Below are 144,179 nucleotides of genomic sequence, written 5' to 3' on the forward strand. Positions count from 1 at the left end.
TACAATTGTACACCCAAAGAAAGCTAGGGTGAGTGGCTTTCACTAATATCTAGAAGTTATTATATTGCAGGCTGTGGTCTAGCAAGGACCCTTGATTGTATCCGTTAGAAAAACCTTTTGATTAAAAGGTAAGAACCATATCAGGTGTCTTGCTGGGTTGCGTAAAAAAATGTTTTTTGTTCTTAGTTCTCCGTCTTTAGAATGTTTAGAACCAAGAAGCTTGTGATGGTGATAGCAAAAGTGGATGGTCATCCGGACAACAGAGTAAGGGCTTACATGCTAGAGACAGGTCGAAGACGATTCTTTAGCCCTCGTCATTGAGTGATGAAATCCTTTATGGCGGGGGGTTGCCTGTAAAGGATGGGCATCCGCCCAATCTGGGATTTTGTTGTATGAGAGGTCCATGATGGGCCATTTGTGCCCATAGCCCTTTGGTAGGTCAAAGGAGAACTCTTCCCCTAGCCGTAGATAACGCTAATGGGTCTGCGCTTATGCACAGAGCCCGATCCAATAACGCTTCGTGCATGATATCAGAGCTTGTATTCATGAGGCTTTAGAGCATGGTGCAAGACTTCTCCCTTGAATAACCGTCTCTTGCACATGGCATAAGGTAAACAAGTGAGGTTCACCTTATGAATGTTTGTGCATGAAGTTCCGAAGTTTGAGTCCCTCTTATACTTGCCTACTGATTTTCTTTCTTTCATTCTGTGTCTATCTTGAGTGGTGTCCATCTTGAAATGAGTGCCTAGGGTGTATTTATAGGCATGTGGGGAAATTTTTCAGCACTTGGAAGCGTGAGACTCTGTGCTTGCCTTGACAATTTTTCAGCACTTGGAAGCGCGAGACTCTGTGCTTGCGTAGCGTCTATTTGCTTGCCTTAACAATTTTGTGATGTAGAGGTAAATACCAAAATTCATTTGTCAACACCGCTACCTAGCTACTCTCACATCTACACCTACCACTTGCTCTATTGCGCCCCATGGCGGACTCTGATTGGTCAAAAGGTGCAAGTGAATTTTGAATTTCTGCTAGGAATTAGTAATCATTTTTTTGCCATTTTTTACTGTTCGAATGGTCGTAGAGAAGCCTTAGGTCAAATTGGACTGCGTCGTGGGATTGTTTAGTGAATTTTTTAGGGTGAACATGCACCTAATCATGTTTTCTAAGAGTTAAAATTGTTTGGTGACATCATATGGTAATTTAGGAGATTTAGATTCCTTGCCATTGGATAATTGCCACATGGAGCTATCTTAACATTCATATAAAGTAATTAAAAGGTTCTTGTGCTCATACAAGTGGGAGGACTCTCAAAAGAAAGTTTTGTAAGCTATGTTTTCGAGCAATACAAAGCTTCCTCCTTTAAGCCTCTTGTTAGCATACCGAGTGTTTCAATGACTCATCGATAAAGGGCTTGTGAGTCGTGTGCTACACAGTTTACGGTTAGGGAAGCACATAGATTGTGACAATGTGTTCTGTTAATGCAGTTATGAACAGGTTCATGATCGCATCTCCTCAGCTCCTGATCATGGTGATCCTTCCACTCCCATTTTCTATGTTGATGTTGAGTAACATAATACAACAACATGAAAATAAAGTTGATTAGTCCACTCCAGATAAAGACCTCTCATTTATTGATGAAAATATCAAATTATGTTAGAAAGGGGGGGCATCCAACCTTATCCCTTAGGCAAATTACCAAAAGATTAAAAAGAAAATCAATGTAAAAATAAAAACATTTTCTCAGAATCAAGGATAGCATAACCCAAAAATTGAGTTGGACCTAGAATCACATCCCCAGTTTACAATCAGATCGGTAACCATATTTTCCTCCCGATACATATGCTGAATCTTTGTTACAATCATTCCCTATTGATCTTCATAGCTTCTGCCACCAGTGACGGGGCTTTGACAGAGAATCTCTTCTTATTCATCATCTAAACCAGAATTCTGGATTCCCTTTCAATGACAGTGGGCTATTTTGATACTTAATTTCCACCAATCAATCAGTATGACTTCACGATTTGATAATGATTCTCAAAATGTAGAAATGAAGGTTGCCTTAGAAACCAATTCAACTCTTCTTTCTTAAAAAAATAAAAAATAATAACTAATCCAGCATGTCAGCTTGATGAGAAGAAGTGGTTGTAACAAGTGGGTCTCTTTTGCTGGAGAGGAGACCCTGAAGATGCAATGCCATCCTAAATTATCTGTCCTTTCAATTCTTAAAAACCCGCCTCACATCATTTCACATTCCATACTTCAATTGCTTCAAATGGCTACTTAGACAATTCTTTTGCCTCTCATAATTCTCCTTATATACAGTAGAGATGCTCCGTATAGAGCATAAAGAGCTTACCAACATGATCTTTGTTTGAGTACTCCATGTGCACTCACTCCAGCAACAATCTTGGATGGATTTTGCTCTCACACATGGCTTTAAACAAGATCAAACATCAATAATTGGAATGGTATAGTTTCTTCAAGATGAATCAATTCAATGCACCATAATGCATAGACCTCCATGCCCTAGCCATATAATACAAAGCAAACAACCAATTCTAAGAGAAACTAGCATGAACAACTTACTATTACCAAATAGAAACTAGGCGCGGAGAAATTATCAGTAAAGAGGAACTAACATGAAAACTTACCATTCGTGAAGATAAATCAGCATGAAGAAAATATTAGTGAAGAGAAACTAGCGTGCAACCACGATTTCTTTACTGAAATGGAGATACATGGGCAATAGCAACAGGAACCATTTGGATACCAGGTAACTCTAGTGCCTCTAAATTGAATTATGAGGAACTCTCAAATTCTGTATTTTGCTAGGTCTGCAAAGAGTAACTGGGTTTCTTCGGCAATTCGTTTTAATCATAAAATAATGTAGCTCCAATTTATTTCCACTATAGTCGAAAATTCGACTCAACGTTCAGCCTTGCAGTACCACAAGTTCTGCCTGTAGGTGATCAGTTCTTGCCTTAAATCCATATAGTTCGAAGAATCCATGTTCAACACCCCATACCATCTTCTTGTGATGACAATGAGCGGAGCCACTCGCATGTGGTGTAAGCAAATGAGGTCAAATAAGCAGGTCAAGTACTGGCAAGAGCAGCCTGCGACCCTATGGCTCAGCGGTAGACTCACAAGAGTTTCAACATGAGGTCATGGGTTCGAGCACCCATTGTGGTGTGAGTGCACTGGCGTGTGTGGGGTGTGAGTGTGTGCAAAATAAAAAGTACTGGCAACAGCACTATGAACTGAACTGATGTCAGGTATTTAAACGCAACCGACACACCCAAAATATGGTCAAGGTATGACCATTGCACCACAATCCAGCAGGAGTATAAATGAGAATAAGAAAGTCAAAAGTTCTCCTTCGAGGTAAAATAGGCATAAGCTTACGCCAATAAGAAGCACACAAGTCAAAAACATTAATGTCCATAACACGAGTCAAAGCAAGTGATGGAGAAAGGAAACAAAAAGAAGAGAAAAACTAATTGCTCCGTTCTCCATGTTGCACAGCAACAAAAACTAAACAAAAAAAGACCAATCCTAGCTCAAAGGGATTGCATAGGATGACTAAGCATGGTACTGCTTGGTCAGGGTTGTAGGTATGGCAGTGATAAGATGCAAGCTCCCAAAGAGATCCCATCCATGTCACATCCCATACTGTTTAGGTTCCTTGTCTTGAGACCTTGCAAAACATGTCTTTGATGCTCAGTGAAGCAGTTTCAGTTTTCATCCTTCTTGGCTGTCTTCGAGTGCTTAACACGTTCTTTTCCTTTTGATTTTTCATCTAAGAATGAGGAACTGAATGTCAAACAAGAAACGGCAAAAGCTAGAAACAAGACTAATATGACCAGTTGAATGCTGTCATTGTTCAGAGTATCTCCGATATTATCGAAATCACCCTGATATTACCTGTATCTCCAGCTCGGCAATACCAATGACACTGGTAGTGATACTGATAACATTAGTAGTATCAGAAATTCTAGGTGTCGGCAATGTATCATTAAGTATCACCAATGAATCGATATCACTAATGTATCACTAATATTTTTTACTGTGTAAATTCCAGATGTCACTTCTATCCCCAATGTATTGATATCGCCAATGTATCGTCAATATTTTTGACTTTGTAAATTTCAAGTATCGGTGATATTTCAATAATATTGTCAATGTATCGATATCACCAAAATTTTGTTCATAAAAACAAAATTCCATTTCAATTTTTTTTATGGGCACATGGTTGTATGCAATGTTCAAATTGTCAACGATAATATTGTGATATTATTGTTATTGCAAAATGGGCAATATTGAGACCACAGTCTTTCATTTCATTTCCAGTTGTCAACAATTTCTCAGCAAAAGATCATGTTGTCGGTATTCTAAAATATCGATGAATGTTTGGATGGAAGGTTGGATGGTTGGACGGATAGATGTGATTGATTGGATGGCTGGATTGATTTCTTACGACAAATGCTTTTAGGTTCCCACTAAATAGAAACTTATTATGTATGCATTCTTTTTGGCAATTTTTTAAATTCCTAAATATGCAAATACGTGTACTTAAGCATCTCTTGAAGTTTCACTGAAAAATTTCACTGTTTTCCCCATGTTTACCCAATGTTTCCCTGCATTTCCGGTTATTGGCGATATTGATATTATTTCCATATTCCTGCCCAGCGAAACTTGTAGCGATACTAATACTTTGAACACTAAATGTTGTATGAGCAACATATGCAAGTGACGAGTTTTCATTTAGATACCTGTAGGGAATGTGTAGGCTCCATCGTATTTTGTAGGCTAATGGGAATATCGCTAGAGGTTGTTTTTCTAGCTACCTTCTGTATATCCAACCTGCAAATTAATGGCAACTAAGAGACTAGAAAACATTTGAAAACATGAATTTGAAGATAATGATTAAGCGTGAACCCATTTCAGAATTCATGAATAAATAAAATCATTTCAAGTTACTCTATTGCAACACTAATAACTTGAGATCTCACCTTAGATGATTGCATAAAAGATGAAACCAAGGATCATCCTTTAAATACTCTCCCAATAGTGCGACTGCGTCAATTACTGTTGCAACAGCATATTACACAATTTTGGAATTGCTGACACCAAAAAGTACAAAGAAAAGCTAAATAATAAAGTGGTAAAGCAAATAGATAGTAAACATGAGGAAAGGCATCTCATTTTTAGTGAGAAATGATTGTAATTTTCTTTTCTTTTCCAGTCATTTACAGACGATTATCTTTGAGAATAATTATCACCCTCCGGCCTCATAAGAAAAGATGATAAAACCATCAACCTACAACTCTAAAATCAACTATCTACAAAGGAAAGTATGCCCCTATAAATGCAAAGAAAAAAAGGAAAAAAATGAGCAAGTTCCACAATTTCTTATATCGAAAGGGGAGACTTTACACTAGGCAAACACGTCCATATTTGGAATCCTGCATCCTGCACCTACTTCGGCAACTACAGAGGAATTAAAGCTAGACCACGACACCTGAGTGAAAGAAGACTCATCTGAGCTGTGACTTTCAGCATGTGCATTGCTTCATCTGTTCTGTTGTTCTCGCACAAATTGGAGCTAATTAAATTGGCCAAACAGTTTGAAAAAATAAAATAAAATGACAACTACATTAGTTATGAGTCCTAGGCCAATTTGGAGGTGTGTCACTATGTTGCTAGGGATCAAGGAATCCTAGGGGGCGTCTAAGACATTTGTAACTGAATGAAATCAGAAGCAGATACAGTAAGAGCTGAAAAGTGCTAGTAGCAAATTTCAACCAAAGAATTTTCTAGATGTCAATATTGATGAGGATACCCGGGCCACTTTAGGATTAGAAATGTTGTTGGGTTCTAGGACAAAGAAACATGGTAACTCTCAAGAAAACATTAAATGATTGTATAACTTTGCAAGCATGGTGGCAAAATCATAAATGGCAACGGACAAGTTCAACATATTCAGGATTGCCAGAGGAAGAACTACAGTAAACTGTGAGGGGGAAATTGTATGATTCCAAAAATGAAAAAGATATGGGACAAGTTCTCTTGAGGTTGAACGATCATCATAGTTAAATTGAAAAGGAAAAGTTTGAAAATGAAAATTAGGTTCATTAAGCTATGCCAGTGACCATAAGAAGTGTGCATCCACTTCACAGAAAAAGTCAAAATGGTCCTAAAAGTGCAGTCATATTAAGCAAACATACCCTTTCTCACCCCACTTGAGAGCAAGTTTGGACAACTCGAAACTGTGATTCGTGTTCCCTGTGCTGAGACTACCCAACTAGTTCCAAATCAAGGCTGATATATAAGCACAGGGCTGTCTATATTAGATATTACTGATCAAATGGTTCACGCATACGCATGCACACACACACAAAATAATATGCATGCATGTATATTACACCCACAATAAGTATGTATACCAAGGTATTCAAAATTGGTTACGTAACGGTAACGGTCATAACCGTTATGCGTTACGGGGTCGAAACGGCCATTACCAAAAAAACGGCCCCGTAATGGTCCAGTAACAGTTTTTTCCAAAAAAATAAAAAAGGGCCATAACGGCCATTACGACCCGTATGATAACAGTAACAGTGGTGGCCGTTACAGCCACCGTTACCGTTTTGGAACACCTTGATGTATACACACACATGCACACAACATGTATGTATGTATACACATGCATAATAAGTAGGTAAAGACACATGCACGCATGCACACAACATGTATGTATGTATGTATACACATGCATAATAAGTAGGTAAAGACACATGCACACATGGACTCATACACGCGCGCACACACGTGCACGCATACGTATGTATGTACGCATGCATGCGATCACATGTGTACATACATACATATGGGAAATGGTTCAATGCAAATGTTTTCACCATAATTATGGTCAAAATGTTTTCTGGGCCCACCATGATTTGTGTATGACATCCACTCTGACCATCAATGGCGTCAGGCCTCCTTTTTCCATGGGCCCAAAAATCAGCCCGATCAAAATTTCAAGTGGGCCACGACATGGGGAACAGTTGAGAGGGGACACTCATCCTTGATGTGGATCAAGTCCCACTGTGTTGTGTAATGATTCATAGATGTGTGCATTAAATTGGTGGTTTTGAGCTTTGATTTATTTATTTTTGGTATTTTTTGGCATTTTTCGGGCTATTATGATGAATCAATGTGTTACGTATCTGTTACGATATGACTATCAAGGTTGATATGTATAGGAAACAGCCATGATTGTTACACGATACGAAGGCGAAACGGGACAGTTGGCTTGTTGGGACTGTATCGGCTGTTACGGTGGCCATAAAGGCTGTTACAAGGCATAACAACCGTTACCCCCGTAACGGCCCCGTAATGGTTGAAAAACAACCACTTTTTTTTAAAAAAAATAAAATAAAAATAAAAATAAAAATAAAAAAATCAATTTCACTTCATTTTTTCACGTTTCTCATTTCAAAAACTTTCTTAGGTCATTTTACAACAGATTTTGACCACTCTTACTACAATTTTTAAAATTAAAACCGTATATTGAAGCGATTTGAGCAAATAGAAGCTCCAAGGGCCGTTTTTTCAAAAGATTGAAAAAGTAGTATTTATGCCTTTTTTTATATATATAATTTGGAGTTCTAATGCTTGATTGTGATGTGTAAACATTAGATACATATAATCATGTTCACAAATTCACTAGATAGCCCAATACAACACTCTCACCAAAGAGTGAACCGTTAACACTACCACAAACATGTTCAAAATAAAAATAAAAATTACCACATTTGGAATATTTACATTATTATGGATTTTCTAAATATTTTTTCAGAAATTTTCAGGCAAAAGAAAATTTTCAACCGTTACGGGGTCGCAATGGTCATTACGCCCCCGTATTAGCCGTTACAGCCGATACCCATATCGGTAATGGTGGTGATCGTTATGGCCACCGTTACCGATACAGAATACCTTGGGATGAATAGTAACCTTAGGAATATACATTGGTGGGATCAATTGCACGGATTGCATAGATTTCAGGCTGTTTATGGCCATTTAAGTGGTTCTCAAAAGGGTCCTTAGTCCTTACTCTTGCTCCGGTGGTAGACTCCTAGGAGTTTCAACACCTGGTTGAGGGTTCGAGTACCCATAGGTGGTGAAATCCCACCATGGCATGAGTGTGTGGTGGTGGTGTGTGTGTGTGTGTAATAATAATAATAATAATAATAATAAGTGGTTCTCAAAATAGGCTGACACTGGTCATCTGAATATTTTTTTCCTCAAATTTCTCGAGTGAAATAGTGTTTAATTATTAGGGATATGCATTAGTGGGATGAGTCCCATTGATTGCATTAATTTTGGGCCATTCTCGGGCCATTTAAGTGTACCCAAATTGGGCCAACACTTATTCATCCGATTTATTTTTTATTATTTATTTTTTTTTTTTTTTGCTTTATTTACTCATTTATTTTGAAAGGTAAGCAAGCTTTATTACCAACCAAGAGGGCCAAAGCCCAAATACAATCACCAAAGAATGGCCAAGCGGTGAAGCAAAGACACAAATACAAAGATGCCACATCCCGACAAAAGCAAGAGAAAGGAAAATTCTGAAAAGTAATAGAAGAAAACCTGCACTGACCAAGAAACAAGTTGATGTTGCAGATTATGAGGGCCGAAATAAATATAAAAAAATGCAATAGACAATTGTTGAGCAGATGGCGCTCTACACTTGCGGTTCATAAAATCAGTAGATAGGTTGAGGCAACATCCTTACCAAAAGAGCGGATGCCATCATAAACATGTTCAAAACTAGAAAAGAATGCATATTTGGATTTCTCTAAATTTATGGGATTCTCCCCATATTTTTTGGGTAAAAAAAATAATAATAATAAATAAATAACATTACGGTCGTAACCGTAATGGTGGGGACTATTATGCCTACCATTATCGTTACGAAATACCTTAGTCCATGATGCTCCCCAATGCTTGTGTGATGTGCATGGAAGATGCAAAGATGATTAATCACCTCTTCATTCATTGTGATTTGCTTGCAAGGTGTTGGTCACTTTCCTTGGCCTCCTCAACATTGCTTAGATGATGTTAGAGTCTATAGAAAGCCTCCTTTTGGCTTGGTACATCAGATGAGTCGAGAAGGAAGGAAAGGCGGTTTGGTAGTCAGTCCTAATAGTTGTGCATTGGGCTTTTGGAGGAAAGGAACAACCATTGTTTCCAAAATAGGTGTGGCTAGGTGGAAGAGGTTATTAGGAGGGTCAAGATAGATGTGGTGGCTTGGACGCTTAGCTTAAAAGTCATGAATGATTATAATCTTCTTTCTTCAATTTGGTTGTATTCTTCCCACCTAGTTTTTGCTTTAGGGGGCTCTTTTAATAAATTGATGTTACCTTACAAAAATAAAAATAAAAATCACAAAAATTGATTATAATCCATTCTTTATCGTGATTTTTCCACTCAAACTTTGATTTCTCTCCAAACAACTTAAAATAAGTCTAAATCCTACCACAAAAGGATTCCACAAAGAAAATTGGTAGAAAATGGAGTTTTGATGGGCTTTTTATCATATTTTTTTTCAGTTTCTTGGAAAAAGGGTGCACTACCTCAATATCATCAATATGTAACACATCTATTAAGGATGTTGGAGAACATTTAGGAGTTAGAATCAAGAGACAATTCTAGGAGGATATGGATGGACTAATGCAAGATAGTCCGAACAAAGAAAGGATATCGATAGAATGTCATGTGAAAAAAAAAAAAAAAAACAAGAAGAAGAAGAGAGGATATGAGGAGGTACATGGAGTAAATGGATTTGGGAGAAGAAATGAGATGGGGAAAGCTATCCTTGATTTCACTATGGCATACAATCTACCTCTAGCAAACACATACTTTAAAACAAGAGGTTAACATTATTAACTTTTAAAAGTGGATCACATACAAGCCAAATATATTTCTTCCTACTTAGGAAGACAAAAAGATCAATATTAAGGGTTGCAAGGTTATACCAGGAGAGTTTGACTGCACAACATAAGTTACTGGTTGCGGATGTTTACATTAAGATAATGAAATTAATAGGCGTCCAAAAACTAGGTGGATGAATATAAAAGGGGTATTCATAAATAAATTGATCGTGGAAGGAAAGTGAAATGTTGAAGAAGTAAATGTCATGCGGAATGAGATGGCTGAGTGATGCAGGACAATTAACCACTTGCTTTAAAAGCTCGAACTGTTAGAGTATGGCGAATTAATCCCTTTATCTCATAGCCCAGGCCCCACATCGCATGGGTTAGGACCTCAGCCGAACCCCCTTCGTGGGCCCCAAATCACATGGGCCACCCACCCCGAGTGTGTCCCCGCATCCCACGGGCTACCCCACTCGAGCCTGGTGTGAAATGCGCATTAATCACCCCCGATGAGAAGTCTCGAACACGAGACCTCCTCCGTGGGCCGCACCCACCCCGAGTGTGCCCCTGCATCTCACAAGCGACCCCACTCAAGCCCGGTGTGAAAATGCCCCTGCATTAATCACCCCCAGTGAGGAGTCTCGAACACGAGACCTCCTGCTCTGATACCAATTTGATGCAGGACAATTAACCACTTGCTCTAAAAGCTGGAACTGTTAGAGTATGGCGAATTAATCCCTTTATCTCATAGCCCAGGCCCCACATCGCATGGGTTAGGACCTCAGCCGAACCCCCTTCGTGGGCCCCAAATCACATGGGCCACCCACCCCGAGTGTGTCCCCTTATCCCACAGGCTACCCCACTCGAGCCTGGTGTGAAATGCGCATTAATCACCCCCGATGAGAAGTCTCGAACACGAGACCTCCTCCGTGGGTCACACCCACCCCGAGTGTGCCCCTGCATCTCACAAGCGACCCCACTCAAGCCCGGTGTGAAAATGCCCCTGCATTACTGAGTGCAATAGGAAAGTGGCAAAAGATGCTTTAGGAATATAGAGGGAAAAGCCAATCACATAAGAAAACTTAGAGGTAGGTTAACGATGTACAAAAAGCCAATAATGAGAAAGATTAATGTTTTAAAGTCTGGTAAGGGACTAGAAGCAATGAAAATCTTGAATAATACAAAAATGGCAAAAGAGAAATGGTAAAACGATTTCGGAGTTTATGGGAGATACTAGGTTACTTTAATTGACAAAGTTGTTCACAAGATTATAAGATCGAAGAAGATGCCAAATGAATGGAGGAAAATTACCGTGGTACCTACTTATGATAATAAATGAGACATACAACACTGCATTAATTATTGTGGATTAAACTTATGAGCTATACTATAAAACTTTAGGCGAGATATATTGAGGAAAAACTAAGGCATGATACGAATGTATCAGAAAATTAGCTTGGTTTCATACTTGAGAGATCTACTAAAGCTATTTTCCTACTCAGACAATTGATGGAGAAATATAGGAAGAGGAGGAAGTATCTCCACCTGGTCTTTATTGACTTGGAGAAAGCATATGATAGTCCCTAGAGAGTTAATCTGGTGGGTGTTGGGAAAGAAAGGAGTTTCAAGAGGATATATTGATATAATTAAGGATATATAAAGGGGAGTGGTAACAAATGTGAGGACCACTAGTGACGAGACAAGTGAGTTCCTAGTTACTGTAGGCTTGCACCAAGGGTCGGCACGAAACTTGTACCTTTTCGCATCGGTTATCGATGAGTTAATGAGGCATTCGCAAGAAGAGAACTCATGTGTATGTTGTTTGTAGATGACATAGTTTTGATTAACAAGGCGAGGAAGGGTTTAAACACAAAACTAGATTTATGGGGAGTTTCTTTAGAATCTAAAGGATTTACAATTAGTCATACTAAAATAGAGTATATGGAGTGCAATTTTAGTAACAATGAGAGTAGGAATGAGGAATTAATTTATTCATTAACTAAGAAATTTTCCAAAATAACCACTTTCGATATCTTAAGTTGATAATTCTTAAGTAGAGTGTAAGACCCGTAACCTCGTGAGACCTTCCGTATGCTTCTACTTCGGCACTGACATGTTCCTAGCGGACCAGATCGACGAGTTTTGATCGCGACCCTATTTTTTGTACCGCAACACTCCGAGACTTGTACCCTGGCAACCTTGTGGGCGCTACGATTCCAATACCATGAGACATGCCCCATTGCGACCCCTATATATTAGAAGTTGCAGTTTTAACATAATCTTAGGTGGACCACGCAATGCACGTGGTCCCCACTTGCACAAATCTCAAATTAGTCCAATCTATCAATCAACCCATCAATCACTCATATCTCTCTCTCCTCATTAGTCAAATAAGCTTATGCCTCCCATCACTCACCCATACCCTTGCCCATGCTAAGCCACCCCCCTCTTTTTTCCCTCTCCACATTTTACCCCTCTTTTCATAATTCCCTCTATACCCAAAAAGTTCTACCACAAAAGCTCCCAAACCCCTTTCATATCTCCAAATTTTCCTAGCAAATGAGAGTGAGAAGAAAAGAGAAAAAATAGATTAGAGAGAGAGAGAGAGAGAGAAAGAAGAGATTAGAGAGTGAAAATATTAGAGAAAATTAGAGAGAGATTAGAGAGAGGAGAGAGTGCTTGAGAGAAAGAAGTGTTTTAAGAGAGGGATTAAGTGAGATTAGAGCTTAAAGGAAGGTTAGAGGAGTTTAGCGGAGGAGCTTCACCATCTGAGCCGTCCGATCGACAATCCAGCCCAATCCAACCCATCATTGTGAGTGTAGGGGGGGGGGGGTGCAAACTCTCCCTTTTTCCTTTCTTTCATTTGCATGGGCCCACAAGGGGTGAGACCCACCTTGTTTATGTGCTAGATGTGTATGGAAGGCCTCATGTGACAGGAGCCCATCCAATGGCCCGATCTCCCCCGTTCCTTCTTCCCTTCTCTTCTTTATTTAATGAATGTGGACCATTGTGGGGCCCGCTATGATATTTATTTGCCATTCAACATGTTGATTAGATCACTTAGATCTGGATGAAGAAAGTGCAAAGATCATCTTGATCCAAAGCTCTCCAGGCCCACCATATGATGGCCAAATAGATGGGTGGAGTGGATTGTCTATACGTGGGCCCACTTGTAAAAACACACAAAAAAAAAAAAAACACGGAGAAAGAAGGCTTGCTGGAGAGCAGCAGATACAACGCCCGCACGTTGTCCAACACTAGAAAGGGGAAAGCCACTTTTGGGCGTCACAGAGGTGCCCCACTCGTGGGCCCCACTATAGGGTATATGTTTTATCCACAACGTCCATCCGTTATGACCGATCATTTTAGGGCTAGGGTCCAAATCTGAGCCAGATCCAGATCTCGGGTGGGCCACACCATAGAAAACAATGGTGACAGTGGCACCCATTGTTGAGACTTTCTAAGGCCACAGTGATGTTTGTGGGAAGTGGAACCTGCCCAAGTCAGGGCTTCTTGGGTCCAAGGCAAGCTGGCCGACAAGGTGGATGGAGTAGATCACCCCAGTATGGGCCCCATTCAAAAAAAATAAAAATAAAAAACTAAAAAACTAAAAAAAAACTAAAAAAAAAAAACAAAACAAAACAAAACAAAAAACAAAAACAAAAAAAAAAAAACAAAAACAAAAACAAAAAACAAAACAAAGCAAAAAGGGAAGAAAAAGAAACAAAAAAGGGTTTATGTGCTGGTCATTACTGCCCAGCAACGCGAGTGGTGGGAGCCCCACTTGGGCATGAACTAGGGTCCCACTCATGGGACCCACCATGATGTTTGTGTAGAATCCACACCGTCCATCTTTTTTTCCAGATCATTTGACCCATATCCAGATCCCAAGTAGGCCACGCCAAAGTAAACAGTGGGGATAGTGATGCCCACCATTGCAAGGTATCCCATATCGGTATCTGTTGATGTAACGGTGCCCTCCGAAACCGATACGGATACGGGGGTGTAACGGCGATACGGGGGCATAACGGCCCGTAACGGCGCAAATTTTTTTTCCAAAAAAATATGAAAAAATTTGGATTAAATCCGGAATATTCTAAGCATTCCAAATATGCATTCATTTATAAATTGGAACATGTTTATGGTGGTGTAACGGTCCACTCTTTGGTGAGAAGTTGTATCGGACTGTCTGATGAATTTATGAACCAGATAACCTAAATTTGACTACAAAATTCATATATCTAATTTTCTAACTATCTACTATCAATGATAGATATATTAGAATGAATGTAATATGAAAGTATCTTACATTTAGGTGTTTGCAATTATTTTTGAGGGCCAAAATTCATGCGTAAATAGAAAAAAAATATTAAAAAATATATATAAAATGGCACCCCAAATATGTAAAATGCACATTAACATGTTCTACTATGATTAACACATCATATGGCATCATTAAAACAGCAAAAGAATCATTAAAAAATGTTTTTTCAAATTTTCAAAAAAAGGGCCGAAATAAATGCGTAAATAGAAAAAAATATATAAAATATATAAAATGGCAACCCAAATATGTAAAATGCACATTAACATGTTCTAATATGATTAACACATCATATGGCATCATTAAAACAACAAAAGAATCATTAAAAAATGATTTTTCGAATTTTCAAAGTAAGGGCCGAAATAAATGCGTAAATAGAAAAAAATATAAAAATATATATAAATGGCACCCCAAATTTGTAAAATGCACATTGACATGTTCTACTATGATTAACACATCATATGGCATAATTAAAACAACAAAAGAATCATTAAAAAATGATTTTTCGAATTTTCAAAAAATTGGCTAAAATAAATGCGTAAATATAAAAAAATATAAAATGGCACCCCAAATCTGTAAAATGCACATTAACATGTTCCACTATGATTAACACATCAAATGGCATGATTAAAACAGAAAAACAATCATTAAAAATTGATTTTTCGAATTTTAAAAAAAGGGGCCAAAATTCATGCGTAAATAGAAAAAATATAAAAAAATTATTTAATGGCACCCCAAATCTGTAAAATGCACATTAACATGTTCTATTATGATTAACACATCATATGGCATAATTAAAACAGCAAAACATATTAAAAAAGTATAAATACCTATTTTTGACGAATTTCTGAAAAATGGCCCACTGAGCTTTGATTCAAGAAAATCCGTAATATAATGTGTTTTTATCTCAAATACCTAGCCAAGGTTGGTCGAAATTAGTAGTAGAAGGAGTGAGAAACAGTTTGAAAGCAAGAAGTTTCAAAAAAATAGCAAAAACAGAGCTTAAAATAAAAAAATAAAAAAAATTACCGTTATTCGGTCGATACGGGCCCGTAACGGCCGTTATGCCCTGTAACGGGCCCGTATCCGCCGATACGGGTACAAAATCGGGTAACGGCCGATACGACCCCGAAACGCATAACGGTTCCCACCGTTACCGTTACGTATCGGCCGCTAAGGCGGATACGTAACCGTTTTGGCACACCATGCACCATTGAAACTTTCTTGTGGCCCACCATGATGTTTATTTATCATCCAACCATGTTCCTAAGGTCATGTGACTTAGAGGCAAGGGAAAAACACAAACATCACTATGACCCAAAGCTTTTGTGTACCCCACCATTGTTAGAGACAGTGGGAACGACCTACTGTTAAAACCTCCCTAGAACCTGCCACTATGTCCGTGCCAAATCCACTTAGTCCATCCATTTTTTTTTCCAGCCCTTTCGGGTGGACCCACTTTGGCATGTCCCATGGGTCCATCACCGTCCATCTATTTTCCTAGCCCATACAAAATGTGACAGATCCAAATCTTAGTTGGACCACACCGTCGGAAACAACGTGATTGAATGTCCACCATTGAAACCTCTGATGGGTTCATCGTGAGTTTATTTGCCATCTTACCTGCTGATCAAGTCATGCAGTCCCAGATGAAGGCAAAATCACAAATATCGTCTTGGTCCAAGTAGTGGAACCCACTTTAAACAATGGTGAATGAGTACTATCACCATGGAAACCCCTATGAGGATCAACAGTGATGCATCTTTCTTACATCCATGTAGTGCATCTGTTTTCCATCCCAATTTGGGAGTGGGCCTACCATACCGTGGGGCCCATGTGAGGCATGTGAAATCCACACCATCCATTCATTCCTCCCAGCCCATTCCAACGAGTAGATCCAAAGCTCATCTAGGATCGCATCGCAGCTAACAGTCTGATTCAATGTCTACCATGGAAATCTTCCTTAGGTCCACTAACTGTTAGGTCATGTTGGCCAACATGCGGGGCCCGCAATGGACCCTTCCATGGTGTATACATTTTATCTAGGTCGTCGGTCCATGGCCCACTGTGATGTGAGGTGCCCACCTTGTGTGTGTTCCATCCGCACTGGCTAGGGAGCCAAACCCGATGGATACTATCCAACAGGTGGAGCACCCTGCTAGCCAGTGGGCATGTTCCGCTGTGACGACCCACCTTGCTGATGTGTTGTATATCTTGGCCGTATTGTCAACCTATGTAAGAGCTTGAGCCTGATAATGGGCAGATTTATGTCCCAAATGGACCACCCTTCATGGGTCGATGGAGTTGATGATGCCCGCCATTAACCTTTTTAAGGGCCTACCACGATGACACCATAGGCCCTACCTTAGTGCGTGTATGGCGTTCACACCATGGGGTCATCTTGTTATACGAGTTGTACGTGGACCATGGGTCCAACCTTATTGTATGTATGGTATTGGCACCGTAGGCCCATTTTTTTGTATGGGATATGTCGTGTCATCCCACCTTGGGACCCATCCTTATTTTGGGTCCTACACATTGCTTATGATTTGGCCCATGTAGACCCATTATTGTAGATGATGGGCTACTCTCTTAGGCCTTTTTTGGGGATAGTTGTAAGGCTCGCTTTGATGTCCGTTCTAGGCCTACCATGATCATTCGTGGATCCTACAATTTGTCGCCTCGTTTGGATGACAATAGTTGTGTATTTTGGCTGCTTATGTGCGGGCCTGTGGGCTTATTGAGTGGGCCCATTAACTTGAAAGCCCACTCAGGTGTAGCTCTCTGGGGCCCGTTAAACTTGGTTTCGCAGTAGGTTCCACCTATTGTGATTGATGCATTTTCCTTATCATGTGGTGCGATGTGTTACATTTGTGTTGGTACGACACTTCTTTGATTATTTATGTAGCATTACATTAGTGATTGACACAAAGTTTACGCTTATATTTGCTATAGCACTTTCTTTACATTGATGTGATGCTTTCTTTATATTGAGGATGCACTTTTTCCATGATAAATGTAGTATTTATCTTACTCTTGATTTAGCATTGCTCTTATGTTTGATATAGTACTTCTCTTATTCTTGATGCGGTATTACGTCATCATATATCATCTGCATCATGTTTGCGTGACTTGGATGATGACTAATTCGTGATTTTTGGCTTGCCTATGCGTGGCAAGGCCACATTGACGACCTTACAATGTGGGGCATTTTCAAGGGACCCATATGAGATAGGGGCCACCCTGCATGTATGGATTGCATGGCATTGTTACATGACTCGGATGACGGACTCATGCATTCACACATTGCATGATGCATTTGCATCCACACCCTAGCGACATTAGGGTTGTGGCCACCATAGGATAATCGTGGTTGGTAGCCTAAGTATGGACATTGGAAATTTGGTTACATCTACTAGGCATGTAGGACGTCCCTGGGTGAAAGTCCCCAAACCCTGTGGGCTAACAGGATACTTCAACGTCGAGACCAAGTGGATAACATATGCGCCCGAGTGCCAAATACCAGTAGGCAGCGTCTCCCACTGTGCTGGGGTCAATTGGAAGGGAGTGTGACCTTATCCGCCCGAGTGAAGAGGGCTATAAGCTAGGTTGAGTCTGACTAGCTCATGAAATGGGTCCCCTATCAACGAGCCGGGTGGGGGATTAGCATACCACTGACAAGGCGGATAGTGAGGTCTCTTCCACTCGCTGGGTCATACGCACGAGACGCACGATTGGGCAGCAGGCCAGTGTTAGAGTGTACCAGACCCTGATGATTCCAGATGGAAACCGTACTGACATGTGGATTAGACATCAGGATTGGCATGTTGCATTGCATCCTTAGCATATGATATTTGGCTTTATAGGCCTCTGCATCGCATAGCCTAGGTATGATTGATAGTATTTATAGACTCGCCAGTCTGTCCCTCCATTATTATGCTTGTTTTGATATTCCTATGCTTGGTACATGCATTGCGCACACTTGCACGCACTCTTTAAGCTTCGTACTAAGCTTACGCACGTTGTTTACGTACAGGTTATGCTAGGCCACAACAACATTGAGGCAGGAGCATGTGCCTGATCTTTTGGACTTTTGTTATATTATGTATTTCCCTTTAAGCACTGTACTCGAATTGATATTATAGTCGAAATGTGATAATGTCTTTAGTTTTGGTACACTTGTGGTTATGCTCCTTTACAAAAAAAAGAAAAATCCCTTGAAAATCCTCCTTGTGGAATCCCGAGATCGGAACCTGGTATATGCGAGCTGGGAGCCGAGAATGGGGTACTACGGAGGTTGTCACCATCGAATTCGGAGCTCGGGAATTCTGTAAGCCCGTTCACCGAGTTTAGGGCGTGAAATAGAGAAATTGAGAAGGATGTTTCCCAAAGAATTCATGCAGAGATTGAAGAAATGAAGATGTCTCTGGAGTTCTATCATCTATGTGACTGTTGTGTACCACTCAAACTTAAAGGGAAATTTTATAGGATAGCAATAATATCAGCCATGCTTCATGAGATACAATGACAAGAGGATGTTGAGATGGATGAGTGGCAAGACAAGGATGGATAGTACTAGATATGAGTGTATCCAAGGGAAGAGTAGCACCAATAGGTAATAAGATTGGGGAAAGTAGACTTAGATGGTTCGGTATGTGCAACGGAGACCAAGAACCACTTCAGTTAGCAATGAATTGGTACAACTTAACGGTTCTAAAAGAGCAAGGGAAGACCCAAAAGAATGTGGATGGAGGTTGCAAGAAAAGACTCGATGACCTATGGTCTAACTAAAGGCATGGCCCTTGATGGACTAGAATGGCGAAAAGGATTCATGTAGCATACTCCAATTAGTTGGGATAAGGGCTTAGATGTTGATGATGATGGTCGTGACATATAGGGTCATGATCTAGTGCAAATCTTTTCACCATAATTGAAAGTTGTGTGGGCCCCACCGCGATGTGTTGATGGCATCCACTCTGAGCATGCACTACCATGTTTGGCCATGGCCCAAAAATCATGCCAATCCATGACTCAAGTGGGGCCACCCGAGTATGAACAGTTGGGAGAATGTTTGCACTTGGTCATTTATTTGCCATACATACATAAATACATACATATATACAAATATGTACACATGGTGTCCCAAATTAGTTACGTATCGGCCGTAACAACCGATAAGTAACGGTAACAGTCATGACTGTTATGTGATTTGGGGTTGAATAGATGAGGTCCGAAAAAAGAAGCATAACAACCATTACATGGGCCATAACGGCCGATACCACATAACGTTCCACCTCCCAAAAAAAACTTCTATCTACTAGTTAAATATGAAATTTTAAGAGAATTGAATAATTCTATTAAACATAACTTTAAAATCCCCAAGAAGCTCCAATATCTTTTAATCAAACAGATAGAACTAAATAAGGGTGTGTATTGCCAAGCATAAGAATATACTTTAACAATTGTTGGCATCATGTAATAGATACATTAAGGAAGGTGCAAGTTTTGTTATTTTTGTGGAGTGGGCGTTATTTTCGCAAGAGTATGCTTACGGAAGGGTTAAATGTTTTCTCCTACCAAAGTCTCATCTCATACTATAGTAACAGACAAAAGTGCACTAAGTGTAATTATTACCGGGAGCAAATGTCACCAAAATATGTTTTTTTTTTTTTTGTTTTCTGATTGGCAACAGACCCATCCTAAACTTTCTAAAGATTCCTTGCAATTGCCTATAAGAAAGTAAGAAAGGGTCTCAGAAACAGCAGTTAACGCCTTATCCCATACCAACCTTGCACCCTATCAGAAGTTGGTCATAACCTGCTTAATTCTTTCCCAAATGCCATATTATTGAGTATATCAGAAACGCATCTCAAAAGGTTATAAAATGGAATTGCATCTTTTTTACATTTCTTTGGCACAGCAAAAAATGAGTCAGAATCCCTAGAGACAAGAAATAGGTGAACCACCCTGTAACCGATCCAGTTTTGAGTTTTTTTCTTGGAGTAATTATTTTGCATGTTAAAATGTCAGTTTTTTTTGTCCCAAATCTACTATGTTCGCTATAAGATCTAGTTTTGGTTTTTACTCATTATCACTGAGAATATTGAGCAAAGCTAAATAAACAAATCAGGAACAACAAACAATCTTGTATAGATGTATCTTTTGAAAAGAATATCTAATACTATAAAATAATCTATGCAATTTGATACACACTTCGTGTCAGTGAAAGCAATAGCAGGTGACTTAAAAATAGATTAAAAGATTTCATCTTCTCTGAACAATAAGTATCTCACCAAACCCATACCTGTATCCATTTTGTCCCGATTAGCATAATTTTTGTCAAGTGTTTCTAGTGTCTGCTTTAAGTGGTCTACCTGCCACAAGAAAGTCGGAGGACATAAGAAACAACCTATGACCTTCCCCCTGTGATCAAGAATTAAAGACTCAAGAAAGAAAGATGATCCAATGTGAAATTTTCATATGTTATCTTTGTTCGAAATTTTGTAAGCATGGATTTAAAAATGGTTTCCGACTGCATCTTGTCTGGGAACCAAAATCAGTACAACTCACTTCTACTCATTCTTTTCAGTCGATTTTGGTCCATATCAATCTGGTGACTTGTTATGTTACAGACTGAAACCGATACGACTCGGACAATAATGTGTTGTATCAAAGGATATTTAAAACCACTTTTCTATGTGTGGCACAAGTAGGTCACCTTATCAACAAAGACCATTGGATAGATGAGATCCACCATAGATTGCACGAGACACAAAATAACTGTGTTTGGATAATAACAGCCATACCATTAACGGGTGCAAAATGAATGAAAGGAGTAATAACGGTCTCGTCATCCACTGGGAAGGCCCAATTTGGATTTGCTCTAATCATCTAGTCATGGGGATATTGGAGCCATGTGCAACAAAAAATGGAATCATCCTATCCAATGGTCAACCATGATCAAAACATGAGCTTTGAAAATAAGTTTGCAACATAAGTATCACACCATGCTTTTATATCATCATAATTGTCATCTTGGCCTTCTCCTGGCAATTTGAGGTTGACTTTGAAATGGTAGATTGGCAAAAGTTATACAATCCGCCAGCAGACATCAACCTTCCAATTTTAACAAAGCTATGGGACTGGCCACAGTAGAGCTCACAATGACAACACCCGCATGCCAGCAATCCCACCCAATACAAATCCCCAAGCTCAATTAGTACAAGCAAACATGTGGCATGTGTAAGTAATTGTAGACACACGTGTGCACAAACACACGAGGCGAAGACCATGAAAGGCTCACCTTATGGCACAATAAAGCTAAAACCTTCTTGTCATCAAGTCTATAAAACTTCAAAGATCCCACTTCTGTGAACAATATATCATCCAGACACTAAAATTAGCCTTTGAATGAATGTAGCAAACAAAATTTTGTTCTCTTCCAATGCATTTAGTTTTCTAAAGAACAGTTATAGGAGTAAGAAAGGTTGCGTGCAAACTATTATGCAATACCATATGAGAATTTATAATTTAAAAATAAAATAAAACAAAATAAAAATGTTAGTAATCAATTAATTAAGATTAATTGGTTCTTCCTTGTTGTGAAAGAATGTCTAGTCTATAAAGCATCAGAACTATATAAAGTAGAGAATATTAGGCAGGACATAAATATTTTGGGTCTGTTTCGGGTTGCTGAAATAAGTGTTTTTGAGCAATTATAATTCTCAAAAACAGTTATTTTTGCACTAAATACATTTGGTCAGGGGCTGTATTAATTGCTTACTAAAAAGCAATTCAGAAGAAGAACACTTTTTCACTAAATGGGGAGAGAGACATTTCCAAGAGGCGTTTAGCATGTCTGATTGGGATAAGATAAAGCTTCACCGACTCTTGGAAGCAAAGAGAAAAGAAGCAACAAACAGAAAAACATGATATGAAGGACAAAGATACTTGTATGAATCAAAATTAGAAAAAAGGCAGTCAAATGGCTTTCTTGGATGTCCGGCTGACAAAGTTCCAGCCTGACTCTCTAGTATGGCGCGTTTGGCAACAATTTCTACAATAGAGCTTGTCTTCGTCATTGTAGAGTTGTGTAAAAGTGAAAGGAAGAAGAGATGTGACAAGGCGAATGGAGAGCTAGAAAACTAGGATTGTACATCCCTATTCTCTCCCTTTTTATATTAAGTAAAAATAAAAAATTAAAAAATAAATAAAAAAGAAGAAGCAAAAAATGACTGAAAAAACAAAATCCTCTCTTACTTAAAATATAACGTGCGCATATTAAATGCACCTTAAAAAAACGTGCACCTAATAAACTAAATAAAGGTACACATGGGCAAAACTAAAGACTAGGTGGGCTGTACAACCATACGACCTCTTATTACAATCAATCAGGTGGGTTGTACAATCATTCAGCCTACATCCACAGTCATTAACACTCCCCATCAAGCTGGAGCATAGATGTCGTTGATGCCTAGCTTGGAATAAATACGTGGGAACTTATTGCAGCCAAGAGCTTTCTATGGTGGCATATCAACAAGTTGATCCTGAGACCAAATATACAACATAGAAACTTCACCACTAGCAATCTTTCATGAAATGATAATCGACTTCAATATGCTTGGTCCTCTCATGATAAACTATGATTGGTCCTCTTATGATAAACAACATTATTTACAATATAAGAGGCAGCAGTTATTGCGAAATAACTACATTGTTAGGTTCATTGCAAAACTCATTTCCTACAATAGTTTCTTAATCCAAACAAGCTCATAAGTGGTATGGGCCATTACCCTATATTTTGCTTCAGTGCTTGATTGGGTTACAAATTGCTGCAATAAAAATTGCTGCATTTTCCTGCTCCTTTTTGAGTTATGAAAACCTAATCAGGTGTGAAGCCTTCCCTTCTTCGAAGGGCTAACTACCGTGGTGTGAAGCCACATCTATCCCGATTCGCCCCCACCTTCTTCCATCCATATTTCTCCCCTCCTACAAGCATTCCATCTGTAAATCAATCAATAGTTGCAGCCGTTTTTCTCTATACAGCAGAGTTCCAAAATCTGGCCCTGCAGGAGGGCTAAAACTTCGGCGGAGCACCACGCACAAACCATGCATCAGCTCGAGCTAAGATTTGTGAGTTTTGGAGTCCATCCCTGGCCGACCAGGGCCAAGGTGGCTTTTTTTTGAATAGTCTGCCCCACACACGTGCGGCCGTGATCACAAGCACGTGCGTCTGGGCCATTGTTGTTGTCTGCGTGCGAGAACTGTCTTCCGGTTCAGGTTTTCTTCTTATTTTACCCTCTCATACTAGTTTTTCATAAACCCTAACCCTAGATTACATTATCCTTAATTTATTTGTCCTTTTTTTTTTTACCCTAGGGTTCCTTGTTGAAATTAGTAAATCCCTTGGCTTAGGGACTAATTACTATGCATGTGTGGCTGATTTCTATTTCCCTTTGAGCATCATTTGGTCCATAATTTTTATTGATTCAACCCTAACATGTGTAGGCCTGGACCCGTGCAGATTCCCCTTGAATGTTTGAGCTTTTCGTATGGGTTGTGGAATTATTATGTGATTGTTCTGAATTAGTATGATCTAAGCCTGAAATCTTGCATATCATATTTAAATTTCATGTCCTACATCAAATTCGGTATCAGAGCTTAGGGTTCCTATAGGGGAATACATTACATGTTTAGGGTTAGTTTGTTTGAGTCCATCATGCACCCAGTTCATCATATATAGCTATTTAGAAACCCGTAGTTCCTGATATTTCTGATTAACAGGAAGTTAGCAATTCATTGTTGTAACTTTCTGTTATTCCCTTATTTCAACAGCTACATTGCTGGATTTTGGTAGGCATTGCATAGTTTCCCTTATATAGAGTCTCATAAGGTCATTTAGTTCTTTTTAAATGGATATAGTCACAGTAAAAGGTCTTTAGGTTGAGTTAACAAGTGTATGCCCACACGTACGGGTCATGGTTTTGGCTTACACCCTACACTAAACATGGAGCAACTGCTAGAGTCATTAAACAAACTGTCCCAACAGATTGAGTCTTTGGTTAAGCGCTGGGAGCAACATATAGACCAACGTTTTGATCAATTTGATGTGCGCATTACCCAACTAAAGGCCTCCGACGAGACAAACCCCATCATTGGGGTGGATGTCCAATCTCAGGCAGGTGGCCAGGAGGATAGACTAATGAATGGAGTTGGCCAAGTAATCAGTTATGGGCGTGCACCCGTGCACCCACCCCATGAGGGACATCAAGACCACTATTTTGAGGGGTTCAACATGTGCAACCTTGTGGCAGGAGACATTGCACCAGAGGCTAGTGTAGAGTTACCCACTTAGATCATTCCGGTAGTAGATGAGTTTCATAACGTCTGTCCTGACGATTTACCAGATCAGTCTCCCCCTAGGAGAGATATAGAGTACACCAGAACATGGGACACCGTAATACCTACAGCCGAGTTTGCGTTTAATAGTTCTGTCGATAGGTCCACAGGTCTCAATCCTTATAAAGTCGTTACTGGTTATAAAACTGAGAAACCTATTAATTTTGTCCCTATGTCACTGTCCCATAGGCCGTCAGAGCCTGCAGAGTCTTTCGTGCATCACATTCATTCATGGCATCAAGAAATCAAGCAGAAGATCACTACTAGTAATGAACATTACAAGTTTTCTGCAGACCAGCATAAATGTTTCAAGGAATTCAATATAAGGGACTCTGTGATGGTCCGCATCAGGCCCGAGCTTTATCCTCCGGGGGCCGTTCGTAAGTTACATGCGCGTAGCGCTGGACCCTTCAAAATTATAAAACGAAACGGTCTCAATGCGTATGTGGCAAATCTTCCACCCTCCACGGGAATTAGTTCCACATTCAATGTGGAGGATCTAGAGTTACATTTCAAGGGGTCATTGATGCATTGTCCAGTCTTTCGCCTAACCATCCTGATTCCTCAAACCTTTCTCTTGATACATGGCCCCCTCCCGACCCATCTTCCCAACCTCTACCTCCCATACTTACCCTTCCCGACCCATTTTCCTAGCCTTTACGTCCTATACCTACCCGTCCCGGCCCATTTTCCCAGCCTCTACCTCCCATACCTACTCTTCCCGACCTTTCTTCCCAGCCTCTACCTCTCATACCTAGCCTTCACACACCCAGGGAGGAAATAGAAGATATCCTGGACCATTAGATAGTTTCAATGTCGGACGGCGAGTTTCAGAAGTACCTGGTTAAATGGAAGTCACGCCCAGCTTCAGACAGTACGTGGCTCACTAAGGAGGAGCTTTAGAGACTTGATCCTGACATCTTGGAGCGGTTTAGGAGTTTTATTTCACCAGTGGCGAAATCTTCGCAGCCGGGGAGAATTGATGGGGACATCACGCGCACGCACGCCGCCCCCTACGCATGTGCGGAAGGAGAGGGAGGCCCCAACGTCGATCTGGCTCGATGACGACGTCTAGGGAGGGCCTCCTACTTAGAAGACGGAGTTTTGGTTCATTAGAGTGGGCCCGATAATCACGTAAAGCCCATCATGGGATCTCATGATCAGGGCCACTAGTCGGATTAAGTTCATACTTTAGGTTTTGCTTATTTATATTATTTAAAACATTATGAACGCTTTAGATTTCTTTGTTTGGTTTTTATTTTTGTTTACTTCATCGCCAAGTAATAGGTTGCGCACATGACGCGAGTTTTGGGGTATAGGGTTTTCCTATAAATAGGCACCCCTTGTAGGGTTTTTTTTATCCAATGAAGATCAATAAAAATTGTTGCGTTTTCCTGTTCCTTTCCGAGTTATGATAACCTAATTGGGTGCGAAGCCCTCCCTTCTTCGAAGGGCCAACTACCGTGGTGCAAAGCCACATCTATCCCGATTCGCCCCCACCTTCTTCCATCCATATTTCTCCTCCTACAAGCATTCCATCTGCAAATCCATCAATAGTTGCAGTCGTTTTTCTCTATACAGCAAATTTCCAAAATCTGGCCTTACAAGAGGGCTGAAACTTCGACAGAGCACTATGCACAAACCGTGCATTGGATCGAGTTGAGATTTGGGGGTTTTGGAGTAAGGCCAAGGTGGCCTTTTTCTAAATAATGGGCCCCACACACGTGCAGCCGTGATCACACGCACGTGCGTCTGGGCCATTGTTGATGTCCGCGCGCAGGAACTGTCTTCCGGTTCAGGTTTTCTTCTTATTTTACCCTCTCATACCAGTTTTTCATAAACCCTAACCCTAGATTGCATTATCCTTAATTTATTTGTCCTTTTTTTTTACCCTATGATTCCTTAAGTTGAAATTAGTGAATCCCTTGGATTAAGGACTGATTATTATGCATGTGTGGCTAATTTCTATTTCCCTTTGAGTATCGTTTGGTCCATAATTTTTATTGATTCAGCCCTAACATGTGTAGGCCTGGACCTGTGCAGATTCCCCTTTACTTAAATGTTTGAGCTTTTTGTGTGGGATGTGGAATTATTATGTGATTGTTCTAAATTAGTATGATCTAAGCCTAAAATCTTGCATATCATATTTAAAGTTCATGTCCTGCATCGGAAAAGTTGAAGAATGTGCAATCACAAAAGACAAAGCATTGGCAGATTTTATCTATGGCCATGGAATGGTTTAAAATGTGATACATATGTTTGCATTTGGTAAGGAGCTAATTTGCCTTTTCAGTAAACAAATATGTACTTGTTTCGTACTAACTATTTCACCCAAAAAAATGCTAGTAAAAATTATGTTTGCATCACAACAATGGGCTCACCTACCACTACCTTTTTAAAAAATGTTAAAATTCATAATAGTTTTTTGGTAGTCAATCATGGATGCATGAAAGGTAGAATTACCACTTGTGAATGTTCTCACTAAGTTATTTATACAATCCCCGTAATGGGGTATACTTATGAGGTGATGGATTGGGCGATAGAAGTAACCACTAAAACTTTTGCAATTGTGAAGAATTGAAATGAGCCAATTTGGGAAGTCATCAATGATAGCAGGAAAGAAATTTTGGAAAATATATACACGATAGTGATTTTAGGACCCATAGTTCTTTGCGCGACAAATTAGCTGAAGCACTTTTGAGCAAGTATGAAATTCAGAACGACTTTTATATATTACGTAATTTCTTTTCATACCAAGTAATTATGTATTTTGTTTGAGATGAAAACTAAGAATGTATTGGTCTCTTCAAGAAGTTGATTTATATCAAAAGATCTAATACAACTATCGAAATCTTTATTGTTGGTATAATTTTGTTTTTATTGGTTCCCTTCTTGCCACAAAGATCATGTTACCAAGAGAAATGATGATGTATTGGTCTCTTCAAGAAGTTGATACATATTTAAGTGTTGCGGCATGAAAAGTGAGAAGCTGCAATCTTCAAAGTTGATTTCACACCTTCGGAATAGTGGACTGCGCAGTATCTCAAGCCTTCAGCACAGTAGAAGGAACTGGAAAGCAATATTCATCAGATATCAGAAGGCGCTGGCATGTTCGTCACGGGAGAAGGCAAGGACATGGGCAACTTCACCGCACAGCAGCCGCGCCCTGCCTAGGTAAAAGTTGCAGGGAGGTTCGAAGTGGTGGGCCCAAGGCGCCACATGGACGCCACCTGGCCAAGCAAGTTGATTACAGCCAATGACAATGCGTCACATGTACATCCAGTCTGGTAGTACGGACAACTGTCACCCAAGTCCGGTAGTGTGAGATAGTTGTCACCTAAGTGCTTACTTCGACTAATCAGAGCCCACCATGTGTCCCTAGAAGTTTCTGGTTGAGCCACCAATGTCTATAAATACCCCTTTAGGGGTCTCATTTTTGGATCTTTTGCTTTCTAATTCTCGTGATCTCTTCTAGAGTTCCCTTCGAAAATCCCTAAAGTAAACTAACCATTGCACAGGTAAAAGCCCAGTCATGCTATCATGACTAGACAAATTCTCTCAGCGCCACTATTCTCGTGCTCACAAAATGTAGCGTGATGGTTCTAATAGTGTAATTCAGCTTCTTTCAGCGCCCAACGGATCACCTCGCTAGGAGTGGGTAGTGTAATTTGTGTTCTGGCCGTGCCTAATGGATGAACCCTGGGTCTGGATGGTTGTATTCCATCAAACCAATGCTCGAGGGGGGGCAGCACGAGCGACTATCCTATCTACCTAGCAATCTGGAAAGTCTCTGAGAGGGCCCATCCTTGTCCCATGCTTGGACCAAGCCGTGCCTTGCTCTCTTCAGAACCTTTTATGAGTCCCTTGAGCAAGGTATTTATGGGCAGACCAACTCTCGTTTGCACCCTCTGCCTTCCACTATGTGATTTTTCATGGTCGTACCCACACCTTCTCTCTGTCTAGGCGCCGCATCTCGCATGTTTCATGCTCGTCTGGCATGGCGCCATTATGTCTAAGCTGTGGATATTACCACCTGTGCCATCATACTATGTGATTGAATTTATATTGGTATTATGTTTGGGGCACGAGGTCAATGTGTCCTTTTAAATCAAGCTCAAAGCATTCTCATGGGCAGACCATCTCGAGTTTGCAACTAGCAATGCCACTTAGACTGCACTTTTGTCCTTTTTAAAGTGCTATATGGTTATCTTACAAGAGTTTACATGACAACCCAGCAGACCATAGTGCTTCTAGCACTCTATGCTATTATGATTATTTTAACTAAGATCATCGTCCATGAATATCATTCATCATTAGTTGTGATCCCATGTAAGCTCACCTATTTGGAAATTGAACTATTAAATGAGTGCCTAAGCATCTCACAACATTCGTAATGCCTTGGGTACATTATCAACACTATACATCACCCATGCTACCCTCCAGCTATGTAGCAACCCGAGTTGCTCGCCTATCTCTATCCCATGATGTGTGATCCATCATAGACACGGCTCAATGCTCCCTGTCTCATGTGTGTGTGTGTAGAGAATGCTAGTGTATTGTGTATGTGGCCCTTTTAGTGTAAGTGCATGTACGCACTTTCCTCTTCTCCTACAGTGTACTATATGCTCTATTATAATAAAATATTGTGTGTTAGAGCAAGCAAGCCTAACACAACATCTTTCCCAAACTCTCCTCCTCCTCTCTCAATCTTCTCCTCTTTTCTTCACATTATTATCATCAAACCATTCTCTACTCTCTCTGTGTGTGTATAGAGTCATGCTTACTTGCGTACCTATGCACGTGCGCACCTTTGCACACGTGTCATGGGCGTCTAATCCGAACGGTCCATGTGATGTGGAATCCCATGAAACCTCAAGGGACACATTTTCACCCTGATCTAAAATTCTGGTGGGCCATAGCAAAGAGATATGCAAATCAAGAGAGGAAATTGTTTTCATTTTAATGGCCCACCAAAGTTTTGGATCAAAGTAAAAATTGGGCCCGGGGGTTTCATGAGGTGCTGCTTCACGTGAACCGTTCAGATTTTGGAGTCACATCACGTATGATGAGTTCTCAAACAAGTTCGCACGAGTTTCGTGCGAACTGGTGCGCAGCTGAGCATTCGGCTATATATATATATATATATATATATATATATATACTGTGTGTGTGCAAGGCTATGCATAGCTTCATATCCATCCTCAGTACGTCTTGTATTGATGACATCACAAAATCTTATATTAGAGAGAGAGCATCATTAATAGTGTGCTGGCACTATCCATCTCACTGTGTGAATGCACGGAGACCAAATCTATTGGTCACAGATTTGGTCACAGCTGTCCTGTGAATCATTCATTGCATTGCATTCTTTTCTTTCTTCTCTTCTTTTCTCTATTGTATTTCCCTCTCTATTAATGCCTTAGAATCAACGATTATTCTTTGTAATATAATTAAGGGCCTGTATTATGTCATAGCCTGGAATGTAAAATAAAAGATTTAATAAAAGCCTTCTAGGTATATGCGATCTTCTCTCTTGTGTGGATGTAACAATGTCTATGAATGTTTGTGGATCTGAATGTCTGTGCAATATCAATACCAATCAAAATCAATATCAACACCAAGGATTCAGTTATACCTTCCAAACTGCAATTTCCACTAAAATGAGGAGGAAGCAAGACTTAAGTAACGCATAAACTAGGACTTTTGCTCATAGAACAGAAAGAAGAAACATGAATACTAAACGTAAAATACCAACCAGACCATCCCTAAACAACAGATACAAAGTTTTGACTATTTATCAACTAGGAAGTTGGTTCACTTAATCAAACTTCAAGAGGTTCGGCATATGATTTCTTTCACCAATTGATTATTTACTAGGCAAATAAATTATCCACATCCACCTCTTAGAAATGTCTCATGTACAAAACTTGTGAGAAGGATCCAAACAGAACTAGTATTATTGTTTTTTCAGAAACCTATACCATCAAAATATTAAAACAGTTAATACAAACTCCATTTTGACAAAAAAACAAGGGATTGTCACCTTTCACTTCACATACTACTCGCATACAATCCTCTGCAATAGGTAACAGATCCTGGTATCCTGGATAACCATCAATAAACATTATTTCATCTAATTTTCTGAACTTCCCATGATCATTCTCCTTCTGCATTAGAAAATTAGGTTGATTTCAATAACTAGCAAGCAACACAACTAATAAATAAATAATTAATTAAGAATAATGAAGATACGGGCTGTATAACACCATAAGATAATTGATAATAACAATTCTAACACCTAAAAAGGTTAGTGAAATTACAATATATATATATATATATATATATATATATATATATATATGCACACACGCACACCCACACACGCATGCGCGCGCGCGCACACCTAGAAAAAGGTAAAATGTTAGCATATTAGAGAAGACATCAAACTAAAACAACACTACTGTCAATAAATGGCAAGCACTCAAACAAATCATCGAAACCACCAAACAATGCTGAGCAATTACAAAGAGAAGGAAAAAAAAAATATATCCAGTTCTAATGGGAAGCGAGAGCCATCACAAATGCCTGAAACACTTTGCTTATGCTACTTAATCTTCAGGAACCGAGGTTATCACAAATGTCTGAAGATACACTATAACAAATTATAGGGAAACGTGTTGTATTTGTATTGCAGGACAGAACAAATATTTTGACACTCGAATAATAACATTGTTTGAAGACCAACTCAGTCAAATAGAGAAACAGGGAAACCTCACTTCTTCCATGTCTTACCAATACCTATGAAACATATTCTTACTTAAACCCCCAACTTTAACACTTCCATTTTTGCCCCGGTGTCAAAGTTATATGACAAAATTAGGAGCACCTGCCCTGAACCTCTGTGGGGACTGCCTTTAGAGATGAATGGTCTGAGTAAATTAATTATGATTGCTAGATGGTTCCATCCTGGGCATTGGTGTTAGTCCTCATATTCAATGCAAGTTTATGGGTTCGGTTATATCATGGAAGGGGATTCAGCTATTGAGATCAAGAAACCAAGCAAATCAAGCAGATCTGAAATGTGGGATCTAAGTTTTCTGTTCAATGAAATAAATATCTTGCCTCTGGCTTAAATATTATGTTTCTCATGCAGATAGAAAAGCTAATTCCACTGGTTTTGGTTCAAGGTGTGGGTCGTTCAGCCCTTTGCAGTGGCAATCCTATATGCATAATCTATTTTCTGATTTTATTAAAAAATTTAATCTTATAAAATAGTATATTAGAAAGAAAGAAAGAAAAAAAAAAAAAAAAGATTCTCACTGACAAATAATGTGCATATGCTGTCCATCCTTTGTTTGTGGATGTTCACTTCTCGTTAATTAAACAATCCAAATGGCATTACAACACGTACCAGTAATCCCAGTCATTGAGCTCTTTGCCATGTTGGACACCTGGATATAACCCCAAGAGATCTTAAACCTCTTCCTTACAGACAAGTTAAAATTACAAACTGACTACCTGCACTCCCCTCAAACACTAGTTCCTCAAACTAGCGAGCAACACAAACCTATCATACATCCTACATGCGCAACAACATCAGATGGACAAACCAACCAATGCCTTCTTCACCCTCCCATCACCACACCTCCAATATCATCCCAAGTGATCTTTCAATCTCCACGCAATACTAAATCAATGAATAATTGAGCATTTGAATATGGAATATTTAGGAACAAGAAGATGAAATCAATGAGAGAAATATGTAGAAGTAGAATTCCAAGAAAGGTGCAGCAAAATATAAACATCCAATTAAAAAATATGAAGAATAACCATTTACAATTACATGTCCAATCATCAACCCCTGTAGTGGTGGACATCCCACCCAAAATTGCAAAACCACCATTCCTAGTTCAACTCCAGCGCATTACTACATTTCTTGTATGCTAAAAACGTAGTGCAGTTCAAAGAAGGCCTATGTGAAACAATGTTCAATTATTTATAGATTTTTTTAAATTGTAAAATGCCTTGGATGTAGGAGGGAAGTACATTTCCATTCTTAAGGCGGAAGGAAAATTGGGTGGAAGCATTGTTCCATGGAAAGATAGTATTGAACAATAAATCTGCAGAAACAATCAATATCACACTCGACTGATACTGGATAAAAGATTTTCTTCTTTTTTTCTTTTTCTTTCTCCTTTTATTTTATTTTATTATTTTTTTATTTTTTATTTTTTGGTTGGAAAGATACGGAATTCATTCGTATTACACAAAAATTGACGATATTATATAATTTTTGCAATATCGTAATAATACACAAGGTAGTTATAAAAGTCCCTCATGTCAACGATGCATATCGTCAACGCAAGAATAAACACATCACCCTTCAAGGAAAAATTTAAAAAACACGAGAAAAAAAATCCTCAAATTTCGTGGGGGAATTTGTTCGTGGGAGCATTTAGGCAACTCTACGAAAGTTGTTTTGTGAGAAATCCTGTATGTGGAGATATTGCAATCCAAGAGCGGAAAAGGGCATGAACCCATTTGGTGAGAAATCTTCCACTATTCTTGTTTATATTCATCTCCTTTCCACGGATTGGCTAGAAACAAGTTAGAAATCCATATCTATGGATATTTTGCATGCACTGACATGGACTTGACACAGTTACTTTTGAATTAAGGGTGGAAAATGGATGAAATAGGGGAAATTGAAAATCTACAGTTTTCACCCATGTAAAATACAAGTAGAGTGGTGAAAAATTATATGACACTACTTGTAGGCCAATCTACAGATTGGCCACACTTTTTTTCAATTTTGAAAAAATAAAAATAAAATAAAATAAAATTTGGAGGACAACAATTTTTTTTTTTTTTTTAATTAATAAGCCACTAGATAAAGTGGAAAAGAATACAACCCAAGAACATTACAATCCATGTAAGTACGACACTATCAATATTTACATTTTTTACCCTAGATACCCAATCTAACACATCCTTTGGATTCCCAAATTACTTCCTCCCAAGATCCTTACTTGCTAAGAAAGCAACAGCTATTATGTTCACACCATATATTCCATAAGATTTCCATTATGACCGGTCACCAACTAGATGACTAATCCTTAGAGAGATTCCTGTTGTGCCACGCCCTTAATTGTCAATCGGGACAGCAATATTTAGCCGGTACAACATATATTTAGCCATAATTAGGTCATCTAATTATGGCATGATTGTGTCAATCGGGACAGCATATATTTAGCCATAATTAGGTCATCTATTTATGGCATGATTGTATATATCTTGTACAGTTATTGTTTCCTTGTTTGTTAGCCTAGATTGATATTAATGGCTACAATTCAGCCTTGTAATTAGCCTAGAGTTTCCATATAAACAGAGGAACCTCACAATTCAATCCAATATATTTACATGGTATCAAAGCTTTCTATTACTTGTTCTGAGATTTCTGGGTTGGGTTGGGACTAATCTGTTGGTCTCCTTGTCTATCGATACCTTCAAAGGAAGGTATAGACAATTCTGGTGGGTTATAAACTGTTGTTCGGCAGTTTCTGTTGGGGGTAGGAAGTTTCTTTCTTGCTGGAAACTCTCATTTTGTGGTGATTAGTGGTTGTCGGCGTGTCCAGTTCTTGCTGGAAACTCTCTTTTTGTTCTCCTTTTGTTTTGGGCTTGCTGGTTATGGGCTTGTTTTTGGACTAGGGGTGAGGTGGATTTAGTATTATCTGTCTTTATTATTGTGTTCCGGGCACCATGTCTACTAGCAACTCGGATTCTTTTGGTGTGCACTTCACAGGCAAGAATTATTCGGTCTGGGAATTTCAATTTCGCCTATTTGTCCTGCGAAAAGAGTTATGGGCTCACATAGATGGAAGTGATCCAGCTCCTACTGAACTTTGTAAATTGGCTCAGTGGAAAGTGAAAGATGCTAGAGTCATGACATGGATTTTAGGATCTGTTGATCCTCTGATTGCCCTAAATTTGAGGCCGTACAAGACTGCAAGATATGTGGGAGTATTTAAAGAAGGTTTACAATCAGGATCATACAGCCAGACGCTTTTAGTTAGAATATGAGATCATCAATTACACTCATGGCGATCTCTCCATACAAGATTATTTTTCTGGGTTTCAGAACTTGTGGGGTGAATTTTCTGACATCATTTATGCTAAGATACCAGCTGCATCTCTCGCTGCTGTTCAGGAGGTTCATGAACAGAGCAAGAGAGATCAGTTTCTAATGAAGTTACGGCTGGAATTTGAGGCAACTCGCTCCAATTTGATGAATCGTGATCCTCCTCCCTCTTTGGATGTGTGTTTTGGGGAATTACTTCGTGAAGAGCAGCGTCTTGCAACACAGGCTACTTTTCAGCAGAACCGCATGACCTCTAATGACGTCGCTTATGCAGCTCACGGGAAAGACAAGGGTAGGGATATGCGGAAGGTCCAATGCTTCAGCTGCAAGGAATATGGGCATATTGCTGCTCACTATGTCAAGAAATCTTGTAATTATTGCGAGAAGCCAGGACATATTATCAAAGACTGTCCGACTCGTCCCCAGGATCGCCAAACTAATGCCTATCAAGCTGCAGTGGGTACTTCTGCTTCCGCTAATTCCTCTGCAGGTGGTGATCCCTTTGTTCTTACTCCTGAAACAGTTCAACAGATGATTATTTCAGCCTTTTCAGCCTTAGCGCTTCAAGGTAACAATACACTACCATCTTTACCTTAGCTTGTTGATTCTGCTGCGTCTAATCATATGAGTAGTTCCTCCAACACTCTTACCAACGTTTGGAATTATCATGGCTCATCGTACATTCAAATTGCTGATGGTAGTCAATTACCTATTCATGCTATTGGGGATATTAATTCATTAGTTAAAGAAGTTTTTGTATCTCCTGAGCTTTTTACTAGTCTCATTTCTGTCGGACAATTGGTTGATAACAACTGTAATGATGGGTTTTCTCGTGATGGTTGTATTATGCAGGATCAAGTGTTGGGGAAGATACTCGCGAAGGGGCCTAAAGTTGGACGATTGTTTCCTCTACATTTTTCCATTTCTTCTTGCATTTCTTTGGCTTGTACTACTGTAAACAATAAGGATGAAGTATAGCACAAACGTTTGGGTCATCCTAACTCTATTGTTCTATCTCATTTAGTAAACTCTGGTTTGTTGGGTAATAAAGATCAATTTTCCTCTCATCTCTCTTTTGATTGCTCAACATGTAAATTAGGTAAGAGCAAGTCCCTTTCCTTTCCTGCTCATGGTAGTCATGCTGAAAGCTGTTTTGATTTGATCCATAGTGATGTGTGGGGTATTACTCCTGTTATATCTCATGCAAATTATAAATATTTTGTCACGTTCAATGATGATTATAGTAGGTATACCTGGATTTATTTTCTTCGTTCTAAATCTGAGGTATTTTCTATGTTTCAACAATTTGTGGCTTATATTGAAACTCAATTCTCTTCAGGCATTAAAGTGTTAAGGTCCGATTCGGGAGGTGAATAAATGTCTCATGAATCTCATGTCTTTCTCAAGCAGAAAGGAATTGTTTCTGAGCGTTCTTGTCCTTATACACCTCAACAGAATCGTGTTGCTAAACGTAAGAATCGCCACCTGTTGGAGGTTGTTCGAACGTTATTGCTTGAATCTTCAGTTCCTCCTACATTTTGAGTGGAAGCCTTATCCACGGCAGTTTATTTAATTAATAAATTGCCTTCAAGTGTCTTGCATTTTAAAACTCCATATTATCGTCTTCATCATCAGCATCCCAACTATCTTGATATGCATACCTTTGGTTGTGTTTGTTTTGTTCATTTGCCATCACTTGAACGACACAAACTTTCTGCCCAATCTGTTAAATGCACTTTTATGGGTTATAGTAATTCACACAAGTTATATTTGCTATGATCCATGCTCTAACAGATTTCGTATTTCTCGTCATGTTGTTTTCTTCGAAAATCAATCTTTCTTTTCTACTCATATTGCATCCTTGCCTGAGATCAATGTTTCTTCCTCATTTTGATGACTTGACTCCTATTCCCGAGCGATTCAAACCTGGATTTGTGTATGAACGCCGACGACCGACTTTGCCCCTTCCTGAGCCTAACCCGACATCTAAGCCTATTCAGCCTGTTCCTTCTGCGGCTGATCCGGGTTCTGACATTGTTCCTCACCGGTCTGCTGGAGTCTCTTGTCCTCCTGATCGATATGGCTTTTCTCATACATCTTTTCATGCTACTTTGTCCTCTATTTCAATTCCATCATGTTATTACGAGGCTGTTAAGCATGAATGTTGGCGTGAGGCGATGGCTGAAGAGCTTCGGGCTCTTTAGGATAATCACATATGGGATGTTGTTCCTTGTCCGGCGAATGTTAAAGCCATTGGTTGTAAATGGGTTTACTCGTTTAAGTTGCGTTTTGATGGTACTCTGGATCGCTACAAGGCCTAGTTGGTTGCACTTGGTAACAGACAGGAATATGGGGTGGACTATGAGGAGACCTTTGCTCCAGTCGCCAAGATGACTACAGTGCGGATGGTTATTTTTATTGCAGCGTCTCAAGGCTGGCCACTTCATCAAATGGACGTTAAAAACACATTTCTTCATGGTGATCTCAAAGAGGAAATTTACATGGCCCTGCCGCCTGGCTTGACCTCCTTCTCTTCTTCTGATGTATGTAAATTGAAGCAATCTCTGTATGGGTTGAAACGGGCTCCTCGGGCATGGTTTGATAAGTTCAAGTCTACCTTACTTCAATTTTCCTTCAGAGTCAATATGACTCCTCTTTGTTTCTTCGTAAGACCTCTGCTGGTATTGTTCTTCTTCTTGTTTATGTTGATGATATTGTTATCACCGGGACAGATTCAGACTTGATCACCCGTCTACAGCAGCATCTTCAGGCCTCGTTTCATATGAAGGATCTTGGTCCTCTTACATACTTCTTGGGGTTGGAAGTTCACACGGATCATTCTGGTATCATTCTGAATCAACATAAGTACACACAGGATTTGATTGCTTTAGCTAGTCTTCAGGATACTTCTTCTGTGGATACTCCTCTAGAAGTAAACACGAAGTATCGTCGTGAGGAGGGTGATCTCCTATTCGGGAAGCCTTAAACACTCGTATCATTTCTCTTCCTCATGTTTCCACTGACCTTCAAATAGCTGACGTGTTTACCAAGGCCATGACACGACAGCGCCATCAATTCCTTGTGGGCAAATTGATGCTTCTTGATCTACCAGCATCAATTTGAGGGGGGAATGTCAATCGGGACAGCAATATTTAGCCGAGACGGCATTTATTTAGCCATAATTAGGTCATCTAATTATGGCATGATTGTGTCAATCGGGACAGCATATATTTAGCCATAATTAGGTCATCTATTTATGGCATGATTGTTTATATCTTGTACAGTTATTGTTTCCTTGTTTGTTAGCCTAGATTGATGTTAATGGCTGCAATTCAGCCTTGTAATTAGCCTAGAGTTTCTATATAAACAGAGGAACCTCACAATGAGGACATTCAATCCAAAATATTTACAATAATAACTCTTCGAATGACCCATTCCACACCAAAGTATGCTAAAGCAGACCATACTTCCCTCACAAAGGAACAATGAATGAAAAGGAGATCTATCGATTCTACATCGCTCATACACAAAGGGCAAATATTGGGTAGGATCATGGCCCTTTTTTGGAGGTTGTCAATAGTTAAGATTCTCTCTCCCAACCAACCAAACAAAAGTAGCCACCTTAGGAGGAGCTCCATAGAACCAAAAATTATGAAGGAATTCTTGCATAGTAGGCAAATAATATTTAATTAAAATTTATTAAAATGATTAAAAATCAGGTTTGGAAAGGGGGGAGGGGGGGAAGTATCAATTAAAATTGGCTTGCCTATATATATATGTTTATGAGTGTAGGCAGATCTACAAATTGGCCATGATTGGGTTTCCCGTAAGTAATAACTTTTCTTAAAATTTTGAATAAAAAAATAATTTAAAATTTAGTTTTCTGGAAAATACACTAAAATATAGATCTCAATAGTATACATTAGTGCATTAATCCGCTAAATTGATACATTATTTCTGCATTAATTTTATTAATTAAATATTTTGTAAAACATAAATTCAACAATAAGAAAAATTATTAAACAATGTTAATTATTGTACTAACAATCTTACTATCTTGTGTGGGCGAGAAGGTACTAGGAATATCCAAAGGAAGGCAGCCTAACATCAGTTGGAAGCATGGGAAGCAGCTTCTTGGAAACCAACACGCATCCGAGTTCAACTACTGTGGGCAGGTATAGATGAGTGGTGAGGATCTTGTAACGTGAAAGATGGCCATCTTTCCAAGGGAAGTGAGTAGATGAAGAAGCTCTTGCTTGTAGGTGACGTTTTAAATAACGAATAGCATGTAGCATAGCATTCACTTCTCTAAAGCATAAGTGATGCAGGACAATCTAAACTAGAATGCATGTGTGAGCACAGAAACTATCCAACGGAATCAATTAAGAAAATCAATTGAAATATTCAACATTCCACATCGTAGTAAAGATAATAACAAAGGAAACATGCGTAGATTGGATCCAGCGAGGGATGGGACCTCTCGATCTTTCATAATTTCAATCCAACAATCAATGTAGCTTCTCTAGTCCAGGAAATCAAAGGATTTCTGAAATAGGGATGGCTGGAAAATCTGAGAGAGAGTTGGGATCAATTATCAGATTTTCAAAGTCAATAGCAATCAAAGAATAATAGGCATAGAAAGAGAAGAAGAAGGTTGGAGGGCTAGAAATAGAATTTGGAAGAAGAGGAGATTAGGGGAAGAGAAGAACTTACCATAGAGAGAAGCGGAAGGAGGCACCAAGCTTTCATTAAAAAAAAAAAAAAAAAAAAAATTTATTAGGTTTAGGGTAGAAAACACCATATTTATAAAATTCTGATTTAAAAGAAAATGACTAAACTACCCCTATAACAAAAGGAAAAAAAAATGCGCAAAATGTGGGGCCTTCAATTAATCCAAGGACACGTGTAAGGTCTTCAAAATCCTCATTGGTTGGGTCATGAACCATCTTTGAGCCATAAAGATGCATTCGTCGGCCGCCTTCGTCTTTGATAAACTTTGAAGGGTCTGATGTCCTCATCAACTCCCCTCGAGTAAGAAGAATTCGGCTCCGACGAGTTAAAACTTTTGTGCGTCTCGAGAAGGTCCGGATCAATCCATTGCAGTTCCGCTTCTATAAGCCACATGGAATTGGATGGTGGCTTGTTCTTCCATTTGACAAGGTACCTTTGGAAGCCCTCATCTCGTGTGGAAACAATCTCCTCATCCATTGTCCCATCAATCTCTTCCTTACGATTAATTGATGGTGGAACGAGTGGAGTGGGTTGAGAAGTAAAGTCGGAAAGTGGCCAAGGTTGGGAAGAAGAAACAATGGAAGGGCTATGACAGAGGACTAGATCTTACACATTGATCGTCGGATTTATTCTCATTTCAGGTGGAAGGTCTACCCTGTACGCATTAGACCCTTATCTTACGCAATACTTTGAATGGTCCAATATTGCGAGCTTGTAATTTCTTAGTGGAACCCGGAAGAAACCACTCTGGTCCAATCCTAACCATTACATAATCCCCTTCATTAAATTTTGTCCACCTACGATCTTGGTCAGCTGAACATTTATAATTATCATTGCTCGCATTTATTCGCTATCTAACATGTGCGTGCGAGTCATGAATTTGTCGTGCAAATGCATTGGCTGACTCAGAAGATCTTTGGGTAACTGAAATGGGTAACAAATCTATGCACAGCTGAGGTTTATACCCACTAACAATTTCAAATGGACTCAACCCTGTAAATCTATTGACTGAACTGTTGTAGGCAAACTCGGCTATAGGTAGAATCAAATCCCAAGTTTTCACATGTTCACCCACTAAGCATTGTAAGAGGTTTCCAAAACCGCGATTAGCCACCTCAGTTTGGCCATCAGTTTGGGGGGTGGTATACAGTAGAAAACTACAAACATGTTCCCATCATGTGCCATAATGTCTTCCAAAAATAGCTGGTAAATCTGACATCACGGTCAGACACTATGGTCTTAGGTAAACCATGGAGATGGACCACACTATTGAAAAAGACCTTAGCAATATTAGACGCATCCAAAGTTTTAGAATATGGGATGAAATGCACCATCTTAGAGAAGCCGTCTACAACAACAAAAATGGAATCGGGCTTTTTAATCATCTTGGGAAGCCCAAGCACGAAATCCATGTTAATGTCTTGTCACGGAGCATGTAGCACAGGTAATGGCTTATATAATTTAGAATTTTTCTTTTGCTGCTTCGCCATTTGACACGTTCTACACTGCCCTAAAATTTTAGTGACATCTCGCTTGAGACTTGGCCAATAGAAACGATCCTCTACGAGGGCAATAATCTTATTGCAGCCAAACTAGCCAGCTATCCTTCCCAAACGAAGCTCCCAGTTGAGGAATTCACGGAGGGACGTATGAGGAATACATAAACGATTTCCTTTAAAAAGTAATCCTCTCTCAACACGAAATCCCCCGCACTTTGCTGATCACTCAAGAGTGACGTATAGGTACCCCCAAAATCTGGACATGTGGGGTACTCGTCTCTCAGTTGCTCAAAGCCGACAACTCCTTCACTCAAAGAATTGAGCAACGCCACTTTATGGCTAAGGGCATCGGCTAGTTTATTCTCTACTCCGGCCTTGTGTTTCAAGACAAACGAATACTCTTGAAAGAACGCAACCCACTTAGCATGCCTTGATTTAAGTTTCTTCTGGGAGTGAAGATAACGTAAGGCCTCATGATCAGATAATAAGACAAATTCCTGTGGTAGGAGATAGTGGCGCCAATGTCTCAAAGACTGCACTACCGTATAGGTAGAGTATTTTTGTTTTGCCTCATCCCGTTTCTCACTGAAATAGGCAACAGGATGACCCTCTTGACTCAAGACTCCACCTATACCAATGCCAGATGCATCACACACAACTTCAAAGACTTTAGAAAAGTCGGGAAGGCGCACAACGGGAGCTTCGACCATCTTGCCCTTAATTTCTTTGAAACACTTAATTGCAGCTTTCGACCGCACAAATTCTCCCTTCTTCATGCACTCTTGAATGGGAGCCATAATCATGTTAAAACTTCTAATGAACCGACGATAGAATGCGGCTAAGCCATGGAAGCTTTGCACTTTATGGATGTTCCTCGGTTCAGGCTAATCAACTATGGCCTTGACTTTCTCTAGGTCTACACGCATCCCGTCTACTGACAATATAAACCCTAAGAACACAACCTAACTGGACATGAATAAACACTTTTTAAGGTTAGTGTATAATTTCTCTGCCCTAAGGACGCTACAGACCAACTTCAAATGTTCAAGGTGTGATTTTCTAGTGGTGTTGTATATCAGGATATCGTTGAAGTACACCACTAAGAATTTCCCCATGAACGGTCTCGAGACCTTGGTCATCACCCACATGAAAGTGTTGGGTGTGTTAGTCGAGCCAAAAGGCATGACCAATCACTCATACAGCCCATCCTTCGTGATGGGGACATCACGCGTACACGCACGCCCCCCTACGCATGTACGCAAGGAGAAAGGCCCCACCATCGATCTGGATCGATAATGACGTCTAAGGAGGGCCTCCTAGATAGAGGACTGTGTTTTGGTTCGTTGGAGTGGACGCGATAGTCATGTGAATCCCACCATGGGTTCTCATGATCGTGGCCCACTATTCTAATTAATCTAATACTTCGGGTTTTGCTTATTATTATTATTAGGAATATCATGGACGGTTTAGATTGCTTTGATTAGTTGTTATTTTTTATTACTTCATCTCCAAGTAATAGGTTGCGCCCATGGCGCGAGTTTTGAGGTATAGAGTTTTATTATAAATAGGCACCCCTTGTAGTCTTTTTTTCTCAACGAAAATTAATAAAATTGTTGTGTTTTTCTACTCCTCTAAATTTTTGAGTTCTGGAGATTCAATTGGGTGCGAAACCCTCCCTTCCTCGAAGGGCTGACTACCGTGGTGCGAAGCCATAGCTATCCCAATTCGCCCCCACCTTCTTCCATCCATATTTCTCCTCGTACAAGCATTCCATCTGCAAATCCATCAATATTTGCAGGCGTTTCTCTCTACAGCAGATTTCCAGAATCTGGCCCTGCAGGAGGGCTGAAACTTCGGCAAAGCACCATGCACAAACTGTGCATCGGATCGAGTTGAGATTTGGGGGTTTTGAAGTCCATCCCTGGCCAACCAGGGCTAAGGTGGCCTTTTTCTGAATAGTGGGCCCCACACACATGCAGCCGGGATCACACGCACGTGCGTCTAGGCCATTGCTGCTCTCCACACATGCGGCACTTCTCTAGTTCGTTTCTTTCCTCTCTTTCACTCCTCTTTCATCCAAAATCCCTAAACCCTAAATTACTCAAATCCCCAATTTTATGCCCTTTCTTCAACCTTAGGGTTCTCCAAATTGAAATTTCTTAATCCCTTGGATTGGGGAATTATTTCTGTGCATGTGTGGATGAATTTACCTTCATTTGATTCTTGTTTAGTCTATAATTTCGATTGATCCAGCCTTAACATGTGTAGGCCTAGATCCGCATAAGATTCCCCTTGATTGAGTGTTTAAACTTTTGTGTGGGATATAGAATTTTGTGTAATTGTTTCTGAACTAGTGTGATCTAAAGCCTGAAAATCTTGTACATCATACTTGAATTTCATGTCCTGCATCAAATTTGGTATCAGAGCTTAGGATTCTTGTAGGGGAATACATTGCATGTTTAGGGTTTAGTTTATTTGTGTCCATTATGCATCAAGTATCAGCATATAGAGTTGTTTAGAGGTCCATAATTCCTGATATAAGCTGCTGAATTTTCTGCTATCAGAAAATCCCCATATCTCTTTGCTGGATTTTCTGTTGACAGATTCTTTGGGCAGATAGGTTGCTGGAAACGGTATTGTATCGTTTCCCCCATATAGAATCCTATAGGAGCATTTAGTCTCATCTAGGCGCATATAGTGGTATTAGAAGGTCCTTAAGTTGAGTTAGTAGTTGTATGCCCACATGTACGGGTCGTGGTTTTGGCTTGCACCCTACACTAAATATGGAGCAATTGCAAGAGTCAATGAACAAGCTAACCCAACAGTTTGAGTTTTGGGTAGGCGCTTGGAACAACGTATGGACCAACGCTTTGAAGAGCTTGATGTGCGCATTACCCAACTAGAGACCTCCGCCAGGGCAAACCCCACCATTGGGGAAGATGCCCAATCTCAGGCAAGTGGTCAGGAGAATAGACCTAGGAATGGAGGTGGCCAAGGAATCGGTTATGGGCGCGCACCCGTGCACCCACCCCATGAGGGACATCAAGATCACTATGACCCTGATGCGCAACTTCTCAAAGAAGTTAGAGTAGATGCCCCCACGTATGATGGCCACTTGGACCCTAAAGCTTTTCAAGATTGGTTAGCAGACATGGACCACCTTTTTAAGTGGTACAACATGTACGGCCTTATGGCTAGAGAGAGTGCACCAGAGGCTAGTGTAAAGTTATCCACTGAGGCCATTCCGGTAGTGGATGAGTTTCGTGATATCTTTCCTGATGATCTACCGGATGAGTTTCCCCCCATGAGGGATATACAGCACACCAGGACGGGGACATCGTAGTACTTATAAGCGAGTTTGCGTTTAATAGTTCTGTCGATAGGTCCACAGGTCCAAGTCCTTTTGAAGTTGTTACTAGTTATAAACCTAGGAAACCTATTGATCTTGTCCCTATGTCACTGTCCCATAGGCCGTCAAAGTCTGCAGAGTCTTTTGCGCATTACATTCATTCATGACATCAAGATATCAGGCAGAAGATCATGACTAGTAATGAACATTACACACTTTCTGCAGACCAATATAAACGTTTCAAGGAATTCAATGTAAGGGATTCTGTGATGGTCCGCATCAAGCCAGATCGTACCCTCAGGGAGCCGTTCGTAAATTACACACGCGCAGCACTGGACCATTCAAAATTATAAAACAAAATGGTCTCAATGCGTATGTGGTAGATCTTCCACCCTCCATGGGAATTAGTTCCACAGTCAATGTGGAGGATCTAGTTGCATTTCAGCAGGTCATTGATGCATTGTCCAGCCTTTCACCTAACCATCATGATTCCCCAGACTTTCCCTTAATCCAGGCCCTTTCCAGAACATCTTCCTAGCCTCTACCTCCCATACCTACCCTTTCCGACCCATCGTCCCGACCTCTACCTCATACCTACCCTTCCCGACCCATTTTCCCAGCCTCTACCTCTTATACCTACCCTTCCAACACCCAGAGAGAAGATAGAGGATATTCTGGATCATCAGATAATATCCACGTCAGATGGCGGGTTTCAAAAGTACCTGGTTAAGTAGCAGTCACGCCCAACTTTAGACAGTACATGGCTCACTGAGGAGGAGCTTTAGAGACTTGATCCTGACATCTTGGAGCGGTTAAGGAGTTTTGTTTCGCCGGTGGCGAAATCTTCACAGCCGAGGAAACTTGATTGGGACATCACGTGCACACGCACGCCCCCTACGCACGTACGCAAGGAGGGCCCCACCATCGATCTGGATCGATGACGACATCCAAGGAGGGCCTCCTAGTTAGAGGATTGCATTTTGGTTCGTTGGAGTGGACCCAATAGTCATATGAATCCCACCATGGGTTCTCATAATCGTGGCCCACTATTCTAATTAATCTAAAACTTTGGGTTTTGCTTATTATTGTTATTAGGAATATCATGGACGGTTTAGATTGCTTTGATTAGTTGTTATTTTTTATTACTTCATCTCAGTAATAGATTGCGCACATGGAGAGAGTTTTGGGGTATAGGGTTTTATTATAAATAGGCACCCCTTGTAGTCTTTTTTTCTCAAGGGAATACTTCTCTGTACTCCTCAAAGACCAGGGCTACCTCGTGAGGGTAACTCTACTGGTACTTTTGGTGTAGCCTCTCTAGCCACTAAGGCATACACTGTCGAATCCTCCTCAGTCTCTCTTTCAAACTCTTTAGCTGTAATGATATAGAGAGAATTGGGTGTGTATTTCCTCACTTCTTTAGGCTCACTAGCCTTCTCACCTTTCTTTTATACAGTGTTTTGTGGTGGCATAGGATTAATTTTGATCTTCTTGCCATTATGCATGAAGGTACACGCATTAGAACATCCGTAGATCGTGACGTCATTATCAAATAGTCAAGGTCTGCTTAGGATAATGTGACCTACATCCATGGGCAACACATCACACCATAGGGACTCCTTATAAAACCCGAACTCGATGGGTACAAGACATTGATGGGTGATGGGAAAGGAAGTCTTGTCCACCCTACCCATGAGACTTTGTACAAGTTAAGATGAGGGGTGGCCTATAACTTTAGACGGCCTAAGGTGCTAGTGGAAATTACATTCTGGCAACTCCCACTGTCCACTATCACCTTACAATTTTTCTCACCACGCTTGGTGATTGTGTAGAAGATAGTGTTGCAACGCCGGTCAACACTAGAAGAGTCTGGGCTAGTACACACCTGACAACTGCTAGTGTGGCATCATCACCCACCTCATCCTCATCACTCAATCATCCTACGGGCTGATATTCTTCAATTTCAGAGTCGCCCTGATCATACTCGCTATCCTGGGAATCGCCTATGACTAAGGCTTTTCCTTTGCTCTTAGCGGGACACTAAGTTGCAAAATGGCCAATATTCCCACATTCGTAGCATCGCGCATTCTGTCCTCCACCTGGACTAGCACCAAGGACGCCTTTTTCCTTATCATCCCTAGGCCTACGCAGAACATTCGCCTACGCCCTGGGTTGATTACTAATGTTGGGTCTAGTTCCCTGAGAACCAATCTTAACATTAGAGTCTCGGGAATCGAACCATCTTGTGACAGGAGTCTTCAGATACTGCTCTAATTCCTGCACCACTTGGTACATCTCGTCCAAATCTTTCACGGAACGAACCCAAAGCTCACACTGAAGATCCAATCAAAGGCCCGTCTTAAAACGTGTGAGCATTACTAGAGGGTCTTCCTCAATATCACACCGCACATGAATTCCTCAAAATTTGCAATGTATTCCGTGACAAGCATGGATTTTTGGCATAAAGATTGCCATTGTTCCAAGAGCTTCTGGCGATAAGAGAGAGAGGTACTTCTCTCTTAGCATAGTTTTCATCTCGCTCCATTGGGTAAACGAAGCTCCTCCCAGCAGTTCAATCTTACGCTCTTTATTCGTCCAATACATCTCCATTTGCCCCACAAGCTTCATTTTGGCAAACCGCACTTGTCGGTTCTCTGATATCTCATGCCACTCAAAATAGTGGTCCATGTCAGCTAACCAATCAAGAATGCCTTGGGGACAAAGCGACCATCAAAGCTCGGGGCATCAATCCTGACATTCTTCATGACCCTCTCGTCAGGATCAAAGTGGTCCTGATATGCCTGTTCTCTACCCACATGCCTGCCATTGGTGAAGGTTTGTCTAAGGGCTGGCTCCTCACCAACACCACCTGCCTGCGACTGCACATCTCCCCCAACAGTGGGGTTCTCCCTTTGGGATGCCTCTAATCGCTCAAGTCTAGCTTCGGTGGCAACTAGTTGTCGTTCGATATTTTTGTTGGATGCCTTTATGGTAGTTATCTTTTGGAGTAATTAAGCGATGTGATCAGTTAATTACTCATTACTCATGATGGGGTGTTGGCCAAAACCCTTATCATTTCTAGTGGGCACCAAAAACTCGAACTCGATTTTCCTAAGCTTGACTCTAAGGTTTGAACAGACCTCAATATGGATGTATGATCATCTTTCTATATGATATATGATTGCTACAGATTTTCAAATTTAACTAGAATGAAAACACCAATCTGGAAATTCAGATTTATATCTCACAGGACTGTGAATCTGAAAAATCAAGTTCACAATTTCTATGGAATGTAGATCCGGAATTATCTAGACAATCCTAGATGAGAAAACAGATGATCCTAAGTTCAGATAACTCGATCTAACAAAAACCATGCAAAACCTAAAGCTTTGATACCAAATTTGAAGTAAGACGGTTTAAACTAGAATGCATGTGTGAGCACAAAAATTATCCAGCGAAATAAACTAAGCAAATCAATTAAAATATTCAATATTCCACATCATAGTAAAGATAATAACAAAGGAAACATGCAATGGCTGTAGACCATCATCACAATCTTGCGGTACCGTAATCAAATCATGCGTGGATTGGATCCGGCGAGGGATGGGACCTCCCGATCTTGCATGGTTTCAATCCAACAATCAAAGCAACTTCTCTAGTCCAAGAAAATAAAGGATTTCTGGAATAGGGACAGCTGGAAAATCAAATAGAGGGTTGGGATCAATTCTCAGATTTTCAAGGTCAATAACAATCAAAGAATACTAGGCATAGAAAGATAAGCAAAAGGTTGGAGGGCTAGAAATAGAATTTGGAAGAAGAAAAGATATTAGGGTAAGAGAAGAACTTGCCACAGAGAGAAAGGGGAAGGAGGCACCAAGCTTTTATTAAAAAACCATTATTAGGTTTAGGGTAGAAAACACCATATTTATAAAATTCGGATTTAAAAGAAAATGACTAAACTACCCCTATAACAAAAGAAAAAATGTGCAAAACAAAGCTTTCTAAAAAAAAAAAATCTCACATAACAGATCAGTCTTCTAACTCATCCTACACATGTGTCCTCCTAAAGTGGGGCCTTCAATTAATCTAGGGACACGTGTAAGGTCTTCAAAATCCTCATTGGTTGTCCAACGAACCATCTTTAAGCCATAAAGATGTATTCATCAGCCACCTTCGTCTTTTATAAACTTTGAAGGGTCTGATGTCCTCATCAATAGGGCATAAGCTACGTAGCGTGCAACATAAGCTACACACTATTCCGAGATTTTTAATCTAGGTTGCGCTTGATTGTACCAATTCATGATATTTTGCACCAAATTAGACTGAATAATAACGAATTTTAACAAAATTTCATGATATTTGGTGCAACCAAACATAACTTCAAGTATAAAGGTAAAGAAAATGCAACAAAACTTATTTAATACTATTACTTATATTATTTTACTAAAAGCAATGAAAATATTTATATTGAAAATAGAAAAATCTAACAAATCATTGAAAACATTAATAGATTTTAATGTTGTAGTGAAAAATAACTTGTAATGTGTGCTACATAGCATGTAGCGTAGGCCAGTGTTTAATGTATTGGTATTGTGTTATGTATCGCACCCTTGGGATACAGAAACATATTGGTTATTGCACGGGATATATCGTTGGTATCAGGCAATGCATCAGACTTTTTGGGAAACATGGGGAAACATTATAGAATTGGTCGAATTTTTCAATGAAACTTCAAGGATTGTTAAAAAAAGACCTTAATACATGCTTTTACATCATAACATCACCAAAAAAAAGTGCACATAATAGGTTTCCTTTGTATAGGGTACAAAGCCATGCAATGTCCAACTGAACTGATGCAACTATATACAAAGTGAATTTATAACAGCTATAAATGTAAGAAAACATTTATGGAATTGGGAAACATGGGGAAATATTGGAAATTTGGACTCAATTGACCACTGTTAGAAGTAAAAGTTCTTTTTAAAAAATTATATTTTAATATTTTTTATTACTTATTAACTAAAAATATTTTTTTCCAAATAATCGCAAAAACTTCATGAATCAATATATCAGCCCTCATACATGATTGATTTTGTATTTTGGAGTGTAAGATTGCAACCAATTTGGGAGAAATTTGGCAAATTTTGAATTTCCCCAATTTCCACCAAATTGGATCATTTACCCTCAAATCTCGAAATCAAAGGTTCAAATCCTTGATTTTTCATACAAAACATGAAGAATCAAGAATTCACCTTTTCACACTAATTGTGTATGATTTACACACACACACACACACACACACACACACACACACACACACAAAAAGGATCGAAATGTAAAAATACTCACTAAATAAGAACCAGCCCAAAATCTAGAAAAATCTTGATTCGCTTTGAAATCTACGTTTATCTGCCAAAAGATTGCAAACGATAGACCGAAATCCACCTACAAACTGTTTAGAAGAGAGAAGATTGAAGGAAAATGTGGAAAAATGACTTAGAAAGGGGTTTTTTTTTTTTTTACGAAGTGGGTGCGGCTCCTATTTGGTGTCAATGATATCTGTCGATATCGACAGATATCGTCGATACCAAGGATTTTTTTAAAGAGAAATTCTCCAATATCTCAGGATACATTGTGATACATTGACTGATAGTTAGGATTTAAGACATTCCATCGTAGTTTCCTATTACCTGCATGCGATACCAATAATATCTACCAATATCATCGGCCGATACTATCGATATTGTAATCATTAGCGTAGGCTACATGTGACTTGAGCTATTTTCATTAGTTACATGAGTTAAGGCTAAGCTACACTACATAGCGTAAGCTACACACTACATAGAGTAGCTATTTAAAACAATGGCCTTAAGGTAGTGGATGAGGATGTGAACCCTGTTTACAATGACGCCATATATCTCAAGGATTGAGTGACTGAGCGGGATGGAATAGCATAAAGATAGGCAGACCAAGAGTCTATGCAAAGGAGTCAAATGGGGACTAGATGAGGCAGTTGGAGTCATTTAGGCCTATATTTGAAGGGTATATGCCCGAGGTTGGTAGTAGAGTGGGGCAAGTAGTAGTAGTAGAGGGTGAGGGTGGTACTAGAGATTGGGAAGCAATAATGATAGGTGGGGTGGGGGGAGGGGACATCAAGGGGGCCCAGTGTGTGCCACAGAATGATCGAATGTCAAATCTACCCACAAATCCATCCTTGTGTAAACTGAGGGAGCGTAGCAGCGTAGCAAATGCGCTCGAGGATTGTTTGGAGTAAGGGGAACATGAAGGAGAGGATGTGTTCCTTCATCTCAAAGTGGTTTTATATATAGCCATGTTTTTTTTTTAAACGACGTCAAGGTGTCCCCGCCCCACTTAGAAGTGAGATTATTCCCCGCGGATGCACACAATCACCCGCAACCACGTGCACCAGGAAATGCCGGGGAGGGGAGTCGAACCCACGCTTGTGGGGAGCGAACCCACGGTGTTGGCCACTCGCCCAAACGCCGTCAAGTTCTCAACATACTCTTTACATATAGCCATGTTCCTGCTAATGCAACTTTGAAACTGCACCTCAAGAATACTATTAACTTGAACTAATTATAAAACCCTGTTTTATGAAGACTTGCTAACCTAAGACACCTGAAAGAACCAAATGTGGATTTTGAATCCAACCAATCCTCTCCGTAGAAAATTAGTAGGTTTTAAGAAGTTCCCTCAGAAGTCATATTGCGAAGTCCATCCAAATTTCGAATCCCTAGAAAAACTATACGTAATCCAATTCAAGCCCTTTTAAATAAGGTGGACTTGGCAAGGTGTTGCCATTACGCTACATGCCATATGCTCTTTTTGTACTTTTGTTGCTTTGCAGTGCCATGTGACCTAAAGCAATCCTTCCTGTTTATTAAGAACTTATCCTCACATTTATTCCCTCATAGAGTAACATAATTTTGTCACCAATCTTCTCTAGCTCTTTCCAGCAATCCATGCTACTCTTGCACCTTTCCTTTCCATTAGCAATATATTGTAGCTTTGCCCATCAGATGCTTGAATGTCACGTTAGTCAAGCACACATTCAACTTTTCCATTTGGCTCTTTTCGTATGTCTTGGTCCATGCTTCCATGTCATTGTAGCTTTTATTGCAAGCATGATCAAAGGGTCAGGAGTACATTCAGCATGGGTCACCATTGTAGGTCACACGTGAAGATTGGGTTCAAACTTATTTGCCTTTTTCTTCCATTACCTATTTGTTGCTAGATAGGTTCTAATTTTGGTTGGAAATTAGAAAGTTTTAGTTATATTAGAAGTTTGTGGCTTTTATAAATAAGTGTAAGCTGGATTATAAAGTTAGTTAATGAATTAATATATGGTATTTTCTACCTGAAGGCATCTTTATGATCCCGATACAATGAAGGAAAGTGTCATTTTCACCACTAAGACAGATGTGAACATCAGTGGTGCACCCTTTAGAGTGTACCAGAGGAGGAGGCGTCATCGACAGAGTAACAGAGCGGAGGAGTTGATGAGGATGTACGACAGGTCCATCGCCCTTTAGAGTGTACGAGTGCAGGAGCGTCATGACCGCACCCCGACCATAGATCCATGGGTCGGATTTCACACCTTACCACATGGGTGTTCTAGTTTTGGACTTTTTTGTTATTTTTCTTATTTCAAGGGCTTTATTGCAACTTTCTTTATTTTTCTTCTTTTTGTTATTTTTCTTGTTTCCAGGGGCTTTAGCGCACTTTTACTTTTTCCATAGCTTATATATACGTTGTGAGAAACCCTATTTTCGTTATTATTAAATGAATAAGAATTCGTATATTTTCTTCCTCTTTATTCAAGAGATTAGGGTCTCAGGATTGGCCCTCGGGTGTTGAGGATTCCACCCCGATTTCGGGTTTCCCTCTTTCTAAGATCTTCGAGGTGCAGGAAAAGGTAATAATCATCCTCCTCATTTTCTTTTTACGACAAAGGATCTATACCTTCTTCATCTCGAACCCCTCATCCTTCACCCCTTTCGTTTCTCTCTGGATACCCCTTTCTAGTTCGAATGGAAAAAGAGGGATGGTTAGTCAGTAGAATCAGATCCAAGCTTACTCATGGACTGACTTATGCTAGATCTGGGATATCCTCATATCTTGAGGTCCTCCTTTTTTACTGTTTACGTGATCTTATGCTAAGGGACATGATCCTAACGGAATAACCTCATCTTTGTGCGGAGATTTACCTAATCCCTTTGATTGGAAACAGTTAGTTAATTGGTGTATTTAGTTGAATATTCTTTAACCTGATTATACATGCATCTAGGGTTAGGTTATCACATGTCCCTGCATCAAAGACACTCCTAGAAATTCGTCCTCCATTAGGCTTTACGTTGTCCCATTGATGAGCAGTTCACAGGGTCCCATGAGTCTATTATCCCTAGTAGTTTTTTCTTTTCTTTTTGTGCTTTTCCGTTGTCTTCACCATTGATTGTGCGTACCGTCAAAATGACCCAAACAGTCCACGCAAGCTTTCATAAACAATGTATCCACGATACTAATATAAACTCATGACATCGAATTTTTTGGGGAGAGCCATATAGTCAAGTAGCTTGATCTTGTAAGCATTTGTCTCCAGTCTTCTTTTTCACCTTATGCAAGGCAATTTTATTTTCCATGGCATGTTTAATGTGGCAACTGGAAAGTATTCATTACATAGAATCAGCATCGCCTTCCACACACACACACACACAGAACACACACCCCGCCCCCCCGCCCCCCCGGAGATCATTTTTAATCAAAATTGCTGGTTGGCACCAATTCTGTACATTCCGTTGCACTCTTCTAGTACTCCCTACACATTTTTTGTTTTCAAAAACTTATTAACTGTCGCCTCATGTTTTTAACGCCTCTTGTAATCTCTCCACCATAGTTACCGAATATTCATTAACATTTCAAAAATTGGCAAAGAAACGAAGTCATATTTATAGATGACCTAAAAAGTGGTATGTGACTTGATTCCGAAATATGCACAAGGCCCATTGTCAGACTCCTTAAAATGTTTGTGCAACTAGCAATTTTCAACCTCCATCCACCCATCAATTTGGTGATGGTATTCACTATGATATTGTAGCTTGGTCCTAATCCACTCCACGAATAGAGAACTTTGTATCTTGGCGCGCATTGATCGTTTCTTAGATCCGATGTGGATGCACCATCATATCAAGAATTTCTTACTTCAAGTGTCTCTCATCACGAAATGAATTTTCCATTCTAGAAAATTGCCCATACCTCATTGCCCACATTAAGGACCAACAAAGTCCCAAAAATTATTCTCCCATGATCTGCATGACACAAGCACTCCAAAATAATGTGATTACCAGGGTTGTTTAGGTTTTTGGGTTTCATCATGAATCTAAACAATATGACATTCCAAACTAGTGCTAAGGTGTTCCCTGTAAGAAACGCACTACATCAAAACCCGGATATAGTGAGAAATGATTAAGGGTTGGCTAAGGCCTCCAGAATCGATGCACCGCAACAATGCCCGGTTGCAATGATAAGTTAGCAAGGGTTTTTGTGCCATTATGGATGCATGCAATAAAGAAGCTAGTTCAGGAGAATAAGATTCGTCTCGCCACATGCAATACAGGACATTGACAGGTAAGAGTATGGAGTTAGTAGATACAATGAAACGAAGGAGAGTTAACATGGCTTGTGTTCAAGAGACCAAGTGGAAAATAGCTAAAACTAGAGATATAGATAGATATAAACGTTGGTATATAGGACAGGACAATAATAAAAATGGGGTATGGATAATGATATATAATGATTTAAAGAATAAAATTATAGGTGTTTAGAAAGTAATAGGATTTTATTAATAAAACTTACGTTAAGAGAGCTGATAATCAATGTTATTAGTGGACAAGCGCCATAGGTAGGGTTAGAGGATAGAATCAAGAGAATTATGGGATGATATGGAAATGCCAAAAGGACTGCAATGAAACTTAAGGCTTATGATGGCTTTACCATAGATTGTAGACAAGAGAAGGTGAGAAAGATGTCTTTAAACTTGCAAAAATGAGAGAGAGGAAGGGTAGGGACCTGTATCTTAAGAACAAGAGAAGGTGAGAAAGATGTCTTTAAAATTGCAAAAATGAGAGAGAAATGGTAGGGACCTTGATCGTGTTAGATGCATTAAGAGCTATAAACAGAGGGTACTAATAAAAGATACTGAGATCAATGAAAGGTGAAGTAATTTTCAGAAGTTATTAAATCACAACCACTCTAAGAGCATAGGGATGGAAGAAACCAAAAATTCAAATGATGACAAAGTAGGATTAGGATATCTAAAGTCCAAGAAGCATTGAGAAAGATTAAAGATTAAAACAGGAAACGCCCTCAGACCATATGGTATACCAATAGAAGTTTGAAAGTGTGTGTGAGACATCAAGTTATTTTGGTTGACAAAGTTGTCCAACTAGATTGTAAGATCAAAGAAAATGACGTAGAAATAAAAGAGTACCATGATACTTGTTGTGGGAAAAACAGATCGATCAATAAGATAAGGTCAGGTTGGAACTTTGTGCACTTCGCCAGCTCGGATAACGACAGATACAACTAAAAATCCGACCCCTGACCCCAGAGCAAGTAGGAAATGAGGTCGAGCTCGGTCCCTCATCAAGAGGTCGAAAGATCCACTGATCTGCCAGACACAAAAAGAAGCTCAACTACTCGCCAAAGGCCCCAAGTCGGCACACTACCCCTAGGTCAGGTCGGCCAAGACCACCTTGGCCTCCTACTATACCTCTCCACTAATTCCAAATAATCAGACCTTATCTAAGAGAACTCCGCCCGAGATCTTCTCCAAAGATCTCAGAGGACATCCGTGACACGATCGGGATCCCGAGATCTCCGCCAAGGAGCTCGGGAGATTCCCCCACTCGTTCGGGATTTGAATCCCTCTGCAGTACGTCCCTAATAAATAGAGAGATCTCCTCTAAGTCACCGCCTCTCCTCAACTATAAATAGGAACATCTCTAATGGTGAAAGGTATGCACAATGTCTAGCCTAAAACCCGTTTACGACCAGACCCAGATTCCCTGTCTGACTTAGGCATCAGAGGGTCCCTTGTACTAGCCAGGGTCTCCTTTGTCCACTCACTGTGCAGGTATTCAAAGGTCCAGGGAAGGCTAACCAAATTTCTGCATCAACAGTTTGGCACAGTCTGTGGGAACAACATCTAAAGTCGTTCTCATAATCCACGAAGGTCAAACAATGACGAAGGGGAAAAAGAAAGCTCAGAAAACTACCGCTGCACCCAATCTTGCACCGCCAAAGCAGTCTGCCTACCACCGAGATTCCTTTTCCCAACTTCAGGCTAACTCCATGCCTGCAGGACCGATGCAGCGATCCCAGAATCAGGGACGACGGCTTGTCTCCCTCGAGCAGCAAGTTGAAGCACTGACTAACAATATCGACTCGATAAAGCGACTTTTAGAGCAACAAAATCCTCCCCCAATCCAAGGGATTGGAGAAGCAACAGCTCGAGCAGTTACAAAAATCCACGTACCATCTAAAGTGCTCGTCGGTTCCCGAAGGAGCAGGCAGATCGGAGTATCGAGGTCGGCGCCCTCCCACGTCTCAGGCACCACCGCGCTAGTTGCCTCCAACTTACGCATTGAGTTGGAGAAGAATAAGCACAGCAAAGCTGCCGAAACAGCAGCCGAGGCAATGGCTGAAAGCAAAGATCCTTGGGAAGCTGACCTCAATGAACCGCGGGGCCAGATCGGCGACATATGGTAAGCTTACTGCACACATGCTCCGACCTCAATGGAGGCAATACTGGAAGAAGCCGAGCCGCCCTTTACCGCCAACATCATGCATGCTCAGCTTCCACCGAGGTTCTGAATGCCCCAAATCGCCTCGTACTCCAGAACTACAAACCCAGCTGAACACCTGAAATCTTTTAGGGCTTGGATGGAACTTCATGGTGCATCAACCACTGCCGTGTGCCAAGCATTTTCCCTGACCCTAACAGGAGCAGCTCGAAAGTGCTTCCGACAATTAAAGCCACAGTTGATCAGCTCGTTCACACAGCTCAGCAAAGCGTTCATTACCAACTTCATCGAAGGAAAGGAAAGGCTCAAGCCGACTACTCACCTCCTCACTATTATCCAGAAAGAGGACGAGCTGCTGAAGGACTACATCAAACGCTTCAACCTGGAAGCGATGCAAGTAGAAGAACAATCAGAAGAGATCGTCATGGCTGCCATGATGAGAGGCTTAAGAGAGGGGAGGTTCCTCTTCTCGCTCGGCAAGAACCCTCCAACAACATTGGCCGATCTCCTTAACTGAGCTCAGAAATATTCCAACGCTAAACAGCTTTCAGCTCATGGAATGCTGCTCGGAATAAGGGGAGCTCGGCCAGGGAAAAGCGACCTAAGGAGGAACCAACCTCGACCAACTGCAACAAAAGGAGAAAGGATGATAAGCCGACTAGAAACCAGTGCCCGAGCAGGTGGCCTGAGAGCAAGTTCAATTCGTACACTCCCCTCAACGCGACACCCGAACAAGTTCTCATGTAAGTTCGGGACAAAGGAATCCTCAAGTGGCAGAACAAGATGAAATTTGATGCCAACAAGCGGGACAAGCGAAAGTACTGCCACTTCCACCGCGACCACGGCCATTTAACCAGCGACTACTTCGATTTAAAAGAGGAGATCGAGGCCCTCATCCGCAACGGGCACTTGCGGGAATACGTCAACAGGATAGAAGAGGGATCAGATCGGAAGAACAAGCAGCCCATCCACAATGAAGTCACCGGGGAAATCCGCACCATCTTTGGCGGAGCCGCTAGGGGAGGAGATTCGAACTGAGCACGAAGAGCTCATGCCCAATGTATCAGTCATTGCAGCTCGGAGCATCAAGTCCACATCACCAGTAGACCTCCGAAGGAATAGAAAGTAGCATCCTGTGAATTGACCTTCGCCGAGGGCGCCCAAGGTATCCACCACCCCCATGATGATGCACTAGTGGTGACTATGACCATAGCTAACCGCAAAGTGTTTCGAATATTGGTGTACACAGGCAGCTTGGCTGACATCCTCTTTGTCGAAGCCTTCGACAAAACAGGAGTCGGGAGGTCCCGACTCCGACTTGTCAAGACCCCCCTACTCGAATGCGCAGGGGATAAGGTGACCTCTGAAGGATCCATTCAGCTTCCAGTCAAGGCAAGAGAAGGACAGAACCAAACAACGACTATGATCGACTTCCCTATGGTCAATTGCCCCTCCGTCTACAACGTCATCCTCAAACGACCTTCTCTTAACATTCTACGAGCAGTGGTATCAACATACCATCTTGTGATGAAATTCCCGACCGAGCACAGGGTCGGGTTGGTCAAAGGAGACAGCAAGAAGCTCGCCAATGTTATTCCATGGCACTAAGAACACAACATCAGACGATGACAGTCACCTCACTCGACCCCCGAGAAGAATCAATCGAAAGAGGGTCCCCGGTCAAAGATCTCATAGCCATACCTCTCACCAATTCCGACCCGACCCAAACAGTTCACATCAGTTCGTCACTAGCTCCAGCTCTGCGAAACGAGCTCGTAAACCTCCTCCGACAACATGCCGACGTGTTCGCTTGGTCCCATCAAGACATGCCCGGCATCGACTCAAAAAGTCATGGTCCACAAACTGAACGTGGATCCCTACCATCGACCAGTGAGGCAAAAGTGACGAGCTTTCGAAGTAGAACGTTACGCCATCATCGGAGAAGAGGTCGGCAAGCTCCTCGAAGCCGGGTTCATCGAAGAGATATACTACCCCGACTGGATTGCCAACATCGTCTTGGTGAAAAAATCCAATGGGAAGTGGCGAGTCTGTGTTAATACACCGACCTGAACAAAGCCTGCCCCAAGGATAGTTTTCCCCTCCTAAGGATCAACCAGCTCATCAAAAGCATAACTGGACACAAGCTTCTAAGTTTCATGGATGCCTACTCAGGCTACAATCAAATTGCGATGCACCCTTATGACAAGCAGAAGATGACCCTTGTCACCGACAAAGGGCTCTACTGCGATAAGGTCATGCCCTTTGGGCTAAAGAATGCTGGGGCCACATACCAGCAACTTGTCAACAGGATGTTCATTCAGCAGATCGGACACACCATGGAAGTCTACGTCGACGACATGCTCGTCAAAAGCATCAGGGCTACAAACCACATGCCGACCTCAAGGAGATGTTAACAATTCCGTGAAAATACCAAATGAAGTTAAATCCGAGAAAATGTACCTTCGGCGTCAGTTCAAGAAATTTCCTTAGATTTCTGGTTAGCCAGAGGGAGATAAAGGCAAACCCCAACATAAACTCGCCCAAGACGACGAAAGAAATTCAATGCCTCACAGGGAGAATAACCGCACTCAACCATTTCGTCTCCCGAGCCACCAATAAATGTCTCCCATTTTTTTAACAATTGAAAGGAAAACAATGGACAGAGTGGACAGAAGAATGCGAGCTCGCCTTCCAAAAACTCAATCGGTACTTGGGGTCTCCACCACTGCTTTCAAAGCTCGAGCAAGGAGAGCTACTTCTGCTATATTTAGTAGTCTTAACGGCCGCAGTCAGCTCGGCCCTTATCCGGAAGTAAAAAGGGAAACAACTACCGGTATACTATGTCAACAAAGCCCTGGTCCCGGCAAAGACCAAATACCCAGACATCGAGAAGCTCGCCTTGGCCCTGATCGTCTCATCCCACCGCCTGCGACCTTACTTCCAAGCCCATACCATCGTTAGTCCCGACAAACCAACCCCTCCTCCAGGTACTCCAAAAACCTAAAGTGTCAGGGAGACTTACGAAATGGGCAGTCGAGTTCAGCGAGTTTGACATCAAATATCGGCCCCGAACCGCCCTCAAAGGCCAAGCAGTGGCTGACTTCATTGTTGAACTCGTGTGCGAGAGCAACCCGAAGACCAGCCTTAACATCTAGGCCGATTAGCCCTAAGACCAGACAGCCGAACAAGATCTACCGACATGGATGCTCCACATCGATGGTTCATCCAATTCTAAAGGCAGCAGGGCCGAGATAGTCCTCAATGACCAAACATGCACCCAATATGCTTTGAGATTTGGATTTCAAACATCGAACAACACAGCAGAATACAAAGCGCTATTCGCCGAACTCAGGCTAGCAACAGTAATGGGGCCCAAGCACCTGAAAGTCCACAGTGACTCACAGCTCGTCGTCAACCAAGTAGCCAGTGAATACAAGGCCAAGGAAGAGATAATGAAGGCCTACTTGCAAAAGGCCCGAGAATTGATCAGCAAATTCTCGAGGTGTAATATCAGCTGAATCCCCTGGTCGGAGAATTCCAAAGCGGATATGTTGGCAAAGCTGGCCACGGCGGCAGAAGACGACATCCCAAAACTGATCCCGATCGAGTTCCGGACCAAACCGAGCATCAACAGATCCGACCCAGGCATGGTCCTCCCGATAAATTCGAAACCAACCTAAATGGACCCGATAGTCGACTACCTCCAGGAGGGTAAGCTACCCGAAGACCGACTGGAAGCATGCAGACTCCTATCCAGGTCGGCTCGATATACCATGGTCGAGGACACCTTGTATAAGAAGGGATTCTCTTTCCCCTACCTCAAATGTCTCCAACCTGACGATGTCGACTACGAAATTCACGAAGGCATCTGCGGTAACCACTTCGGAAGTCACGCTCTCGCTCACAAAGTCATCCGGCAGGGATATTTTTGGCCAACCATTCAGACAGACGCCAGGCAGTACACTCGGAGATGCGACAAGTGTCATCGATTTGAGACAATACCTCATCAGCCACCTAAGCAACTAACTCTCATGACCAAGCCGTGGCCCTTCGCCCAGTAGGGGATCGACATCATTGGTCCTCTACCAACTGGCAAGGGACAAACCAAATTCTCGGTCGTTACGGTCGATTACTTCACTACGTGGGCCGAGGCCAAGCCCTTGGCCAAGATTATCGCGCAAAAAATTACCGACTTCATCTGGAAGAACATCATATGCCAGTATGGGATCCCCCACATGATCGTCTCGGACAACGAGAAGCAGTTCGACAATGACCAATTTCGAGGCATGTGTAAGAACCTCAGAATTCAGAATGTCTACTCATCACCCCGGCACCCCCAAGCTAACGGACAGGTCGAAGTGGTCAACAAAATCATCAAGAACCACCTCCGAACCAAGCTCGAGAAGGCTTAAGGAGCCAGGGCAGAAGAGCTTCCCCATGTTCTTTGGGCGTTCCGGACCGCTGCACGAACAACCACGGGAGAAACTCCTTTCTCCCTGGCCTTCGGAGATGAGGTCGTTGTCCCAATCGAGATCGGACTTCCAACTCCTTGGACTCGCTCCTACGACGAACACCAGAACGTTGAGTAGATAACGTTGGACCTCGACCTGATTGAAGAAAGAAGGGAGTGAGCCCAACTCAAAGTCGCAGCTCAGCAACAGCGAGTCGCCTGGTTCTACAATTCCAAAGTGAGGATGAGGAGGTTCCAAGCCGGAGAGCTAGTCCTCAGCAGAACCTTCCAGAACACCAAGGAGCCTGGCTCAGGGGCCCTAGAGCCGAATTGGGAAGGGCCCTACAGAGTGACAAGTACAAGTCGACCAGGGACATATCGGCTCGAGGACATGGAGGAACGACCCCTGCCACATCCATGGAACGCTGAGATCCTAAAGATCTACTATGCATAGAAGCCAACTAGGCTTAAGGGCAAAATCTACTTTCCTGCTGTTTTGAATCTACAATTAGCTACCAACCATATCGGGATCTACATGTCTCTGTCAGCATCTACAAAAAAAAATCCCAAAGTTGGGAAATTTTACTACTCTTCTATCTACAAACCATCGACCTACGCCAGTCTACTAAAGACTTTCCTTAGGACCAAGGAAAAACAGTCCTCACTAACAGTCTGACTCTTAGAAAAGAGGTCGGGCAGTTGATCAAATTTCTTACACAGCCCACTGGGGACTTCCCTTAGTGCAAGGGAGGAATAGCCCCCGACAAGTCGTCCAACACTTAAAGAAGAGGTCGGACCACTATCTAGCACTACTAGAGCGACACGACCTACAATAAGAAGGAACGATGCTTCTAAAAATAAATTAGTCGACCATCTACAAGGGAGTTAACGTAGCTCGTCCAATCTGCTTTGTGAAAACAAAGACCATTAGAAGAGCCCAAGTGCGAGTCTTGGCACGACCTAAAAGGGTCGATCTGTCAACTAACGATGAACTAATCTAATTAATCTACTTAGGAAGCCCAAGCACGACAAACATTGCAACAAAAACTCTTTCATTTATATGATAAAGAAAGATATAGAAGAGAAACATAACAAGAGGGGTACAAGAGAAGGGAAAGCGCTCAGGGTCCCGGTGGAGGAGGTTGCTCAGAAGGGAAGACTTCAACTCCCGGCGGGGTGGGGTCTTCAGAAAGACTGACCTCGAAAGCGGATAGGTCGAGGCCGAGGTACGCCTCCCTAATGTCTTCCAAGCACTTGTCGTACCCGGCGCTATAGAGAATGTCCCTCTCTTCCTCCCACTCTTTGGAGGCCTTCGACTCCTCCACGGCCATCTCCTTAGCCTTCAAGATGGCCGCCTGGGCCTCCATCTTCACGTTGTGGCTATGCCTCAGCTCCCCCAGCTTGGACTTCCACCGAGCACCCTTCTCCAGAGCCTCATTGAGGAGCACATTCGCCCCCTCCAGCTCAGTCCTCAACCCCTACACCTGGACCTTTAAAACAACGTTCTCGAATCGAAGCTGCTCGGACTCGACGCTCTTCTATAGCAAGGTCGCCTCCGCCTCCTTGCACTCCGTCTTACTATGCAGTATCTCACAACGCACGTTCACGAGGGAAGGGACGAACTGAAAACGAACCCACAATCAGAAAACGTAAAAGTTATCAATTAAAGAAAGACGACCACCGTGAAGAAAATAACTCACCCTGTAAAAGAGAGCTACCAAATGTCCCACGACAGCATCCAGAGCCATATCCATCACCCCGGTGAACTCGGCATCAGAGACATGCCAAGCTACCCAGGGCATAAGGCCCTCTGTCGCAACAATGGCCAACTTGAAGGGGGGCTGAGCTTCGTCCCCCTACCTCGTCCCCCTACCCCCAGTCGAACTTCTCAGTTGGGTTAAGGAAGGCTGGACCTTACAGCTGGAGGTCGCTCGCGCCTCAGGGACCTGGGCTTCGGCAACAAAGGCCACCCCCGTGACGGCCCCGACACCTCCAGAGACCACTGGCTGGTTTGAAGGAGCAGCTGCAGAAACAGGGGTAGAGTCAACAGCCGCCTTTTTCCTCGGAGCCTGCCTATGCTTCTTCTGGGCCAGCTCGGTGGCGGAAGGAGCCTTTCGCTTGGACCAGCTCTAATCGAGCATCTCTACATGACAAAAATAGTAGTCAGTAAATGCATAAGGGCGAAAAGAATCTTCAGCTATCTCCTGAAAAGATGTACCTATTAAGAATAAATCAAGACCTAATTTGAGTAGCAAGTTGGGCGTGATCAGACGCCTCCAAGATCTCAGCTCGTCGTCTACCAACCGAGCTTCGGTGATCCGAGCACGCTCCTCCCCGCTCACTCTAGCAGGATACTTAGGCAAAACTGCCAAGGAAGACCACGGTCAGAGAGAGAACAAAATAAATCAAGGAAAAGCAGTTCGGATATACCAACCAGATTTAGCGAAGGTTCCTGGAGCCTCCCAATCCCCCGACGCACAGAACCACTTACTCTTCCAGTTCTTATTCAAGGTCTGGACATTTGTGATCACAGCCTTGTCAATCCTCGGCCAAGCAGCAAAATAGTACCAACCCTCATTAAAGGGATTGGACTTCACTTGGTACAGATGGAGAAACTCATTCACAGTCGGCTCAAGTTGGTCAAGCTCGGACCAGAGAATGAATGAGCCCACCAACGCCCTCCAGGCATTAGGGATTAGTTACCCAGGAGCTAACCCCAAATACAGAAAGACTTTCCTCACTATTCTTTACAGAGGAAGCCTCAGCCCACATTGGAGGGCGACCTGGTAGATGGCCACCTCGCCCTCCTAAGGCTCATTTAGGAGTTCACCTGGTGCGGGAGCTCGAAGTATCACAAAATCTGGAATGTGATACCCCGACTTGATCCACACCAGGTCAACCTCTATCAGCATGGACCTTACTAGTCCCTTCTCCTCCGCCTCTGGCGAAGACCCACTGGTTTCCTCCATCGCTAGGGCAACCCCCTCTGCATCCTTTGGCCGCTCGGCCGAATACCGTTCCACCATCCGCGACTCGTGGGATGCCCGGAAATCCCTGTCACTCATCACCATCAATGGTGACGGTGGGTTCAACATAGGGTGGAGATCATCTGCCCCACCGTCACGCAGGAACGCCCTTCCCCATTGATCAAGCGATCCGAACATATTCTCTAGGCAAGAAGGCCACCGGAAACTGTAAACCCTAGGAAAAAGAAAAATACAAGAGGGGAGGGGGGTAGAAGAACGAGTGCGAGGCTCACCGAGGAAGAACGCTTGCAGTCTCGTCGGAAATCGCCTGACGCCGAAGAAGAGCAACGAACGTAGCAAAAAAGCAAAAGGGCAAATAGCCCTGGACAATGCTAGGGCGCCCCTTTTATAACAGACCTGCTCGTATGAGCACTCAATGCTCGCATTTAATGCACAGCCGAAAAACAACACCACAACACTCCCGCTCGGACACGTGGAGCGCTACCACTCGACGCATGGCTCCACAACCGACGACAGGCCACGCGTCAGCATCCCATATGCTGAGCGCCGAAAAGGCGCACCCTGACAACGCACATAACCTCGAGCCACGACACGCCATCTCAAGCGCAGTGTATCATGATTGCAAATACGCTCCGATTCCTGTGCATGGCGCCTAATTAGACATTAATGACGAGCAAATTCGACACCTTAGGCACAGGACAGTCCGACCTAACCAAAACCAATCTACTTCTCCAGCCCGTTACGCGAACTCGAAAGTAAGGGGGCTTACTATTGTGGGAAAAACAAATCGATCAATAAGATAAGGTTAGGTCAAAACTTTGTGCACTTCGCCAGCTCAGATAACGATAGATACAACTAAAAATCCGACCCCTGACCCCAGACCGAGCAGGAAATGAGGTCGAGCTCGGTCCCTCGTCAAGAGGTCAAAAGATTCATTGATTTGCCCAATGCCAAAAGAAGGCCCCAGGTCTGCATACTACCCCCAGGTCAGGTCGGCCAAGACCTCAGCCTCCTACTACACCTCTACTGATTCCGAATAATTAGACCTTATCTAAGAGAGATCCGCCCGAGATCTTCTCCAAAGATCTCTCTATTTAGTAGGGACGTACTGCAGAGGGATTCAGATCCCAAGCGTTACGTCACCGCCTGTCCTCAACTATAAATAGGAACATTTCTAATGGTGAAAGGTACGCACAATCTCTAGCCCAAAACCCCGTTTACGACTAGACCCAGATTCCCTGTCTGACTTAGGCATCGGAGGGTCCCCTGTACTAGCTAGGATCTCCTTTGTCCGCTCACTATGCAGGTATTCGAAGGTCCAGGGAAAGTTAACTAGATTTCTACATCAACAGTACCTATTTATAAGATTAGAGCAGACATACAAAGATACAATAACTGTCATGGGATTAAATTTATGAGCCATACTATGAACCTTTGGAAGAGAGTGATTGAGAAAAGACTAAGGCATGAGACGAATGCATTAGAAAATCAATTTGGTTTCATGCTGGAGACGTCGACCACAAAAGCTATTTTCCTACTTCGACAATTGATGGAGAAATATGGAGAGAGGATGAAGGATCTCCACATGGTCTTTATTGACTTAAAGAAAGCATAAGAAAAGGTCTACAGAGAGTTAATCTGGCAGGCGTTGGGAAAGAAAGGAGTATCAGAGAATATAGACATGATTAAGGATATGAAGGAGTTTCAATAGAGACCAAGAACTATGATAATTAGAAGTGAGATGGTACAAGTTGAAGGCTCTAAAAGGGCAAGGGGAAGGCCCAAAAAGACGTGGATAGAGGTAGCAAGAAAAGACTTGATGACCTATGGTCTAACTAAAAGATATGGCCATTAATCAAGTGGAATGGTGGAACAGGATTAATGTAGCTGACCTAAATTAACTAGGATACAGTACGACGATAATGATTACCAATGTTGTCAAAATCAAACGAAATACGATATAAATTGAATTATTAATATTTTATCGTATAGTGCATGATATGAATCATATATATTCCTCATCACCACTATCATCCATCCCTCGTCATGTTCCTCCACCTGAGCTGGGGCAGGACCCAATATACCTCGCAGATCATCTCCTGGCATGTCGAAAGGCCTCGGATCTAAACCCATGCTGACCATAGGAGCCCGCTATCCTTCTCTCCATGCACAGTTGATGATAATCTCCTTATTGATATTCCTAGGAATGGGAACCGGTTTTTCATGAGACTGCCAATGGTCTGTAATCTGTAATACAACACTGACGAAGGCTCTCTTTTTCTTCTCTCTTAAGATTTCTTGAAGAGTCCTCCACCCGAACTCACACTAGATTTTACAAGTAATTGGCCATCTTTCTCCCAAGGAAGTGCTGAGATTTGGCTTTTCTCTTACCTTCCACTCTTTTCCTTGGGTACTAATTCTCCTCATATGACAGGCTGGAAGCAATGTATGTGTAATACATTTTCCATCCCCGTCTTCCATCAGCATCTCTTTCAGCTACCACATTACTCGCACCATTCGGACCTTGAAGATGAACCCTTTCACCCTCACAATTCTTTCCTTTTATCTCCAACCAGAGATTTCTCTTAACAAGATCCATCTTTCTTTCTTTCTCAGTAAGATCCTCCTTGCTCAAGTAATGTAAGAAAGACCTCTCCTATGGGCCTAAACCCCACCCAACATGTACAATAACCCAAAAAGCCTCCTCAACCAATTACAAATTAGAGAATAGTAAAGGATTAGTTTTGAATAGTTTTGCTTATATCAACAGCAGAACATCGCTGATCCATGACATCATTGCATTTTACCAACAGTACTAGGTGTTAGCTATCACGTAAGGCTTTCACCATGCTCTCATCTACTAAAATAACATCCTTGCTAACCAATATCCAAAAAAAAAAAAAAAAACAAGCTTTTGGTTGTGAAGATAGATGACTTCAAATTCACACACAACTTTTCCTTCAGTAAAACATTTCACACCTCACATGTTGCATGACATTTCTTATAACACCATCAGCATCCCACATTCCAAGAACTAGCACCTCAAAGCTCAAATACTGACCTTTGTCAGCTGACTTGTTTCAATATACTTAAAAACAATGTGAAAATAATAAACAACTGGAAAGACCAGATAAATTCCTTAGATCTCCCACTTCTTTTTTCCATCACTCCCATTCCATTTACATATACAGTAAACAAGTCAGCTCCAAGTGCTTCAGTTTCTTATATCAGCAGATTTTCTATCTTTTTGAAGATATTGCTACTAGACAATACTAGTTGAGCAATGATGGACCTGACCTCAAGTTCCATATCCTCTGTGATATCCTCTGTGATATTGCATGCTTTAAGAATTGACTCTTGACATCTGACCTTTTGCCTGTATCCTTGTTCAGAATAGGTTTTTACCTTGCCAATGCGTGCCTGCGTGTGTGTGTGTGTGTGCATGTGTGTGTGTATGCAATAGAATGCAAAAACTATAGATACCTTTAGCATTGGGTCTCAAATAAATGACACAGAATGAGATTAAACCAGAGGTATTGAAAATAGATAATAAACAGCTAATGTGGCATCCATGGTTACAAAAAATGTCAAGATACACCACGAAGTCCTATACTACTAATGTTTATCCAATATTGTATTGTACCTTCATTCGTGCTTCCTCAAAAACGGGCAACAAAATAAAAACAGGATCCACTGGACTTGCAGTGTAAAGGCCCCCATCTGTTTGAAAACAAGCAACAATAAGATTAGAAGGCAGCCATTAATCCATTTTACATTAAAATTCCAAGTTTGGAAATATATAATGATGGACTCGCCTTCACATAAAATAAGAAGAAAAGTAAAGGACAAGAAAATACTGAAGAATTTCGATCTTCTGCTATATAATAAATTTCTTGATTCATCAAACAAAAAATTACTGAAGAAATTGAGATTGCTTTAGAAAAACAACCGATGTTTGAAATGAATGTCCATTTTCTGCAAACTTGCAAACTTGAGTTGGAAAAACAACAAAGGCAATTCATCTCATTCCAAAGGCTGCAGAATAAATCGTTGGGATTTTTGTGACCTTGCAAGCCAATCTTTTTGAACAATGTGTGGTTGATGGGGACAACATGCACACACCCCCTCTACGCACGTATTCGAGGAGGAGGCGGGCCCCACTTTCAATTTGGATCGATGACGACATCTTTGGAGGACCCCATAATTAGGGGGCTGCATTATGGAGCATTGGAGTGGACCCGATCATCACATAGATCCTACCATCGGATCTCATGATCGTGGCCCACTACTTTAGATGAATTAGGACTTTGAGTTTTGATTATTTTTATTATTAGAAACATCATGAACAGCTTTGATTGCTTAGATTAGTTATTTTATTTATTTTAGTTTTGGTATTAATGCGCGCACATGGCACAAGGGTATTTTTGTCTTTTTGGATTTAGGGTTTTCATATAAATAAAGCAATCCCATGTATGGACTCTCATGATATTATGAATAAAAAAATCCTACTTTTCTTCATCTCTCTCACATTGAGTTGAAGGATCAAATTAGGTGCAAAGCCCTCCCTTCTTCGAAGGGTTAACTACCGTGGTGCGAAGCCACACCCGCTCCAAATCATCACCACCTTCTTCCGCATCTCATCCATCATCCTCAACACCCCATCCACCATTAAAGTCACCAAATTTCGCATCAAAATCCTCTCCTACAATGGTGCACAAGAAGGTTTTCAGATTCTGACACATCTACGTGGCTGAAACTTTGGCGAAGTACTACACAGAAATCATGTGCCGGATCAAAGTGATTTTTAGTATGGAAACAACCCACACCTAGCAGATCCTAGCCTAGGAGTCATTTCCTGATTTTGTGGGCCCCACACACGTACGGACGTCCAGTCACACACATGCATCCAAGCCAACCTGTTGTCCAGCGTGCGTGGCCCATCCCAGGTCCTCTTTTCCCCTCTATTTCTTTCCTTTTTTTAGCTTAAAACCTCACCATAGGATCCCCCATTAATCCTATACCTAAACCCTCTTAGATCTACTCCTAATATTCACTCCTAAACATGATCAACATGTGGTACAACGGAATTGTTAAATCTAGAAATTGCTAAATCAATCCCTGAATCCTCGAATACCTTGACCGATCCCTAACCGTCATCTAGAACACCTCATAATCCGAAATCCATAATCCGAAAGGGTCCCACATCTCAATTTTTTCCAATTTTCAAACCCTAGATTTTCCCCCAAATTGAAACTTAGTGAATCTCTTGAGTCGGGAACAATCCTAAGAATGGGTGATTCTTACACTCCTTTAGGCTTGTTCGGCTTATAATTTTATTTGATCCCCCCAATGGTTGTGTAGGCCTGGACCCCCATAGATTCCCCTTTTTGAATGTTCGATAGTATTTAGGATGTGGAATTTTGTGACTGTTTAATATTGGCATAATCTCAAACTTGATTTCTTGCACTCCATGGTTAATTTCATGTCTTGCATCAGTGGTTGTATGGTTTGAAACATATTTTTCAATATTTTTCATAGTATTACTATTACCTTCATGGTTATTTATAGTTTCACTGGGTATGGATTTTATGCACAGGTATTGGACATTTCTTTTGAGAAGTTGTGTACTTGGGGAACAACCAGTGTTTACCTTGTCAGTATCCCGTTACGTTTCACACCCTTGGAATACAGATACGTATCAGTTATCGCACAGGATATATTGTTTGTATCTGGTAATGTATCGCACTTTTTAGGAAACATGGGAAAACATTGGGAAATTGGTCGAATTTTTCAATGAAACTTTAGGGGTTGTTAAAAAAGACCTTAATACAAGCTTTTAAATCATAACATCACAAAAAACAGGAAAAAAAAAAAAAAAAAAAAAAAAAAAAGAAAGAAAGAAAAAAAAGTGCATATAATGTTTCCTTTGTATAGGGTCTTCAACCATGCATTATCTAACTGAAGTGGTGGAACTATATTCAAAGCAAATTTATCACAATTATAAATGTAGAAGACATTTGTGGAATTGGGAAACATGGGGAAACATTGGCAAATTGGACTCAGTTGACCACAGCTAGAAGTGAAATTTCGAAGAAAAAAAATTATACTTTAATAATTTTTATTATTTTTTAATTAAAATATATTTTTTTTCTAAATAATCACAAAAACTTCCTGAATTAGTAGATCAGCCTTCATACATATTTGATTTCATGTTTGGAGTATAAGATTGCAACCAATTTGGGAGAAATTGGGCAAATTTTGAATTTTCCCCAATTTCCCCCAAATCAGACGACCTACCCTCAAATCTCAAAATAGAAGGTTCGAATCCTTGATTTTTCATGCAAAACATGAAGAATCAAGAACTTTTAACCTTTTCACACTAATTTTGTATGATTTAGACGGAAAAAAAAAAAAAGGATCGTAATGCAAAAACACTAATCAAATGAAAACCGACCCCAAATTCGAAAAGATCTTGATTCAACATTAAAATCTACATTTTTCTCCCAAAAGATTACAAAGGATGGACCGAAATCCACCTACAACTTGTTTAAAAGAGAGAAGATTGAAGAAAAAACTAGAAAAAATGACTTAAAAGGGGTTTTTTTTTTTAACGAAGTGAGTGCGACTCATATTTGGTGCAAATATCGACGATACCAAGGATTTTTTCAAAGAGAAATTCGCCAATATCTCGTGATACATTACGATATTGGCGATACATTGTGATACATTGACAATAAATTGACGATGCATTGACTGTTACTCAGGATTTGAGACATTCCAACGTAGTTTCATATCGCCCACGTATGATACTGATAATTTCAGCTGATATGAGTGATATTGTAGTCACTGGGAACAACAATGCTATCAAGAAGAATGATCGCTATCAAGACACGGAGAACAGATTGACCAACACAAAGTAAATCTGAATGCTAATAGCCACGGAAAACAATACAGCCAAGAAAATTTGAAGTTTATCAATCCTATCTTGTGTTGAAGAGAATTTATCCCCTTTGCACAAAATTGGGCCCATCTACTTCATATGACATGGGCCGAATAGCTTAAGATGGTGATACACTCAAAACTGCAACAACAATGATGGAATGTTGATGGAATCCGCACGAGATAAACGGGTTCACAACTTGGCAAGTGCCTTATCAAGGGATAAGTGAATAAATTTTGTCAATGGAATCCTTAATGAGAGGTCATGAGCATCTCAACAAGCCTGATCATCAACTCCAAAAAATGAGTGATTTATGAGCAACTTAGTTGGATTGGAGGATTTCCCTCAAGCTAATCTCTGGAACATGAAGATACACATATTCAAATAAAACCAAATATCAATTCATTGAAAAATACATAAATTTTATTAATTTATAGAGATCCATCAGCTCAATCTCCAAGCAAGCTGATGGGGACATCACGCGCACACGCGCCCGCACACTGCCCCTACGCACGTATGCACGAAGGAGGGCCCCACTGTTGATCTGGATCGATGACGATGTCCAGGGAGGGCCCCCTAGCTAGAAGACAGAGTTTTGGTTCATTAGAATGGGCCCGATAATCAAGTAAAGCCCATCATGGGATCTCATGATCGAGGCCCACTAGTCGGATTAAGTTCATATTTTAGGTTTTGATTATTTATGTTATTTAGAATATCATGAACGCTTTAGATTTCTTTGGTTAGTGTTCGTTTTGGTTTACTTCATCACCAAGTAATAGGTTGCACACATGGCGAGTTTTGGGGTATAGGGTTTTCCCTATAAATAGGCACCCCTTGTAGTTCTTTTGATTCATTGAAGTTTAATAAAAACTCCTGCGAGTTTTTTTCTACTCTCTGAGTTTCCGAGTTATGGAAAAATTCAAGTGGGTGCGAAGCCTTCCCTTTTCGAAGGGCTAACCACCGGGGTGTGAAGCCACATCTATCCCCATCCGCTCCTACCATCTTCCATCCATATATCTCACCTTCTATAGCCATCATTGCCTCGAATCCATCAGTTTTGCAGCGGATCTTCTCCCTACAGCCAGTTTCCAGAATCTGGCCCTGCAGGAGGGCTAAAACTTCGGCGGAGCACCGCGCACAGCCCATAGCTCGGATCGCCCTGAAACTTTGGGGGTTTGGAGCCCACCCCTGGCTGACCAGGGCCAAGGAATCCGCTTCCGGGTGTGGGACCCACTCGCACGTGTGGCCAAGCTAATGCGCACGTGCGCCAGGCCCTGGCCCGCTGTCCGCTCACAGGATTTGTCTCCCAGTTCAGGTTTTCTCTTATTTTTCCCTTTTCATACCTATTTTTATAAATCCTAACCCTAGATTGCATTACCCTTAATTTACTTGCCTTTTTTTTCACCCTAGGGTTCCTTAAGTTAAAATTAGTGAATCCCTTGGATTAGGGACTTATTATTGTGCATGTGCGGATGATTATTTCTTATCTTTGAGTATCGTTTGGTTCATAATTTTTATTGATCCAACCCTAACATATGTAGGCTTAGACACGCTTAGATTCCCCTCAATTGAATGTTTGGACTTTCATGTGGGATATGGAATTTGTGTAATTGTTTCTGATCTAACGTGATCTTAAGCCTGAAATCTCGCACATCATATTTGAATTTCATGTCCTGCATCACAAGCAAAATTCTAATAGAACGAAAACTCCTCTCCAATTTATATACTAATTAAGATAATTACAATTAACTTATATAACCCATTTAAGACTCAAATCATAGATGATCTGGTTGGGGCCCACCAAGTGGGACTGATCTTCATGATTTGTACGAGCACTACGCGCCTTTAGTGGAGAGTTCAAATCAAATGGTGATTACATTGTGTCACTCCCTAGGTAGGAATAAACATATCCTCAAGTTTGAAACATTGCTGGCCTTTGAACACGATGCATGTCACGCCCCAAAGTCGGGAACCGGGCTCACTAAATTCCCGGCCGCCAAATTTGACAGCCTCCATAGTACTCTATTCGTGACTCCTATCTCTCATGCACCGGGTTCCGATCCCGGGATCCCACAAAGAGGATTTTCAGGGTGAAATTTTTGTGTGGTATGGCCCACCTGTTTTCTTGATCTAACTCATTTTTGGGCCCATGCCCTAAAATAATTTGACAAAGGGGATGGATGGTGTGGATTAAACACATGCATCAAGGTGGGTCCCTCGAGATGGGGACCTTGCTAGTCAACATGCCTTGGCACGCTGCGATGCAATGGGGTCCCCAAGTGGGGCCCCGGAAGTTTTGGCCCAAGCTATATTTGTGCTTTCCTCTCAGCAAGGTCACGTGACCTAGTCACATGGCCTGTGAGCTAATCAGATGCCCAAGGAGGCAACAGGGTGGGCAACCAGAGGTTTCAATGGTGGACACTCCTATCTTCGTTGTTCCCTATGGTGTGGATCACCTAAGACCTAGATCTGGCAAGTTTTCAGGCCGTGGCCCTAAATTGATCTCACAAATTGGATGGACGGCATGGATTAAGCAATAAGCATATACATCATGGGGGGTCCCACAAGTGGTGTAATATCCTGGAAAATTTCATGCAAAGACCCGAGCTCCACCTCAATCAGGTTTCTCTTAGGACTCAATCCTTTAGAAGTTAAATGTGGAGTAACTAGCGCTAAACTCGATTACCTGTGAAATTGGTACCAATCACTTTAAATTCGATCTGTAAGACCCAAAACCTGTAGAATCATTAGCGCTACGTTACCATGAAATATAGGATTCAACGCTAAATCCAGTTGCTCTCGGGAGTACTTGGAAACTTTGTATCGGACCTGGACCGCGCGTCGAAAGTCCGATAGCGATGATCTTAGACAATTATGATCACCTTGTTGGGCTTGACAATCACCTCAAAAATCAAGTCCAGATGATGTCCTGAGACGATTTGCTTGAGTCCGGAGTAAAGAGTGTGAGAAAGGTGAAATTGTTTAGAAATTAAATATGAATTTAAGAAATCTGAGTCGTGTCGCTTGCGCGCTGATTTTAAGCATTCTGACCGTTGGATTCTGACCCAAATTTACCCTCGGATCAGGGAAGATGGCCCACACATGTCAAAGTGCTTGTGGCCCTGATCGAGTTTCGGTGACCGTTGAATTGAAATTGGTCCGCCATGAGCGATCTGGAAACCCGATCGGACTGAAAATTTAACTTGCTTAAGATCCAATATTAGTGAGCTTAAGTCCGACCACACTCAGAAAAAGGACCTCCAGAAACGCTCCATTGGATCAAAATAGACCCGATTTGGTTATAACTTAAGTATACCTTGGTCCTGGGGCTATTTCCATCAATTTTAGGCCTATATAAAGACCTTAAACCCTCACTCTCGAACTCCATACGAATTTTCTAAACCCTAGCTAAGAAAGAGAGAGAAAGAGAGAGAGAAGTTGGTGAATCATCTTGGCATTCTTTCCAGTTACTCGGCGTACTTAATCCATCGCATCTGAATTGTTATTCCGACGATTCTAATCTCATTCTTGGGTAAGTCAATCAAACCCTAACCTATTTTGGAGCTTAGAATAGTCTAAGTGTTGATGTAGCTAATTTAATTCATGCCTTAGGTTGTCTAGTCGCCGTTGACGAAGACTTATCGTCTAAATCAGATCTGTTGCGCACTTTCTGGTTTAAGGTGCGGACTATATTCGTATAGGTTATGGTTTTCAAAGCTTTCAATGTCACTTAATGATTTATTATTGACGTGGGTGTCATTTCACATGCCAAATGCGATATCTATTTCGTTTTACGTATATAGATAATCTATGTTATAAGTAGTGTGATTCATGTGTTTGTTGAAATGTTTGTATGCATTTGGAATTTGGCGTTGTGATTGCCATGATAAATTGTCATAGGAATATGATTGTTATTTATGCGACAACTCCTTGTCAAAAGGATTTGCCCTAATATGTACTATGGCCGACATATGTGATGTATGTTGCCAAGTGTAGTCTAAGTGTTTGTGGAAATGTTTGAATGAGTTGGTACTTAGTAAGGTGTGAACCATGAGGCAGTTGAGATATGAAATCCCAATTACCTTATGTGTACTATTTCCTCCATGAACTGCTTAGTCTAACTATCCATGTTGATTATGTGTATGATTTCCTCCATGCAAATTGTTAATTTTACCGCTTTACTTATGAAATGCATGTGTATGGATTCTCGTTATCTTGCATCTTATAACATGTTTGCTATTATGGTTGAATGTGTATGGGGCCATGTTATGGTCCAGGCAATCGGTAACAGGCATTGAGATCATGGTTGAGATTCATTCGTTACGTATGACATGTTTGACGAACCCGAGTCGTATTAGGGTTGTCGGCAGTGATTTGGCCACTCGGAGTGTTTACGCACTTCATGTCGTTCAACACAACGTGCGCTCGTGCTAGTCGAGCTCGTCAAATAACCCGATTGCCCCGGTGGATGTTCACCATGTATGGACGCTACTGTTTGAATATAGGGTACGAAACTTACCAGTGCAATCCCGTTAACCATTGTACCTTGATCCGCTAAGACTCATGAACCGAGCATGGTGGTATGGGACACCGTGGTCGAGTTGTCGGCCTACGCTGGGGCGACGAGCCTCCCCATAGTGACCAGTGAGCAATTCAGACTCGTGAGCCGATTATGGTGGTATGGGACACTATATTCGTGCTGTCGGCCTACATTGATTGGTGACGAGCCCTTTGAAGTGACCTCGAGCATACCTTGATACTGCATTGAGGCGACGAGCCTTATTGTAGCAACTAAGGTATGATTAGGCATGTATTGATTGGTGACGAGCCCTTTGCAGCGACCTAGAACCATAATATCGTATGAGATTGTCTAGGACTGACGACCCTAGAATGGATCACTGTTTGGGAACTGATATAAGGAAGGTACCTTAGCTTCCCAATCCTGCTGTATGAAAAGGACTAATAACAACTTGGTAATCATATTCATGCACCGCATTGCAAGTGCCTTGACGTTGTGGAGCACTGCGAGAGGTTGTCATGCGTACCGTAAGATGAAGATGCTGAGGGAGTGCAGGCGAGGGCATGCATCATTTCTACATACATCCTTGCATTAACAAGAGTAATTAGGACATGTTTGATTGTATTACTTTATCATTACTGCTTGATTGAATTGATAATATGTTAACTTTTACTGTATAGTTCCACTGAGTTGATCACTCACTCCCACGTTCTGGGACGGTGTTTCAACACCAACCAGACTCTGTCTTAGATGCAAATAATGATGCGACCCCCGAGGCAGAGCAGGAGTATGAGGATGATGAGGAGGCGTTCTCCTCTATGCAGTTCTCAGGCGGGTTCATGTGAGCCGTGTCCTGATCTAAGGGGATTCAGGGTTTATTTTGTAATGGTTTATTTCATTTTGATACTTATATTTTGAGACAAACACTTGTAATTATGACCTGGCAGAGCATACATATCTCAGGGACTTATACATATACACATATATTTCTTCAGTCTTCCGCTTGCGTCTTTCACCTATCCGTGGATTATGTTTGCAGTTTGGCTTAATCTACTCCATGTTTTATGCACTGTTACAAACAACATACATCCATCATTGCATATGTTGCATAAGTGATGTTTTGAAACTCGGGAGTTGAGTTATGCTTGACCCCCGAATTGACCCCCGAGTTTCAGGGCGTTACAAGTGGGGACCTCACTCCCACCCAAAATGGGCTTCCGCCTAGCAGCGCCCATCGGATGTTGGGGAGCAGGAGTCCTTCCTTTTTGTGTGTGCGCGCGTGTGTGTGTGTGTGTGTATTGTTCCAGCAAATGGGGCCCACATAAGGGCGATCCACTCCGTCTATTAGGTTCCCTAGCTCATGGAGGGCCCAATGAGCCCAATTTTGGATAGGTTTGGATGAATAGAAACATCACGGTGGGCCTTGGAAGGTTTTAACAGCAGGCAATGATTCTTGTGGTGCGGCCCACTTGAGATTTGGATCTCCTTCATTTTTCAGCCCATGACCTAAAATCATCTGGAAAATTGGATGGACAGTGTGGATTAAACAAATACATCCTGCTAGGTCCCACGAGTGGGGACCCCACTCCCCACGTCACTGCATTCGTTGTCCAGGACATGGGGGGTTCCAATCCTACTGTTCCTTGCGGTGTGGTCCACCTGAGATGTGGATCGGCCTAATTTGTTAGCCAATGGCCTAAAATGAGTCGGCAAAATAGATGGACAGAGTGGATTAAACAAATACATCGTATTGGTCATGCCCAGGAAGGCATCCCGCCCTTAGCGACGTCATCCTCTTTATTTCTCCTCTTTTTTTCGTCAAGTGGGGCCCACATGAGGACAATCTACTCCGTCTATTAGATTCTACAGCGCATGGCAGGCCCAATGAGCCCTATATTGGGCAGCTTTAGACGTATAAAAACATCACAGTGGGCCTTAAAAGGTTTCAATAGTAGGCGTCATTGTCGCCACTGTTTTCCATGGTGTGGTCCACCAAATTTCTTGATCGGCTTCATTTTTTGGCCCACAGCTTTAAATAAGCTGGCAAAATGGATGGACAGCATGGATGAAACATATGCATCCTGGTGGGACCCCACCCCTTGGGTTGGTAGTGTCTGGATGCTAGGCAAGAACATCCAGCGTCTAGACTCCTTCCCGTTGTGTTTTTTTGGTTTCATTTTATTTTATTTTATTTTCTTTCTTTTTCTTTTTATTCCTCCTTGTGGGGTCCATATGTGGTCGATCCAACCTGTCCATCAATTTGGCCATCTTGAGGTGGGCCCAAAAAGCTTTGGATTAAACTGATCTTTGTATTTTTCCACCATCCAAATCTGGGTGACCCCAATCAACAAGTTAGATGTAAAGTAAACATCACAGTGGGCCACACAAGATGGTCCGTGCTGTACCAACGTGCAGAACACGCTAATCTTGCAACGTGGCCCACTTGTGAGCCCCACAACAAACCAAAAATCAAGAAAAGAAAGGAAAAAAGAAAAGGGAAAGAAAGAAGATCTTGGCGATCAAATGGGCCCCCACCACTGTGAGGTCCACCATATATACCATACATGCACAAGTTGGGTCCCACCTTTGTGGGCCCATCAAAATGAAAGGAAGCAATGAAAGAAAAAAGGGGGCTTATGCCTCCCTGGCACTTACAATGTCGGATGAACAGTTGAATCGAACTAGATCAATGATCGGACGGTCCACCAAGCTCCCATATTTCTCCCTAACCTCCCTCTCTCTAATTTTCGCTCAATCTCTCTCTCTCTCTCTCTCTCTCTCTCTCTCTCTCTCTCTCGCTCGCTCTCTCTCTCTCTCTCTCTCAATCTTTCCCTCTAATCTCACTTTCTTTTTTCTCTAGTCTCTTTTCTTCTCTCTCTTCCTAGGAAAAATGGTGGAAATGAGAAGTTTGGGACTGTGGTAGAAATTTAAGGATAAAGAGGGATGAGGGAAAAGAAGGGTAGGATGGGGGGAGGGAAAGAAAGAGGAGAGTGGCTTAGCATGGGCTAGCATGGGCAAGGGCATGGGCTCTCATGCCTTTGAAGGGAGAGGGGGATGGGTTGTGTTGACTAATGGGGAGGGAGATGAGTGTGTAGGGGTAATTTGGTCATTTGGCTTTAGGTACGTGTGGAGGGTATGGCTGTATGGGTGAGGATGAGGGGTAGTTTAGGCTTTTAGTAAATGTTACTTTTAGAGATTCCTTGCTAGATTCTCTAGGTGGGCCCACACCACACGTATGTAACGTGGCCTACCTCGATGCGCACATAGGCATCTTCTACTCTGGGTATCGTAACAAAGTGTGTTGCACTGCGTTGGAATCGCAGCGCTCGCGCGGTCGCTAGGGTACAAATCTCAAGTCGTTGTAGTACTAAAATAAGGTCGCGACCAAAACTCATCAATCTAGTCCTCCTAGATCATGTCGGTGCTGGAGTTGAAGCATACGGTCGATTAATCGGGGTACGGGTCTTACAACTCCCCCCTCCTAATAGAAAATTTTGTCCTCGAAATTTGTACTACAACCCAAACTAGTCAAAGCTCACAAGAGAAGGGAATCACATCACTATATATAAATATAATCAGAAAAACAAACATGCGGATACAATCAAGCATCGAAAAGATGGGGATAACGCTCGCGAATCTCAGCCTCTCACTCCCAAGATGCCTCATATATGCTATGATAGCCCCACTAAACCTTCGCCAAAGGAATGACCTTGGTCCAGAGGACCTGCTCCTTCCGACCAAGAATACGAACTGGCTGTTCAATGTAAGAAGCATACTCACAGATCTCCAACCGCTGACAATCTATCACGGGAACCACGTCTGATCCACACTTTTGCAACATCGAAACATGGAAGACATTGTGGACGCCAGACAATTGAAGTGGCAAGGTAAGCCGATAGGTCATGGCGCCAATGCTCTTAGTGATCTCAAAAGGTCCAATGAACCTCAGGGCAAGCTTCCCCTTGGCTCCAAAATGAACCACACCCTTCATGGGTGAGACCTTGAGATACACACGATCCCCAACGACAAACTCCAAATGACGACACCGACAATCTACAAAACTCTTCTGCCGACTCTGAGTTGTGGGCATCCTCTGCCTGACGATATCAATAGCCTTTGATGTCCTCTGCACAAGCTCAAGACGTAGGAGAAGACGCTCTCCAACCTTGGTCCAACAACTCGGGGACGTGCAAGATCTGCCATACAACGCCTCGAAAGGAGCCATACCGATAGTCGCCCAGTAGTTGTTATTGTACGCAAACTCAACCAAATGCAAGTGCTTATCCCAACTACCCGAGAAATCCATCACGCAGGCTCGAAGCATGTCCTCAAGGATCTAGTTGACCCTCTCGGTCTGCCCGTCAGTCTGCGAGTGATACGCGATGCTAAACTTTAAGGCAAGCCCCATCACCTTCTGAAAACTCCTCCAAATCGGTCAGAAACAATCGAAACTAGGACATCATGTAGTCTCACAATCTCCTCGATGAACAATCCTGCAAGTCGGTCCAAAGGCCAGGTCGCATGTATCACAAGAAAATGTGCCGACATTGTCAAATAATCAACGGCGACCCAGATGGCGTCGTGACCGCGCTGAGTCCTCGACAAGCCCATGATAAAGTCTGTGGTCACGTAATCCCACTTCCACGACGGGACGCTCAACAGCTGCAAAGGGACCTGGAGGTCTCTAATGATAGACCTTGACACGCTAGCAAGTGTTGCACTCAGCCGCAAAACTAGTGATTTGACAAGCCACCCAACCTAAAAATACTGCCTCCTCATATCATGATACATTTTATTGGAGCCGGGTTGGATAGTGAACTTCGATCGATGTGCCTCAATCATAAGATCTCTGCTCAACTCTAGAATATCTGGAACACACAACCGGCCTCTAAATCGAAATCCACCATCAGACCCAATCTGACAATCCATATAACCCTCAGACGCAGCCTCTGCTCGATAATCCTGTAATGCCTGATCCGCCTGTTGAGCCTCGATCACCCCCTTGTGATAAGAGAGGACTGAATCGACAAGCTTGATAACTATATGATGGAAGATTGCAGGCTCAACTCAAAATTGTACTCAGCAACATCCTCGAGCATCCTCCACTCTTGAACCATCATATGAGCCACTAGGCCCTGTGGTTGGTGGCTAAGACTTAATCTCCAAGCAAGCAAAATTCTAATAGAACTAAAACTCCTTTCTCCTATTTATATCCTAGTTAAGATAATTACAATTGACTTATATAACCCATTTAAGACTCAAATAATAGATGATCTAGTTGGGGACCACCAAGTGGGACTGATCTTCATGATTTGTATGACCACTACGTGCCTTGAGTGGACAGTTCAAATCCAATGGTGATTTCATTGCGTCACTCCCCAGGTAGGAAGAAACTTGTCCTCAAGTTTGAAACATTGCTGACCTTTAAACACGATGCATCTTTCTGGCACATTCCCTTCTCAAGTTAATGCAAATAATTTTATCGCCATCGAGCTTTCTGTAATTAACAGTATTGTTGTAGGTGATTAACGCCCGTCAGATCCCATAATCTGACCATTGATCTTTCCCTCTTGCCCATAGTTGTCACCGCCATAATTCATGCATTGGTAGTTATTCCAGTTGATCCAACCGTTGGTTCATTATCCATCAGAGAATCTACTAACGGTGGCTTCATCAAGAATCTCAACTTCATCACAAACATCGTCTTCTTGTAAACTCTAGAGAGGGCTTGAGATCATGTTGTTCTTGTAATGGAGTTTGAAATGCTCATTAGAGTAAAGAATCACTGAGAAGAGAGCATGAATCTCTTTGGGATAGAGCCTATGGGGTTTGAGGAAGAGTGAAATACACTAGGGCTTCTAATTCACCAAAATCCACCCGTTCCACAAAGATCCGATTTCTTGTTTTATAGAGAAAAGGCTCTAAGGGATCTATAACGACTAGTATCGATCGATCGAGCAACCCCTTCAATCAATCGAACTTAATTGATTAAAAGGCAGAAAGCTTGATGGACACTTTTGCGCACTTTCGATCAATCGAACTTGATATGTCGATCGATCAAGGTTTCTATGAAACAGGACAGAAAGCTCACTGGACTATTTCAACCGATCGAACTTGATATGTCGAGACCAATCGAAGGTTCACTCGATTGATCTTCCTTACGCATTTTCGTTTTCTTTCTTTTGCACATGATCTAACCGGCATAAACCTAATGACTAAGGATTTTCCTATATAGAACATGTCATCTAGGGTAGGTTGTTTTGGAACTAAAGGGGTCTAGGGCTAGGATTACCAAGGCACCTCACTTTTACATGTCTTCAAGCCTTGATGCTTCAAGTATTCAAGTCTTTCAGTCTTCAATGTCTTCTAATGGAAGTTCAACCGACTCAAGACACCCTAGCTCACGTCATTGACAAAACTGAGGCACTAACAATCTCTCACTTTGTCAATTACGTGACAAAACTAAACTAGACTCTGTCATGATCCATACCATGACAAACCAAAACAACACAAAATATTACATGTCATTACAATAGTTTACAACATAAATACACAAATTAGACATGTAAACACTTGCATTGCTCCCCCCTCAAATGCTCCCCCTAACTTAATCAATTCCCAACAACAAATAGAACCTGCAAAACAACATTCAAGTGGTTTTGGTGGGACTTGATCTTTCACCCCATTTTTGTTAGTAAATGACAAAGTTAATTCCATAATTATATACCAATAAGCACAAAAAATGGAAAGCCCTACAAGTCATAATTTACCTACAGGCACACTAATAAAGGAACGTAAGGTGCATATAATAAAAACAGGGAGCATGCATATAATGGTCATTCAAAAGATATACCTATCAAGCAACATGATCAATCATAGTTTAACACAACATATGATAAAGCATAAAGCAACTAATGCTAAACTCTTTTTTCTTTTTCTTTTTTTTTAAAAAAATGCTAAAATCCTTAGATTTACCTATTAAGCACACGTAAATCTTTACAGATCACCTATTATTTTTCACAACCCACATGGGTGTGAATTTCCTAGGACCCAGATCGATTTCAGGAGATATTTTTTTTCCTAGATTCTACTCTCCTAGTCTCTACTTGGAGATCTATGTTTGGTAGGGGATTTTTCCATATGATTCCTACCCTTGTGAGTGTTGCCACAACTAATGCTTTTCCTAGTTCTCTCATTCAAAAGGGCAACTTGTTTCACCAACTCCCTCATATGGATATTCATTTTTGGAAGGAATGGAAACTTCTTCTTCTTATCTAGTGATCTTCTAAGAGGACTCCTCTTTTGATGTGTCATTTTCTCAGTCAGAGAATTTACCTATACAATTTGTGAGTGAGGTGGATTGTCGATTTCTAAAGATAACGCATTCAAATTTCATATGGCCTATGTCACCGCAAGAATGGCACATTAGAGAAGTTCTGGATTTACTCCCTGAAGCAATGAAGTCCTCAGAGATCACCACAGGGGCAAAAGTTATTCTATGAGTATTCTTATTATGTACATGACCTCTTTTATTCCAAAAAGGTTGTCTACCCAATCCTAGCAACTTTCCTAATTGTTCTTGTTGGGCAAACCTAACCTTAGTATTAGCAAGATTAGATTCAAGTTGGCTAACTTGTATTATTAGGTCTTGATTTTCATATTTAACTATATCAAGCTCACATTCAAGACCTGAGCATCTCCCTAAAGTCTCATCAAGCTTAGATTTTAGATTTACCTTCTCTTAAATAAGGGAGACTTTTTCAGATTCAATGTTTTCAAGTTGGTAGCCAATTGATTCTTTTCCGCCTTTAACAATCCTAACTTTTTCAGAATTTTCATACATTTACCAAAAAGTTGGTTGTATGTGTCTTGCAATTTAACGTCTCCTTCTTCACCTTCATCATTGGAGGATGTCGCACCTTCTTCTTCCAAGGTGTTATGGTCAGATACTTCTCCCATGTCACTAGTCATAGGGATAGTAGACGTGTTGAGACCATTAAAGTTGGCATAGATCTAAGGTCTCCATCACTATGGTATTTTTCAGAATCTGATTTAAAAACCTCAGACTCATCCTATTTTGCTACCATAGCCTTTCCTTTCAATTTGTATTTGTTATGACATGAGGAGGCAACATGACCATAACCCTCGCAATTGTGATGACGAGATTCTTTCAATTTGTTGAAAGATTTACCTATATGCATGGAGTCAAAAGATGTACTCTCTATGTCAACAGATTTTACTATAGAATGTCAAGTCCTTGAAGAGCAACCAACTCTGATACCAATTTAAGTTGCATGGATAATCTAACACGACACCACACGCTATATGCAAAGGTTGGGGGAGCTTAGAATTACAGCCAAGTCCTAGAGGGGGGGTGAATAGGACCACTTAAAAATTATGCGCCAATTAAAATCAATTAACACTTAGGCTTCCAAGCCAAGTGGGTCCAATTGCATAAGTACAAATGATACAACAAGTTGAGCCACTAGTCTGTGTGAGATAGATATCTTGTGTGTGCGTGTGCAATCAATTAGATGTCTTGCATACAATCCATTCAAGCATTCATATAATTCAACCAATTAAACCCATAAGTATAAATAGAAATGTGCACAAATCACAATTGCAAACACAAAGATATAGTGTTATAGATAGTTGACTACTCCACTCCAAGCAGACGCACTCTCCTCACATGTACCGGATTTCACTATATTGAAGGTTTCCAATAGGTTTACCTCTAACCTTTACAGTGGTTTTTAACAGGTTCACAACAAACCTTCGGTCCTACGTGAGAACCTACACGTACACACCCGTGTTAGTGGAGAACGTACACACCCGTGTCGGTGGACCACGTTTCCACCCGTGTCAATGGCTCCCGCAGAAACTTAATTGGTTTTCTATCGGCTAACCAACAGCCACTACGGTCCTAATCCAAGAATCTACGCATACTCCTGCCGGAGGCTCCCACGGAGACTAACACGTACGCACCCATGCCCAGTGGCGGTCTCACACAAGAACCTGCGTATATTCACGCCGGAGACGGTCCTACACAAGGACCTAGTTAAGTTTAGATCATAAACTCAATACTCAATCTTACACAAGGAAAGAGTATATGAACTCTAAAATGACAACTTTTCTTGTCAGATTGAGCCCCATTGTAGTGCTTTGCTTTGAGAGCTTCTTCAATCTTGAATTGGCTTCTCAATTGCTCCCCCGACCTTTGATGTCGATCTCTTTCGACTTTAAACGATCAGCTACCATGCACTTGATGCTCCAAAGAGGCTAAATCTCCTACAACTATGGGATAGTTGGTTCCAAATGGAGATTCACCTAAATGAACACTCTAGAGGTTGATAGATATTAGGATTTAACTATGAGATTGATGTATAAACTCTAAAGAGGGTTTGAGATCATGTTCTTCTTGTAATAGAGCATCAAATGCTCATTAGAGTGAGGAATAACTAAAAAGAGAGCATGAATCTCTTTGGGATAGAACCTACGAGATTTGGGGAAGAGTGGAACACACTAGGGCTCTAATTCACCAAAATCCATCTGTTTCACAAAGATCTGGTTTTTAGTTTTATAAAGAAAAGGCTCCAACGGATCTATAACGACTAGTATCGATCGAACTTAATTTGATTAAAAGGCAAAAAGCTTGCTGGACACTTTTGCATACTTTCGATCGATCAAACTTAATATGTCGATCGATTGTGGTTTCTATGAAACAGGGCAAAAAGCTCGCTGAACTATTTCAGCCATCTTCGAGATCGATCGAAGGTTCGCTCGATTGATCGAAGATCAATTTCGATCAATCAAACTTGTGCATTTTGGTTTTCTTTCTTTTGCACATGATCTACCCGGCACAAACCTCATGACTAAGGGTTTTCCTATATAGAACAAGTCATCTAGGATAGGTTTTTTCTAACTAAAGGGGTTAAGGGCTAGGATTACCAAGGCACCTTACTTTTACACATGTCTTCAAGCCTTGATGCTTCAAGTCTTCGAGTCTTTGGTTGCGTCATTAACAAAACCGAGGCACTAACACCCACCAACCCTCCTCGTCACGCACTCCTGAAGGACCAGCTTCATGTGCGACATCAATCTTCCGCTTTCCTTTATCCTCACAGACTAACCTTCTCCCATCGTTTTTCTTTTTTGTAGCTCCCTAATCGTGCCGTCAAGAAACCAACGATGATAGCACCCGCAGGATGTAAATTTTTTCTCAGGCTCAAAGGTTCCTCCTCATGGTGCAAAGATCACCTTCTTCTCATTCTTTATGGTGGCAAAGAGAAATTTGAAAACCAATAGTGCTAAAATCTTTCTTCTTCTCATTCTTTTCGATGTCAACGAGAAATTTGAAAATCTATAGTTCTAGAATCTCTCTCTCTCTCTGTAAAGATCTTTCTTCTATAAATTATGGAAGTGAAGATTGATTTAATTAATTTTCCCTAGACTAGTTTTGAGAAATCAAGGATTTGATTTGAACCATGAGAGAGAGAGAGGATTTGATAAATCTAGAATTCTCTTTCACAACTGATGGCAATCATCAATGTGGAAAGGTGAGATGATGAAACATGTGATTTTTTATAAAAACATGAAAATGGTTATGACAAGATTGCATGATATTTCAGAAATAAAGAATCTAACACAATGGGATTCTACTTGAACACTTCTTAAAAGTAACCTAGAGTATCCGGAGCTAACATCCATATCGTGTATTGACTGACATGTTACATTGAGCATATGTAGGGATGAAGGGGCCAAACACATTCAAAACTACATTAAAAATATAAAAATGGAAAACCATGGAACCTTCTTTCTTCTTGCACTTGTTTTCAATTGACCGTTTGGGGCGAATTTCATGGAGGCTAAAGAACCGGGCAAGAACTTCCACTTCTTCGTTGGATTTAGGGAAAAGATCTAATATCTCTTGTTTACTTGCATAATCATACTAGTGGAATGTTTTTTAAGTGTGATATAATGGATATGGTATTAGGGAGGAATTATTAGTGGAAGAATAAAGCTTGTAACATAGCCCATGAGATCATCGCTCCGGAGCATAGAGAAAAGTTGGCTTTTCCAAAGGAAGTTGCTAAAGCCACTAAATCAAACAAAAACAAGAGATGAAATATTGGGAAAGAAGAAGAGATGAGGTTTTCTACTTACTTTTTTAAAGGATGGAACAAATTCTTTTCTTTTTTTTTAACCATTAAAACAAGTCTAAGATTTCAAAAAGAAAAATAAAGAGATTTTAAAAATGGAGAGAGAGTGATTGATTTGAGAGAGATGAAGAAAAGGTTTCTTTTCTTTTTCTTTTTCTTTCTTGGCGAGAAAAGAAGGCTTGGAGCTAGGGTTGGGTTTTGTTGCAGTATATAGAAGAATTTATTTTATTTTTTCCTTGACAAAAGAGATTGATATTTGAAAGAGTAAGATTGGGGAAGAATAGATTAGGAGAAGATTAGATTTATAGGAGAAGAGGCAAGGAAAGAGGAAGAAAATGGGGATGAGATTAGTAGGCCGCAAGATCGAAGATCAACAAATTTTGAATGCTAGAGGATGGAGGCTACTAAATCATTGGGCTAGGCAAATAGAGAAAAGATAATAACAAAGGACTCTATTTGATACCAAGAAGAGCTTTGGAGAATAAAATTGCTTTCATGATTGAATGAATAAAAGCTACGGTATTTATAGGCTCTTCTAGTCTATATAAGAAGATTTTGGAAATATTCTCAAGCTTATTTAGAGAGATCCTACCAAACATACTTCTACACTCAATAAGTGGAAACCGAGCTATTTGAGGCAAAAGTAGCTGAAGCAAAACAGCTTACGATCCAAACGCATCTTTACAAACATTTTGATATAGGTGCATCCAAGCTCCTGCATTAGAATCGCCTGCAATTCTCCTCATGCTCTGTGCACCCAAGGTTTATAGTACATAATATGCAAGCACATATACACAACATATAAAAATTTAATTTATTAAACATTTCATGTAATATAACAAATTATTTGTACTAAGACACTTACATGGATGAAAAATACAAGATAAATTTCATTTACATGATATTGTTTTGTCATTACAGTAAGTAATATCATTGTAGAAGGTTTAAGACACCGCAAAATTATTCCAAGCAACCATTTGTAGTATGTGATGTATATGATAAAAGCAGCACATCACATGGATTCTTCCAAGGAGCGACACAATTTTCAGCGACATTCCAATGGATCACATAAATCTACCCACCTATGCTACAGGTGAAATATTAAACTCAATCATTATGGAACCAATTGCACGTGGAATACCCACGTATCATATAATTCTTTTTTTTAATAGAAAAGCCAATTTGACCAGCATGTTAATGATGATTTAGACATGCTCCAATGTAAAGGACATTTGTTTATTTTATTTGTTTATACTTATTTTATTTATTTTTTATTGAGAAAAAAAAAAATTTTAAAAGCTGAAAATTTTGTGGGGATATTGGTGCACCAAGATGCCATGCACACATCTTTCACCATCCAATAATGGTGAATGGTAATCTTAACAAGCATTAGAAAATGCACGTTTGAAATTTAAATTTTGAAATGCTTGTTAGATTCCCACAAGTAGGGCTATCAACGGGCCAGGCCTGGGGTTGGTCTCAGCCCAGTTTTGAACTATTTTGGGCTGAATCTGTTCAAAATTCTGCTTTTGGCAGGCCCAAGCCTTGCCCATTGACACCCCTACCCACAAGACACCCTGAAGTGGTAGGACGTGTGCACCAACTCTCAATGCTCCACTGTCAAATCCACGAAAATCCAATTTTGGGGGGTTCAGTGAATCCGACAGTCACTACGGATGTCAAACCAAAATTGCATTAGTGTTTATGCAACATAAATAAATAATCTTATGGTACAACTACAAACTATACAATGCATGGCATATGTAAGTGCTAGTATTCTAAGCACACATGTAGTTGTCAAATTTCATAGACAAAATTCTGGTTGAAGCTTCAGCATACTTCAGTCTGCTACAACACTTCAAGAAACGCGACTCGACATCTCACGAAGAGACGTTCGGAAAGGGTTCAAGTGATTGATTAAATGTATGCCAACCTTCAAGTAAAATGACCCTAGGAAAAGACCATAGGATAGAGGATTTTATCATGGCCTTTATATGTTTAAAATGTGAAAGATTACTGTGTAAAATTGAAGATGTTCGGCCAACCCAACCTCTGGTTCGGCCAGCGAGATTCTATTCGGCCAGCCCAATTTCAGCCTCAGCCAAGTTTACAACAACTCAAAAATGAAAAATCTGTTGCAAGTTCAGCCAGCCGAACTTGGCTCGGGCCAGCTTGAAGGTGTCTTGGGTCAAGTTTCCAACAATTAAATTTTTCAGATTTTGAGGGAATTTGGTCAATCGAACCTTGTATTCGGCTAGCCGAATGGCTACTCCGGCCAGCCAAATTTTTGTTCCAGCCAGCCGAATTTTTTATGAAATCATATCCCGCAAAATTTGATAGCCGTTGAAACTGTATCTTTGAAATTTAGCCAGCCGAAGCTATTTTTGGGCTAAACGAATAACCAAATCCCTTGGCTATAAATAGAGACCCTCTCTCATTGTTTTAGATAAGAAAAAGTGTGATAAAACATCCTCAAAAAAAAAGAGAAACTCGGGTCCTTCTAAAGCTATTTGTGTGATAATTCCTATTTTGTTTTAGCTTATTCAATTCTCTTTCTCAAGTTAGATTCAAATTCAATTAAAGAGTAAGTAATACTCTACTTGAGATTAGAGAATTGAATCTGCAGCTTTTAGCGTTTTATTCTTTGAGAAATTATAGATCCCTAAATCCTTTCTAGTTGTGCATACATTGATTCATCATCATCCAAGAACGAAGATCGCTGCATTGATTGAAACTTCAACTTCATCAGTATCTTTGCATCAACATTTCGTCTTCAAAATATAAGTATTTATTTGATTATATTTCTATCATTTGGGTTTGTTAAGATTGCCCGGCAATCTCATCGGATTGAGTGGTGGTTAGCCCATAAAAATCAATAAGAGGTTTTATCGTGGTAAGCCTGCGAAAATCACAAGAACTATAAGGGGTTGTTGAGGTGATCCTATGAAAACCTTTAAAATAGTGGAAAGCCAAAATTACGTGAAGTAGTAATTTTGGGAGTGGAGTAGGTGTGTTGAACACCAAATCACTATAATTCTTTGTGTATTTGTGGTGATTGTTTATCTTATTCTCTACATTTACTGTTTTAAAAAATTGATTTCAAGGACGTCGTGAAATAAGGTTGTCCTGCCTAAAGTTTTAGGTAAAGGTTGTCCTACGAATTAATTGGAATCAAGGTTTCAATACTTTTTTGCGATTGAGAATATATTTTCCACGATTTATTACCAGGAATTAGTTTAGTCCTATTCACCCCTCTTCTAGGACACCTATAGCTCATCATTCAACATATATTATAATTTGGAGGCGATGTAGCTAACCAGGGAGTAAGAAATTTTCATCCTCCAAGGTTTGTACGCTACACATAGCATATGTGAATGATAACCCAAACCATTCATTCATTGGAAGGATTAATAAATTCACAAGAGACCAAAAGTCATAGTGATCAGACAATCCAAACCATGTGAAAATGTTGAAATCACTTAAACAAATTTAGTGATTTTTCTATGTCAATTTTTTAAATGGTTAGAAATGTCTAATCATTGAAATTTCGTTTGCGACCCATTCATGATTATCCCCTATGACTAGATGGTTTGGATCAGCAGACGCGTACCACACACGAATTATAGAAAGTAAAGGGCGAAATATTTTATCCAACTAGTTGAACTAGATCTCCTCTCACTATAATTAATATGTTTTCTTTTTTTTCTTTTTGTTGCCTTTTTTCTTTAAGATGCTATATTTAACATGTTAGTGGCAAAAATATTTAAAATTTCATAGACCAAAATATCGTAGCAATAGAATAGAATAATGCACACATTTACAATGCGTTCAGATATAGCTCATGGGACAAGCACGGTGATATTGGACACTGTGTGTGCGTTGTCTTTGACCTGTACTAATTAGGTAATCTTACAGCGAGTCTTGAGCACCAATGGAGGAGACAAGCCTACCATCATTGATTTTGGATGACGACCCGAATCATATTAAATTATTGTCTTGGGTGAATGCCCATACATATGAAATTGTTGATCTAAAGACACCGGGTGATGAACCTTAAATGGACAAGCGGACACTGGTAACAACACCTATTTCCTGCATATTAATTTGTGATACAATTGTGGTGTTTTGGCTTCACCAATACTGCTGATTGAATACGAATTAATAAAGGTTGAATAATCATGGTTGCATTCTACTTGAGTGTTGCGTTTGGTAACCCCATCATATTACATAGAGTGATGCATTCGGTAACCCCACTAAAACTGTTTTGAGTGGCAAGTTTGGCAACCCCATCATTTTTCATTCCTCTTGGCATGCATTAATCATCTAGATTAGGAAACTATTTGCGATGTAATGCCTCATTACATGTACTGAATTTATTTTTATTTTTTTTTTACTACACACCCCCACACACTCACACTAGTGGAATTTCACCACCTATGGGTACTCGAACCCTTGACCGGGAGTTGAAACTCCTGAGAGTCTACCACGCTAGTGGAATTTCACCACCTCATTACATGTACTGAATTATTTTAATAACATGTGAAATTTAGGGAATAGTAACATTGAGTTGATCACTCACTCCCTCCTGAGATCGCGTTTTAAAACACCAACCAGATACTTGTGTCGTAGGTACTATATAGGTGACTGAAGGGGAGGATGTGTTTGTGGACCTCGTGTTCAGTGGGTCGTATTTTCAGTTCATCGATGAGCAGTTGTAGGCCGACAAGTTCACATTTCTGTACCATATTTTGAGAGCAGAATGTATGGATAGTCAATTACATTTATTTTTGAACATGTATATATTCTAGTACCCAGCTGAGTGGACGCTGTGGTTATGTGAGAGATGATTGTATGTATGCTACACTTTCCTTTCAGATATGTATACATTGTTTTGATTTAGTTCCTTACTATTGACTCAAACTATGTAACTTATACCAATCTATAATGCATTTGTTTACGTGACTACCCTCTATATTTTTCCTTCGCTTGGTTATTTCCTAACTAATTCAATCAAATGGCAAAGTTCAAGACTCATCCAAATGATTCTCTTTGAGCAATGGCAGTCTAAGCAAATCAATCCAAAACTTTTTAGATTGCAAACAATGAGATCAAACTTTCATATGCAAGTCCATTTTTAACAATTGTCTTTCTGATTTTGCATTTGCATGATAAATGATGTCAGTGTCTGTGCAAAGTAGGGGGCTGATTATCATAATCAATCCTCTACTGTATAAACTCAAGTAGAAACACCAACTCACAATAACAAGAATTGTGGGAACAGAAGAAACTATTACAGAAGAATAAATGCATCCCAATTTGCACCAAGCATCCCAGTGAAAATGTATTTGAAAGCACCTGTAACAGACTCTTTAAATAAAGCCCTAAAACAAAGCAAAACCTAGAAAAATCTCAGCCTTCCCTCCGTAACTGATCTTAGCGTTTGATTTCTCTAAAACAGTCCTTGCCATCTCTTAGTTCTTTATTCCCTAAACAATACTTCACTAGCCCATAATACTTCCAGTAGCTAATAACTCTTAACCATACACAGAAATCAGTCCTGTGACCTAAAGATTGGAGTTAGAATACCAGTTTATGATGACATTTGTGTCACTTGGAATTAGTTAGGGCTTCCCAAAACAGCAACTAAAAGACCGGAAGCATGCTCTTCTTCCCTTGATTTTAGGCAGAGACAAACAAGTTTTGTAGGTCTCCCTAGGATGACATCAGCATTACATCAAGATGATGCCATAGTAACACAACCTTGAGGGAAAATCTGTGTTTTTTCCCTCTTTCTTTGAATTTGACACCCACAGCAAGGAGATTTTTTAGAATGTGTATAAAGTTATAAACCCCAATGTGCATCAAAATCGTGGGATCCAAAAGACTACCCTAGTGTGTGAATAACTTCAATAGCCATGAGGTTCCCCCTGGTAAATAGAATTACAGCATCAATAGAAACAAACTATATGTGATAACAAATCAAATATTTACCTTCACAGACATAATTCCCTTGGAACCAAGAGCCATAAGATTGCTTAAACCAGTGAAGTTCTTGAAGAGATTCATTGATGAAGGCATAACATGTTGGGTGTCCTGTTCAATTATTGAAAAATCGATTAAAAGAATATAAACGGACTACAAAGCATTAGTATATTGTCTTTATTTCAATTGATAAAGCATTGCTAGCATTTCTGTACAATCAGATAATACCTTCCTAAGTTCTACAAACAAAGACCATATTGGTTGCTAACTTGCAATGAGAGCTAACTATGTTTTGATAAACCAGGCTCATGTTGAATAACTGAAAGGGAAGTTACTAAGGATCACAGACATTTCGCAAAGCGTTACATGCTTAACAAAGAAATCATTCAGTCAGTGTTTACAAATTTAGTATCTAGACATCAACTTGCAGTTTCAACAAAATGATATGAGAAATACATAATATTCAGAGGTATCGTTAAGCCAACCCCAAAAGGCTGCATAGACTATGGTGATGATGATGATGATGATGATGATTTAGAGATAAGAATTATACACAATTAAAAGAGACCATTATAAGAAAATTGGCCAATAAGAAATGGAGACTAGTATTTTATGTTTTCTTTATTTCTTTTCATTTTTTTCTGAAAGATTAAACATTCTAGCCAAATATGCAGCTAGTGAGAAAAAGCATCAAATTCCAACCATTTTTGGCAGAAAATTGCTTCAGAAGTGAACAAATAATACCAAATTTTGGGCTCATGAAAACAGCATCCAGCCATAGGCCTTCAATGCAGAGATGAATCCATCAATTGGTCCATATATAGTTGGCCTGAGAACAATTGCAAATTTTCCCATTTGTAACTGTCTACGTAGGATGTTGATAAATCCAGGTCCGCCCGATCACGAAGATCTGCCAACAAAGGTCAAGGCAGGCCCACAGCCTATCCGGTTGATAATCAGGCCCCCAGATATATTCTATCAGCCTGCTTGCAGATGATTTTAAAAAATTTTAAAAAAAAAAAAGAAAAAAAAAAGAAGAGAGGACTACACATACATATACACCTGTCCAATCAGACCAGCAGGGCCGACAGGGGGTCCAATCAAATTCTGGAAACCACACATGCACTGTTCACGCATGTGAACTGTTCATCTCTGCTCTGTTCACACGTGCACTATTGATCCACCTGCACTGTTCATTCATATAGACCAACATGGCCCATGGTGCACATGCATGATTCTATCTTTTATTTGTGTTGGTCTTTTATTTCTTAGGTTTTGCTTGCTTACTTGGTTGGCAAGTTAACATGATTATTTGGTCTAGTTAGCAGCCTTGGTTAGTTTGAAACACTCTCCTTATATAAAGAGTTCTTGTAGAGACTTTTGAGTACATTTGCCATTGATTAAACACCCTACTATTTTATCTTTCTTTTCTTGAGATTATAGAAAAGGTTAATTACAGTGAGTTTTCCTGTCAATTCTGAGCTTCAAAGTATCCATCAAATAGTTGGTGAGATTAACCCAAGGATCCAATGTTCACAAATTCCGTCATCCATTTTTTCGTCCAGCATTAATTTGGTGACAAAGCAAGTTGTGGTTGGATTTATTCCTGGGTATTTTCTAATTCTTTACTAGTTCACATCGAGTCATTTTTTCCTTTGGAAACCGTAACCTAACAATCTCCTAAAAGCCCTAATTTTGTTAAACGCATCCTTCAATCCATAAACAAAACATATTTTTGTTTTCTTCCTATTGTCTCGAAAACCCTGAATTTCAAAAACATATCCCCTGAGACCCATCACATAACCCATCCTTCCCAAAATCCATACATTTAAAGCCCCATGCCATCTTCAAAACCCATATTTCCATACTAATAAAAGGACGGCTCCCATAGTCGCTACAAGCCTACAATACTGCTGTACTGGTAGGTTTCCAAAGAGAAAGAAAGAGAATTACCTTGTCTATTATTTTTCTTTTCCTTTGCATTTTGAAGATTTTTTGGTAGAGACATCAACTCATAATGACAAATACTATGGCTGGCAACTGACACACGAGTTGTTACAGGAATTGTTCGAAAGTTACATGTCCAATTTCAATCTTTTTGAAGATTGAAAGGATCTGATTGAAGTTCAAGACAAGAGATGAACACAAAAGGCTAGCAAGGTTGGGAGCAATGTTTTAAATATCGACGATATCGGCCAATACATCCCACGATATATCTTGTATCCCACCTGTGCAAGACGAAACACACATGTAGTGCCGATATATCCCACATGTTTGATCTGGTGAGCATTTTCAATTTCCGATCCCTTTTTTGTTGAAGTTATGTTAAATCAGTGTTAAACAGTTACAAATCCATTGGTTCTTCATATTTTGCATGAAAAACATGGTGTTGGAACTTTGATTTCGATATCTATTGGTTCTTCATGTTCTCCATGTTTTTTTTTTTTTTTTCCCTTCAACTCGCTGTCAATTGAAACTAATTTCGAAGTATTTAGGAGTATTTGATGAAATGATTATCACATACACTCTAATTTTGAAATTTGAGTGCAGGTGGTCCGATTTGGGGAAAATTGGGAAAAAATTTGAAATTTCCCCAATTTCTCCCAAATTGCTTGCAATGTTGCACTCCAAACATGAAATCAAGCATGTATGAGGGCTGATCTACTGATTTGTCAAGACCTAGTCAATTTTTAAAAAATAAAAATCAATTTTTAATAAAAAAATTATTAAAATATTTTTTTTTTGAAATTTCCCTTCTACCAACTGGCAATTAAGACTAATTTTGAAGTATCTAGGAGTGTTTGATGAAATGATCGTCACATACACTCTAAATTCCATGCATTCAATTTGAATATAGTTGCATTAATTCAGTCAAACAATGCATAACTTAGGACCCTATACAAAGGAAACCTATTATGTGCACTTCTTTTTTGAGATGTTATGATTTAAAAGTGTGTATTAAGGCCTTTTTCAACAATCCATGAAGTTGCGTTAAAAAATTCAACCATTTTCGCAACGTTTCCCCATGTTTCCCAAAAACTGCAATAAATTACCCGATACAAACGATATATCCCGTGCAATAACCGATACATATCTATATCCCAAGGATGCGATACGTAACGCAATACCGATATTTCGAACACTGGTTGGGAGCATGGATGCGACAAGAGACAATGAAGAGGATGACAACCCAAATGAGTAAAGAAACGGGGTTTTTCCTGGGTTTGTTTAGGAAGAATCAAAAATGTGGATACAGAAAACCCAACTGGAACAGGTGGGAAAACCGTGAACATAAATCTAATTTACATTGTTTGTTTTGCAAGAATGAATTTCATGGAAATGTTGAAAGGTTAGTGGTCAAATGGCAAGAGGTCTCCCGTAAATGTGGAAATGAGGATTTAACTTCTTCTTTTTCAAGACACTCCTGCAAAATTTGAAGAAAGATATGGAAATGGAAATTGATTTTTGCGGCTACTTCTTTTCTCAAAAATAGGAGAAGTGGGTTTCCGAGGAGAACGATATCATTCCCAAGTGATAGATCAACTGAGAAATGCACCCATGGATCGACCAATGGGTCTGTATAAGAATCAAGAGAGAGAGAGAGAAGGTCCGCATTGAACCAAAAAAAAAAAAAAAAAAGGCAAAATAGTGGATGGCTAGTAACACTTCCAATCTAACAAAATCTATTGGCAAATTTCCATTCAAAGAAAAAAAAAAGGATCTTGGGATCATCTCCCATTCACAATGGGACCCATCAGTTCAACAATGTAGATCACTAAACCAATGCAATGTATAAAGGTTTGGGTGCCTCAACTAGATCACTCAATGGCTTCACCCATCCACATCCTGAAGCACAAGCACAAATAACTTGAACATAAATTTAGATTGTCAAAATTGGTTACAAAAATGGTGGTATACAAAATATATATATATATATATATATATATATATATATATATATATATATATATATAATGCAATTCAAGAAATGGAAATGCACATATTTATTTGTCTACCTGATTTTGGATGACGTAGCGACAATAAAGATCCATCCAAATTTTGAACTTGAGCATGTTCCAAAATTCTAGTGCCAGAAACTACATGAAAATTGACATATTGGTTCACTACCATGAAAAATAGTTGAATTTTTCAACATCAACATATCTTATCAAAGTAATTATGTGACAGATTATGATAAAAATGATAAGTATAATTTGTTTATAGTATTAACTAATGAATAGCACATTTAAGTCATTTTGAGATTTTCAAGACCTTTGAGTATCAGATTTGAATGTTACCCCATATGACTACATAGATATCACTAAATCAAAGGGGCTAACAAATTTAAGGTTCTTTTCATGGTATCAGAGCATAAGCAAAAACCATAGATTTCATGGGACTAATTGGCATAAAATAAATAATAAATAAATGTAGCATTTTAAACAACTAATCATAGAACATCATGTGAGAAAGATATTTGTATTTTGGACCACCATTTCATTTCTTTATAGTTGAGTTATCAAGAAAATAAAAGAATGAATATATCTGTAGCTTTCCTTGTTAGATGATTGCTCCTGTGGTTTTCTTTGCCTTATAATTGCTCTTCCATGTCCGTTTGAAATCAATAAATGTTCACTCATTCTTTCATTTCTCTTGATCTAATCTGCAAATAAAGATCGTTTGCTTGCTTATGTCTTATCAGAGGAAAGGAGAGAATAAGTTCATAGAACTTAGTTACTGTTTATTGTTATTATCATTACTTTCTTCAACCGCCATCCTTTATTAAGTTAATATGTAAAAAGGAACAAAAGCCCGAAAGAGTTTAGGCCTATTAGCTTTGATAGTTAGTGCCCATACAAAATGTTGACAAAGATCCACGCACTCAGTAATGGCATATCCAAAACATTAGGGGCTTTCCATATGGGAAACATTCTCAATGGGGGTCTTGTTGCTCATCACTCATAAGTGTATTGACTCTAGAGAAAAAGGACGAAGGTTGGGTATTGTTTGTGTAGAAATATAGATTAAAGACATAAGAAGAGAAGACAAAAATAAGATAAGAAAAGAAGACAAATGAAGACAAATGAGATAAGAAAGTTGGGAGAAGAGAAGAAATGTGAGTTAGGGTTGGACGCCCACCTTCTCCCCTTCATATTAATAATAAAAAGTCAATATAACAATAATACCCTTAATAACAAAGCAAGAATACACTACGCTTCCCAAACCCAAACCAAAATAAGAATAACAAGAAGAAATAACTAAAAACTAGATCTAGGTGGGACGTATAGTGGTACGGCCCACATCTCCGTATCTATTTAATACTCCCTCAAGCTAGAGCATAGATGTCATCAATGCCAAGCTTAGAGTATATGCATGTAGCCTAACCGTAACTAAGGGCCTTGGCGAACACATCAGCAAGTTAAGCTTGAGACTGGACATATGGCATAGATAGTTCTCTACTAGAGACATTCTCATGTATGAAGTGAAAATCGACTTCAATATGTTTAGTTCTCTCATGATAGACTAGATTGTTTGCAATATGGAATACTATCTGATTATCACAAAACAATTGTACGAGTAGATTCACCGCAAACCCCATTTCTTACAACAATTTCTTAATCCACATTAACTCAATAAATAGTATGAGATATTGCTCTATTTTATGCTTCAGTGCTAGAGCCACAAAACTCTTCTTTTTATTTTTTTTTAGGAGAATAGATTTCCTCCCACAAACATACAATACCCAGTAATAGATGGTCTATCTGTTTAAGAACTTGCTCAGTTTGCATCATAGTACCCTATGATCTGAAGATGATTGTTTAGTCTGTAGATTGTATAAAATTCTGTCCTAGCGCTTCTTAAGATACCGTAAAATCCAAGCAACTACATCCATGTGATGTAACCTCAAAGAACTCATAAATTAGATCACCACACTCACAATATAAGATATGCCCAACTTGACTGATAGTTAAATAGATGAGATTACCAACCAATTTTCAATCTCCTAGGGTCTTCAAATCAGTATTTTAAATAGCGGTAGCGTGTGCGTAGCATTCAACCCTCTGTAGCGTATGGCGTAAATAGCATAGCATGTAGCATAAGCTACACGATACTTCTATTTTTTAATTTAAATATAGGAAAATATGATAAATAATTAGAATATATATATATATATATAAGAATGCCTAAAGGATGATTAATTTTTTCAAGTATAGCATATTCAAATAAGTTATAAATTATCATTTATCAAAAGCCAATCCACAAATAAAGTCATAAACCAAATCAAATAATTATGCATCAACAACTTTCCAAGCAAACCACTTTAATTTTTTTTAAATCAAACCACTTTAGTTAATAATGTCTAATTGAAACCACAAGTCACAACTTACAAGTACGAAAAGAAATAAAAATCCCATAGGTTAACAATATTAAATACAATATAGATGTCATCTATCCAAAGAGGGGTTTTCGAAAACCCTCTTTCAAAACCCTTTTTCTTCAAGTTTAGTTTTAAAAGTTTTTTAGCATGTGAGTTTCACACTAACTATAACAAAGGATTTTTTTTAATGATGATAATTTTATTAAACGGCCGCAGCCAAATGAAAACAAAAATAGAAAATTACAACTCAACCAAACTTTGAGGAAATTGATCGACTGACTTAGACACATAAACCCATTCCCTGATTAGGGATTTTGCATTCAGAAAGATCACTTGCACCTTCCTTTGCTTATTCATGAAGCAACGGTTGCTCCTTTCTAACCATATACACCATAAGCCTGCTAGCAACAACATGCGCCAAACAAATTTCCCTACCTTTCCTCTTCCCCCACCGTGCCACGCCAAGAAGAAGCTATCAATCGAATTTGGAATCACCTAGGCCACTCCAAATAGACTGAAGAAACCCTCCCAAATCTTGCCTGCTAAGGAGCAGTGAAGAAAAAGATGATCCACTGATTCCGCATTTTGATAACACATAATACACACGTTCGGGAGGACCAGCCTCCCTCTTTGGAGATTATCAATTGTAAGAACCTTCTTGCAACCTACTAGCGATGCAAACACCGCAACCTTCGAAGGAGCACTGTAGTGCCATAAATGCATTGTTGGACAAGCCTCAACCTATAAGTTACCACCACTTAAGACCTTGAACAAAGACTTGACTAAGAGCCTACCAGATTTATCGTGTTGCCATTTCATATAATCCTTTTCCGAGGGATCCAGACGAACAACGAACAACATATGAAGCTGAAAAAGGCGAGCTTAACAGTCCTAGAGGGGGGGGGGGGGGGGGTGCATAGGACAATGCCAAATAAAAACTTAGAGTACTGAAATAATAAATAAATCAGAATAAATCACAAATCTCAATAGCACTAGTATTGAAAAATTAATTCAAACTTAGTTCGTAGGACAACCTTACACCAAAAATAAAGTTTTAGGTATGACAACCTGATTTCACGAACATTTGTAAGGATCAAGACTTCAAACCAAGCAAAAGACAATAAACCTATCTATTACAATCATTCACCAGTGCAGAAATAAAGTTACAATCATTCACAACAGATACAAAAATTAAACATCCACCACAACACCAGGAGTTATAGTGGTTCGGTGTGTACACCAACTGTTCTCAAACAGCCACACCTACTCTACTCCCAATAATCACAACCCACGTGATATTGGTGTTCACTAAAAACAAGGTTTTCACAGGTTCACGTTAAAACCTTACACAGTTGTGATTTTAAAGGGCTTATCACAAACAAAAACCCCACACTGAGATTTTCTGGCTATCTTAGTCAAAACCAACACATGAGATTTTCTGGCTATCTCAAAGAAACCAAAATACAAAGAATACTTATCTTCTCATTGAAGACGTTTTTTATGTAGCCTGTAGAACCACTTCCCTTGAAGTAGAATGTTCAATGTCCAGTAACACAAACAAGGGTTCTAGGTTATAGATTGATTTTAAATTAATAAAAACCAAAGGCTACTTGTTTGAATTCCTCAAGATCTCAAAGAAGAGCAATTACTCTCTTGAAATAATGAAATTCATGAAAAGAGATCAAGGAATTAAAACAAAAGACCATATAAACAAAATATTAAAATACCATGCAATAGCTTGAAGATAGTGGGAACTTCTTTCTCTCTTGGTGAAGGCTTTTCTTAGCTTGAATTTCGGAATAAGAGAAGGCCTCTATTTATAGTTAGAAATGTTGTTGTTTCAACTCGTCTAAGATCTAACAAAATTTCAAATTTTGGGCGTGATCGGATAAAACTGTTCTTCGACTGGTCGAAGGCCCTGCTCGACTGGTCGAGCATGGGCTTCGACTGGTTGAGGGAGCCAAAATATGGTTGCTGGACTTCGAGTCGAGCAACCCTCGACTGGTCGAGCAATCTGCTCGACTGGTCGAAAAAGCACCAGAAATATCCATTTTTTGGATTTCAAACTTGGACTGATCGAACATTATCTTAGACTGGTCGAGCCACAGCTTAGACTACTCGAACCAAGGCCTAGACTAGTCGAACTTAAGCCTAACCAAAGTATAAAAACCCATATGAGTTTGTCTTTTAAAAGCACCTAAGTCTAAGGTCTTTCTAGGGTTTGTTATACCTGAGAAGACTGGACATTGAAGTGTAAAGCTTGTTCTTCTTCTTGAATCTTCAATAAAGCATAGTTGATCTTCCACTTGAAGTGTAGTAGAAGGTGGAGCTTGATCTTCTACTAGAAGTGTAGTAGAACTTGAACTCATTTTAGCTTGAACTTTCCAACTTCATGACTTGTACTTGAGCTTGCACTTTCCAACTTCATGACTTGTACTTAAGCTTACACTTTCCAACTTCATGACTCTCTTGAAGATGAACTTTCTATCTTCTTGATTCTCTTGAAGGTGAACTTTCTATCTTGATTCACATTGTCTGAACCATATCATAAGTTGTTTTGTCTCATCGAAATTTGACAAACAAGAGTGTGCTTTGTACATTATAGCACTTACAAAAGCAAAGAAGAGAGTTCAAGAAACTCATCCTCATTAAGAAACTTTAATAAAGGATCACCACCATTTTAAGTGAAAGTAGACAAAGAGAGGTTTGGTTTTAACTTTACATTTTAAGCTTATTTTTCTTTTTTTTATAATATGAGTTCTACATTATTTTAAACAAATAAAATAGAAAAAAATAAAAGTAAATGTTCTCATCACACTTCAAAAATAAAAAATAAACAAAAAATACAATGTAGCGTACACTACAAACGCTACACGCTATGTAGTTCTGGTGAACGCTACGACCCCTGTAGCATACGCTACAGGGAATTTACACTATTTAGCTACACTACAAGCGCTATTTTAAACACTACTTCAAATATACTCCCTTAATCGCCAACCAGTCTGTGATTCCGATCCATTTGTGTATCAACCAGTGTTCGAATTATCTCCGATATTATCGAAATATCTCCGATATTATCTTTATCTCCAGCTTAGCGATACCGATAACACTGGTAGCAATACCGATAACGCTGGTAGTATCAAAAATTACAGGTATTACCAATGTATCACTAAGTATTGCCAACGTATCAATATCACTAAAGTAATCATCAATATTTTCAACTATGTGAATTCTAGGTGTTTGATGCGGGACACATGATTTAATGCTAGCATGCAACGTGGAGATTATGAAAGAGTTCATAAGTAATTCAATTGACAAAAGATGCTAACCTACCAATTAATTAAGAGTAAACAATAAGAAATAAAATCTGATTTAACCTAAATCACATCCCCGCATGCTAAGAAATCACATAAATCAAACTAGGACCAATGGAAGGATAGAACTTCCAATTTAGCATAGGCACGTTCCACACTCAATGGACAGATTTGTAGGTTTTATGATTAGAGTTAAGAATGGGAAAATCTGAAATATGGAGAATTAGGGTTTATGGAAATTGGGGAATTATGTTTTTTTAGAAATTGAGGAAAATAGGAAATTGAAGATCTAGGGTTTAGAAGGTTTTAGTGGAAAGGAAAAGAGGAAGACAAGAGAAGAAGAGAATACCTTTCGAAGAAGAGTAAGGAAGGATGTAAGACGAAGAATACCTTTTGAAGAAGAGGAAGAGGAAGGATGTACATTGGAATCCACCACCAAACAAGCTTCTACCCTTTCACAATTAAATTGGAAGGAATTAAAAGAAAATAAGGATGAAAATTCCTTCACACAAAAGAGCTCCACTCTTCTTCTTTTTCTTCTTCTCAATAACACCATTAGGGTTGGAACTCCACCTTCCCTGTGCTTTTATAATTAAAAATTCGAAATTAAAATCCAACATAATTACAACTAACCACTCACTTAAATGGCCCATCATCCAAAATAAGAAAACTAAAACATATATTATTAATCTCAAACATCAAATAACTCATAAAAATAACAAAAACCATAAAGAAAGCAAGATCATAGTACAAGGGGTGCAAATCTAAAAAATCTAGTGGTCCGATGGCCTGATCGACAAGATCCAACGATCGGATCGACACGAAATAGAAATCCTATGACTAAAATGATCTCCTAAGCAACTCACATACATCATCCCGAGGTGGGGTCTTCCTGATGCACGTCCAATGCATGTGGGGTCTTCAAAATGGCCTGGCGGGCCCCATCTGGAACTCGTCTCCCATCCACAAAGAAAATTGTGCTAATGTGGGTGGTTGTATCCGTCTCTGATACATCCGAGTAGGTCATCTAATGTCCCCATCAATTCCCATCGGCTGAGGAGATTTCGCCTCTAACAAAATAAAGTTGCAGTGATGCTCGAGGAGATCCAAGACTCGTCATTGAAGCTCTGCCTCTGCGATCCACGTATTGTCTAATTTTGGTTTGCCCTTCCACTTGACAAGGTACTCCTGGTAACCACCATGTCGTGTGGAAACCACTTCTTCATCTAAGATATCCTTCATCTCCTCTCTTCTCATAGGTATGGATGGTACGGATGGTAAATGTTGAGAAGATGGGTCAGGCAATGACCATGGGTTTTGAGACAGGTCTGAGGCATCATCATCAAAGTTCATGTGAGGGTTAGGGGAATGTCCATGAAATGGTACAAGATCTTCCACATTAAATGTGGAACTGATACCCATGTTAGGTGGAAGATCTATCAAGTAAGCATTCGAACCCAGTCTTTTCAAGATTTTATATGGTCTAGTGTTACAGGCCTGTAATTTTTTTATGGTTCTCTGTGGAAACATTTTGGACGTATTTTAATCATGACTTCATCACCCCTAACAAACTCTTTAAACTTATGGTGTAAGACGGCAATCATTTTGTATGTTTCATTACTTATCTTGATTCTTTGTCTAATCTCCACATGCAAGTCATGCGTATGTTGTGTAGATGCATATGCAAACTCTGAAGGCCTATGGAATACAGACATGGGTATGCGATCTATAGGGGTTCTAGGCTCATCTACTAGCCTTTCCAAGTCCACATCCTCCCCAGGACTCATTTGATCGTGATGAAGATTTGATAGAGTCAATGTGTGAATGTCTCGTATGGGTATAAGCTCATCCAGTATGCCCTCTGAAATAACAACACTGGACTCCTCCAATACCGGACTCCACCTCAGATGGTAACTCTACACTAACCTTGGGTGTAACCTCAGGTGGCAACTCCATAATAATCTTAGGTGTGACCTCACTTGCCATGTGTGCATACAATGTCAAATCAGTTTTAGTCTCTCTTTCAGACTCTTTGGCATTAACTATAGAAAGAGACTCAAGTTGGAGTTTCGTCACATCTTCAGGACCACATGTCTTGACGTCCTCCTTTTTAGAAATGCCTTTAGACGGGAGAGACTTCAAGATAATCATTTTGCCTCCATACAGAAACAAACACATATTCGAGCAACCGAATAGTGTTGCGTCCGTGTCATACAACCAAGGCCTGCCCAAAATGATGTGGCCTATATCCATAGGCAAAACATCACACCACAACGTGTCCGTATAGGAACAAAATTGAATGAGAATAAGACAACGCTGAGAAACAAGAATTGAAGATGCATCAACCCATGAGACTCGATAGGGCTAAGGGTGAGGAACGAATAGCATACCTAAGTGGTCCACGGTGCGAGTAGATACCACATTGATGAAACTGCCACTATCAATGATCACCTTCCAGTTTTTGCCGCCACACTTGGCATAAGTGTGGAAAATTGAATCCCTGCGCCAATCATCACTTTCTACAATTTGGCTTAAGGCGCAGCTAATAATTGCAAGTGGCGTAATCTCAACTTGATCCCTGACTTGTGATTGAACATCTTCCCGAGTGTTGAGGTTTGCCTGAAGGGAGGCTTCAAGCCGATGGACACACAAATTGATCACGATCAATTGAGTTGTGGTGGTCCTATTGTGCGCTTCAATAGCCATCAGACGATTGTTGATAGCGTCAAGGGCCTCATCAATCTGCTCTAGATTCATAGTGGAATGTAGGCCAAAATCACGTCCTAAACGAGTGGGCATACACAAGGACACTCTAAAGGAAATCCTAGGTCCTAGGACAATGTGATGACAATAATAGTACTAACCTAGAGATCACGCTAGACACACTAACCAAAAAAAACCAGCAAGTCACTACCCTCAAATATTGTGTTGAAAATTCAGCAGGGTAGTAATCTAAGGGTGCCAAATTGAAAATTCAGCAATGTGATACCCTGAGATTTCTATGCTGAAAATTCAGCAATGGTATAAGTGGAAATGCTAGCTGAAAATTCAGCAATATGGTACTCCAAAAAAAAAAAAAAAAAATCAGCAATACGATCCTATATGCAATGAATGTTCCACTAACCCTAAATGTGACTCTAACCTAGATGCAACACAAAAATCATATGCTAAACCTATGCTCTGATACCAAATTTGATGCAGAACACATAATTTAATGCTAGCATGTAATGTGGAGATTATGAAAGAGTCCATAAAGTAATTCAATTAACAAAAAATGCTAACCTACCAATTAATTAAGAGTAAATAATAAGAAATAAAATCTGATTTAACCTAAATCACATGCCTCCATGCTAAGAAATCACATTAATCAATTAAAACTAGGACCGATGGAAGGATAGAACTTCTAATTTAGCATAGGCACGTACCACACTCAATAGACAGATTTGTATGTTTAATGATTAAGGTTGAGAATGGGAAAATCTGAAATATGGAGAATTAGGGTTTATGGGAATTGGGGATTTTGGAATTAAGTTTTTTTAGAAATTAGGAAAAATAGGAAATTGAAGATCTAGGGTTTAGAAGGTTGCAATGGAAGGGAAAAGAGGAAGACAAGAGAAGAAGAGAATACCTTTCGAAGAGAAGAGAGGAAGGATGTAAGACGAAGAATACCTTTTGAAGAAGAGGAAGATGAAGGATGTACATTGGAATCCACCACCAAACAAGCTTCTACCCTTCCACAATTTAATTGGAAGGGAGGGTTTTTCTAGGGTTTTTTTTATTTATTTAAATAAATAAATAAATAAATAAATAAATAAACCCTAAAAATAAGGAGGAAAATTCCTTCACACAAGAGAGCTCCACTGTTCTCTTTTTTCTTTTCAATAACACCACTAGGGTTGGAACTCCACCCTTGTTGTGCTTTTATAATTAAAAATTCGAAATTAAAATCCAGTATAATTACAACTATGTCACTTACTTAAGTAAAAAGGCCCATCATCCAAAATAAGAAAACCAAAACATCTATTATTAATCTCAAACATCAAATAACTCATAAAAATAACAAAAACCATAAAGAAAGCAAGATCATATTCCAAGGAGCCCAGATTTAAAAGATCTGATGGCCCGATGGCCTGATCGACAAGATCCAACGGTCAGATCAACACAAAATAGAAATCTTGTGACTAAAATGATCTCCTAAGCAGCTACATGCATCATCCCAAGGTGGAGTCTTCCTAATGCACGTCCAATGCATGTGGGGTCTTCAAAATGGCCTAGCAGGCCCCATCTGGAACTCGTCTCCCATCCACAAAGAAAGTTGCGGTAATGTGGGTGGTCGTTTTCGTCTCTGATACATCCGAGTAGGTCCTCTGATGTCCCCATCAGTGTCGCTTATATTGCCAATGCATCAATATCACCAATGTATCGCCAATATTTTTTACTATGTAAATTTTAGGTAATGCTTATATCATAAGTGTATCAATGATATTTCAATAATATCGCCAACGTATTGATATCATCAAAAGTTTGTTTATTAAAAAAATTTATTTCATGTCTTTTTTCATGGGCACATGGTTGTATGTAGTGTTCAATTTCTCATTGATAATGTCTCAATATTATCGATATAGCAACATGCACGATATTAAGACCACGATCTTTCGTTTGCTTTCCAATTGTTGATGATTTCTAGATGAAGTATCGTGTTATTGATATTTTGCAATACTGATGGATGTTTGGATGGAAGTTTGGATGGTTAAATAGGTCGGATGGGATGGTTGGATTGATTTCTTACAACAACACATGCTTTTAAGGCCCCATTAAATGGAAACATGTTATGTATGCATTCTTTTTGCAATTTATTTTTTTTTAAATATGAAAATATGTACATTTTAACATCTCCTGAAGTTTCGCTGAAAATTCCACCGTTTTTCCCATGTTTCCCCGTGTTTCCGGTTATCAGCGATATTATCGGCAATATTTATATTGTTTCTGTATCCCCGGGCAACGAAACTTGTAGCGATACCCATACTTCGAACACTAGATGATACTTCACAAGATCCTCAATCCCCCTATTATCACTTCCTATAACAACAATATTATCAACATACACCACTAACACAATAAGACCTACGGTGCCTTTCCGCACAAAGATCATTCTGACTTTGAACAACACCATAGTTCAACACAACCTTACTAAATTCGTCAAACCATCGTATGGTGACTACTTAGGTCATAAATTGCCTTATTTAATTTACATACCTAGTCCGACTCCCCCTGAGCAACAAACCCAAATGGTTGCTCCATATAAACCTCCTATGCAAGATCACCATGAAGAAAGGCATTTTTACATACAGTTAGAAGAGAGGCCAGCCATGATTAATGACCACAGAGAGGATAACACAAATAGAGTTCAACTTGCAATAGGAAAGAGGGTCTCAATATAATCAAGCAAGCCTTCAAACGTTCAACAATACCATCAGGGTGAAACTTAATGGTGTACACCCACCAATAACCAACGGCACATTTATCGGCAGGTAGACTAGTGAGTTTGCCTTTCTTCGGCAGCTTGCTATGTCCTCATTAATGGCTCCCCAAAAGGTTTCTTTCAGCTTTCCAGGGGCCTTAAACAAGGGGATCCCCCTTTCTCTTTGCCATTGCAACTGATGGACTTATTCGTATGCTGTCCAAAGAGGCCGTTGTAGGCTACTTCAAAGGTTTCAAAGTAGCTAGATCCTCCCCTACTATCTCACACATACAATTTGCATATGATACTTTATTATTCTATGAAGCCTCAGAGTCTACTGTAATTAGCTTGAGGATGGTTATTAGATGCTTTGAAGCCATTTCTGGGCTCAAGATTAATCTCTATAGAAGTGAAATGCTGGGCATAAACATTTCTAATGATTCTCTTCTTCCCTTGCAGTTGTCTTTGGTTTTAAAATTGGATCTTTCCCCTCTAAATACTTAGACCTTCCTCTTTGCATTAGCAAGCCTACCAATCACCAATGGGATTTTGGCATGTTGTTATAGAAAGAATGGAAAGAAAGCTTGCCCCTTGGAAGAGCTGACACTTCTCCTTGTGGGATCGCCTTGTTCTTATTAAATTGTTCCTTTCCAAACTTCCTTCCTACTTCCTTTCTCTATTATGATGCCACAAATCCATTATCCTCTAGATAGAGAAGATCTGAAGAAAAAAATTACAACACTATTCACAATTTTATTTTTTATTTAAAAAAAAAAAAAAAAAAAAAAGATTCGAAGAAACTCTCTTTGGAATGGTGGTTCCCTTACCACAAATTTCATCTTCTTAGTTGGTCAGGGGTGTATAAACCCTATACCGAGGGAGGGGCTGGAATTAAAGTCCTCTCATATGCCAATTCCACCCTGTTGGGGAAATGGTTGTGGTGTTTTGGATCCGAGAAGGTAAGTAGGTGGAGGGAAGCTATTGCTAATAAATATGGTGTTGAGAAAGGTGGTTGGTTTACTAAAATTTCCTCCCTCTATGGGGCTTTCAACATTTGGAAAGCCATTTCAAGTGTTAAGGAGTCCTTCCTTAAGGGGGTCTCTTCTAGTCTAAGAAATGGCAGTAAGATTAAGTTCTGGTTGGACAAATGGATCTTGGTTAGACCCCTTGTTGATGCCTTTCCCAATCTAGCCAACATCTCCCTTTTTTGTACTTGATTGGTTCTCCTATTGGAACAGAAATCCAGTGTCCCCCATGCATAAGAGATCTTTCTGAAGCTAAAACTGAAGCTTTACTTAATCTCCTTCACCTCTTGCAAGGGACTCGGCCCTCCCCAGATACAAATGATAGTCTCTCCTGGTCTCCTTCCCCCTCCGAGAGATTCTCCATCAAGACCTTCTACAGCCATCTCTTTGCCTCTTCCTCGATTGCTAGAGGGAGAACTCTTATCGTAGACAACCTGTAGAGGGGCAAGATGATCCTTCCTAACATTTACCCCTTTTGCCTCAAGGATGTGGAGATAATCTCTCACATTTTTCTCCATTGCTCTTATTCGTTAGCCATTTGGGTAGACATCTCTTCCAAATTCTCTGTTAAATGGGTGATGCCAGCATTTCAAGCTTCTTACATGCTTGGAACAGCTCTAGTCTCCGCGGAGACTCATCTTTCTTATGGAGATTGTCCAGGATGGCTTTCTCTGTGGGTAATCTGGAGCAAAAGGAATCATCATTGCTTTCAGAACACTTCCAACTCTACTCCTTCTGTCATTGCTCATATAGTCATATTGTCAGGGACGTGCAAGAATGGTCCATCAGTCTTCCTCTCCAAGACGGATCCCTCATTGCCACAATCCTAGGCTAATTCTGTTCGCTTAGGTTTTGGCAAGTTCATTTGCAACCTCTGTTTCAAGTTGTATAGGTTTTTTCTAGGTTTCTTCTTTGTTTTCCTTTCCTTTTCTTTTCTTTTCTTTTCTATTTTTTCCTTTCTAATCTCTATTTTTCCCTTCTTAGGTTGTCTGTGTTTGTTTTTGTTTTCTTTCAATAATATTCAATCTTCTAAAAAAACAATAATAATAATACGTGTTCTATGATAAATATAATTAGGGCTCCCAAAAGGTCATGCCAGACCTGGACCTAGCAAACACAATTTGTCGATGCCTAAAGAGCTATGGTCACCCTCCAAATCTTCAAAAGAAGACAAGTTAGAATTGACAAAGAACAAAAGGAAGCAATGAGACTACGGAAGCAGGACCTAGAACTCCTAAGAAGGAGGTTCCTAGCGAAAATGTTGCAATCCAAGGTGATGATAATGAGGAGTCTGCCATTAAATTGCCCGATGGATCCATTAATGGATTTATTATTGGATCAATGACCATATCAGAGGAATTCCTACTTAACTAGAAAACCAGTTAATGGATGACAAGGTAGAAGGGACCAATGGATTGGCGGATATAGATAAATATGGACCACTTCATGATCATATTGGCAAGCTCTATGGCAATCAACATCCCAATGCCATCACAACCATGATCAAAGAGCACATATCAGAAGCCAACAACAACCTAGATGACATTGCGACACTCGAGAATTGATCAACAGCAACAACAAAAAATCCACAATCGACAATCAACATTCAAAGACAACGAATCCACTATTGCAAAAGAAGTGGACATAGACACCCATGGCATCAAGAACTACTAAGAAATGAAAGAAGAGATGGCGTGATCCCCAGCACCATCCTATACACGAGATGACGAGCCAACGCGTAGATTTTCACCATCAACTTCCGCCAAAGCAAAAGAAGACGCACTACAAAGGCAAATCATCGTGATAAGTTGATATTGGCTCTGAAGTCTGAACTAGAGGACGTGTTCTATTCGAAGCTGGTAGATACATCTAGAGCCATGTGGTTCAATACTTCAATTATAAGATGCATTAAAGCCATACAGAATGGAAGATTAAAGATCCAACCATTAGATCCCTAATCAAGCCCAGATTAGGCCCATCTGAGGATCCCAATTAAAGATACAACCAACCAGGTTGAAGATCTAGATATTGATTAGAGATCCCACCATCTAGATTGACGATTTGGACCACATCACATCAGTGATCCAGATTGGTCTGATGATTGACTTGATCGGCCTGATTAAGGGGTGGTCTGTATGGAGCCAATACACCCAATTGGATGGCCCTAATGGATCAATTCGTGTGACAAACCAAGGTTGATATGTGACCCAATGGACTATGAGCTCCACAAGACCCATCTGATTGTTCACAGATTATTCCAAACATCGACCATGTGACATTCCTTGATTTTTCAGACGTACACAAATCATATGGTTCATAAGATGTCCTTGTTTACACTTATACATGTGGACCATGGGCCCCACAAGCCTATGAGGTTTGTATTAAAGTCTATAAGTAAGACATGGAAAATGATTTTAGAGATTTTAAGTATTATCTATTAAGTTCCCCTTTAGATTTAGCAATACAAGTGCCAACCACTTATTTGATTTTGTTTTCTCTTTTTTCTTTTTTGGAAAGGCTCCACTTATTTTATTATGTTATGTAATAAGTTTAAAAATAGAGAAGAGGCGACATCTTTTAAATTTCTTGGAATTATTTGTAACCTGTCCATAAAAGGCAGGCCAAATCTTCTACATTTCTTAGATTTATTTGTAACCTGTCTATAAGAGGCCTACAGTGAGAGATGTATGTTATTGTGATCATTTGAGGAAAAGAAAAAGTTTTCTTAGCGTGGGTGGCCATTTGGTAGTAGAATAGTGGGGATTTGCTGCAACCACTGCAGTTTAGGCTTGTGGACTGTTTCACTCCCAGTCTACTTTTATTTTGGTGGATATTAGACTATTACAGTTCACTGAAAGATCAGAACCACATCAGAGACATTCGGAGCCAAACCTAGCTTCGACACTTCTAGATCTGAATCATGTGGCTCGTGCATCAGAAATTTTCTTGCAATGGCTTAAGGTCAAAAGGCCAAATGAAAATAAGAGAACGAAAAAGTTTCATAGATCCCTGAATTTCTTATCCCACAAATACCATGAAAACTCTAGCTTTTCTACTAAATAAGAAAACATGAAATAGATTTGATCATTTCAGAGAACAAAGGAGAAGTATGCACTTACAATGGGCAATGAGAAGACGGGTTTCTTTGGTGCTATCCAATTGAATCATGACTGAAACAAGGTTCTAGAGGCCTTGCCTGAACAAATTTTCTACAAGAGAGAGAAAGAGAGAGGGAGGAGGGACCATTTTTAGCCCCTTCATTGTTAGGAAAAAGACAATAAAGAGGATTTAGAAGACCACATGTTCTCAACTTTTATTAGCAAACTAAATAAATAGGATTTTTCATGCAAAAATATTTTAAAAACCACATCTCTTGTATTTGATTGAGAAAGCAAAAAAGTAACATGCGTTCATTGATATAAAATATTGATTTCAATGCCAAAAGCATTAACACCAAAATGTGAAGTACCTTGATTGGGCAGCAAAATTTGTTTTGTGAGGTCCCCTTCGGAGTCAGTTTCCGGAGTTGGGTAGTAGCAACTAGTAGGCAAGCATTATGTAGGACTTGTAGGGCACGTGACCTGAGCCCTAGAACAGTGCATCCAGGTTTTTAATTATGACAATTGACAAGTAGGCCATGCTTCAAATCTACAAGAACCTAGCAACCTACCAAGTGCTTGCTACTGCCCAACTCTGAAAACTGATTCCAGACTTTGCATAGATCATGTGGGTTTCAGCTCTGATTACAAATCCAGATCGCTGCTGCTTTTTCACATCCCACCTTAGATGGACCATGTCCAATAGATCTCCTCAACAGGAGGATTTTAAACTTTATTGTGCCATCAGATATCCAAGAACATCTGATTTCCATGGGATTCTGAAGCAATGAGATTTCAATAAAACTGATTTTGCCATTATCCCATTTCAACCAGCCAAACCAAAGTTCAAAACTATCCAGTTGAATTTTACCAAGTTGGTCTTCCTAGACGTCTAAGTTTTAGAGTACTAACGGCTAACACCTGCCTGGATCCTTGCTGCATCAGACCTTTGGACAAACCTTTTGAACAAGAGGTTTGCTAAGCCCACACATGGGTACAAGGCTGCCGAATCTAAACATCATCACAAGCATTGTTCGGAGTATCCTGATATTATCAAAATATCCTCGATATTATCCATATCTCCATTTTGGTGATACCGATAACAACAGTAGCGATACTAATAACACTGGTAGTCTCAGAAATTCCAAGTATCAAGATGTATCGCTAAGTATCGCCACTATTTTCGATTTTGTAAATTCCAGGTGTCACTTGTATCACTAATGTATTGATATCGCCAATATTTTTTACCATGTAAATTCCAAGTGTCACTTGTATTGCTAGTGTATCGACGATATTTCGATAATATCATCAATGTATCGATATCGTACAAAAATTCTGTAAGTGCTTGTATTTAAAGCACACTTGGAGTTGTCAAATTTTGTAGACAAAATAATGGTTAGATCTCAAGTTCACTTCAGTCCTCTACGGCACCTCATGAAGATTGGCTCAAAATCTTAAGACTTAAGGACCAAGGTGTCCCGTATCGGTATCGGTTGGTGTAACGGTGACCTACAAAACCGATACGGATACGGGGGCGTAACGGCCCGTAACGGCGCAAAATTTTTTTTTTGCTAAAAAAATATGAAAAAATATGGATTAAATCCGGAATATTCTAAGCATTCCAAATATGCATACATTTATAAATTAGAACATGTTTATGGTGGTGTAACGGTCCACTCTTTGGTGAGAAGTTGTATCGGACTGTCTGATGAATTTATGAACTAGATAACCTGAATTTGATTACAAAATTCATATATTTAATTTTCTAACTATCTACTATCAATGATAGATATATTAGAATGAATGTAATATGAAAATATCTTACATTTAGGTGTTTGCAATTATTTTTTAGGACCAAAATTCATGCGTAAATAGAAAAAAATATTTAAAAAATATATAAAATGGCACCCCAAATATGTAAAATGCATATTAACATGTTCTACTATGATTAACACATCATATGACATCATTAAAACAACAAAAGAATCATTAAAAAATGATTTTTCGAATTTTCAAAAAAAGGGCCGAAATAAATGCGTAAATAGAAAAAAATATAAAAAAAAAATATAAAATGGCACCCCAAATATGTAAAATGCACATTAACATGTTCTACTATGATTAACACATCATATGGCATCATTAAAACAGCAAAAGAATCATTAAAAAAGGATTTTTCGAATTTTCAAAAAAAGGGCCGAAATAAATGCGTAAATAGAAAAAAAAATATAAAAAAAATATATAAAATGGCACCCCAAATCTGTAAAATGCATATTGACATGTTCTACTATGATTAACACATCATATGGCATCTTTAAAACAGCAAAAGAATCATTAAAAAATGATTTTTCGAATTTTCAAAATAAGGGCCAAAATAAATGCGTAAATAGAAAAAAATATAAAATATATATAAAATGGCACCCCAAATCTGTAAAATGCACATTAACATGTTCTACTATGATTAACACATCATATGGCATCATTAAAACAGCAAAAGAATCATTAAAAAATGATTTTTCGAATTTTCAAAAAAAGGGCCAAAATAAATGCGTAAATAGAAAAAAATATTAAAAAAATATAAAATGGCACCCCAAATCTGTAAAATGCACATTAACATGTTCTACTATGATTAACACATCAAATGGCATAATTAAAACAGCAAAACAACCATTAAAAATTGATTTTTCGAATTTTAAAAAAAGGGGCCAAAATTCATGCGTAAATAGAAAAAAATATAAAAAAATTATTAAATGGCACCCCAAATCTGTAAAATGCACATTAACATGTTCTACTATGATTAACACATCATATGACATGATTAAAACAGCAAAACATATTAAAAAAAGTATAAATACCTTTTTGTGATGAATTTCTGAAAAATGGCCCACCGAGCTTTGATTCAAAAAAATCTATAATATAATGTGTTTTTATCTCAAATACCTAGCCAAAGTTGGTCGAAATTAGTAGTAGAAGGCGTGAGAAACAGTTTGGAAGCAATAGGTTTCAAAAAAACAGCAAAAACAGAGCTTAAAATGAAAAAAAAAAAAAGTTACCATTATGGACTCGTTACGGGCCCGTAACGGCCCGTAACGGCCGTTACACCCCATAACGGGCCCGTATCGGCCGATACGGGTACAAAATCTCGTAACGGCCGATACGACTCCGAAACGCGTAACGGTTCCCACCGTTACCGTTACGTATCGGCCGTTACGGCCGATACGTAACCGTTTTGGCACACCTTGTTAAGGACTGGCATGGTTTCAAGATAAAGATCAATGTATATGCCAACCACCAGGTTGAATAACCCTAGAAAGACCTTAAGATTAGGCCCTTTTGAAAAATGTTTAATATGCTTAATGTGCAAGTTAAATTCACTGATGTTCGGCCAGCCCAAACTTCAGGTTCAACCAGCCTGACTTACTTCGGCTAACCCAGCTTCAGATTTGGCAAAGTTTCCAGATTTAACGGAAAATCTACTGCAAATTCGGCCAACCCAACTTTAGGTTTGGCCAACCCGAAGTTGTCTTGGGTCAAGTTTCCAACAATGAAATGGAACTTTCGGATTTCAAAGGGATTCAGCCAGCCAAATTTTGGCTCGGGCCAATCGAATTTTTTATAGCCGTTGGAACAGAATCGTTGGAATCCAACCAGCCAAACCTATTTTTAGGCTAACCGAATTTCCAACTCCTTTGGCTATAAATAGAAACATTCTCTCATTCATTTTTACAACGAAAATTGGTGATAAACCTTCCTCAAGTTAGAGAGAAACTCAGGTCCTCCCAAAGTTATCTGTGTGGTAATTCTTATTCTTATTTAGCTTATTCAATTCTCTTTCTCAAGTTGGTTTTAAATGCTTATTAGAGAGTAATATATGCTCTACTTGAGAAATAGAGAATTGAATCCGCAGCAGTTAGGGTTTATATTCTTTGAAATACATTAGATCCCTCTATTCTTTCTGGTTGAGCATATACTGCTTCATCGACTCTCAAGAAAGAATATCGCTGCTCGAAGCCTCGACTACATCTTCAAAGCGACATTGTCTTCTGAAGATAAGTACTATTATTATTTTATTTCATTTTGGGTTTGTTGAGATAGCCCGAAAATCTCATTTGGGTTGATTTGTGGTAAGCCCATGAAAATCACAAGAACTGTAAAGGTTGTTAAGGTGAACTTGTGAAAACCTTAATTTAGTAGAAAGCCAAAATTAAGAAGGTAATAATTTTGGGAGTGGAGTAGGTGTGTGTTAAACACCGAACCACTCTAAGTCCTTCTGCATTTGTAGTAATTGAATTATTTGATTCTCTGCCTTTTACTATTTTGAAAGATTGATTCCAAGGACGTTGTGAAATAAGGTTGTCCTGCCTAAAATAATAGGTGAAGGTTGTCCTACGAATGAGTTGAAATCAAGGTTTCAATACATTGTGTGATTGATAATATATTTTCCGCATTTTATTATAAGAAATTGGTATTGTCCTAATCACCCCCCCTAGCTCATCTTTCAAATTGTTTATTAAAAGACTTTCCATTACATTTTTTTATGGGCACATGATTGTATAAAGTGTTCAAATTGTCAACGACAATATTGATCATAGCACGATATTATTGGAGTTCTAGCCAATGTCAACGAGACTCCTCTAGGAAAATGATTATGGCGCTTCGACTCCAAGCCAAGCAACTGATGGAGAGAATTAGGAGCTTGTAAATATTATGTGGAGGAAAGGGGTTGGTTCACCAAGCACTCCTCCATTTTGCCAAATCATGTTGGGACATGAGCCCAAAAATGAGGTAGATCCAAAACTCAAGTGGGGCACATGATAGGAAACAGTGAGGATTGAAGGTCCACCATTGAAACATTCGTTGGGCCATAGAAGGTTCGGATCAAGCTAATATTTGTTATTTCAGTTCATCCCAGTAGAAATGACCTTATGAACGATTTGGATGGGATATAGACATCACAGTGGACCCCAAGGAGGTTTCAATGGTGGGCATTTCCCTACCCACTTTTTCCTATGATGTGGCTCGTTTGAGTTTTGGATATGCCTCACTTTTGGGCTCATGTTCTAACAAGAGTTGGCAAAATGGATGGACAGCTTATGAGCGCAAGAACTTCGTGTGACAGGGTGTTGCGGGGGCAAGTTGTGTCCCCAATTAGTTAGGATAAGGCTGAGATGATGATAGGCTCCTCACCAGACAACCCAATTTATAGGCCCAAAGTTATTAAGATCTTGAAATTTTACCTGAAATTGTGTTCCTTTTTTACTTTTGGTAGAGTTTTGGTAGAAAAGCCCGTTGCTTCACCGGAAAACTAATAGTGGTGTTAGAATCTGATACGCAATCTGGAATTTTATTTTATTTTTCTCAAAAGAAAACAAAGTGCTACAAAGACAAGGACTAGAACTTGAACATACATAGTTTCATGCTGCTCTCCCCATGCTTGTGTTTTAAGTCATTCACCACATTGGCCTCACTACCTGTGGCTCCAAAATCGGTCCAATTCAGTCATCAGGTGGGGCACACATGTATGTTGGTTTTTAACAGCCCATTTTTATAAAAATGCATGGCCCACCTGATGAGCTAACCATTTTTCATAGGTAAGTTACAAATCACGGTCCACCAGAGTTCCGCATACAGGTCAATCACTAGGCTCACCCCACAATCTATGTGTCATAGCTCAAAAAACAGGCCAATCTGATCATTGAGTGGGTCACATAAGCACGTCGAAGTGGACGTTGCTTTTTGTAACAGTCCATTTCCACAAAAATGTGTGGCGCACCCTATGACCAAACCCATGTTTTAGACAAAAGATACAAGGCTGGGCCAACCAATGAATGACCCATATCTTACACAAATGTGCAAAGAGGAGCCACTGTGATCAGACAAGATACACAGCAATTGTCCACAGTCAACTTGAAAGAAAAAAAAAAGTATCCCCAATGAGGGAGATTTTTGGGGCGCAGTTATTGGCATCTTCCATCTGGGAGTTGGGGCATGTTCCACTCACAACGGTTGCAACAAATCAATGGTCATGATTACCGAACCTTGGGGAGGGGCACGGTCCACACACTGTGGGGCGCAACAAATCAATGGTCATGATTACCGAACCTTGGGGAGGGGCACGCAACAAATCAATGGACCTGATTACCTTACATAACGAGAGACAGAGAGATTACCGTGGGTCAGAGGTGCGGCGTCGCCGGCTACGAAGGGATTCGGCAGCTAGAGCTTCGGCATAGGGAGAAAGGGAGAGGCAGATAAGAGCTCTGGCAGTTGGGCATATGAGAGCCGACAGGTCTTTCTGCAATGCGCGGGAGAAACAGAATGGAAACAAGGAAACTCAAATAGCGACCAAAGGAGGAAGAAGGGATTTTTACAAAACTGGCCTACGGTTTAGCTAATGCTGGCGTTTAGCATCACTTCTTCTTTTTTTTCCTTTTTTTTTCCATTTTCTTTTTCCTCGTCCATTTTATATTTTTATTTTTTTGCCTCAGACAACTTCTGAAATTTTCAAAGGACCAGAATACATGTTGCATACCCGACACCTACACGATATTTGGGGCGTGTTTGGGAGGTGGGATTGGAAGGGATTAGGTGGGATGGGATTCAAAAACCATAATTATTACCCATGGCCCTGTCGCCATCGGATAAGATTAATGCCATGCTTTGTAGGTAATACGTGGTACAGTGAATGGATATACCCACCATCATTTGAAATTTCTAATATCTAAATCGGTTCATTTGTTGTGTAACCTCATTTTATGGCATGAGCCTAAATATGAGGTAGATCCAAACTTATGTGGCCCCGAAGAAGTTTTCAATGATAAGTATTCAATCCCCGTTATTTTCTATGGTGAGGTCCACTTATGCTTTAGATTTACCTGATTTTTTGGCCCATGCTCTAAAATAATCTCGATAAATGGGTGGACGGTGTGGATATAGCCCACACATCATGGGGAACCTACACAACTTGCTAACATTGAGTGAAATTGGCACGGGACCAATGCAATTCCATCTAATCTAATTCCAAGCTTTTCCATTCTTCCCAAACACGGAGTGGAATTGGCACAGGACCGGATGAATCCCATCCCACCTAATCCCTTCTTTGGGCAGTGGGATGGATCAGATGGAATTGCATTGGGTCCGTGCCAATTTCACTCAATGTTAGCAAGTTGTGTAGGGCCTACCATGATGTGTGGGCTATATCCACACCATCCACCCATTTTTCGAGATTATTTTAGAGCATGGGCCAAAAAATTAGGTAAATCCAAAGCCCAAGTGGACCCCACCATAGAAAGCAACGGAGATTGAATACTTACCGTTGAAAACTTCTTTGAGGCCACATAAGTTTTGGATCTACCCCACTTTTAGGCTCATGCCATAAAATGAGGTTACAAAACAAATGAACGGTTTAGATATAACGCATGTGTGTTATTCTTAATAATTTCAAATGATGGTGGGTATATTCATTCAATTACCACTGTATTACCGTCCAAGCATGGCATTAATCTTATCCCATGGCAACAGGGGACAATCCCTACCATGGGTAATAATTATGTTTTTTGAATCCCATCCCACCTAATCCCTTCTAATCCCACCGCCCAAACACACCCTAAGTCTTACAGAAGTAAAGAGGGCCCTCCAAAGATATTTGGAGTAGGTCCCATCAATCCACTCTATGGACCCAAAAAAGCATTAATTTCATCATGATCTGAGCCTTTTGGAACTGAGAATGGTTTATTTATAATTGTTTTCTACGGTGTGGTCCACTTTTGATGTGGTTTACTCATTTTCTTAGGCACATACCTTGAAATGAAGACCCTAATTGAATTGACGGTAAGGATTTTTCACATAGCTCATGGTGGGCCCCACAAAAGTTATTTGAATACCCTTTTATGGGGTTAAGCCACTGCAGAAGACCCTATTTTTTATTTTAGATTTTAGTTTTAGGAGGGAAATCAACCGAAACCCTTCTTCTTCGTTCAAAGTTTTCTTGATGTGACCCACCACTACTCTTCGATTATTATATTCTTTAGCGTTCTGTTCAATTCTCTTACGATTCATTGACTTGCATTCCATTATCTAATATTATTTCACTACAAGAAATGCATGTTAGGGTCGTCTCTATTCCATCTGACTACTCACCAACCTTTTGTGTACAATATCGTCATAAAAAGAAAGAAGTAGATAGGTGTAACCTGTATTATTTAGTAAGAAAATGAAGTTGCGCAAATGTTAATATTGACCCATTGTACATGACAACAGTAACATGTTGAAAATCACAATGATGGCCAATTGTACATGACATCAGTAACTCATTAAAATTTATAACAGGAATCCATAACACATGACAACAGCGACCCATTGTACAAGACAATAGCGACCAATTGTACAAGACAATAGCTATCCATTGTATATGACAGAGGTGACCCACTAAAAATCACAATGGCGCTCAACTTTATCTTTTTGTATGTGTTTAATATTATTTTTCTAAACCTAATAGCCCCACCTTTTCCTTCTCAGGTATACCAATATTGAAAATCATGGCTCTCTAACCCATTCTATGCTATTATAATGGGGAGTGCGTATATGACAAAGAGAGATTCTCATATAACGTCAGTGAATCTAAATGTATCTTTATGAGCATTAAAATTACATACATAGAGCTCATAACTAAAATGCATAAGATTACAAAGATAACACTCGAAGAATATAATGTTATAAAATAAAGGTTGTGTGGTTTGGATAGGGTCACGTATCATTTCCTCCATATATTATCAGAGACAATGAAGATGTCTTGCCGTATACACTTTTCTCCAATTAGAACCTCAATTTTCATATATCATTGTTTATAGAGAAATTGAAGTCTACAGTTATTGTCCAAGAAACCATGTTCGTAGATTTGAATGAGCAGTTTGTAAATTTGAATGAGTTGTGTAGATATTCTTGAGCTATTAACCAATGCACTAAGACATGATCTAAGTGTTGACAGTTGTGAGCCATAATATTTTCACTTGTTGGATAATGAAGACTGTACAGATATCCCTGGGCCATTAACCAATGCACTGAGACATGATTCAATGGTCGATAGTTGTAAGCGACCATCAACTTTAACCTAAAATTCAGCTTACTGATTAGTGAAGAATATGCAGATATTCCTGGATTATCAATTTAATTGAGTAATATTCCATTAGATGTCATGGTTGCGCCAACCGAAATGGTGCCACTGGATATGCATGCAAATGATACTGCATTCATTAACGTTGATCTTTCGGGATATCCGAATGTGGTCGGTGATCCCAATGACCTAGCCGTTGAACAAATGTTTAAGGATAAAAATTGACTAAAGATTATTTTAAGCAAGTTAATGATGTGAAATCACTTTTAATACAAAATCTTGAAATTAAACAAGTAGAGATTCATTGTTAAATATCTTATAGAAAATTATGGTTTAAGGGTGTCTGAATTGAGACTAAACAACTCTGGGATTTTTTAAATAAAGATATACATATCTAAATACATATGTAGCGTGTCTTCTAAGGGAATGGGGAGTGGTCGACGTAAGGGAATAAAGAGATATCGTCACCAAGTGAGCAGTAAGATAAGCAGCAAATTTGTCGTTAGTCACATAAAGTCAGGTGTAGTATGCAGGCCAAGTAATATTATGTATGAAACGTCTAAGAAATATGGAGTTCAAATCTGTTATATGAAAGCATGAAAGGGTAAGCATATTGCAATGTTCGAGGTAATGAGATCGTTCGAAGAATCATACGCCGTTCTCCCAGCCTCTCTTCACGAGTCGACAAAGGAAAACAACCAAATTGCAACAGATTTACAAATAAATAAAGAAATGAACATATTTGAGATATGTTTCATTGCACTCAGACAATCTATCAGAATCTTTCAGCAGTTTTTTCGAAAGATTTTGTGTTGACGAGGCAAATTTGAAAGGAAAGTAAAAAGGTGTACTTGTAACGCCCCGATTTTCATAACTCGAGTATACAACTTGTTACCTGAAAACCCAGAAGTGAATAATTCAATAAGTGGCAATCAAAATGAAATCAAAGTGCAAATAGCGAAACCAAGCGTAGTATAAGCCGCAACCAAATAGTAACAATATCCTAGTCACCCAGCTAGGGACCCAAAATACAAAACCTCAAGTATAAATGTAGTAAATAAACAACAACATCTATATCTACTGATTCAGTCCAAAATATTCTGCTACTTCTTGATGCGACTCCTCCTCGTACAGCTCCTCATCTACTTCAGCTGCAACAGTTCCGAGATCTACGCCATAATCGCTCATACCTGCACCTGCGTCCTCTGTACGGTTGAACATTGATGAATGAGTGACTAGCTCAGTGTGAATTCCCCTCAAGATTACACACCACCACCTTAGACAAGTATAGTATGAAAACAAACAGGTAAACAAAACATAACTAGATGCAGTCTTATTATATGCATGGATGCGTGAATACATCATCGACCTAGGGATGGTCATCTAGTCAGCAGTTGGGCTCGTCACCCATGCAAAGGCTAGCCATTAGCGAAGCACATCGCGTGCATACATCACGTACTGCATAATGACTGCTTATCGTACATCACGTACGTAAATCGATAGTTGGTGGTTTGACAGCTAGCGAAACGATACCCCAATAACTCGGAGGCATGTGCCACAGCATTCAAAAATATTCACCCGTCATCATCCATATGCCATGTATGCATGATTAACCAAGCTATTATTAATCCAATTACAATCAGCCGGCTTACTAAAGTTCATGACCACTACGGGGGGCTCGTTACCCAACATAGGCCGACGGCTCGGGCATAATGTCACATTCCACTATCCCCGGCCCATGAGTCTACCGCCTTAGGGTGTGGATATAACCCATCAACACATGACCAATCAATTCGCAATGTATGAGAAACTACCATCGTATGCAGAATAGGAATGAAGTGTTGAAAATATTAAATACATCGATTAAAATGAGTCAGTATGTATGATTCAAATGCGAATAAACAACGGCGATAAATATGTTAAAAGGTTCATTCCATAGTGTTCACACCCCAAGTGCAGGGTTGTGATGTAGTAATAAACTCGGTAAGACCGAGGTCGAATCCACAGGGACTGATATCTGTACGTTATCTGAAACCAGGTAAAACTAGAACTAGAGTAAGATAAGATCTAACCAAATAGAAATTTAAGGAATAATTGTAGAATAATTATCTAAAACTTTAAGAAATTCAGAGGAAGGAAACTAGGGATTCAGAGGATCCACTTGTAGAGATCAGGGAGATCTTATGCCTGCATCAATGGTTATGGAATTCAAACTGAACTTATTTGATCTGGTTTTCAAGAGATGAAAGGTATATGAATTAGAATGGATTCCATCATCAAACCATGCCCAGGAGACAAGGTAAACAACAAAATTAAACTAATTACCAACCAACCAACAATGTATGAAGATCAGGAAGGGTACTGTCATCCTACCATGCCCATGGAACAATGATGAACAACAGGGCTTCCTGACTTCATAAACACAAAAAAAAAGATGAAAAGAAATTGCAAACCCATTGTAATTTCAGTCACAACAGACCATGAAAGACTAAGAAAAATATTCCTTGAATAATCAACTTAAAATCAGTTCAGAAATCCAAATTAAACGCATGAGATAGTGTCTCCCATCTCGCTACATGCTTCACCTCTTAGCCCTAGCTAAGAGGGTTAGCCACACATGGATGGGCTGATCATTAAAAAAAAATAAAGGAAATATAAAGGAAAAGAAGAGAAAAACCAGGCTTAGCTCACGTGCCAGCCCAAACCTAAGCCAGCCGTACGTCCTTCTCTGTTTCTTCTTTTTTCTTCCTTTCCTTCCTTCCTTCAAAGCCAAACCCTGTTGATCCCACCGTCCCTCACACGCTGCCTCAGCTAAAGACGAGCCCACCTTCAGCCGACCTCTGTTTTTCTTCCCTCACGTGCAGCAGCAGCAACTCCCTCCTAAACCGAGCTCCTCTCTCTCTCCTTCAAAACCAAAACTGACCCCCCCAAACCAAGCCAAGCTCTCCTCCTTCCATCCACTTTTTTTCTCCCGTTCCACGTTCATTCTCTCTTTATTTCACAGGTACGAAGAGAGTCCATTCGTTGCTGGGATCCGCGGAAAATTTACGCAACCAGCTATTCAAACCGCCTGCGTAGGAACGCAGCCTGACTCGCGTTTGGAATGTGTTTGCAAGACAACGATCTTCCTTGGAGTCAAAATTTCTCCATGGCTAGGGTCAATCCTGGCTTGGGCATCATCTGACGGTTTGGATCATCAATCCGATCACAGACAGTGGCCCACAATCGGCCGGAAATTCCGAATTTCCCGGATCGCGTCCGAGCGCTGTACTGCTGGTGGGGCCCACTTCACTGCTGGTTCGAAAAATCCACGACGTCCACTGTATTCTACTCACAAAACCGTTCGGATATGGTCGGTTTTGGATCGACGCTGAAGCGGCCCACCTGATTTTTCATATCACCATTCAACCTGAGTTTCGACGGTCAAAATCCGCTACACGCTGCTTCCTAGAAAAATTCCACCTAGGTGAGGTTAATAACCCTCCTCTGTATATAATGGACGGTCCAGATTGACGATTTGGATGATGAATGGGCCCCACAGAGAGGAACCGGCGGTCGGCAGCATTACGCTGTTGCGTAATTAAAGAAATTTGAGTTTGAGTCGGTCAGCGCCTGCTGACCGACTTATTATTTTTTTTATGTTCGTCCGGTGCACTTGTGCACCTTGCACGTGCACTGCATGTGTGGGTCCCATGGTGATGTTTGTAAGAAATCTGCTCCATCCATCTGTTTTGACATGTAGTTTGAGGCGTTGAGACCAAAATTGGAGTATATCCAGATATCAGGCGGGGCCCACATAATGATTAAAGGGGATGATCTGTCCGTTGGGCCACTTCCACAGTGATCCAGGAGCTGAAATTTTACGTGTACGGTTTATTTATGGTCCTCAGGCCACGTATGAAGTTTCGAACTGATCAGATGGTGGGAACCCTATGATCTTGCATTCTGGACACTTTTCAGGCCACTTGAGCTTCAATTCCTTGATTTTCTTGGGTCCCTGATGTGTAATTCTGTTGATCTTGGGTCTCTGGAGTCCGTCCCACGCTTTGGTGTCATCAGAGCGTTAAGTCCATGCTTTAAGCACCCATTTCGGTCCAGGCTCGTACATACACTCTGCATTATAAACACGATTAATCAGGCCATTAAGCAGTATCATGCGTGTAAATTTATGCAATAAATGGGTCTGATATGCAATATTTGACCCTCAACACATAGTCAGGTAGGTGGAATCACTCCATAGATGGTAAATCCCATGAATTTAACTGCCACTAACATAATCTCCATGTTAAGGGTCTAATCTTATCACAATCAATCTCGTCACACCCTAAGTACAGAGTCTCTTTAAATAGAGGTTCTCCTACAGAGATTTCGAGTCATATGTGTCTTACAACCAATACAATAATATGAGAGGATGACATGGAGATTAAGTAGCGAACTATCTGAAGTGACTAAGGCATGATTCAATAATCAAAGTAGAACTCATGTATCCATATAATTCAAGAGTCACTTAAGTAGTCAAGTCCTAACATTCATATGATCATAACTTATCAGTTCTAAGGCATGTATTCAAGTAAGCTAATCAAGTGATTTAATCAATTCCAAGACGTGTTCAAGTAAACTAATCAAGTGATTTAATCGATTCTAAGACATGTGTTTGAGTAAACTAATTAAGTGATTTAATCAATTCTAAGACATGTGTTCAAGTAAACTAACCAAGTGATCAAATCGATTATAAGGCATGTATTCAAATAAACTAACCGAATGATCAAATCAATTATAAGGCGTGTATTCAAGTAAACTAACCGAATGATTAACCATTTCTGGCTTATCGTCCGTACTTATTATAAAAACTATCCTTAGTCAAGGGGAGAAGTCATCACCTGTAGGGTCGTATTCCTGTCTTCGATCCAAGTTCCTGTGAGTACCTTACGGCCCAAAATCATACAAGGAATCTTCTAAAGTCATAGCTTATATTAGTCAAGTGTTCCTAAGGTTTTATCTAACTAACTTATTGAAGTTTTTTGTGTGTGTGTGTGTGAGGGGGGGGGGGGGGGGGGGATTTAAAGGTCCCATGAATAAGGTCATTTGGGCCTACATTAGAGTGACCAGGCCCACCGGATTTTGTCTAGCAAGTGGCCCAGATTGGGCCTGGAATCCACCCATAATTAAGGCCTGAACTGGGCCCAGCTGCCAAACCAGATAAATGTCTAGAATTTTTGGGCTGGACTGAGCCGTTATTGGCCCAACAACTAAACGCACCAGCCCATGAGTTGGGCTGTCTCGGCCCATCATCGAGTGTATATTGACAGCCAAAGCGGGCTAGGCTGGGTCGTCCTGGCCCAGCTTACAAGGCAATCATGAGTAGGATCGGCTGGGCCGTTTCTATCCCAATAGTAGATGTGAAGGTGAGGCCCAAAGGCTGATCAACTGGGCTGGGCACGTCCTGGCCCAACAAACTATCAGGAAACTGGTCCGTTGCTAGCCCAACAAACCTACGCACATGGGGGGCTGCACCCTGGCCTAGCTGCCTTGCATTTGGCCCAAACTGAGCTACTGGGCTGACTACGACCCAGCAACAAATGTCTTCCATCCACCATGGTTGGCTGGGTCGATTCATTTCGGCCCAGCAATGGCTTATCATCTGTGAGTGGGCCCAACCACAACACAACTCGTGGGGGAATTAGCTGGGCTATTTTCTGGCCATCCCGTTGTTGCAAAGGGCCTGAGCCCAACTGCATGGTCTTAAAAGGCTGGCCCACTACAAGGGCTGGCCCATCATATGGTTTCAAGGTTGGACCATAGCACTGCTAGGTTCAGCCCACTAAGATTTACGGTGTGGCCTACTAAGCATGCAGCTTGGTGAGGCCCATTGTGGGTTGCGATGTGGCCCACTAAGCGTGCAGCTTGGTGAGGCCTATTGTGGTTTGCGATGTGGCCCACTAAGTGTGCAACTTGGTGAGGCCCACTAAGACATTTCTTAAGTGCGGCCAACTTACCATGCTTAACTGCCATAAACAAAACAATTTTGAAGGATATCATCTGCGTGGTGTGGATCTGCTTATCAACTGTTCTGATAAAACAATGGCTGGAATAGGATCACCCAACCTCCCTCAACGTTTGATAAGATTTCATTGATAGCAGATGTTCGCTGTGGATGTTCTCATGCCCATCTCATCCTAACTATGACCTTTAACTACTAAAAAAATGGAGGCCCACTATAATGTGTGTGGTGTAGCCCACTAAGATGTCTCTCAGTGAAGCCCATGGTGCTTTGAGGTGTGGCTCACTGAGATTTTGACTCAGTGAAGTGGGTGTGCCCAACCTAGTTCGGAGGGCAATCAGGTAGGTCAAAATGGAGCTCGACCCAACATCACTAACAGAGTCTGGCCCATTACATGGTTTCTGATCCTAGCCGACCGTAACTCCAACAACCATGTGTTGTTGGAAGAAAGAAAATGAAGAGAGGTTAGGTGTTGCCTGGCCTGCTCCGATGCTAGCTGAGTCGACTCAAGCATAGCACAACTACAACTACAACTACGACACGGACACCTATGGACACTCCTTCCGAGTTAGTAAGGTTTCACGGCCGATAGGAGCTAACCGAGATATCTAGGGACCATACCTGATGAAAGACCCTGGTCTTAGGTCTTGGGTGAGCAGCGACTCGACTGCCTGAACGGCTGAGAATGGACCGAGTCGAGGTGACTCGGAGCTTGGTGCAGCACCCCTGCTGCCTCTCTCTTACTCTCTCCTATTTCCTCTCCTTCTCTCTGTCTCTCTTTTGCTTTCTTTGGTGCAAATCCCAAGGTAGGCTAACGGCCTTTATAGCCGAGAGAGATCTCTTGCATGTCTCAGCCAACGGCTAAGATGAAAAGCATTCTTTGCCACTGCCCTCCTTGAAAACTCGTGTGCATGGGGTCCATCTGACCCTGGGGATGGATTCCCACTGCAATGACCCACCAGGAAAGTAAATTTTTAGCCCTGCTAGGGCCCATCTCGTCAGCATGGATCAGATGCTCCAACAGGGAAGATGAGAGGGCCATTAATGGCAACCTTCCATTTACAGTATTTCCTTAAGATCTGGTTCGTTTGAACGTACCAGATGGAGCTTCTGATCACCGTGGGGCCCACTTTTCGGGTCATTCACATGCGTTTTGGAATATCCCATGAGATACTCCAATTCTCGCCATTTTCTTATGAGACGAGATGTCTCATGCTTTCAACTTATGTTGCCCTAGCAGGAGTGGCTAGGAGTGATTCACGTGGCCCAGGGAAAGGCTCGGATCGTGCCAACACTCATTTCCCAAAAGAAAAACGTTCCCTTTTCCTTTTCCTGCTGCAGACGGCTGCCCGACCGTTTATGGCAATGGGAGAACACACTTCAAATGGGTGGATGGATGGCTGAGATTGCACGATTAGACCGATTGTGGGTCGCCCATTGGCCACAGGTTGGCGCACCATCCATGATCCTAGCCATTCGCGTGTGTTTGATAGGTACCGATCTCAAACCCGCGTCTCGTTGCATGGGTCCGGACAGACCACTAGGTTTTGGTCGTCTGGGCCCCACGAGTTTGATAGACGGTTTGGATCGGCCAGATAGTGGTCGAGGTGGCCATCCTGGGATCAGACGTCCCATAGTTTGAATTTCACGTCGGGTAGGAGATTTCCTCCTTTTTTCGAATAGGCACGGGTCAGCGCTAGTCAAACTAGCTCGTGACGTCCTGTGCACTTCGTGCATGTGCAATTTCAGTGCACTCACACTTTGTATGGGGTCCATCGTGATGTTCATGACAAATCCACTCCATCCATTCATCTTAGGAGCCCCACTTAAGGGTCCTAGCCAAGTATGGGGTGGATGTGAGGCCTAGGTGGGCCATATCGCACATCCCAGGCCTTATTTAGCCAATATACATCGATCCAATGGTTGGATCGGTTTGAGAATTTGTTTTAACAGTTAAATGGGGGATTAAGAGGCAGTGATTGCTTGGTTAGCTATTCACCAGCCCTCGAGGGTCGATCACCAGTGCATTGTCTCGTTATTCTTCGACCAGATGATTTGTAAACTATTTTAACTTGAGGTGTTTCAGTTAAGCTTACTCTCATGACTGTTGTAGGCTTCAACTCAGCTCCTAGGGTCTCTAATGGATGGCTTTAGTGATGATTGGAAGCCCCATCTTGAATTCGTTGAATTATAGTTGTTCGTTAATAAATCTTGAAATCCCATTGATACGGGTTTAATTGGTAACACCCGCGTACCAGAAGTGCGGGGTGTTACAGTCTACCCCCCTTAAAAAAATTTGCCCTCGAAATTACCTGTAGCATATCGCTGAACAGGTGAGGGTACTTCTCTATAACCTCTGCTTCCCTTTCCCAACTTGCTTCTTCTTCGCCATAGTGTGACCAGAGAACCTTGACCAGTGGTATCATTTTCGTTCGCAAGACCTGCTCCTTGTGATCCAGAATGCGGATAGGTTCCTTGGTGTAGGAAGCATCCTCAGTGAGCTCGACCTACTCATAGCTGACAATATGCGACTCATCTGGCATGTACTTCTTCAGCATAAATATGTGAAAGACGTTGTGAATGTTAGCCAATGCAGTAGGCAGTGCCAAGCGGTTCGCCACAGCACCCACATGATCCAAGATCTCTAACGGCCTAATGAATCATGGTGCCAACTTCCCCTTCTATCCAAACCTCATCAAGTCCTTCATATGTGAAATCTTCAGGAACACATGATCGCCTACAGCAAATTTCATGTCACGACGTTGATTATCCGCATAGCTCTTCTGTCTACTTTGAGCGGTGCGCAGTCATTTCTAAACGACGTTAATGACCTAAGTAGTAGCTTGGACAAGCTCGGGCCCTAGCAAACTCCTCTCTCTGACTTTTGCCCAGCACTGAGGGGCTCGGCAAGGGCGACCATAGAGAGCCTCATATGGCGCCATGCCTATGCTGGATTGAAAGTTGTTGTTGTATGCGAATTCCGTCAGAGCCAAGTGATCGACCTAGTTACCGTAGAAGTCCAAAACGCATGCCCTCAACATATCCTCTAAGATCTAATTCACCCTCTCAGTCTGTCCATCTGTCTGAGGATGAAACGTCGTACTGAACTTCAGCTCTCTGCCCATCTCTTTTTGCAACCTCTTTCAAAAGGCAGAAGTAAACCTAGAGTCTCGGTCTGATATGATCTCCTGCGAAACTCCATAGGATCACACGACTTCCTGAATGTATAACCTCACCAGATTATCGGTTGAATCGGTTGTGCGAATTGAAAGGAACCAGGCAGCCTTTGTCAACCTATCAACAATGACCCAAATTGAGTTGTACTTCCTCTATGTCCTAGGAATGCCGGATATGAAGTCCATGGAGATGCTATCCCACTTCCATTCAGCTAGCAACAGCGGTTGAAGGAGGCCAGTGGGCTTGCGATGCTCGACCTTGATCTTCTGACACACCATACACTTCACCACAAAGCCTGTTATGTCTCTCTTCATGTTGTTCCACTAGTACTATATCTTGATGTCGTTATACATCTTAGTGCTACCCGGGTGGATAACTAACCTGGAATGATGGGCTTCTACCATGACCTCTCTCCTCAAGTCAGCATTGTTGGGTACGCATACTTGTCCCTTATACCCAAGATCGCCATCACCACCAATCCTCCAATCGGGTATCTCTTCACCCCTACACCTCTCCTTCATCTTAACAAGCCACTCATCTTGGTCTTGAGTAAAGATTACTTGTCGAACCAGGGTTGACTCTGCAGTCAAAAGAGCCACATAAGCATCCGGCTCATCGAGGGTAAGCTAGATATCGAAGTCCTGAACGAACTCCATCATCTCTCACTCTTTAATTATCAAGGTGGTTATCAACTCATATTTCTTCTTCCTGCTCAGTGTGTCAGCCACGAAGTTTGCCTTACCTGGGTGGTTAGATATGTCGAAGTGGAAGTCTTTGAGCGTTTCCATCCACCGATGTTGGTACATGTTCAAGTCCTTCTGCGTGAATATGCACTTTAGACTCTTGTGATCACAGAACAACTGAAATTCTTCCCCATAGAGATAGTGCCTCCATATCTTCAGGGTGAAGACCATTGCTGCCAATTCCAAATTATGCGTCGAGTAATTCTGCTCATGCTTCTTCAACTGCCTTGAAGCGTAGGCGATCACTCTATAGTTTTGCATCAACACACATCCCAATCCCAACTTCAACGCATCGTTGTAAACCACGAACTTCTCTCCCTTATGTGGAAGAGTGAGTACCGACACGGAAGTTAGTCTCATCTTTAGCTCTTGGAAAGCCACTTCCATGTTCTCGTCCCACGTAAACCGGTTGTTCTTCTTTGTCAATTGGGTGAGCTGCCGCACGATCCTGGAGAATTCCTTGATAAAGCGTCTGTAATACCCTGCCATGCCTAGAAAACTCTAAACCTCGGTGACCGTGGTGGGCTGCTCCCACTTAGACACTACTTCCACCTTACCCGGATCAACTATTATCTCCTCTGCTTTCACTACATGTCCCAAGAATTTCACTTCTTTTTCCTAGAACTCACACTTGGTCAGCTTAACGTATAGCTGATTCTCCTTTAGAGTGTTCAAGACTGTGCGCAGGTGCTGTTCGTGCTCTTCTCGACTCTTCAAGTAAACTAGGATATCGTTGATGAACACAATTATGAACCAGTCAGGTATGGCATGAATACTCGGTTCATCAAGTCCATAAATACGGCCGGGGCATTGATAAGGCCAAAGGACATGACCAAGAACCCGTAGTGCCCATAGCGAGTTCTGAACACCGTCTTAGGGATATCCTCATCCCTGATCCTCAACCGATGGTATCCTGAACGCAGGTCTATCTTAGAGAAGTATCTGACATCCTTAAGCTGATCGGATAGGTCATCGATGCGTGGCAGGGGGTATCTATTCTTTATCGTCACATCGTTCAGTCTTCTATAATCTATACAGATTCGCATTGACCTATCCTTCCTTTTCACGAAAAGGATTGACGCTCCCCGTGGAGAAACGCTGGGGTAGATGAAGCCTTGGGCTAGCAACTCATCAATTTGGCTCTTCAACTCCTCTATCTCACAAGGAGGCATGCAAAATGGAGGTAGTGATATGGGGATGGTCCCTGGTTTGAGATCAATACAAAAATCCACCACTCACCTAGGGGGCAGCCCTGGTATTTCTTGAAACACCTCGGGGAAGTCTTGCACTACTGGTATCTGACTGATGGTGGCTTCTACTGTTTCAGATTCGCCTAGAGCCTGCAAGCTCTCGAACATCTCGTGCCTGCCCCTCCCCTTTAGGGTGAAGGCGGCCTACCTGGGGATGGATATAGTAACTATCTTGTCACGACAATCCATAACTACTCGTACCAACGTAAGCCAATCCATCCCAAGGATAACGTTAAACTGTCTGACGGGTATGACGATCAGGTCCATAGTTACTTCATGATTTATGAGAGTTATGGGACACGCTTTGCATACTTTATTTGTTTCCATGAACTTACCCATAGGGGATGCTACGACTAAGGAGGCATGCATTTGAGTTGTGTTCAATTCTAGTCTAGATGCGATGGAAGAATCAATAAAAGATAAAGTAGCGCTAAAATCAAACAAAGTGAGTACAAGGGTACCGTTAATGTGGGCGGTACCGTGAATGGTCTAGAGAGGGTCCTCTTTGGCCTCCGTAGCGGCGACTGCATACATCCGAGCCGGGGGAATCCTCTGTTGAGCCGGGGATCCCTGTTTGGGCTGCTGGGGCCTAGGCGTTGCCCTGGCTGCCACTGGGTTTTGCTGGGGGCAGTTTGCTGGTAGTGGAATGCCCTCATCACTCATCCTCTTATAGCAGTTCCGGGCAATGTGGTTTCCTTTGTCGCAGTATTCGCAGTTCTTGCTGGGGGCATGGGCGGAGCCCTCGCAGGTAGCAACTTGAACCTCCTCTCTGGGAGAGGCGGGGCAGGAGGAGCCTGTCTCGGTCTGCCTAGGGCATCTTAGACTGGGGGGCATGACCTGATAGTGCGCTCGAAGTCCTTCTCGACCCTCATCGCTTTATCCACCAATTCCAGGAAGTCCCTGAAATCCCATGCACATAACTGCAACTGTATCCCGGGCTTGAGTCCCTTCTTAAACTTTTGTAACTTATACTCTGCGTCCTTGAGGGCCTTGGGCACGTATTGGGAGAGCTCACCGAACCACCTCATACTGGGCGATAGTCATGCTTCCCTACTCCAACTTCAGAAACTGCACGATCTTCTCATTTTTGCTTAATCGCGGAAAATACTTCTCCAGGAACTTCATCTTGAAGCCTGCCCACGTCCAAGCATACCCAGATGCCATGCTCCGTTGTACACCCTGCCACTAATTCTTGGCCTCTCCTTCTAGTAGATATGTGGCCAGATTGACCATCTGGGCGTCTGAGCACTCTAATGGCCTCATCATCTTGGCGATCCTTGCCAACTAATGCTCTGCCTGTACTGGATCCGGTGCTCCTTCGAACGTCGGTGGCCGGAGCCTCTAGAACCGCTCGAAAATGTTTGTGCCCCTGACATCTCTACCTCGTGATACCGCCCTACGGTCCCTGTCTCATAGGGTCTCCATTATAAGCGCATGCACATCCTGTTGCTGTCGCATGAACGTATCCTGCTGTTGCTGCATGGCTGCGGCCATCTGTGCGAAGGCTGCGAAAGTCGCGGCCCCTATCTGTGAGTCTGCAGATGCATCAATTAAAGGCGTCCTCTGCTCGAAGTATTGCGATGACAATCTTGATGGAATAACCTAAGGGGGAGGAGAATCCCTACGGCCTTAAACCCGTATCCAGATTTGCCACTCTAGGCGAAAGGCCTGGCATATATACAGGACTGTGCTCTTGCTGGCTCTTTGTCGGTGGAAGGGGCTATATATCGACCATATGAGCCCGCTGTGATCGTAACATGGGCGGCATGGCTTCATGTGAGGTCAGAATTTCATGGTTCAGGTATTAGGGAAAAGTAATTTTAGTCAAATAATGAAACAACATAGGGGTTAGAGATCATTTATCCTGCTTGTCGCATTCACGTCATTGTGAGCACTCGCCCTCACATGGAGCACGAATTTGGTTTCTAACTCTAAACAACACTCCTGGTTGTAATTTAAGGGGACTAAGGTTTCTATTTCTAGATTGAACGAGTATCTTAATATTTTCTACGGGATTCTAAGTTCTTTTCTAGGGAACCTAAGACTTCAGTTCATACTCTTAATTCCTCCTAGATATTGGGGATTTCATCACAGGTTCAAGTGTTTATTCTACTAATATCTGAGGGGCCTAAGTGTCTTGTTTCCACTTTCTTTCATCCTAGCTACTTCCTAAGGGAAATTTCCTAAGTTCCACCCAAGTTAATCCCTTAAGGATTTTGTATGTTGATCCCACAGCCTGGCTATCTCAGACTCCGCTTTGATACCAACTTGTAACACCCCAATTTTTAGAACTCGAGTATACAACTCGTTTCCTGAAAACCCAGGAGTTAATAATTCAATAAGTGGTAATCAAAGTGAAAATAGCGAAACCAAGCGTAGTATAAGCCGCAACCAAATACTAACAATATCCTGGTCCACTCAGCTGGGGACCCAAAATACAAAACCTCAAGTATAAATGTAGTAAATAAACAACAACATCTATATTTACTGATTTAGTTTAAAATATTCTGCCGCTTCCTTATGCGGCTCCTCCTTGTACAGCTCCTCATTTGCTTCAGCTGCAACAATCCCGAGATCCATGCCATAATCGCTCATACCAGTACCTGTGTCCTCTGTACGGTTGAACATTGTTGAATGAGTGGCCAGCTCAGTATGAATTCCCCTCAAGATTACACACCGCCACCTTAGACAAGTATAGTATGAAAATAAACAGGTAAACAAAACATAACAAGATGCAGTCTTATTATATGCATGGATGTGTGAATGCATCATCGACCTGAGGATGCTCATCTAGTTGGCAGTTGGGCTCGTCACCCATAGCGAAGCACATTACGTGCATACATCACGTACTGCATAATGACTGCCTATCGTACATCATGTACGTAACTCGATAGTTGGTGGTCTGACAGCTAGTGAAACAATACCCAATAACTCGGAGGCACATGCTACAACATCTAGAAATATCCACCCATCATCGTCAATATGACATGCATGCATGATTAACCAGGCCATTAGTAATCCAATTACAATCAGCTGGTTTAATAAAGATCAATGTCACTACGGGGGGCTCGTCACCCAGCGTAGGCCGACGGCTTGGGCATAATGTCCTATTCCACCATCCCTGGCTCATGAGCCTACTGCCTTAGGGTATGGATAGAACCCATCAACATGTGGCCAATCAACTCTCAATGTACGGGAAACTACCATCATATGCAGAATAGGAATGAAGTGTTGAAGATATTAAATACATCGATTAAAATGAGTTGGTATGTATGATTCAAATGCGTATAAACAACGACGATAAAAATGTTGTAAGGTTCATTCCATAGTCAGGTAGGTGGAATCACTCCATAGATGGTAAATCCCATGAATTTAACTACCATTAACGTAACCTCCATGTTAAGGGTCTAGTCTTATCACAATCAATCTTGTTACACCCTAAGTACGGACTCTCTTTAAATAGAGGTTCCCCTATAGAGATTTCGAGTCATATGTGTCTTACAACCAATACAATAATATGAGAGGATGACATGGAGATTAAGTAGCAAACTATCTGAAGTGACTAAGGCATGATTCAATAATCAAAGTAGAACTCATGTATCCATATAATTCAAGAGTCACTTAAGTAGTCAAGTCCTAACATTCATATGATCATAACTTATCAGTTCTACGGCATGTATTCAAGTAATCTAATCAAGTGATTTAATCAATTCCAAGACATATGTTCAAGTAACTAATCAAGTGATTTAATCGATTCTAAGACATGTGTTTGAGTAAACTAATTAAGTGATTTAATCAATTTTAAGACATGTGTTCAAGTAAACTAACCAAGTAATCAAATCGATTATAAGGCATGTATTCAAGTAAACTAACCGAATGATCAATTCAATTATAAGGCATGTATTCAAGTAAACTAACCTAATGATTAACCATTTCTGGGTTATCGTCCGTACTTATTATAAAAACTATCCTTAGTCTAGTTTAGAGATGGAAAGCTCAAGGGGAGAAGTCATCACCTGTAGGGTTGTATTCCCGTCTTCGATCCAAGTTCCCGTGAGTACCTTGAGGGCCAAAATCACACACAGAATCTCCTAAAGTCATAGCTTGTATTAGTCAAGTATTCCCAAGGTTTTATCTAACTAACGTATTGAAGTTATATGTGTGTGTTGGGGGGGGGGGGGGGGTTTAAAAGGTCCCATGAATAAGGTCATTTGGGCCTGCATTAGAGTGACCAGGCCCACCAGATTTTATCCAGCAAGTGGCCCAGATTGGGCCTGAAATCCACTCATAATTAAGGCCTGAACTGGGCTCAGCTGCCAAACCCGATAAATGTCCAGAATTTTTGGGCTAGACTGGGCTATTCTTGGCCCAGCAAACAAATGCACCAGCCTATGAGTTGGCTTGGCTGTCTCAGCCCATCATCGCCCTAAGATAGTGTACGTTGACAGCCAAAGCAGGCTGGGCTGGGTTGTCCTGGCCCAGCTTTCAAGGCAATCATGAGTAGGATCGGCTGGGCCATTTCTCGCCCAGCAGTGGATGTGAAGGTGAGGCCTAAGGGCTAACCGACTGGGTTGGGCACGTCCTAGCCCAGCAAATTGTCAAGAAACTGGGCCGTTGCTGGCCCAGCAAACATGCGCACATGGGGGGCTACACCCTAGCTCAACTACTGTGCATGTGGCCCAAACTGAGCTGTTGGGCTAGTTACGGCACAATAGCAGATGTCTTCCATCCACCATGGCTAGCTGGGCCAATTCATTTCGGCCCAGTAATGGCTTATCATCTGGGAGTGAGCCCAGCCACAACACAACTCATGGGGGAATTAGCTGGGCTATTTGGCCTGACTCGTGGTTGCAAAGGGCCTGAGCCCAACTGTATGGTCTCAAAAGGCTGGCCCACTACAAGGGCTGGCCCATCATATGGTTTCAAGGCTGGGACATAGCATTGTTAGGTACGCCCCATTGATATTTACAGTGTGGCCCATTGAGCGTGCAGCTTGATGAGGCCCACTGTGGGTTGTGATGTAGCCCACTGAGCGAGCAGCTTGGTGAGGCCCACTGTGGTTTGTGATGTGGCCCACTGAGTGTGCAGCTTGGTGAGGCCCACTGAGTCATTTCTCAAGTGAAACCCACTTAGCATGCTTAACGGTCATAAACAGAACAATATCGAAGGATATCATCTGCATGGTGGTGGATCTGCTTATCAACTGTTTTGATCAAACAATGGCTGGAACAGGATCACCCAACCTCCCTCAACGTTTGATAAGATTTCATTGACAGTAGATGTTCACTGTGGATGTTCTCATGCCCATCTCATCCTAACTATGACCGTTAACTACTAAAAAAATGGAAGCCCACTATAATGTGTGTGGTGTGGCCCACTGAGATGTCTCTCAGTGAGGCACACATTGCTTTGAGGTGTGGCTCACTGATATTTTGACTTAGTGAAGGGGGTGTGCCCAACCGAGTTCGGAGGGCAATTAGGTAGATCAGAATGGGGCTCGGCCCAGCATCACTAACAGAGTCTGGCCCACTACATGGTTTCCTATCCTAGCCGACCGTAACTCCAACAGCCATGTGTTGTTGGATGAAAAGGAAATGAAGAGAGGTTAGGTGTTACCTGGCTTGCTTCAATGCTGGCTGAGTCGACTCAAGCACAACACAGCTACAGCTACAGCTATGGACTCCTGCGGACACTCCTTCTAAGTTAGTAAGGTTTCACGGCCGATAGGAGCTAACCGAGATATCTAGGGACCATACCTAATGAAAGAACCTGGTCCCAGGTCTTGGGTGAGCAGCGACTCACCTTACCTGAACGACTAAAAATGGACCGAGTCGAGGTGACTCGGAGCTTGGTGCAACGCCCCAACTACCTCTCTCTTACTCTCTCCTATTTCCTCTCCCTCTCTGTCTCTCTCTTTTCCTTTCTTTGGTGCGAATCCAACGGCGGGCTAACGACCTTTATAGCCAAGAGAGATTTCTTGCATGTCTCAACCAATGACTAAGATGAAAAGCAGTCTTTGCCATGGCCTTCCTTGAAAACTCATGTGCATGGGGTCCATCCAACCTCGAGGATGGATTCCCACTACAATGGCCCACTGGGAAAGTAAATTTTTAGCCCTTGTGGGGCCCATCTCGTCAGCATGGATCGGATGCTCCAACAGGGAAGATGAGAGGGTCGTTAATGGCAACTTTCCATCTACGGTATTTCCTTAAGATCTGGTTCGTTTGAATAGACTAGATGGAGCTTCTGATCACCGTGGGGCCCACTTTTCGGGCCATTCACGTGCGTTTCAGAATATACCACGAGATACTGCATTTCTCACCATTTTCTCGTGAGACGAGATGTCTCACGCTTTCAACTCATGTCGCCCTAGCAGGAGTGGCTGGGATTGATCCACGTGGCCCAAGGAAAGGCCTGGATCATGCCGGCACTCATTTCTTGAAGGGGAAATGTTCCCTTTTCCTTTTCCTGCTGCAGACGGTTGTCCTACCGTATTTGGCAATGGGAGAACGTAACTTCAACTGGGTGGATGGATGGCTGGGATTGCACAATCAGGCCGATTGTGGGTCACCCATGTGGCCACAGGTTGGCCCACCATCCATGATCCTAGCCATCCGCATGTGTTTGATAGGTACTGATCTCGAACCGTGTCTCTTTGCATGGGTCCGGACAGACCACTAGGTTTTGGTCATCCGGGCCCCATAAGTCTGATGGACGTTTTGGATCGGCCAGATAGTGGTTGAGGTGGCCATCCTGGGATCAGACATCCCACAGTTTGAATTTCATGTCGGGCGGGAGATTTTTACCTTTTTTTTTAATGGGCACAGGTCAGCGCTAGTCAAACCAGCTCGTGACGTCCCGTGCACAAAGTGCACGAGCAGTTTAGGTGCACTCATAATATGTGTGGGGTCCACTGTGATGTTCATGATGAATCCACTCCGTCCATTCATCTTGGTAGCCCCACCTAGGGGTCCTGGCCAAGTATGGGGTGGATGTGAGGCTCAGGTGGGCCGTATCACACATCTCAAGCCTTATTTGGCTAATATACATCGATCTAATGGTTGGATTGGTTTGAGAATTTGTTTTAACAGTTAAATGGGGGTTTAAGAGTAGTAATTGCTTGGTTGGCTATACACTAGCCCTCGAGGGTCGATCACCAGTGCATTATCTCGTTATTCTTCGTCCAGATGATTTATAAACTGTTTTAACTTGAGGTAGTTCAGTTAAGCTTACCCTCATGACTGTCGTAGGCTTCACTCAGCTCCTAGGGTCTCTGATGGATGGCTTCAGTGATGATTGGAAGCCCCATCCTGCATTCGTTGAATTACAATTGTTCATTAATAAATCTTGAAATCTCATTGATACGGGTTTAATTGGTAACACCCGCATACCAGAAGTGTGGGGTATTACAGTACTCTTCATGGTTGTAACGTTAGATGGAGATAATCACAGCGTCCTAGTATCTTACAAGATTGAGAAATTGGATAACAATAAGAATTGGAATTGGCTCCTCCTTCGATCGGATCGACCAGGGTGTCGATTTAATCGAAGTCGAATCGACTCCAATCCATGGACTGTTGATTCAATCAATGGATCCCGCTTTTTGCTAATTTTATATTCTAGCCACCAACAACACTAAAACTCTTTTAAAGATAGCTTATTATTTTCATTTTAAAGTCTAAGACTTGGTATGATAGAATCAAGGTTTTCTTAATTGGAATATATCATCTGGATGCAGGTTGTTTTAGAACAAAAGAGGTGTAGAGCTAGGATCACTAAGGCACCTCAATTTACCTGTGTCTTCAATCATTGATGTTGCAAGTCTTCAAGTCTTTGGTCTTCAATGTCTTCTAATGGGGGCTCAAAACACTCAAGACACCATAGGACGCATTATTGACAAACTGAGGCACTAACATAATTTAATGGTGTATGTTTTGTATCGGGACTCATTTAAATCCTTTTCAAAAAATCTAAGGTTGTGAAAGAGGAATCCTACAAATCCCCTGATTTCTAAATCTAATATGTTTACAATAGTCACTCGTATAACGTACATAGTACACCCTTGCTCAATAAATCCTAATATGACCATTGATATGAGGAGCCATCTGTACATCTACACCATAACAACCTTAGAAACCCTTAAGAATCTCGTGGAATACCCGGCTCATAATTTTAAAGGTAATCCAGCTGTTGATTTTGAGTCTTATCTCCTCATAACTACATAACCTAAAATAACCAATTTGAGTCACCTTTGTTCATCCTTTTGTTACCAAATCCTGCAAAAGTCAATCAGAGCGAGTTACATGTGATCTGGATAGATTTGTGTGTTGCATTTGGAGATCTTTAGGGATATATGAAGAGGATTGTCTAATATTACAATTGGAGTGCATCAAATGATGCTACACCATTCACTAAGTGGTCAATTGAGGAGCGATTGTGTAGAAGCGATTATTAGGACAGATGGCAGGAGTAGAAGCAAAAAGGGTTAAAACATGTTAAATGGTTATAGTAACCATCAAAATGTGGGAAGCATCCAGATGGCCGGACTGAGGCTATAAATAGCCAAAGAATTTAGCAGAAAGATTTGTCTCATACCAATCCAATCAAACGAAATAGATATTTCAATTATCCTTTCAATTACTCGTCATTTACATTCCTTAGTGTAATCACTCTACTTTTTTTTGCCAATCAATTACACTTCTTAGTGTAATCCTTTACCTTTTGTTCGCTGTTTACATTCTATAGTGTAATCCATAGTGTTAATCAAGTAACTGATAATCTTAGCTATAATTTGGGTCTATGCTTGCATGCTGGATTTAGTTCTATTCAAAGAGGTATTTTGCATCTACTCTTCATGACCAATGTAATGTTTCTTTTTTTTTTGTTTTCTTTTTTTTGTATTGAAAAGTCCTTTCGTACGGAAGGCAAAGGTGTAGCCCATCATCAGAGGATAAACCCTACTCGCCGAATATCACCTGATCTTTTTACATACTATGCGAGTGGCTGAATAGGTGACCGATCTCATTCGATTTCGACATATACTTCGTATCTACCTATCTTAACTGTAATAACCCAATTTAATCTTAACCACCCAATTTTAACCATTGATCGACGTACCAAACTAATCCAATATGACCATTGAACTACATGATCAACCTATCTAATCTTAACCGTTGATTTAAACATATCCAAATCCAACCATCCATTAATTAATAAATTCAACCAGACATTTGACCATCCATCCGAAGAAACACCCACCTAACCATTCATATGTTGAAAATCATCAGAATAGTTGTCATCCATCTAAACTAACTATCCATCTTGCTAGTCATGTGACCGCCCATAATTCTACTTGTCTATCTAACTACATACCCAATGTGGGGTCTATACCGAAGGTGTGCACATTACTTCTTCTAGAAACCACCGTTCATCATCATTTTATTTAACCCATCATCATATCCTACCCATCCATCTCACCTCCAATCCATATGTGCATTTGAAGTCCAGTCACCGATCACACAAAAGTCCACCTAACCATACATCTATCAGTCAATCTAACCATATATCAATTCATTCATCCATCCACATCATCCGTCATGCATGCGTGAAATATTACACACCACATACACCCATTACATGTACACACGCACACCACATTCATTGCCATCTACACATGCACACACATGGCACACATTTGGCACACATGCAACACACGTAAGTGTAAGCTAGACATGTGCTTGCACATGTTTTAAATGAGAAATAATAAATGAGAAACAAAAAAAATTAATAAGAGGAAATGTAAGGGAGTAAATACCAAAGGTTCTCTTTCACACATGTTACATGTATGAAAGAGACTATATTGGTTGTATTTGGCAAAAGACGAGCTCGCTGTATTAGACGACTGAATCAATTATAAAATTTATTTTAGGAGTTTTAATTCCATTTATTCTAATTGTTTCTGGTTTGATTAAATTTGAAAATGTTTATAGTTATAATTTTTTCAAACAATGATTGATTATTTTAGTTGAATAAAGTCCTAAATGGGTGGACTTAAACTTATTTTGAGAATTTATTGTTATGAATAAAGTATTGTTAAATGAAGTGGAAAAAGTTGGTTGTATGAGTGTTAATGTAATGACAATATAGAATATATGTCTCTTAATAAGTGCATGATGGGTGGATTTATGTACACTTAGTGTACGAGTCATGGACCATAACTTATGTTTGAGGGTGCACACTCAGTAGCTGAAATGTGGGGCGTGACATTATGGATCGATTGTCCATTCAACCACAAGTGAAGGAGATCGATCAATTTGCAATGGGGTGGGTTCGTGTTTTTAATGATTTTTTTTTTTGGTCTTTTAGCTGAAAGGACCTTTTCCACCATGATAACAATAGTTAATCAATTAAGCATACAACAAGATTAACCAAGAGAATAGAAGTTGCATTTATAAATATTTACAAAATGTAAACATTTATAAATAAAAGAAAATCCTCCATGAACCAATGACTACGACATAGATGGTGAGGTCCTAAACCTATGGTTTGCCTTCATCCAAGACTATGGCGTAGATGAAGGAAATTACACTAAAAACTAAAGTGAGAGTCGATCCAACGTAGTAGTTTAGACGAACAGGATTACACTAAGATAAAATAAGGTCCATCCAACATGATGGCATAGATAGATGGGATTACACTACTCTAGACTAATGTCGATCGAACGCGTTAGCATAAAGATAAAGATAAACTAAGATAAGTATCTTTGCATTGTGGTTTTGGTTGTGTTGGCGAGTGCCTAAAGCTCTTTGATCTTCCTCCTATTTATAGAATTTATGGTACTATTGCTGGAGAGAGATTTTCATTACCTCTTTCCACCTTCACTGACATGGAATAACCATTTGGGTCATAAACGATTGTAGCCCATCGTAACTTGCCATGTGTACAACAAGTTTGCTACTAGTTGGCCTGCTGTTATGCGCGCATCTTCTTAACATTAAGTGGATTAAAGCCTCTTACACTCTGCCACGTGGGGATGTTTGTTGTCCTCTCTTTCGCTTAGACATGTGACATGTGCCATGAAAATCAGCCTATTTGATTTTCTTTACTCTTACAACTTCTTTTGGTTGATAATTTCAGCCTTATAGATTCTTTTGTGTGATGTTGTGGTGCATCAGCCTAATCTGCCATTAGCTTGACCCTACTTTGGCCAAAATAGCTATCGATTGTGTTGTAGTTGAAGTGAAATGCTCATTATGTCATTTATCTTGGCCATATAACATGTGTCCCATGACAATAGCTAACCGAAATTACCCTTTTTGGATGCTAATGACATTTGAGATTTTTTTTGGAAAGCAAGAAGATGAAATCTGGAATTTTGATCAAATTCAGCCATTAGATTAGCTAAGAATATCTCCCATTTAAATCGATTCGTCTATGCTAGGCCGCAACTTGGAATGTAACTACGCCCAGATAATAATAGAAGACACTCGACATAACTTTCATTGGATGCACAACATGTGGACAGTGCATAATCTATAAATAGTCTTGTTATGGGGAAATTTGGACAGGGTCAAACAAGGTCAGCCCTAGTCATCCTCGTCCTCATCTTCAACTTCATTCGAAGAAGGTTAGTCGAGCTGCTCTCATCCTCGTCCTCATCCTCATCCTCATCTTCATCCAAAGAAGGTTGGTCGAGCTGAATCCTCATCCTCATTCTCATCTTTATGAGCTGAGTCCTCATCCTCATCCTCTTCTTCATCCAAAGAAAGTTGGTCGAGCCGAGTTCTCGTCCTCATCCTTATCTTCATCCGAAGAAGGTTGGTCGAGGATCGACTGACTCATCTTCGACCTAGATGCCGAGAGTTAAGTCTCGACGATGACTCGACTATGAATTTCGACTACAGGTATCCAGCTGCGGACCCGGATAGGACGAGGTCCATGCCTGGTTGAAGATACTCTAAGTACTGAGCTGGGAAATCAGGTCGAATGTGGACGTGGCCGGAGATCACACCTGGAGATACGCTCCATTAAGACACGATGCGCTACATGATCCAAAGATTATGGAGTATCACCATGATCGCAATATTCACTTGATTGAGTAGATCATGCCGAGATTGACGGACATGATTTGCCCGACCCACTGGTATTAATACCAATGGACTCCATTGCAATAGGTATGCAATATCTTGCACCCTCTTTCTACTTTACGTGACTTAGACCCAATTCCCTAGCCTGACTTAAGCATTAGAGGGTCCCCTGTTTAAGTCAGGGTCTCCTTTGCTCACCTTTCTGTGTAGGACCAGTGTCCGTTCGAGGCTCGCATCATTGAGTGGAGGGTGGTCCAGATTTTGACCTCAACATTTTTTAGCGTCGTTTGTGGAAATTTAAAC

General features: G+C 40.6%; 1 protein-coding gene across 3 annotated transcripts; it reads right to left on the reverse strand.

Moving 5' to 3' along the window:
• Positions 1-3,372: 3,372 nt before the first annotated feature.
• Positions 3,373-117,971, reverse strand: LOC131246088 (uncharacterized). 3 transcript variants are annotated; one of them, XM_058245954.1, is made up of 11 exons: positions 117,678-117,966; positions 111,532-111,621; positions 96,250-96,330; positions 92,243-92,344; positions 67,277-67,353; positions 30,701-30,824; positions 21,563-21,627; positions 20,564-20,633; positions 5,013-5,088; positions 4,773-4,863; positions 3,373-3,799 (listed from the first exon to the last, which is right to left on the reverse strand). In XM_058245954.1, exons 2-11 carry the CDS (start codon positions 111,578-111,580, stop codon positions 3,677-3,679), a joined length of 858 nt encoding a protein of 285 aa, XP_058101937.1. In that variant the 5' UTR covers positions 111,581-111,621; positions 117,678-117,966; the 3' UTR covers positions 3,373-3,676. The 3 variants fall into 3 exon arrangements, with proteins under 3 accessions (XP_058101937.1, XP_058101938.1, XP_058101939.1); XM_058245955.1 differs by lacking the exons at positions 20,564-20,633; positions 21,563-21,627 and having other exon boundaries at positions 117,678-117,970; XM_058245956.1 differs by lacking the exons at positions 3,373-3,799; positions 5,013-5,088 and having other exon boundaries at positions 117,678-117,971.
• Between the last annotated feature and the right edge of the window lie 26,208 nt (positions 117,972-144,179).

The sequence above is a fragment of the Magnolia sinica genome, chromosome 5 (genome assembly GCF_029962835.1).
Source record: "Magnolia sinica isolate HGM2019 chromosome 5, MsV1, whole genome shotgun sequence".
Classification (NCBI taxonomy): Eukaryota; Viridiplantae; Streptophyta; class Magnoliopsida; order Magnoliales; family Magnoliaceae; genus Magnolia; species Magnolia sinica.

What these genes read in the sequence shown, in the direction of transcription:
- LOC131246088 (XM_058245954.1), bottom strand. Translation starts at nt 111,580, where the DNA reads ATGATTCAATTGGATAGCACCAAAGAAACCCGTCTTCTCATTGCCCAT. An exon ending in AGTAGTATGTGAAGTGAAAG is followed by an intron (nt 21,628 to 30,700) that starts GTGACAATCCCT and finishes TATTGTTCACAG; the next exon opens with AAGTGGGATCTTTGAAGTTT. An exon ending in TCGGGACAAAATGGATACAG is followed by an intron (nt 5,089 to 20,563) that starts GTATGGGTTTGG and finishes CTGTTGCAACAG; the next exon opens with TAATTGACGCAGTCGCACTA.